General features: G+C 35.2%; 8 protein-coding genes and 1 pseudogene across 11 annotated transcripts; 4 read left to right on the top strand and 5 right to left on the bottom strand.

The window, feature by feature from the left end:
* The first annotated feature begins 36,957 nt into the window (after positions 1-36,957).
* LOC110808585 (O-fucosyltransferase family protein) lies at positions 36,958-57,240 on the top strand. 2 transcript variants are annotated; one of them, XM_088221256.1, is made up of 10 exons: positions 36,959-37,958; positions 40,050-40,122; positions 41,662-41,729; positions 49,526-49,614; positions 53,292-53,489; positions 55,049-55,253; positions 55,347-55,514; positions 55,674-55,841; positions 55,949-56,139; positions 56,840-57,240. In XM_088221256.1, exons 1-10 carry the CDS (start codon positions 37,533-37,535, stop codon positions 57,006-57,008), a joined length of 1,755 nt encoding a protein of 584 aa, XP_088077382.1. In that variant the 5' UTR covers positions 36,959-37,532; the 3' UTR covers positions 57,009-57,240. The 2 variants fall into 2 exon arrangements, with proteins under 2 accessions (XP_088077383.1, XP_088077382.1); XM_088221257.1 differs by lacking the exons at positions 40,050-40,122; positions 41,662-41,729 and having other exon boundaries at positions 36,958-37,958.
* A 1,309-nt stretch (positions 57,241-58,549) lies between these two features.
* Positions 58,550-60,098, top strand: LOC110825263 (transcription repressor MYB6-like). Its single transcript, XM_088221259.1, has 3 exons — positions 58,550-58,925; positions 59,030-59,159; positions 59,304-60,098. The coding sequence occupies exons 1-3, from the start codon at positions 58,793-58,795 to the stop codon at positions 59,887-59,889; spliced, it is 849 nt and encodes a 282-aa protein (XP_088077385.1). The 5' UTR covers positions 58,550-58,792; the 3' UTR covers positions 59,890-60,098.
* Positions 60,099-67,238: 7,140 nt separating this feature from the next.
* Positions 67,239-71,166, top strand: DNK (P-loop containing nucleoside triphosphate hydrolases superfamily protein). The gene is made up of 5 exons (XM_022040337.2): positions 67,239-68,147; positions 69,015-69,473; positions 69,831-70,208; positions 70,286-70,353; positions 70,565-71,166. Exons 1-5 carry the CDS (start codon positions 67,458-67,460, stop codon positions 70,779-70,781), a joined length of 1,812 nt encoding a protein of 603 aa, XP_021896029.2. The 5' UTR covers positions 67,239-67,457; the 3' UTR covers positions 70,782-71,166.
* Positions 71,167-71,223: 57 nt separating this feature from the next.
* LOC110813275 (Acyl-CoA N-acyltransferases (NAT) superfamily protein) lies at positions 71,224-72,559 on the bottom strand. Its single transcript, XM_022040338.2, has 4 exons — positions 72,059-72,559; positions 71,928-71,980; positions 71,663-71,833; positions 71,224-71,568 (listed from the first exon to the last, which is right to left on the bottom strand). Exons 1-4 carry the CDS (start codon positions 72,434-72,436, stop codon positions 71,352-71,354), a joined length of 819 nt encoding a protein of 272 aa, XP_021896030.2. The 5' UTR covers positions 72,437-72,559; the 3' UTR covers positions 71,224-71,351.
* A 1,950-nt stretch (positions 72,560-74,509) lies between these two features.
* On the bottom strand, positions 74,510-91,859 carry FANCM (DEAD/DEAH box RNA helicase family protein). Of its 2 annotated transcripts, XM_088221254.1 has the most exons (23): positions 91,700-91,859; positions 91,292-91,613; positions 90,382-90,525; positions 88,904-88,986; positions 88,669-88,783; positions 88,439-88,530; positions 88,255-88,309; positions 88,065-88,186; positions 87,872-87,985; positions 84,974-85,167; positions 84,229-84,359; positions 81,983-82,043; positions 81,797-81,867; positions 81,638-81,687; positions 81,395-81,560; positions 81,147-81,274; positions 80,728-81,060; positions 80,578-80,644; positions 78,865-79,497; positions 78,236-78,724; positions 77,999-78,050; positions 76,534-76,680; positions 74,510-75,448 (listed from the first exon to the last, which is right to left on the bottom strand). In XM_088221254.1, the coding sequence occupies exons 1-23, from the start codon at positions 91,739-91,741 to the stop codon at positions 74,842-74,844; spliced, it is 4,218 nt and encodes a 1,405-aa protein (XP_088077380.1). In that variant the 5' UTR covers positions 91,742-91,859; the 3' UTR covers positions 74,510-74,841. The 2 variants fall into 2 exon arrangements, with proteins under 2 accessions (XP_088077380.1, XP_088077381.1); XM_088221255.1 differs by lacking the exon at positions 90,382-90,525.
* A 488-nt stretch (positions 91,860-92,347) lies between these two features.
* LOC110813307 (TonB-dependent heme receptor A) lies at positions 92,348-95,481 on the top strand. The gene is made up of 2 exons (XM_022040385.2): positions 92,348-92,526; positions 94,992-95,481. Exons 1-2 carry the CDS (start codon positions 92,454-92,456, stop codon positions 95,207-95,209), a joined length of 291 nt encoding a protein of 96 aa, XP_021896077.1. The 5' UTR covers positions 92,348-92,453; the 3' UTR covers positions 95,210-95,481.
* Positions 95,482-97,720: 2,239 nt separating this feature from the next.
* On the bottom strand, positions 97,721-99,504 carry LOC110813311 (TCP family transcription factor). The gene has a single exon (XM_022040392.2). The coding sequence runs from the start codon at positions 99,233-99,235 to the stop codon at positions 97,925-97,927; it is 1,311 nt and encodes a 436-aa protein (XP_021896084.2). The 5' UTR covers positions 99,236-99,504; the 3' UTR covers positions 97,721-97,924.
* A 4,583-nt stretch (positions 99,505-104,087) lies between these two features.
* Positions 104,088-111,011, bottom strand: LOC110813252 (cytosolic invertase 1-like; annotated as a pseudogene).
* Positions 110,935-116,708, bottom strand: LOC110813272 (putative alkaline/neutral invertase D). Of its 2 annotated transcripts, XR_015819531.1 has the most exons (6): positions 116,488-116,708; positions 115,358-115,787; positions 114,523-114,954; positions 112,374-112,932; positions 111,180-111,594; positions 110,935-111,068 (listed from the first exon to the last, which is right to left on the bottom strand). XR_015819531.1 is itself a non-coding variant. In XM_088221253.1 (5 exons), exons 2-5 carry the CDS (start codon positions 115,742-115,744, stop codon positions 111,299-111,301), a joined length of 1,674 nt encoding a protein of 557 aa, XP_088077379.1. In that variant the 5' UTR covers positions 115,745-115,787; positions 116,488-116,708; the 3' UTR covers positions 110,935-111,298. The 2 variants fall into 2 exon arrangements, 1 of the variants encoding a protein (XP_088077379.1); XM_088221253.1 differs by having other exon boundaries at positions 110,935-111,594.
* Between the last annotated feature and the right edge of the window lie 13,893 nt (positions 116,709-130,601).

The following is a 130,601-nucleotide window of genomic DNA, read 5'->3' as shown; positions in this document are numbered from 1 at the left end:
CGTGGGTGGGGTAATTTTTCTCATGACTCTTTAACTACTTAAACCCATAGGATATGACCTTCTTATGCTGCATCAGGACACAACCTAACTCCAGGTAGGAGGCATCACTATACATTGTATATCCACATATTCCTCTCAGTAAAATAACACGGGTGTTGTAGTCAACCGCTTCTTGAGTTCTGTAAAGCTCCTTTTACAATCCTCGTTCCATTCAAATTTAACATTATTTTTTGTGAACTGGGTCAAATGAGCAGTTGGGCTAGAAAATTCTTTCACAAACCTGCGGTAATAACCTGCCATTCCTAAAAAGTTATGAATCTTCTTAACCGATGTCAATTTCTCCCAACCAAGTACTGCATCAACTTTTTTAGAATTCACTGATACTTCATCCCTTGATATGATGTGCCCTAGAAAGGTAGTATGCTCGAATCAGAACTCACACTTTCTCAATTTTGCATACAGTTTCTTCTCCCTAAGAACCTGCAAAACCTGAGTAAGGTGGTGAGCATATTCCTCTCTACTCTTTGAATAAATCAAGATATCATCGATAAACACAATGATAAACAGATCTAAGAATTATCTGAAAATCCTGTTCATCAAATCCATAAAAATTGATGGTGCATTAGTTAATCCAAATGGCATGATTAAGAACTCATAGTGTCCGTACCTAGTTTTGAAAACTATCTTAGGAATGTCCTCTGCCCTTATCTTTACTTGATAGTAACCCGAACGCAAGTATATTTTTGATAAGACTTGCATACCCTACAACTAGTCAAAAGATCATCAATCATGTGGAGTAGGTATTTGTTCTTGATCGTGATTATGTTCAATCCCCTATAGTCAATATATAATCTTAACGTCTCATCTTCTTTCCTTACAAATGTGACTCTAGCACATCAAAGAGACACACTATATCGGATGAACCCACTATCCTACAATTTATTGATATGTTTTTTCAGCTCTTCTATCTCAACACGACTCATGCAATAAGGGGTAACCGGGTTAAGCTGGGTGTCAGGCTGAAGATCTATGGTAAACTCGACTTTTTTATCCACTGGCAGTCTGGATAGTTCATTAGGAAATATATCTAATAAGTCTCGGACTACTAGAATCTCTTGAATGCAAATTTTTTTCTTAAGTTTGCATAATATAGAGAAGACAACCGAGTTAAAACACTAGGTAAAATGGAAATTGCCATGAGAGAATAATATTTAAAATTTTTATTAACTTGTAAATGACTTTTCGTTAGGAGGGTTAAATATAAGTTTCTTGTGAAAACAGTCAACAGTGGTGTGATACGCTGTTAACCAGTTTATTCATATAATTACATCAAAGTCTCCCGTGTCAATCTCTATCAGGTTCACACTCAATTTCATATATGTTATGTTTATGATACAAACTTTGTATGTAATCTTCCATATTAGTGTCATACTTCCAGGAGTAGACACAAATAACACATAATCAAGTCTTTCAAGTAATACTTTCAAATTTATGCAAAAGTATATGAGACAAATGAATGTAAAGCATCAGTATCAATCAAAATATGTGCAAAGTGATTACATATAGTATACGTACCCTGTATCACGTCAAGGTTGGTTTCAGCATCCTACTAAGTGAGGTTGTAAGCTCTGCCCTAAATAGGAGGTATAGCCTAATTCTGATTTCGCGGGCACTCCCTCACGTAGTACTAGACACTCTCACATATGCAACATGTATTATTGAGACGATAGCAGGGTCGGTCGCCATGATTCTTGCCATAGTGCTGGCAAGTCCTAGCGCGTCCTGTTACTGGAGTATGAGAATGAGCCTAAATCACTGGCCTAGGCCTCTTATTCTACTGAACTGGTGCAGTGGGTGCTAGTTTGCGATGTAAAACTGAGGGTATAAGATTCCCCACTGTTTGAGAAAAGATGCAAAAGTTCCTCTCCACTAGTTGTGCCTTAACCAGAACAGTTGAGCTCAAAAACGTACAGCTATTGTCTGATATCATGATGAAGGTCCCACTTGAACTTCTTTGTCTTTCTACCTTTATCCATTATACTCTTAGGGGAATACTGGCCCAATTCTAAGAACATTCGGGTATACTTTGATACAGTCATATCACTTTAGATTAGGTGTGCAAACTATATTTTCTTCAAATATTGGAGATGCTCTGGGAGGTACTCTGTATTGAAGGCCATCAGGAACTGTTTCCAAATGGCTGAAACGAGGTGGCCTGCTTGAGTTGCCACCAGCGACCTGTCTCTCCCACGAGCATGTAGGTGGCAAGTATGACTTTTTGTTTAGGAACCACTCCAAGAATTATGAAGACTTTCTTTGTCTCATCTAACCAATACTCGACTTTTTCGAAAGAGGATGTCCCTGCAAAAGTAGATGAATTTAGTCTTTTATACTTTTTAATATAGGCTGGGTCCATCATAGATAAAATTGAGTCCCGTGAAAGAGAGATTGGATTGTGTTGGAGAGGGATCTGGTGGCCCTGTGGCAGTGCTGGATAATACGATAGATGCATTAGATTGTACTGCAGCAGTGCTGGATGATGCAGTAGAGGCACCAAATTGTACTGTGGCAGTGTCGAATGATACAGTGGAGGAGCAGGGTTATACCGGGGTGGCTCTTGATCTTTTTGCTACAAAGATGGCTCAAACTGTGGTAGTGAAGGAGGGTTAGACAGCTCCCTCCTTTCCTCCCAGGCCTGCCGGGCATAGATGAGTCCCTCCAGTATCTCAAAGAGTCAATCAACATCCTCTCGAAGCGAACCATCCTGAGTTATTCGGTTTAGTGGGGGTCTTCCTTTTCTCATATCTTTGTATCTGCATTTCAAAATGAATGATTGAGCGATAGTTTGTAATTAGTATTTTTAAGTCTCTGTATAAAAAATTGTTCCAAAAAACGCGGCTATAATACTAACTATAAAGGCCCAAAACCTTAAAGGAAATAAATTTATATTTTTAAACGCGAAAGCGAACAATAAAGTTAAGATTTATATTCTTTACATAGTAAATTGGAATGCTTAATAGAGTTACAGGAATGTCTCTTCTACACTTGTTCATAAAAAGACAAATAGTAATTAAAAACATATAAATAGATATCATAGGGGTTAACTTTTACTAGCGCTTAAAGGGAATCCGAGAGATGAACTACTCACAACTCTCTTGTTGATAGAGATTTGTATCTTGGTCTTCTTAATCTGAAATGGTTAATAAAAATGTGAGCTACACTAACCCAGTAAGAATATCATACTAATAATTGATACAGAAAATTGAATATTGGTGAAAATTACAAAACAACTAATTGAGTTATTGATTTAAGTAAATACTTTAAACTCATAAAACTTTTTATTCCATACTTATCGTTACAGATTTTTTCGAAAACAACTATGAAGACAAATAACCAAGTAACATTTTAATTTCATACATAAGATTAGTAGTTCTTCATATTTACCTACTTATTAGGACTCCTGGGAGTTTATATGGATATTTCTCTACTCATGGACCCAACATCAAGATTTGATAATTAACTCGGTCGTCCCTATACCCCGTCTGGTAATGGACAACAAAAACATCATCGCCTTGATACCCCGTTCGGTATGAGGGTGAACCATATCTCCTAAAACCCTTATTGTATGAGACTTCTCAACATTCTTCGACTGAGATAATATCCACGATAGGGTTCTCTATGTACCGGGTCCGTCTATCATTTCCCAAGATGTCCAGTAAGCTTTCATTTATATAGATTTTCATCATCCAAACAAACACCAAAGCATACAAACATCTCATTTCATTTTTACTTATCAATTTAAATGACATTTAAGCAAACGATATACTTTATCATAACCAATAATCGAGTAACCAAATAACAAAATAAATAATGCTGGAGAAACCAAATAAACTAAATAATCGAGAAGACTATAAAAACTATATATTTAAACATGCACAATATAATAGTAAGCAATTTAGACAGTACAGAAAAATAAACAAGAAAAGTAGGACAAATATGAGCTAACTAATTCTGCCTCCACTAGTGACCTGTATTATTTTTATAATTTTTCTAATTTTTCATAAAATGTACAATTATCGATTATTAATCTTTAATTTACCATAACAGAGAATAAAGTGAGGGATTTTTAACCGGATCGGTGTTTTGACGTGTTGTGCTACCTACTATACCTCCTTACGGGCATCAGATTTCCTAAATTTTTTCTGCGAAAATCAAAATACTTGTCACGTACCCAAAAAATCCGAAAAATCTAAAAAATTTACTGTAACAGAGAATAAAGTGAGGGATTCTTAACCGGATCAGTGTTTTGACGTGTTGTGCTATCTACTACGCCTCCTGACGGGCCTCGGATTTCCTGAATTTTTCTCGCAAAAATCAAAATACTTGTCACGTATCCAAAAATATCAAAAAAATTAAAATCAGTGTTGAAAACCCTTTTCGGCCGATTTTAGGGTTTTAGCACGGTGGCGCCGCTATGCTCCAACGCCGGCTTCGCCGTCCACAGTGGCGGTTTGCCTTGGCATAGCTGGTTTTGGCCGGTTTTAGCCAATTTTACACGTATCTCTGCAGAAAAATACGTTACGGGATCTCGATTGGGTAGAAAATAAAAAAAAAAACTGAACCTACCGGTTGGATGATCTCCGGGTGTAGTGGCTCCGCTAGTTCTCTTTCGTGACTAGGGTTTCTCCTTCGACTAATCTGCACATAAAAAGACAGTGGACACAATGATCGAAAAATTGTGTAAAATGACAGACGGGAAGGGGCTCATCGGAGGGGTTAGTCAGGCTTTACCAACGGTTTTTGACTCACCCACCGTCCATTTTACTCCGATATAGCTATATGGAGACCCATAATCGAATTCTGAACAGGTAGAGAAAAATTTTACCTTTTTTAGCGATCATCGATGGCTCCGGTATAAAGGAAACTGGGGGTGGGTCTCCTTCTCCGGCTGCTCTCTCTTATTCTCTGGTGAGGGCATGTGCGGCTAAGATTAGGGTTTCCTGAGATACGATGTTTAAAGAGGAAATACATCTGCACCGTTCACATGCACAAGATTAAATCTGGGCCGTAGGATCACTGGGCACGTGGATCACCCGTATGGCGCCAATGTCAGTGTATTTTACCATAGAGTGTGCTTTGGTTTGTAGTGGCTGCTGACTGGGCCGTCTCATGTGGCCAAATTTTTCCTTTTTGCATTTTGATCCCCTTTCCAAAATTACTTTTAATTTCGTGTCTAACCTATTTTTCTCAAATAATTTAATAAAATAAAATTAAAATAATATTTTTAATTATTCTTATAAATACTAAATTTGATTCCGGATCAAATTTCGTGCCTAAGTATTATATCAATTTCTTAGTTTTAATGTTAAAAAGTTAAAAAATTTCCAATTCCCAAGATAATAATAACACTGTATACTTATAAAATTTTTAAGATTATAGTTTAGAACAAGATAAATATGGGAGAGGATGTAACCAGTTTAAAACACATATTTTCTTCATGTTCAATTCATAAATTGATCGATTTTCAATCCTATGTTTGATTAACCACCACGATGGAATATTTAGCTTTGCCATAATTTTTGGCAATAAAAAGTAGATTTATGAGCAAATGATGCTTTGAGTAAGACAAATATGAGATTGGTTAAAACAACGAGACTATGGTTTTGATTTCTCACAAAACTGGTTTCGGTTTTCCTTTTACATATTATCGATTCTCTCTATGCAACTAGAATAATCAGGAAATTTTAACCAAAAGATTAAGGCCATTTGTTTTTTTTTTTCTAAATACTATTTTAGATTTGTTAATTTTTATTTTTTTTACATTAAATGTTACGTGATATGTAACGGCCCCGGAAAATATTAAAATGAAATGAGTATTTAAATATATCGAATGCGGAAGCGAGATCAAAATTTCATTTAACATCCCTTACACGAAAAACCAAAAACGTACTTAAAATATAAAAGATTAAACTAACTAAGAAAGAAACTCGAAAATAAAACTATGCGTATGACTACAGAGTCTCTAGGCATCCCCTTCGTCGTCCTCCTGCGGAACGGGCTCGGGAACCATGTCTTCCTGATCTGAAATGGTTAATTAAGGAGTGAGCTACACTAGCCCAGTAAGAACATCACGATATCTCACCGTCACGGAGATAAAGGTGGGTAAAAAATCACAAAAAGACCAATGGAGCATAATTTACAATAAACTCGTTTATTAACAACAAAACCTTTTATCAATAATAAAACTTTGACCATCCACTTACCTTGGTGGAATTTATGAAAACAATATGAGAAAAACAATAACATTATCATAATCATTGAATAATCTAAACTGTAAAACATAACACTTATCACGCCTCTTGTAATTCAATCATTGTACAACATATCTTTTTCTCATTTACCAGCCTACTAGTATCCGTGGGGGTCCATAGGGGTTCCGCTACCCGTTAACCTTTAACATTCATAATCAGTTTCCAGGGCCGTCCCCATACCCCGTCCGGTATGGGCGCCAAAACCATGAACCTCAATACCCCGTCCGGTATGAGGGTGAAACGGGCCGTCCCCATACCCCGTCCGGTATGGGCGCCAAAACCATAAACCTCAATACCCCGTCCGGTATGAGGGTGAAACGGGCCGTCCCCATACCCCGTCCGATATGGGCGCCAAAACACATAAGATCTCCATACCCCGTCCGGTATGGGAGACCACAATTCCGGTAGGGTTCCCTACGGATCCGGTCCGTCCACCATCTCCCAGGATATCTAGTCAGTCTGACCACATTATACAATTACTCATTTACATAATCTTTCATTCTCCTTTCCCTCAGTCAGCATTATCAATCCACATACAAACAAGCAAAACGGTAATTTATGCCAAACAGACAATATATAGCATCAATATCCCAGTCATTCAATCCATAATTAGTAAAACAGTAAAATATGCACACGAAACTATAAAATGAAAAATATCAAACCTCATACTGCATTTAAAACTGTAAAACAGGCCAAATAACAGTTAACCGACAAACACACTAGACTCGGGCTCCATTAGCGACCTTAAGCAATTTCACACATTCGTTGGTTCATGAAATACCGTTTTATCATTTATTGAACTTTAATACCGTGATAGAAAATAGGGTGAGGGGTCCTTACTTGTTTTCGGGATCCGAATACGATTCACAGTGCGCCTGCAGGCTGTCCCTAATTTTCCCCTGAATTTTTCCCGGGGAACTGAAACACGCTAACAGTACCTGCACGGGTTCCAAAAAAAATCCAAATTAGGCCCAGGGCCTCTTTCGGCCCAAATCGCAACTCCGGCACGGCGGCTCCGCCGTGCTCCGGCGACGGCGCCGCCGCTGGCGGCGGCGAGTCGCCTCGGGTTGACTGTTTTCGGCCGTTTTTGGCCGAATTCGGCCACACTCGCATTGGTCCTTGTCAGAAAACAACCCTAGGGCCCTCGGGGGGCCAAAAAATCACGGAAAAACGGAGCTTACCGGCGGCGGCGCTCTCGGGTACGGCGACTCTCCGGCGAAGTTCGTGTTTTGGTGATTTGGCTTCGGTCAACCTGTAGAGAAAAGAATGGTGATCACGGTGATATAAAAATTGCATCGAACGGAGGCCGGGAAGGGTCTCGTCGGAGGCAAAAACCGAGAGGGGGCGCGGCGGTGCCGCTGGGCTTCGGCCGCGTATTCCGGCCGTTTGGCCGGGATTTCGGCTTCGATTTGGCCATAGGAGGAATCAGTGGGGAAAAACGAGTCGGGGGTATGAAATTTACCTCGATCGGCGGTCAGAAATTTCCCCGGTGCGGCGGCGAGTGGCGGCGGGTGGCGGCGGTCGGCCTCTGGTTCGTCTTCTCCGGCGAGCGGCTGGCGGCTAGGGTTTGTGGTCTGGTGTGGAGGTTCTATTTATAACCCCTTGCCTTTTGATCACAGCCGTTCATTTTGTTTTAATCTGGGCCGTTCGTTTTTGATTGAATCTGGGCCGTCCGTGCGATTGAATCTGGGCCGTCCGATCGCGTGATTGATCTGGGCCGTCGGATCGCACCCACGCGGATCGCCAGCGTGGCTCCTTTTGGAGTGACGCGGTCTTGCCACGTGGCAGGCCCTGGTTGGCCGGGACTGCTGACCGGGCCTGCTGACGTGGCTGCTGACGTGGCCGCCTTTTTTTTTTTTTTTTTTTTTTCTCCTCCTTTCCGGGTGCTACATGATATTTGACGTAAATAAATATTTAATTAAAAAATCAAAAGTCAAGATTGATGATACGTGACATTAGATATTATTAACGTCAGTAGTCACTAATTGATATTAGTTTAATTATTTTTAAAAAATTAAAATGACTAATTTTGACATAAAATCGATATATATACCAAATTAAATAAAAAATAATACAAGAAAATTTTTTTATCTATCATGACATATTTTAGTTAAAAAAAACAATTAAATTAAAAATTATGTAGAATATAAATTTTTAAAATAAAAAATTTTACGAAAATAAACAATTGTTAACAAAATTAAATTTTAATTATTTTTCTATTTTGATTTGGAATAAGTATAATTAAATAAATTTTATAATAATTTCAATATAATAAAAACTATATATATATGAGAGAGAACGAGTCTCAAACAGCTAGAGTTTCTAATGATATGTCCCGCACTTGTTATAACTAAATCATTATTTATTTTTATTGGTTTGTTCACTCATTAAATTTACAAACTCACTTTTTTATTTACGAAGGTTAAATTGAAGTTGATTATTTGGTAATTCACTCAAATTACCATCTAACAAATTTTGTTTTCTTAATTAATTGATTTAAGATATGTAAAAATAAAATAAAATAAGAATTATAATTATGTGCAGAGACCCAGAATTTAATGAATATGGAATTATTGAATCAACAAAATAATAGCGAAAACAATTGAGAGTTTAAGATTTACATTTCTTACACAATAAATCAAAATACCCAATAGAGTCACGAGAATGCCCATTTTATGAAGTTTAAGTAACGAAATAAATAAAAAAAATAAAACACAACTAAAAATTTTATAGAGTTAACATCTGCTGGACAACTCTAATGGAATGCAGACGACAACTCTTATTCGCAACCTTCTTGCTGTTTAAGATATAGATCTTAGTCTTCCTCATAAACAAGGGGGATGAGTTACACTAGTTTAATAAGAATATCATACTTAACACTGATATGAAAAAGCAAAAAATAGTAAAAAATTGTCAAATAACCAATGGAACCATTATCTTTTTCTAAATAAATTTACTTAACTTAAAAAAAATCATTATTTCATACTTACCTTTATGAGTTTTCAAAATCGACCTATGAAGACAATAATCCGAATAATATTTTATTACATATTTAAATGAACAATAACAATAAATTCACTTTCTTACCTACTTAGTAGTATCTCTAGAGGTCCATAGGGATACCTCCTATGCTTGAACCCAATGCCTAATTTATTAATTAACTGGTCGTTTTCATATCCTGTCCAGTAATGGGGGCCAAACATTCCACTACCTCGATACTCCCATCTGAAATGATGGTGATCGATAATATGTCTAAATCCCTTCCGCTGTGAGACTTCTCAGCCCCATTCAACTGAGATAATCTCCACGGTAGAGTTATACACTGAATCCGTACACCCTTTCTTAGGGTACCTAATGAGCCCTTTTACATACATATTCACATCATTCACCAGCTACCAATTACAAACTATAATCTCATTTCATGATTACTGGAGAAATAGAAAGATAATTTAATAGACTATATAATTTAATATTGAATATTTAGAGAAAACATAATCAAAATAGTTATTTCAAAATCAATCAATTGGTAGGGATAAACAGTTAAGTAAATTAATAAACAAGAAGACAAATAAACTTATGAATTAAAGTGCATGCGGTACGCAAACAATAACAGTTTAGTAATAATTGAACAATATAGATAAAATATGCAATTTTGTACTAAGCAGTTATCGGCTCTACTAGTGACCTATAATTAATTTTAAGATTTTTTAATTTTTTTACAAAACAACCATTATTAGTTATTAGATTTAAATTTACCATAACGGGAAAAAAGGGTGAGAGATTCTTACCCCGGATTGGTGTTCGAAACACTGTTCTTTTCACTGCGCTTCCTGGCGGTTCATGGGTTTCCTAAGTTTTTTTTGGAGAAATAAAAAATATATGTCACATATCCCAAAATACCTGAAAAAGGCCAAAATAAGTACTTTTAAACTTTTTCAGTCGATTTAGTGTTTCCTCTCGGCCTGGCCGTTTTTAACTAGTTTTAGTCAATTTTGGCCGATTTTGCATGGAAACCTGAGAAAAATAAGGTTATGGAGCCTCTATTGGCCGGAAAAGAGGAAAATCGAGACCCTACCGACAGAGAAATTTCCCAATACGGAGGCTCTGCCATTTCTCTTTTGCGATTGGGGTTTCTCTTCGGCTAACCTGAACTAGAAAGAAATGAGCAATACGATGGTAAAAAAATCAAGAGAAACGGGAAATGAAAAAGGGGAAGGGGCTTATCGAAGAGGTTTTCGAGTTACAGCCGAGGTGGCTCAGCCGAACTTTGCTCATATTTTTCGGCTCACTCGTAGGCCTTTTCACTTTGACATGGGTTTGAGGAGGTTCAGAATTCAATTTCAATCGTCCTTCGAGTGATTTTATAATGACTCCGAAAATTTAAAAAAAAAATATATAATAATTTAAGTGCGTAAGTGAAATAAAATATTAAAGTTTACATCCCTTACACAATAACTTAAAAGTATTAAACAAACATTATAGAATGAATTCTCTGAAAGAAACATGAGAAATGAGAAAAGTAATGGAAAATGTAGCATTTACTCGCAATCTTCTTGTGGATCGGGCTCTGGAACCGGGTCTTGTTGATCTGAAATTGTTAAATAAAGGATAAGCTACACTAGCCCAGTAAGGATATCATACTATATCACCGGTACAGAAGCAAATATTGGTAAAAAATCAAAACAACTAATGAAGCACTAAATTTAGCAAATTCGTTTATCAATCATAAAATCATTTACTGTTCACTTACAATTTTAGAATTTATAAAAACAACCTATAGAGACAATAATACCGTACAGATCATAACTTCATACACAATCAGTAACATAGAACATATCATAAATTCATATTCATTAACAATAAACCAAATCATAACCGTTTCTCGTTTCACCAGCCTACTAGTATCCATGGGGGTTCATAGGGGTGTCCCCGCTACACGTGAATCCTTTTCCTTAACAATCTCAATTATAGGGTTGTCCCCATATCCCGTCCGGTATAAGCACTAAAGATATTAAACCTCAATACCCCGTTCGGTATGAGGGTGAAGTAGGCCGTCCCCGTACCCCGTCCGGTATGAGCACCAAATTACCAAGTCTCCATACCCCATCCAGTATAAGACAACATTCACGGTAGGGTTCTCTATGTACTCTGCCCGTCCACTATCTCCCAGGACATCTAGTAAGACCGTCATCCTATTTGTTTATTTGATCACACCCCTTTCATATTTTTCCTTAGTCTCCATTACCAAATCAAATATAATCACATAAACAAATAAACATGCATTCGATAATGCAATCATGTCTCAAATCCCAAAATCAAACAGTGGTCAGGTAAGACACTAATACATGCATTTAAACCATAAAATAGATAAATCAGATACTATCATACTTTTAGACTGTAAAATAAATCAACAGAGAGCAATATCCAGTTCGAGCTCCATTAACAATCCGTAATTAATTATGCACATCTATTTAATTTGTACAAAATACCGTATTATTATTTATTCAAACTTCAATTTCATGATAGGAAATAAGGTTAGGGGTCCTTACTTGATTTGACACTGAAAAGCTAAATGATTTATTGCGCCTACAGGCGGTCCCTGGGTTCCCTGAATTTTTTTTCGGGAACTGCAACGCGCATATAGTACCTATAAATGTCTCAAATAAACCTAAAAATCAATCACAATGCCTACTCAGTCAATTTTGGAAATCCGGCACGGCAACTCCGCCGTGCTCCGTTGACGCTGCCTGCGGTGGCGGTCCGCCTCGAGTCGACCGTTTTCGGCCAAATTCAGTTGATTTTACATCGATTCCTGCGAGCACACACGTTAAAGGACCTCAGTGGGCCGAAAAAATACGAAAACCCGAAACTCACCGATGGCAGGGCTCTCCGGTGCGGCAGCTCCTCCAACTCATGTTGCGGTTGGGTGTTTCGCTTCGGTCAACATGCAAAGAAGAAAATGATGATCACAACAGTGGAAAAATTACACTAAATGGGAATCGGGAAGGGCCTCATCGGAGGCGATTTGTGAAATTCCCTGCGGCGATGGTGTTGGGCTTCGGCGGTGTTTTCCGGCCAATCGGCCGATTCTTTCACTCTGATTTGGCCATGAGTGGGTTTAAAATTGAATTTCATGCAAAAGGAGAAATGTTTACTTTTTTGGCGGTCGAAAAGGGTTCCGGTGCGGCAGCGATCGGCACCCCGGCGGCTAGGTTGTCTACTCCGACAAGGGGGTCTGACAGTTAGGGTTAGGGTTTGGGTGCGGATGGGGTTATTTATACCCATCTACCTTTGATTGGGGTCGTCCATCACTTTTGATATAGACTATCCGATCGTGATTAAATAGGGAGTGAATCTGGGCCGTTCATCGCGATTCAATCTGGGCCGTTAGTGCACGATTCACTCTGGGTCGTTCGTGCGCGCGAGAACGAACCTCAACCGTTCGATCGCACGTACGTAGATCGCCTACGTGGCTCCTCCAATGTGGCCTCTCGAGTCAGCGCGTCTGCCACTTGACGCGTACTGGTTGGTCGGGGCTGCTGACCAGACGTCTGACGTGGCGTAATTTTTTTAAATTGTATTTTGAACCTCGATTTCTGATTTTTCTTTCAAAAATACCCATTTAACCCAAATTGTCACCCCTTTTTTCTAAAATTATTTTCAATTTAATCTTTTATCAATTTACTCAATTTTTTTCATTAAATTAAAATAAAATAAAATATAATAAATTAAATTAAATAAATTTAAAAAATTATATTTATTAAAAAAATAAAAATAAAAATAAAACTTTAGGTGGGTGTTACAACTTTCTCCCTCTTAAAAGAAATTTGGTCCCTCGAATTTGTCTCTTACTCTCAATCGAACAACTGGGGATTCTAGCTCCCGTGTAATCTCCCTCGGTGTGTGGTTATGCCATATGATCTTTACAAAGGAAATTTTTCGATTGCGGAGTGATATACTCTTTTGATCCACAATGCCGACCGGTACTTCCTTGTATGATAGATCCTCCTGGAGTGGAAGAGACTCGTGGGCCAAGATATGAAAGGGGTCCGGGTTGTACTTGTGTAACATGGACACATGAAATACATTGTGGACCTTGAAAAATTCTGGAGGCAGTGCTAGTCTGTAGGTGGCGGTATCAATCGTGTCTAAGACTTCAAATGGTCTAATAAATCAGGAGTTCAGTTTCCCCCTCCTACCGAACCTACTGATTCCCTTGAAATGAGTGACCTTAAAGAATACCCGGTCGCCTTCCTCAAATTCTAAATCTCTCTTCTAGGTGTTCACATAACTCTTCTGTCTGCTCTGAGCAGTCTGAATATTCTTCCTGATCTTAACTACTTTGGATGTAGTCTCCTATACCAAATCTGGGCTGAATAGTTTTCTATCAGCCTCATATAGAGTCATGCCAATACTCGCTTGGTAGCTGTTGTTGTAGGCGAACTCTATCAGGGGTAGATGGTCATCTCAATGGCCCCCGAAGTCAAGGACACAAGCTCATAGCATATCCTCAAGTGTACAGATTGTCCTTTCTGACTGTCCATCTGTCTGAGGGTGGAATGCAGTACTGAGGAACAACTTCGTTCCCATGGCTTGCTGAAAACTACTCCAAAACTGATAAGTGAACCTGGGGTCCCTGTCGGACACCACTGTCACTGGCACTCCATGCAATCTGACTATTTTTTGGATATACATTCTTACTAACTTGTCCAAGGGATCGACCATCCTGATAGCCAAGAAGTTGGAAGACTTGATAAGCCGGTCAACAATTATCCAGATGGCATCATGTCCTGAGCGTGCCTTAGTTAATCCTGTCACGAAGTCTATGGTGATATGTTCTCATTCCATTATGGGATTGATAATGGCTGAAGTAGCCCGCTTGGGCGCTAATGCTCTACCTTGACCTGCTGACATACCAAACACTTAGAAACAAAGTCAGCTATATCTCTTTTCATCTCGTTCCACCAAAATCGGGATCGCATACTTTGGTACATTTTAGTACTTTTGGGATACATGACAAACTTTAAACTATGAGTCTCTGTTATGATGTCTCTTTTTAACACACTATCACCTAGAACACACACCCTGTCCTAGAATCTGAGCAACCCATCGGCGGAGACTCGAAATTCTGAGCTAACTCCCTGTTCTACATCTTTATTGAGGGCTACTAAGGTAGAATTGATGAACTGAGATTCCCTTATTCTCTGGATTAACTCAGGCTGAATGGTCAGATGACCCAAACATGTGACTCTCCTCAAGTCCTAAAACCAAACCTGTTGTGTGGCCCCAATCTGCCTGTATTCTGAAACCATCAAATGGGCTAATGTATCTACACTTTTTCTGCTGAGTGCATCGGCTACCACGTTGCCTTTACCCGGATGATACAATATGTCATAATCATAGTCTTTAAGAAGTTCTATCCATATTCTCTTATGCATGTTGAGATCCTTTTGAGTGAATATGTGTTTCAAACTCTTGTGATCGGTATAGATCTGAAAGGTCTCCCCATATAAATATTGGCGCCAAGTCTTCTATGCGTGTATGATTATGGCATGCTTTAGGTCATAGGTGGGATAGTTTTTCTCATAAATCTTCAACTATTTGGACCCATAGGCTATGACCTTCCCATGTTGCATTAAAACACAACTCAGGCCTAGATATGAGGCATCACTGTAAACTGTATATCCCCCTTATCTACTTGGTAAGGCCAGTACAGGTGCGGTAGTCAGCCACTTCTTCAGTTCTGAAAAACTTCTTTCACAGTCCTTATTCCACTCAAACTTAACATTCTTCTTTGTGAGTCAGGTCAGGGGAGCAGCTAGACTAGAAAACCCTTCCACAAACCTATGATAATAGCCCACAATTTCCAAAAAGCTACGAATCTCCTTAACTGATGTCAATTTCTCCCAGCTGGGCACCGCTTCAACCTTTTCAGGGTTCACTGATACTTCATCCTTTGATATGATGTGTCCCAAGAAGTTGATCTGCTCAAGCCAAAATCCACACTTACTCAACTTTGCATATAGTTTCTTTCCTTTGAGAACCTGCAAAACCTGAGCTAGATTGTGAGTATGTTCCTCTTTGCTTTTTGAATAAATCAGGATGTCATTGATGAACATGATAATAAATTGATCCAAGAATTATCTGAAGACCCTGTTCATCATAACCATGAAGATGGCTGGGGCATTGGTTAGCCCAAATGACATGACTAAGAACTCATAGTATCCGTACCTGATTTGAAAGACTGTCTTGGGGATGTCTTCTGTTCTGATTTTTACCTGATGGTAACCTAAACACAGGTCTATTTTGGAGAAGACCTGCGCACCCTGCAACTAATCGAAGAGATCATCAATCTTGGGAAGGGGATACTAGTTCTTGATTGTGACTCTGTTCAACCCTCTGTAATCAATGCATAACCTCAACGTTCTATCTCCATTTCTAGCAAAAGTAACTCTGACACACAAAGGGGATACACTATGTCTGATAAAGCAACTGTCCACTAATTCAGTGCTGGGCACTACCACATATGCGACAGGTGTTGTTGAGGCGATAGCATGGTCGGTCCCCGTGATCCCTGCCGCAGTACTGAAAGATCTTGCCACGTGCTGCCCCTGGAGTCTGAGGGGGAGCCTGGATTGCCGGTCTGGGCCTCTTATTTTGTTGGACAAGCATAATAAGTGCTGGTCTGCGAGGTGGAGCTGAGGGTCTATAACTCTTTGCTGAATAAGGAAGGGTGTTGAAACTCATCTCCACGATCTGCGCCTTTGACAGAACGGTTGAATATGTCTTGAGCTCTAGTACCAATAAGTACTGCTTGATCTCTGAGCGGAGGCCCCACTGGAATCTCCTAGCCTTCCTACCCTCATCTATTAATGTCTCTAGGGAGTATCGGCCCAGCTCTAGGAACTTACGAGCATATTCTGATACCGTTATGTTTCTTTGGACCAGCTGGACAAACTCCATCTCCTTTAGATATCGGATGTGCTCGGGGAGGTACTTCACATGTAAGGTTGCTAAGAACTGCTCCCAAATGACTGGTGTAGGCAGGGTGGTCTGCTTGAGCTCCCACCAACGACCTGTTTCCCCCACCAACATGTAGGAAGCAAGGGCAACTCTCTGCTCGGGAACTACTCCTAATGTCTTGAAAACCTTCTCTGTCTCCGCCAACCAGTACTGGGCATCTTCAAAAGAGGACTCCCCTGCAAAAATAGAAGGGTTCAGTCTCCTGTACCTCTCTACGTAGCCCGGGTAAATCAGGGAAGGAGCTGGGTAACGTGGAAGAGGGACTGGGCCAGGCTGAGGATAGACTGGGGGGCCCTGTGGTGGCACCTACTAATATAATGGGGGCACTGGATTGTACTGTGGCAGTGTCGGGCAATACTGTGACTGGGGCACCGGATTATACTGCGACGGTGGTGTCGGGGGGTACTATGGAGGAGCAGGCTCGTGCTAGGGTGGCTCGGGATCTGCTCGCTGTAACGGTGGCTCAACCTGTGGTAGTGGGGAGGGTCGGGTAACTCCCTTCCCTCCTCTCGGCCCTACTGGGCAGCAACTATCCTTTCTAGCATCTCAAATATTCTGCCCACATCTTCCCGAAGTGAATTATCCTGGGCTGCTCGGTTTAGTGGGGTCTTCTTCTCCCCATCTCTCTACACCTGGATTTCACAAGGAATGGTTAAGTAACGATTAATCGGTTGGTATTTCTCTAAATATTATTGTGTAAGGGACGAGTCCGAGGAACGCGGCTCTGGTACCAACTGTAACAGCCCCGAAAATTAAAAAGAAACGCATATATAAAATTTTAAGTGCGGAAGTGTAATAAAATATTATGATTAACATCCCTTACACAATAACTAAAACGTATTAAACGCATGAAAGAATAAGCTAACTAAAGTAAATACTAGAAATGAATACTCTAAGGAAAACTATGAAATCCTTAGGCATCTATTCGCCGTCCTCCTACGCTGGCTCGAAAATTAAGTCCTCCTGATTTGAAATGGTTAGTAAGGAATGAGCTATACTAGCCTAATAAAGATGTTACACTATCTCACTGTCACAGAAGTAAAGGTTGGTAGAAAACAAAAACGACCAATGGAGTATAATTTATAATAAATTCATTTATCAATAATAAAACCCTTTAGTGTCCACTTACCTCGGTGAGATTCATAAAAACACTTATGAAAATAATAACATTATAATATCATGAAATCATACACACTCTGTAACATAACACATGTCATACTTTTAATATTTTAATCATCAGGCAATAAATTTCCTCTTTTACCAGCCTACCAGTATCCATGGGGATCAATAGGGGTCCCCGCTACAAGTGAACCATCCACCTTAATAACTTAACTCCAGAGCCGTCCCCATACCCCGTCCGGTATAGGCGCCAAAACCATAAACCTCAATACCCCGTCCAGTATGAGGGTGAAGCGGGCCGTCTCCATACCCCGTCCGGTATAAGCGCCAAAATATTTAAACTCTCCATACCCCGTCCGGTATGAGAGACAACGTTCCCGGTAGGGTTCTCTATGGACCTAGTCCGTCCACCATCTCCCAGGATATCTAGTGAGACTGTCGACTTATTCATTTATCAATTCACATACATTTTCTATTCTTTTCTTAGTTTTCTGTCTCTCACATAATCATAAATATTTAAACTAGTAACGAGCATCCAATAATGTAAGCATATCATCGGATTCACAAGATTAAGCCACAATAAAGTAAACAGTGATTCATGCATTCAAAACCATAGAATAAATAAATCATATACCATAATGCATTTTCAACTGTAAAATAACTAAAACAGCAACTGACCGAAAATATATCTGATTCGGGCTCCATTAGCAACCTTAATCAATTATACATATCTATTAATTCACAAAATATCGTTTTATCATTTATTAAGCTTTAATGCCGTGATAGGAAATAGGGTAAGAGATCCTTACTTGATTCGAAGTCTAAAATCGATTTTTTACTGTGCCTACGGGCAGTCCCTAGATTCCCTGAATTTTTCTCTGGGAACTGAAACACACTTTCGGTACTTGTACATGTTCCCAAAAAACTCCAAATCAGACCCAGGGCCTCCTTGGCCAATTTCAGAATTCCGGCACGGCGGCTCCGTCGTGCTTCGGCGAAGGCGCCCCCCACGACGGCGATCCGCCTCGGGTTGGCTATTTTCTGCCGAATTCAGCCAAACTAGCACCAGTTCCTGTGAGGAAACACATGTAGGGCCCTCAATGGGCAAAAAAAATACAAAAAATCGAGACTTACCGGCAGCGGAGCTCTCGGGTGTGGCGGCTCCTCCGGCGCGAGTCGCGATTTAGCATTTTGCTCCGGTCAACCTGTAGAGGAAATGATGATGGTCACAGTGGTGTAAAAATTACATCAAACGGAAATCCGGAAGGGCTTCATCGGAGGCAAAAATCGAAAAAACCCGTGGCGGCGCCGCTGGGCTTCAGCGGTATTTTTTGGCCAATTGGCCGGTTGTTGGCTCCGATTTAGCAACAGGGGGGTTCAGCATCAAAATTTGAGCCAAGGGGAGAAATTTTATATCGTTTGGCGGCCGAAAATTGGTCCGGTGTGGCAGAGGGTAGCGGCGATCGGTTCCTCCGGTGGCTGGGCTGTCTTCTCCAGCGAGGGCTCTGGTGGCTAGGGTTTGGGGTTGGGTGTGGATGAGATTATTTATAACCTTCTCCTTTTAATCTGAGTCGTCCATCACGATTTAATCTGGACCATCCGATCGCGATTAAATTATAAATGAATCTGGACCGTCCATCGCGATGCGATCTGGGCCGTCCGTGCATGATTCAATCTGGATCGTCCGCACGCATGCAATCTGGGACGTCCGCGCGCGCGTTTGATCTGAGCTGTCTGTGCGCGCGGGAATGGATCTTAGCCGTCCGATCACGCGCACGCGGATCGCCCACGTGGCCCGTTCTGCGTGGTCTTCCTGCATCAGCGTCTCTGCCACGCGGCGTGTCCTGGTTGGCCGGAGCTACTGACCAGGCTGCTGACGTGGTGTAATTTTTTAAATTGTGTTTTGACCCCCGATTTCTAATTTTCTTTTTAAAAACACCCCCAGAATCCGAATTTTCACCCCATTTTCCCAAATTATTTTTAATTAAACCCCAAAAAATAATTTTATCTATTTTTATCATTATTATTATTTTTATTTCTATTAAATTTAGTTAAACTAAATTAAAACTATATATTATAAAGAAAATAATTCCAATAATAATAATAATAATAAAATTAGGGTGTTACACTGTACCACGTCCGGGTTGGCTTCAGCATCTTGTTGGGTGAGATTGTAAGCTTTACCCTAGATAGAAGGTCTGCCCTGATTCTGGTTCCTTGGGCACTCTCTCGCATAATGTTGGGCACTACCACATATGCGACAAGTGTTGTTGAGACGGTAGCAGGGTCGGTCCCCATGATCCTTACCGCAATGCTGACAGATTTTACCACGTCCTGTCACTGGAGCCTGGATCACTGGCCTAGGCCTCTTGTTCTGTTGAACAAGTGCAGTAGGTGCTGGTATGTGGGGTGGAGCTGAGGGTCTGAGGTTTCCTGCTGCCTGAGAAAGGGTGCGGAAGCTCCTCTCCACTAGTTGTGCCTTGGTTAGAACGACCGAATAAGTCCTGAGCTCCAACACAAATAAATGTTGTCTGATCTTTGGGCGGAGGCCCCACTCGAACCTCCTAGCCTTCCTTTCTTCATCAAACAATGTCTCATGGGAGTATCGGCCCAACTACAGGAACTTACGAGCATATTCTGACACAGTCATGTTCTCCTAGACCAACTGGACAAACTCTATATCCTTCAAATGTCGGTGATGCTTTGGGAGGTACTCTGCATGAAAGGCTGCTAGAAACTGTTCCCAAGTAACTGGAACAGGCAGGGTAGTATGTTTAAGTTCCTATCAGCGGTCTGCTTCTCCCACTAGCATGTAGGTAATAAGGGTGACCTTTTGCTCAGGAGTCACCCATAGGGTCTTGAAGGTCTTCTCTGTCTCTGCCAACCAGTACTCGGTATCTTCAAAAGAGGATCCCCCTACAAAAGTATATGGGTTTAGTCTCTTGTACCTCTTTATGTAGTTTGGGTCAATCGTGATAGGAACTGGGTTCCATGAAAGAGGGACTAGGCCAGGCTGAGGATAGACTGGGGGGCCCTGTGGTGATACTTACAGATACGGTGGGGGCACCAGATTGTACTGTGGCGGTGCCGGGTTGTACTGTGGCTGAGACACAAGATCATACTGCAGTGGTACCGGGGTGCTATTGTGGAGGAATAGGGTCGTACCGGGGTGGCTCGGGATCCTCTCGTTACAGTGGTGGCTCAACTTATGGAAGCGGGGGAGGGTCAGGTAGCTCCCTCCTCTCCTCTCGGCCCTGCTGGGCAGCAATGAGTCTCTCCAGCATCTCAAATATCTAGTCAACATCTTCCATAAGCAAATCATCCCGGGCTGCTCGGTTTAGTAGGGGTCTTTCTCTCCTCATCTCTCTGTACCTACATTTTACAAGGAATGACTGAGTGATAATTTATTGGTTTGGTGTTTCTCTAAGTATCATTGTGTAAGGAACGGGTCCGAGGAACCTGACTTTGATACCAACTGTAACAACCCCGAAAATCTAAAAGAAAATATATAATAATTTAAGTGCAGAAGCGAAATAAAATGTTAAGATTTTACATCCCTTACATAATAACTTAAAAGTATTAAACAAATATTACGGAATAAAATCTATGAAAGAAATATGAGAAATGAGAAAAGTAATGGAAAATATAAAGTATCTAGCATCTACTCGCAATCTTCTTGCGGATCGGGCTTTGAAACCGGGTCCTCTTGATCTAAAATAGTTAAATAAAGGATGAGCTACACTAACCCAGTAAGGATATCACACTATATTACCGGCACAGAAGCAAAGGTTAGTAGAAAACTAAAACAACTAATGGAGCACTAAATTTAGCAAATTCGCTTATCAATCATAAAATTATTTACCGTTCACTTACCATTGTGAAATTTATAAAAACAACCTATAGAGATAATAATACCATACAAATCATAACTTCATGCACAATCAGCAACATAGAACATATCATAAATTCATATTCATTAACAATAAACCAAATCATAACTATTTCTCGTTTCACCAGCCTATTAGTATCCATAGGGATTCATAGGCGTATCCCCGCTACACGTGAACCATTTTCCTTAACAATCTTAATTACAGGGCCGTTCCCATACCCCGTTCAGTATAAGCGCCAAAGACATTAAACCTCAATACCCCGTTCGGTATGAGGGTGAAGCGGGCCGTCCCCATACCTCGTCCGGTATGAGCGCCAAACTACTAAGTCTCCATACCTCGTCCAATATGAGACAACGTTCATGGTAGGGTTCTCTATGTACCATACCCGTCCACCATCTCTCAAGATATCTAGTAAGGCTGTCATCCTATCTGTTTATTTGATCACACCCCTTTCTTGTTTTTCTTTAGTCTCCATTACCAAATCAAATATAATCACATAAACAAATAAACATGCATTCTGTAATGCAATCATGTCTCAAATTCCAAAGTCAAATAGTGGTCAGATAAGGCACTAATACATGCATTTAAACCCTAAAAGAGATAAAACAGATACCATCATGCTTTTAGACTGTAAAATAAATCAACAGAAATTAACAGAGAACAATGTCCGGTTTGGGCTCTGTTAGCAATCCGTAATTAATTATGTACATTTATTTAATTTGTACAAAATATTGTATTATTATTAATTCAAACTTCAATTCTACGATAGGAAATAGGGTGAGGGGTCCTCACTTGATTTGACTTCGAAAAGCTAAATAGTTTACTCTGCCTACGAGCGGTCCCTAAATTCCCTGAATTTTTCTCTGGGAACTGAAACGCGCTTATGGTACCTACAAATGTCCCAAATAAATTCAAAAATCAGTCTCAGGGCCTATTCGGCCAATTTTAGAAATCCAGCACGGCAGCTCCGCAGTGCTCCGGTGACGGTGCCGCTGTCTGCGATGGCAGTCTGCCTCGGGTCGGTCGTTTTTTGCTATTTTTGGTCAAATTTGGTCGATATTACATCGATTCCTACGAGTACACACACTAAAGGGCTTCGGTGGGCTGAAAAAATATGAAAAACTGAAACTCACTGGTGCTGGGGCTCTCCAGTGCGGTGACTCCTCCAGCTTACGTTACAGTTGGGTGTTTCACTTCGGTTAACCTATAGAGAAGAAAATGGTGATTACAACGGTGTAAAAATTACACGAAACGAGAATAGGAATAAGCCTCATCGGAGGCAGTTTGTGAAATTCTTCGCAGCAGCGCTGCCAGGCTTCAGTGATGTTTTTCGGCCGATTGACCAGTTCTTTCACTCCGATTTGGCCATGGGTGAGTTTAAAATTGAATTTTGTGCAAAATTTTTTTTTCCTTTTTCGGCAGTCGAAAAGGGTTCCGGTGCGGCGACAGGTGGCGGCGATCGGTTCCCCGACAGTTGGATTGTCTTCTCCGGCGAGGGGGTCTGGCATCTAGGGTTTGGGTTTGGGTGCGGATGAGGTTATTTATATCCATCTGCTTTTGATCTGGGCCATCCATCACTTTTGATATGGATTATCTGATCGCGATTAAATAGGAAGTGAATCTGAGCCGTTCATCGTGATTCACTCTGGGCCGTTTATCACGATTCACTCTGGGCCGTCCATGCGCGATTCACTCTGGGCCGTCTGTGTGCGCGGGAATGGATTTCAGTCGTTCGATCGCGCGCTCGCAGATCGCCCATGTGGCTCTCCTCGCGTGGCCTCCCATGTCAGCACTTCTTCCACTTGGCGCGTCCTGGTTGGTTGGGGCTGCTGACCGGGAGTCTGACATGACACAATTTTTTAAAATTATGTTTTGACCCCCGGTTTCTGATTTTTCTTTCAAAAATAATCCTAGAACCCAAAATTTTCACCCATTTTTTCCAAAATTATTTTCAATTTAATCCTTTATCAATTTACTCAATTTTTTTCATTAAATTAAAATAAAACAAAATATAATAAAATAAATTTAAAAATTATATTGATTAAAAAGAAAATAAAATAAAATTTTAGGTGGGTGTTACAGATTTTGCCACAAGACCTTGATGAAGGGGATCTTTCTGTTGCGAAGCACTCAGCTCTTCTGGTACAAAATACCTATCGGTACTTTCTTATAAGATAGATCTTCTTATAGTGGAGGTGACTCATGAGGTAATATGTGTGAGGGGTCTGTGTTATATTTGTATAGCTAGACATATGGAATACATTATGAATTTTGGATAACTCTGAGCGTAATGCTTGTCTGTAGGCGAATGTACCAACCATGTCTAAGATCTCAAATGATTTGATGAACTGGGGGTTTAACTTTTCCCTCTCTCCAAACCTACTAATACCCTTAACACTCTATTTGGATAAATTTTAATAATAGTTAATTAATGCATGGTAATGACAGTGATTAGATGACAATGACACAAGATGAGAATGATCAAAAAAATTTATATATCGATAATTGTATATTAATGTATATTAATGACATATTTTTGTTTGAATGATAGGATGATATGGTTGTATTTTCAGTCAAATTACTAATTTACCCATACCCATTATATGTAATAATAAATGGTATATAAGAACTATATAATAAAAAATAAATAAATTATTTACTAATATAATTACATTTGTATTTAAATAAATAATTATTACACATAATCAAATTAAATTTTTATATTTAACAAAATAAATAATAATTTATGAGGATAGAAATATAATTAAATATATTATATGTGTGACGTCCCTGCTCTTCTATGAAGAGATTATAGTCGTCAAACACTAAACATGCAGCGGAAATACAATTAACAAAATATTTATAACTTCAAAATATTCATCATCTATCTATTGACCACTTTGTAACATTGTTTACAATACATGAGATTCGTATGATATAGTCAAAACAAAATAGATACCCGTTCGATTACAAAATATAATTTCTATCATGGGTGCTCATATAACTTCTTCTTGATCCGGTTCAGGGGTGAGATCTTCTTGATCTACAACCGAATCCTCTTGATCTGGAATGATCGTAATTAAATGGGATGAGCAATTTCAATACGCTCAGTAAATATAAGAAATAGACTACACCTTAAGTGTTAGTTTGATCACACGTTGAGGTCGCAGGTCGTCGGAAAACTTGGTGGATTTTTGCGATTTCCAGCACTGGTTGGCCGCGAAAAGCCCTGCCATTAGCTATCAACCCTTCGTTGACGATCTCTGCCGCCTTTCCCCTCTTTTTCCTCCTTTCCTCTGCTGGGAGTTGCAGACTTTGGCCTCCATTCTCTTCTTCTTCCTTTCTTATTCTGTATTCTTCTGTCCACTCTTTTTTTTTCTTTTTTAGATTGGGTTGAGTTGAGTGGCTTGGACGGGTTTTTAAACCCACCACTCAAAAAATCTAGACTGCACAAGCCTCGCACATGTGGCCACATGCGATCTGTTAGATGAGTTTTCATTAATGGCAAAATTATAATTTTACCATCCTATTCCCTCAACCGTTAGATCGCAATTCACCATTAGATCTTAACAATTCAATCGTGTAACCGTTGGATCACCTCAAAATACATACAGACCGTCCGATCGGTATCTCATACGTGGACCATTGGATCGTCATCATTTTCTTTGCATGTCTGCACACTATTGAATCTAAATACCATGATCTCACCATTGGATTTACCCAAAATGCTCAAGACCGTCTGATCTGCTTACTATGGGTGTCAGCATAAATGACCAGATGTGTGGGGTCAATGCCATGTGGCTCTCTTTGATTGGGTGGCGCCACGTCACTAGCCCAGGTAGCCTATTTTCTAAAAATTATAAAATGGTCCAGATTTTAAGTTTTCTTTATATTTTAGCCTCTAAATAAATTTTTAAATTTACAAAGACCACCAAATAAATTTAATTTTGTTCATTTTAGTCCCTAATTTTATTTTTTGCATATTTATGGGTAAATTTTATTTTTATTTATTTTACACATGATATAATCTATATATAAACTAGTTAATTGAATTTAAATCCATAAATTAACACTTAAAATTTACATGTGGTGTTACAATATGGGGGTATAAGGGAAAAAAAAAAGTAACATGTCGGTTACATACTACCGATTCAGTGATTTTAAAATTTATCCCAAATTTGCCGATCAGATATCATTTGCTACCATTAGAAGTTGAAACAAATATGATTTTTTTACACTTGTGGAGTACTATACATTAAAATTATATCATTTACCATGATCCAAACAAGGTGTGAGGAACACTCGATCGCCCTTCTTAAATTTTAAATATCTCATTCGGGTGTCCGCGTAACTCTTCTACCTATTATGGGTTGTATAGTATTCTTCCTGATTTTGACTATTTTCATTGTGATCTTATCTACAAGATCTGAGCCAATCAAATTTCTATCACCCACTTATTGCTAACAGATCAGCAATCTACAGGGTCGATCATACAATGCCTCATACGAGGCCATGTTGATACTTGCTTAATAACTGTGATTATAGGCAAACTCTATCAGGGATAGGTGATTGTCCCAATGTCCTTTGAAGTCTAGAACACAAGTCCTAAATATATCCTCTAATGTACGAATGGTTCGTTCTGACTGTTTATATGTTTTAGGATGGAATATTGTGTTGAGGAACTTTTTAGTTCCCATTACTTGCTGAAAACTTGACCAAAATCAAGAGGTGAACCTGGGGTCCTTATCTGATACCTATAACACCCCGCCCATCACTGTGCTAAAATAATTTAAAAACCCTATTTATTTGGGCATTTGACTGCGTTAAAGTTAATTAATTTATGCTACTTAATATTTATCGTAATTCGTAATTTTGGTCATTTTTTTAATTTAATTTTATTTTAATTAAATTTTATTTTATTTAATTTTAAGTCTAACTCATTTAAATTAAACATAAAAATTGAGAAAAAAATAAAAAAAATGACAAATCGGGAAAAAAAATCCTCTGAGGAGTCAGGTTGCCTACGTGGGTCCTGAGCACTGTATGCGCGCACATGCACGCACAGTAGCCGCGGGATGAGGGCACAACGCGCACGTCACGTCCGCACGCACGTACGTCTCTTCCGCACGCATGCACGTATATCCTATCCACACGCACGACATGATTGCAGGATTTGAGCGCGTTCAAACTGTCTGCACGTCACCACGTGCACAGATAGGTGCTGCACACTGTGCATCTGCCGTCCGCGCAGCAGGCCTGCGTAAATAGACCATGTGTGCCTAGGGCCTGCGCGCGCAAGCTAGCCCCTGCCCACGCGGTATGAGATCTGTACGCCTGCGAGCTAGCCTACAACGCCCCAATCAGGGCGCTATCACCTCATCCCTTATTTTTTGTGTCAAACATCTTTTTCTCCTATCTCTTCATCGCATTTCGTCACTTGGCGTGAATCCAACGGTTCCAAGACTCTATAAATTTCCCTTCCTCTTTCCTTCCTCTCCACACTTCCATTCTTCTATTTTTTAAAGGTTTAGAGAGAGATAATAGTCTAGTGAGAGAAGAAAATAAAAAAATGAGAACGGTGAAGAAGAAAACATCAAGACTTCGGTAAGAAATTTAATATTTCTTTCAACGTCTTAAGGAGTATTTTTAGATAAATTAAATTAATATGATTGTTATTTTGCCTGTTTTGTATGTCTTTGTGTTCAAATAAGTCGAATTATTTTATTTTCAAGCATGTTATATAAATTGCAGACACTTGATGAATTTGCATGTAATAAATATAATATGCAATCGGTAACAGTAAAAAGTATAAAAGAAAAGAGAAAGAGAAAAGTGGAATGAAGCCTGTACGGTCTGAAGTGTATATGTATTAAAATGCATATTGTATCAAGTGTCTTGTTAGACTTTTTATCTCTGAGGTGAATCTATTCCCCTTGGCCTTCAAGGTATCTCTTTCTTTCTCCCCTTCTGGCCTGAAAAAACATAAGAGGACCGCTCTCGGTGGATAACAGTGCACCCTTTGACGAGAGTGGTATCACACTATCTGTAAGAGTCACCCGTGACTAAGTAATGTTGTGACTGTAGATATCTATTATGGCCACTATGGCTGGTACAATCGTGGTCATAGATCATACCATGGTTTGGCCAATCGGAAATGAGCTTGAGCAAATTATCGTATCTGTATCTAATCTGGTCATTCCACTTAGGTAGTTGGAAATCAGTATCTACCATCAGAGATGGAAGTTGTAACAATTTTGCGAAGCATGACACGAAAATCTGAGTATTTTATAATTCATTTAATTTTTTTTATTATTTGACATGATGTGTGTTTAATTGTCTATATTAACATACTGTTTTCTTAACAAATAAATGATTTTTCATAATGTGAGATAGGTAAATGATGAACTTAAATGGTAAGATAAAATAATTAACTTTTGAAATCTTACGATGTTAATTTAATAATATCACTTTTTCCTTGCTTTCCCCCCAATATGAGGAAAGAAGTGAGGAACCAGAGGATGACTTACCCTTAGAAGTCTATGAAGATCCCGTGGATCCACAACTCTGAGTAAATGACTGTTCCCGCACTCTGATAAGTCCAAAACATAGTGAAAAAAGTGACTCTTATGTTTTGTTTTGTATTTTGCAACCACTTTTGGTCTCAGTATATGTTTTGGACTTATCAGAGTGCGGAAACAGTCATTTACTCAGAGTTGTGGATCCACGAGATCTTCATAGACTTCTAAGGGTAAGTCATCCTCTGGTTCCTTAGTGAAAACAGTGACTCTTATGTTTTGTTTTGTATTTTGCAACCACTTTTGGTCTCAGTATATGTATGTATTGAAACTCATATGTATTTGTAAGGGATTTGTATTGATTTTGTTTCGCTGCATAAATTTAATCATGTACTCATTATTCTGAATCTGTATCTGACACTCATTTGCCTTAATTAACACTTGGGATGTCACAATACCACTGTCATCGAAACTTTATGTAACCTGATTATTTTTAGAATATAGATTCTTGCTAGCTTGTTTAAGGAGTACGTCATTCTGATGGCTAAAAAATAAAAGGACTTGGTGAGTCGGTCAATAATTTTCCATATTGCATCATGCTCCAAGCGTGCCTTAGGCAATCATGTTACAAAATCTGTAGTGATATGTAGAACATTTCCACTCCAGAATTAGTAATGACTGAAGTAGCCCGCCTACATGTTGATGTTCTGTCTTAACCTGTTGACATACCAGGGACTTGGAGACAGAATCGATAATTTTTTTTTTCATCCCGCTCCACCAAAATCAGGGTCGCATGCTTTGATATATCTTAGTACTTCCGGGATGCATGGTAAACTTTGAACTGTGAGCCTTTGTCATGATATCCATTTTTAATTCACTGTTATTTGGAACGCATACCCTGACTTGGAACTTGAGCAACCCATCGGTAGAGACTCAAAATTCTAGATTTACACTCTGTTTTGTGCCCTTTCTGAGAGCTGCTAGTGTAAAATTAGTCAATTAGGCTTCCTTTATTCTCTGAATCAGTTTAGGTTGAACAACTAAATGGGCCAGACATGTGGCCATTTTCAAATCCTAAAGCTGTATCTATTGCACAGCCTCTATTACCCGGCATTCATAAACCATTATGTGAGCCAACATACCTGTACTTTTTCTGCTGAGCGCATCGGCTACCACATTGTCCTTGCCTGGGTGATACAAGATCTTACAATCATAGTTCTTGAAGAATTTTATCCAATGCCTCTGATGCATGTTAAGATCTTTCTGGGTGAATATATGCTTCAAGCTTTTATGATATGTATAAATCTCAAAAATCTCCTAATACAAGTAGTGGCACTAGGTCTTTAAGGCGTGGATAATAACGGCAAGTTTCAAATCATGGGTGAGGTAATTCGTTTCGTGACTTTTTCAACAGCTTGAACTTATAAACTATGACTTTTCTGTGCTGCATCAGTACACAACCTAACCCTAGGTAGGAAACATTACTGTATACTGTGTATTCACTTATCCCACTCGGTAAAGCTAAAATTAGTGCGGTAGTCGACCGCTTCTTAAGTTCTGTAAAGCTTCTTTCACATTCATCATTCCACTCAAATTTGATGTTTTTCTTCGTAAGTCGCGTCAAGAGGGCGACAAGGCTTTGAAACTCTTCCAAAAATCTGCAGTAATAACTTGTCATCCACAAAAAGCTACGAATTTCCTTTAATTTGAGTTAATTTTTCCCAACCCATTACTGTCTCAACCTTTTCGGGATTCACTGACACTCCATCCTTTGATATTATGTGCCTTATAATCGTAGTCTACTCAAGTCAAAACCTACATTTTCTCAATTTTGCATACAACTTCTTTTCCCTGAGGACCTGTAAAACTTGAGTCAAGTGTTGAGCGTGTTCCTCTCTGTTCTTTGAATAGATCAAGATATCATTAATAAACACTATGACAAATTGATTTAATAACTGCCTGAAAACCCTGTTCATCAAGTTCATAAAAATGGTTAGCGCATTGGTTAGTTCAAATGGTTTAATCAGGAACTTATAATGCCCGTATCAGGTTCTGAAGGCCGTATTGGGAATGTCTGTTGCCATGATCTTTACCTGATGGTAACCCAAACGCAAGTCAATTTTAGAGAAAATTTGAGCATCCTGTAACTGATCGAAAAGACCATCGATCCTAGTAAGGGGTACTTGTTCTTAATTATGACCATGTTCAATCCCCTGTAGTCAATACACAACCTTATGGACCCATCCTTTTTTCTTGCGAAGTGACTCCAACACTCAAATGAGATATAAGGATAAATCCATTATCCTGCAATTCTTTAATCTGTATCCTCAGTTTTTTTATCTCAATACGACTCATACGGTAAGGGGTAACTAAAATGGGCTGGATGTCAGGCTGAAGATCTATGGTAAATTCAACTTCCTTATCCACTGGCAATTTGGGTAGTTCATCAGAAAATACACATAAAAATTCTCATACCACAAGAATCTCTTGAACCCAAATTTCTTTCTTAGGTTTGTCTAATGTAGAAAAGAACAACTGAGTTAAAATATCATATAAATAATACAATTATCATTAGAGAATAATATCTAAAACTTTTATTAATTTATGAATGACTCTTCGTTAGAAAGATTGAATACAAACTTTTTATGAAAACAATCTACAGTGGCATGATACGCCACTAACCAATTCATCCCTAGAATTATATCAAAATCCCCCGTGTCTAGTGCTATCAGGTCTACACTCAATTTTTTATTTGTTATTTCTACGATACAAGCATTGTACATGATATCCCCTAGTAGTGTCTCATTCCCAAGAGTAGACACAAATAACACAGAATCAAGATTTTCATGTAACACATTCAAATTTTTTATAAAAACATCTGAAACAAAAGAATGTGAAGTACCAGTATCAATTAAAATATGTGCAAGGTGATTACAGATAGTGTATGTACATTGTATCATGTCCAAGTTGGCTTCAGCATCCTACTGGGTGAGGGTGTAAGCTCTGTCCTATATTAGAGGTCTGGCCTGATTCTGATTTTGTGGGCACTCTCTCGCGTAGTGCTGGACACTTTCACATATGCAGCAGGTGTTATTGAGACAATAGTAGGGTCTGTTCTCATGATCTTTGCCACAGTACTAGCAAGTGCTACCAAGTCTTGTTACCGGGACCTGAGAAGGAGCCTGAATCGCAGGCCTATATCTCTTGTTCTACTGAATCGGTGCAATATGTGATGGCCTGCGGTGTGGAATCGGGGGTCTTGAATTATCCACTGTTGGAGGAAAGATGCGAATGTTTCTCTTTATTAACTGTGTCTTGGCCAGAACTGCTGAGTAGGTGTTAAGCTCGAATATATACAATTGTCTAATCTTAGGACGGAAGCCCCACTCAAACTTTCTTACCTTTCTACCTTCATCCATCATGCTCTTAGAAGAATACTGACCCAACTTTAGAAATTTTTTAGTATACTCAAATACTGTCATCTCACCCTGGACCAAGTGTACAAATTCTCTTTCAAATGCCGAAGATACTCTGGGAGGTACTCTGTATTGAAGGCTACCAGGAACTATTCTCAAGTAACTAGAATGGGCATGGTGGTCTGTTTCAGCTACCACCAGCGACCTGCCTCACCAATGAGCACGTAATAGCAAGTATGATATTCTATTCGGGAACCACCCTAAGAGTTACAAAGACCTTTTCTATCTCTGTTAACCACTATTTGACATCTTCGAAAGAGAATGACCTTGCAAAGGTAGATGAATTAAGTCTCTTATATCTCTCAATGTAGCCTAGGTCCATCATGGGTGAAACTAAGTCCAGTTGAAGAGATACTAGATTATGTTGGGGTGGGATCAGGTGGCCCTATGTCAATATCTGATTATATGGTGGGGTACCAGATTATATTGTATTGGTGTCGGATGATCCGGTGGAGGAATAAAATTTTATCAAAGTGGCACTGGATCTTCTCGTTGTAAGGGTGACTCATATTGTCATCGTAGAGGAGGGTCTGACAACTCCCTCCTCTCTTCCTAGGCCTGTTGGGTAAAGATAAGTCTCTCCAGCATCTCGAAGAATCGATCAACATCCTCTCGAAGTGAACCATCCCCAACTGCTCTGTTTAGTAGAGGTCTTCCTCTCATCATATCTTTATACTTGCATTTCATAATAATGAGTTTAGTGTCAGGTTATTTTTAAATGACGCAAATCTTTGTGCAATGAATGGTTTCGAGGAACGCAGCTCTAATAACAATTGTAGAGACCCAAAATTTAATGAATATGGAATTATTGAATCAACAAAATAATAGAGGAAGCAAGTGAGAGTTTAGGGTTTATATTCCTTACACAATAAATCGGAGTGCCTGATAGGGTTACGGGAATGCCTCTTTTAGGAAGTTTCAATAATGAAATAAATAAATAAAATAAAACACAACTGTTCTTATTTGTAATCTTTTTATTGTTCAGGATCAGGATCTTGATCTTTCTAATATGAAATAGTTAAATAAGGGGGATGAGTTGTACTAGTCAAGTATAAATATTACACTTAACATATATATAGAAAAGCTAAGGTTGGTAAAAATCATCAAATAATCAATGGAGTCATTATCTTTTGTTAAATAAATTCGCTTAACTTAAAAAAAAATCGTTATTTCATACTTACCCTTATGAGTTTCTAAAACTAGTTTATGAATACAATAACCTGAATAATATTTTAGTACATATTTAAATAAACAATAACAATAAACTCACCTTCTTACCTGCTTACTAATACCTCTGAGGGTTTATAGGGATACCTCTTATGCGTGAACCCAATACCCAATTTATCAATTAACCAGCCGTACCCATACTTCGTCCAGTAATGGATGCCAAACATACCATCATCTCGATACTCCATCCGATATGAGGGTGATTTATACCTCCCAACTTCTTCTGATATTGAACTTCTCAACCCGGTTCGACTAACGTAATGTCTACGGTAGAATTTTTCTTATGCACTGAGTCCGTACACCATTTCTTAGGGTACCCGATGAGCTCTTTTACATGCATGTTCACATCATTCACCAGCCACCAATTACAAACTACAATCTCATTTTCTGATTACCAGAGAAATAGAACGATAATTTAATAGACTATATAGTTTAATATTGAATATTTAGAGATAACATAATCAAAATAGTTGTTTCAAAACCAATCAATTGATAGAGATAAACAGTTAATTAAATTAATAAATGAGAAAGCATATAAACCTATGAATTAAAGTGCATGCGGTAAGCAAACAATAACAGTTTAGTAATAATTGAATAATATAAATTAAATAATCAATTTTGTATTAGCCAGTTACTGACTCTACTGGTGACCTGTAATTAATTTTAACATTTTTTAATTATTTACAAAACACATAATTATTAGTTATTAGACTTTAATTTACCATAATAGGAGAAAACGATGAGGGATTCTTACCTCGAATCGGTGTTCAAAACACTATTTTTTCACTACACCTCCTATTAGTTCCCGGATTTCCTGCGAAAATAAAAAACACGCGTCACGTATCCCAAAATACCCCAAAAAGGCCAAAATAAGTATTTTAAAACTTTTTCGGCTAGTTTAGGGTTCTATCATGGCGGTGGCGCCGTGCTCCTGCGCCGGCTTCGCCGCCCATGGCAGAGTTTTCTCTTGGTTTGGCCGTTTTCGATCAGTTTTGGCCGATTTAACATGGAAAGCTGCGAAAAACAAAGTTAGGGAGCCTCTATCGGCTATGAAAGGAGAAAACTGAGACCTTACCGACAAAGAGATTTCTCAGTGCGGCGGCTCTGCCGTTTCTCTTTTGTGGTCGGGGTTTCTCTTCAACTAACCTACACCAGAAAGAAACGAGGAGAAACGAGGAACACGATGGTAAAAAATTGATGGAAACAAAAAATGAAAAGGGGCTCATCGAAGGGGTTTTCAGGTTGCGGTCGCGGCAGCTCAGCCGAGCTCTGTTCATATTTTTCGACTCACCCATTAGCCTTTTGGCTCCGATATGGGTGTGGAGAGGTTCTAAATTCAATTTCGAGCAGAATGAAAAAATTTTTTACCTCTTCGACGTCGGTGGTGGCTTTGGTGCAGCGGCAATGGTGTCCCTCCGATGGCTGAGCTTTTCTTTGATCGCCCTTCCTCTTCTTCTTCGGTCAGAGGTGTCAACTAGGGTTTTGGGAGCTGACCGAAGAGGGATATAAATACCGCTCTTCTCCTAATCCTGATCATCTATTTATGTCGACGTGGAGCAAAGAGAGCCATCCGATTCGAGACCCGTTTAGGCATATCCGTGTGCAAATCTGGGCCATCCATCGTGATCTTCCGGAGTGAATCTCGCCCATTCATCGACCCACGGTTGGATCTTCACACAACTGATCAGAGCTATCTGTTTGAATTTGGATGGGAACGAGATCTCATCGTTCATGCGGGCAGGAACGGATGTGGGTTGTTGGATCGCTCAGGCACGAAGATCGCCCACGTGGCTCTTGCGTGGAACCTGTGCTAGCGTGTCCGCTACGCGGTGTATTCTGACTCGTCGTTGCTGCTGGCGTGGTTGTCCCACATGGCCCACATTTCTTCTTTTTGCGATTTGATCCCTTATTTTTAATTTTTCTTTCAAACACACCCCATTTATTCACAGTTTCACTATAATTTCCAAAATTAATTTCAATTTCATTCAAAATTCATATTTTTTCAAAAATTAAAAAAAAAATAAAAAATTAAATTATTTTAATTCATCATTTATTAATATTAAATTATATCAGACTAAATTTTTGGGTCTGAATGTTACATTATGTCTCTATTATATTAAATTGACTAATATTAAAAATTTATTAAAAATAAGTTAAAAATTAAAAATTATTAAATTAGTTCAACGAAATTGAGATATTATAACATAAGGCAACATAGATAAACTTTTAAAGAAAATTAATCATAATCAAAGTTCACATGCATGGGAAAAAAATCATAAAATTGTCAAACTAATTAAAGAGAGAAAACTTGATGAATTGCAAGTCCAATAACACATTAATTGTCCAAATTTATACAAACACGATTTAATTTACTAATGTATTCTCTTAGTTTGATTAACAAGTTAAAAAGTCTACCTAATATTTTAAAATTATATATATAAAAAATTGAGAATGATAAATTTAATAAATAAATATTGTATAATTAAAAATAAAAAATATATATATAATTGTAAAATGCTTAGTACATATAATACAATAAAATATATTTAACAAATAGTGTAGGTCAAGTAGGAAGGTCGGTGAATAAGTATTTTTTTATATTTATTTAGATTGTTTTCCTCTAGTATAGGTAAATAAATTGCTGAGTTTTTTATATGTGAATAAAATTTAAATTTTTATTGATTTTAGTTATTCAAAAATTAGCAATTTAAAATGCTTTCAAATAAGCTTATAATGAATTTAATTTTTTTAAAAATAATATACCATTGTATAAAAAATAAATATAAATCAAATATTCTAAAAAATAAATTTTCACATTTTACATTATATTTAAAAAATAAACATGGACTTAATATAATTAAAGATAAAATTTTATTTAAATTCAAACTAATAAATAAAATAAATTATAATTTATACATTAATCTTTACTTATACTTATCAAACCAACCATATTTTTTATATCTATTGGGAAGATGTTTGTTTTTGTTTTTCTATTTCTTGGTAATTTTTTAATAATATTATACTTTTTTTTAATGTATTTAATAAACAAATAAATGATTTTTAAGTCAAATAAGTTATCAACAATCATAATCTAAAATTTTTATTTACATAAATTGTAATCACAAGTAAAGGCCAAACAAAATGAGTAAGTCCAATACTCACTCAATCGTCATTATCAAGCAATAGAACGTTTTGTTTTTTAGTTATTTTATAGAATTTATTTGACTTTTTAAGAAAAAGTTAGTGATAATATATGCTTCATGACTAGATTGCCATTTGTGATTTTAGTTTCAAATTGGCAATAAATATGATAAAAAAAAAAAAAAGATTCCCTAACACAAAAGACTAATTAATAATTAATGTTTCTTTAATAATCGTGAATTAAAAATTTAGTTCACATTAATTTATGCATATTGAATGTGTTATTACATTAAATATTAAATTAATTTATAAATAAATCTTCCAAAAAAAAATTAAATTTGTTTTAAATCCAACACAAAAGAATTCAATTTTCAGTCATACCAACAAATCAATTTTTTATTTATCGAAAACCAAATATTTTGAGAGTTGTGTGTTTCCATTTTAGTTATTTCAATTTGGTGAAAAATGTTCTCAATTTATTTTATCAATATATAAAAAATGTTTGAAAAGTCATTATATCATACAATTATCCACCATTATTATTATTATTATTATTATTATTATTTAAAAAAAAAAAACAGCAAGAAGTCAACATAAATATAAAAAGAAGTCTTTTTTAGAAGGGTAAAAGGTTCACTTAGAATAAAGCAAATTTACAAAAAGGAAAACAAAGTATCATGGCAAGTTTGGTATTTAAATATCAAGTAACTTTAAACATGAATCAAACCCAACTATTATATCCTTTTAAATTTTATCCTAATTTATAAAATCTGTTCAATATATTTGTTAAAAATTTATAATTTACTTAAAATTTAACACGGATTGAAATTTTATTAACATTTTTTTTATTTTAAACAATAATTTGTTTATACAAATATATGACTATAGTGAAAATCAGAAATAATTGTTAATAATTAAATATATCTTTAATTTAAAACTAATATAGTAGCTGGAATGGGTCCTGTCCTGTCGAATTTGATTCAATTAAATCCGGATGAATCTAATTTTGGTATTTTCATATAAAAATATACCTATTGCTGAACTTTTATTGTTTTATGGTGTATTTAATTAAACTCGGGACTTGCCAGAGCTTGTCATCTCATTTAACGACCATGTGTTTTAAGAACTGTAAGTAAAAAATATTTAATAATTTCTTTATTTTCTTCAAGAACTTTCATTAAGTATACAATTAACACATCTCTAAATCTGTATTTAACATATAATATAATTATTAATGATGGTAATTAAATTCTAAATCACCTTTCTTTCCATCTCCATCTCCATCTCCATCTCCATCTCAAGCTGGCAAATGTCCGTGATTGCAGGAGCCACCTTGGCTTGCACACACACACACACACACACTCACTCACACACAGACACGCCTCTCTCTCTCTCTGTGTTTGGGATTTGGGAATCGACAATCCCTGAGCGCCGACACGTGATTACGTTAATGGCCTGAAGCGTAGAAAGTACGGCAATCCATCCCTCCATTCAACTGAACACCGTCTCCTCTCTCTTCATTAACCCTTACTTTCCATTGCGTCGATTTTACTTCCCTTCACTCTCCTCCACTCTCCACTCCCCGTTTGTTTCTCGGGAAAGAAAAACTAAAGAGGAGTTTTGCGGTTTAAATTATACTGGATTTGATTCTTTTCTTTTTCGTCGGCGTGCAAGAGGCGGGACAAGTGAATATAAGGAGATGGGAGCGCTAGTGTTGAGCAAAGAAGAGAAAAGAAGTGTAGCGTTTCTGCAAGTTAGCTGAATGTTTAATTTTGCTTTGAGATCTTTTAGGGTTTCCCGAGAGCTAGAAACGCCAACTAGCTGCGCACCATGCACGGCCTCAGCCGCCTCGGAAACGGGCGGTCAATCAGCGTAAGCACTACGCCGTCTCCGCCGTCCTCGCCTCGTTTTCGCCACAGCCGGGGAAAGAGCGGCAGCGGTGGGGCATTCAGCGTCGTCCTCGGTGGCTCATCCTCAGGAGGCAGCGGCAGAGGCGCGAAGCAGAGTGTCGGCGAAAGAGTGGTTTACATGTTTATATCGGCGGTTTTCAAGCGGAAAGGGGTGCTACTATTGGCGCCTTTGTTGTACATTACGGGGATGCTGTTGTACATGGGTTCGTTTGGGTTTGAAGTTGTTAATTTAAAGCATGGCGTTGTGCGTAAGCGGGCGCCGCCAGGTTCAATGTACCGGAGTCCTCAGGTTTTTGAGAGGCTCTGGCCGTTTATGGAGGCTGAGAGCAATGGGAGCTATAATACGGTATTACTTTCACTCTCTTTCTCTTATGTCTTAAACGAACATCTTTGGTTATTTGTTGAATGAGTAGATTATGAGTTCGGGAATTGCTTTATATGCCAGTGAATTTGTTTTGGGACTCTATATCTACTTTTTTAAGTTAGAAAATGTCAATATCACGTGGAAAGAATTGTTTGGTTATTGATTAGAGATGAGTGTGCATATGTGCATATGCTTCAATATATATGGTGAAATTATTAAAAGAAATATCATAATAGTTTCTTGGAGCTGAGAGTTATAATTTGTTTTCCACATTCTTACTGTCAATCCCAGCCTTGGCTGATCCTTTTAGGGAATATTTGTGCAAGGTCAGTTTTATACTTGGAATAATTAACTCCTTTGATTTGCATTAGCGACCCAGTTATCTTCTCTGAAGTAATTCGTTTCAGGAACAACAGAGCAGGTACCTAGTTGAGTGTTCATATCTTGGCTGTTTGCATTAGTTTCATGTCTGTCACTATCTCATTCAGCTTTTATGGTAACTGTTTAAAATAGGCAATCTTGCCAAAAGACCACTAAATGAGCTAAATGGAGGAATTTTATGATAGACACGCATAACATACCATATAAATTGGTGGAGCAGCAAGCTCATGGTTAAGCCTGTTTCCATCCTATCTATAAACACTACATAAGCTGTAAGTGCGGTAAAAAGAAAAAAAAAAAAAAAGAGCTTAGAGCTTATAAGCTCAAAATTTACAAAATGGTTAAACTTTATGAAAATAATTACTATACAGTGATCTAATACTAAGTGGGTGACAGAGTATCCTGCAGTTAAGAATTAGTCTTGGCTACTAAAGTTCCATTTGTCATATTCTGGTGGTTTTCAACAACATGGTGTAACTTTCGTGAATTAACTGAAGTGAAATCACAGATTAAAAAAATGTTGCAATATGGTTCGCTGCTTGATCATAGATGAGGTAGAGCCCAAATGGTAAAATTGCAACTGGTAGCTTAAATGGTTTCCCGTTTTTTTTGGGGGGGGGGGGGAGGGAATCATTTACTTGTTTAGATTTCTGAAAATCCAACAGCTAGTAAAATTTCACATTCCTCAATTTTCAATTCTAGTTGTATCTCAATTTTATTATAAGAAGGTCTTCCATATGGTTAAGCTTTCTCCTCCCTATCAGTTGACCATGATAACAAGGCCTCACAAAAATAGTCTTACCGGCAGTTTGAATTAAATCAAAAGTTTCGTAAGTAATCTTAATTAAAAGTTTGAGGTACTAAAGGTCAGAATAATAGGAAATTTGTTATTAATGTAGTTTACTCTATTCTTACGTACTCAAATGCTAGCTTGTTTTTCTTCTTTTAAAAAAAACTTCCACATTTAATCGAACTCTTGCTTGCTTGTTAGTCTTCAAATTTTTTTTAAAAAAGCTCTTGCTTGTGTTTATTATTTTTTTTTTTTGGAAAAGAAAAAGTATTGGTGTTTTTCTTTCTCTTCATCCTTCTCATGTTAGCCAGCTAGAATCTGCTAAAGTGACAAGACATTGGTTGTGGCACTTGCAGTTATGGTCTTGTTTCTTTTGTTTTTGGTCATTGGTGGCACTCCCTTGGTGCTTCCTACCATATTCTTTCTCTATTAAAGAAAATGCATTTTCTTTTGTTCTCTGATTAAGCAGTTGTAAGTATTCATGCTTTGTTAAACTTGTACATCAGTGAGCTTCCATTCCAATCCCATACTTGAACAAAATGAATCCTACTATTTACTTGGACCATCTTATAGATGTCTACCGATCACTAAATAAAGGTGTAGTGTCATATTGAAAATATCTGGATAAGGTTTACAGTTATGTCAACTGTAAATGCATAACCCTGCTGAAACAGTTGGGAAGAATGTTTCCTATCTACTGAGGGGATAGGGGTTCAAGGGTTACAAACCCCATTGGGGTCATCAAAAAACCATTAGAAGCTCAAAGGAGTGTTCTTAATTTGTTAGGCATGTACTTCTTTTCAGAAGAACGTGTTTATCTTTCCATAGTTTCTTTCTTCAGTCAATGCACATGGATGATTAAACTAGACTAACTGATAATACACCTTTTGGAAATCATGTAGTTAATGGAAGCGTGGCCGAAATTGAATCAAAGTTGGAAGCCTTGTATTGAGAAAAGCATTCTTCCTACTTCAGGTTTGAGTTCTACAAATAATTCTTTTTTAAGAAGGGTATATGTGCCTCCCTGGAGTTAGTGGCTGAGCTAGGTTTTTTTGTAAGAAGGGGCTAAATGTCATTGTTATTTCCCTTTATCTTCTGAAGAAAAGAGGGGCCAAAAGAAAATTATCAGTGAAGTTAAATGAAGTTAATAAATGTTATTTTGTTCATATTATTTATCCTTCACTAATTCTCCAAGATTTGACATCACTTTATGAAAAAAAGGGAAGAAGATAGAAGGTTGGAGAAAAACTTTATTTTATTTAGTATTACACATATTTTAATGGGAAAACAAATTGAAGAGATAAAAAATTGGTGTCATTACATATACTTTTTTTTTTAGATAAGGATAATACTTTAATTTTATTTATGCATTTTTTATTTAAGAGAAATGGACCGTAACAAGCTTCATTTATACATATATATTATCTTTGGGGGTTGCTTTTGTTTATTTGTTTATGAACTTAGGCAGATTTGTATACATCATGTACATATGATTTGAGGGAGGGGGGATGGCGGCACCCCTCTCTCAGTCACTGCCAGGACAATAGTTCAAGTAGTAGTAAGGGTTCTACTCTTTCCACAGCAGTCATGAGTTTGAATCCAAGTGCAGAAGTAGTTCATGTTTCTGGTTATGGGAAGGGAGTTCTTCTACTTGCTTTTTGTTGACGCCGTGGTGACAAATTTGTCTTATGGGCAATAGATATGGTTCAAACTTCAAGCTAAACATTTCAGAACAAGTGCGAATCTTTGTGGCCATGCCCGAAGAGAGTTGGCTATTCAATATTGATATTGATATTGAGTAGGATTAAGTGTTAACATGTCGGAAGTTGATGGTTGGTCAGGTTTTGAAGTAACTGCTGACAATTTGATCAGTGGTATCTTTTACTCCTAACAAAAGATATTGCTGATTTAACTTTTTCAGTCAAAAGAGCATAAAGGAAAAAGAGGTTTTAACCTTAAATCTTGTGGATGGCATGTGCTCTTGAAGAGGAATGTAGTCATACTTGATGTCCAAGGTCGAAGTTGAGTGTTCAGGTTTATGTTAAATTTGGATTGTGTGGAAAGAGAGAAACAAGAGGACTTTTGTGGGGGGTAGAGGTCACAGATGGTTATGACTTGCTTAAGAACAGATGGTTTCAGACCCTTGATTTTTTGTTATTGGGTCACTCCATTCAATCTTTTGGGGGAACATATTAGATAACCTAATTGACTTATAAATATTTTGTAAATAGGTTGGTACTCCCTTGGTACCAATACTAATACACATACTTTTTATGTAAAAATAAATTTGTTAGTTTGTTCCACTTGAATTTGAATGGTTATATTTTTACATTTATCTCTATTGTCCATAAACATAGGGAATGGCTAAAAAAATTTATAATAGAAATTCACACTTACTGTCTTCACACCAAAAATGTTAATTGTGCTTTTCACCAATATATGAAATGTTTTTGTAACTTAATAATGATTGTTGAATGTCAATGAAATGCTAACCACATTTTTTGAGCTTTACAGAATTGCCGAAGGCCAATGGTTTCCTTATCATTGAAGCAAATGGTGGCTTGAACCAACAACGCTTATCAGTATGTTTTGCTAGTTGAGATTCTTTTCCTTCTATCTTTCAACATTTTAGAGGGAAAAAGAAATAAGATTAATGGGCACTAAAAGGGTGCAATCGTATATGTTGCTTTATGTTAAAGAGTGTATTTTATGTAAATTAAGTTAAATGATATAAGAGTCATATACACAACGTGTAATTAATTTTTCTATTGCTTTTATAGATCTGTAATATTCAATGAAATATACAATCAATCATTCTTAACATAGTATTAAGGTTTAGGTTAAGAAACCCTAGACTTTTTCACAAACCTTATTCTGCCTTTATTATTGAAATAAGAAAACCATAAAAAAGTTAGCCTTTATTGTCGGCCATCACAGTGCTAGGTGTCGGCCATCACAGATTGACCATATCCACCACAAACCGACTTTCATAGCCAGCCGTAGCCACCAGAACCTCACGGTTAGAAGCAGCTAGAAGGAACTGCTCAACTACAAGTTACCTGAAACTTATGCCTGCACCTACACAACTTCGCCATAGTTGTGTACTCAACTACTCTGTTACGTGCCTAGCCTCCTCAATCGCAAACAACCAACTGAGTGCACGACTAGCCGTGGTCCCCTCTTGCTGCATGCATTTCCAAGACCCATGCTACCGCCTTCCTACTTAGTTGCTCCAAGCGGTGGTTTTATCTAGGGCATAAGCCATGCTACCTACTAATGACATCTTCCTATGACATTTTATTTGGCCTTAATTGCCTTACAACTCTAGAAAGATGTCAGAGGAAATATCCAAAACACTAGATCAAGCTCCCATGTGGGAAATTCCACATAAAATAGTAGCGAATTTTAATCAATTCAGGCTGCTTATCATTTCATAGGCGATGATTATTTGAGTTAGTCTAATTAATCTAGAACATTCTCAAGGAAAAAGGAAGGTAAACTATCTTTTGGTTATCGGACCAAGACCCAAAGTTCTAATCTTTGATGCTTGGGATGAAGACGACTTAATGATCATGGCATTGCTTTAGAATTCCAAGACTTCAGAAATTAGCAAGACCGTGGTGTTTCTGCCTATAGCAAAAGAAGTGTGGGTTGCAACGACAAGATTTTAAAGTCAATGATGCTGCGCAAATTTATGATCTAACTATTAAGACGTAATCCACCAAGTAAAGACATACGTCAGTCAATGAATATTCTAATATGTTAAAAAATTGGTGGAATGAACTAGACCGGTAACATAAGCTTACCATGAATTGCAGTGAAGATGTAGTCCGTATCAAGAAATTTGTGGAAAAAGACTGTGCCTATCAATTTTTGGTAAGACTAAATCCTGAATTCAATTGGGTAAGAATTCAAATTTTAGGAAAGGAGGAAACATCATTATTCAATAAGGTAATTTTCATTCTAATTGTGGAAGATAGTAAGTGATGGGTCGTGCTAGAACCCCACTCCACTGATAGCTTAGCATTGATCTCATGAGGCTCCAAATCTCCCAACAAATAAAGGAACTGAGTCACACTGAGAACTCATCTCCTAGAGTAGATAATAGGGATAATCGTTAGTATACTTTTTGCAAGAAACTGAAACACACCAAGGCAAAATATTGGAAACTACATGATAAGCCCAATATCTCTAGCAAGGAACGAGGATACACAAACTACTTCATAGAAGATTCCTAAACAAGTTTATGTGGTCAACTAGTCGGGGAAAGAGAAATCTACATTCAAAGTTAAAATTGAATGACTGTGAAATTGATTGGAGGATCTTGAGAAACCTATAAGATACAGGTGCTATGACACACTCGAGTATATTTTTCTTCTCAGATGGTTTGGATGTTTTAGATAAACCATTTAAAAATTTTTGGATTGTAATTCAAGAGCCAGTGATCATATGACCAATATTTCTAAACACTTTCACACTTAAGTTCTCTGTCCAACTAATAGAAAATTATCACTGCATATGGTCCTACCTTGGTTGTAGAAAATGTGTTACATGTACCGAACTTGTGTATCAATTTTGTGTCAATCACTAAGTTATCACAAGATTTGAACTATAAAATAATTTATTTTTCCTGTTGCCATGACTTGCAGTACTAGAACTATGGAAAGCTGATTGGATATGCTGAAGTTAGAAACGTATTCTACTACTTGGATGCACATTGAAGATCTTTTTCTATTGTTACTATCAACCCTATACGACAAGTTTTAGCTCTACCATAAAAATGCCACCCAATTTTTCTATTTTTAAAGTTATGTTTCCCTTATTATTTAAAAATTCAGATTATGAAATTTACATAGCGATGTATATGAGTTTGTCAAATATAAATGTGTAACATTTTCTTTTAGTGATTAAAGAAGTTCAATTCTTTTTTCATTAATCTATAGTGACATGTGGGGACCGACTCACACATTTAATATTTGTTAGGTTCGATATTTTGTGTCATTTATTGATGATTGCAGTAGATCACTTAACTTTATTTACTTAAAGACAAATAATATGATATTAATTATATGATATCCTAGTTGCAACATAATAAAAATCCAATGTGGAACCCCCATAAAAAAGATTTTGCAAAAATCCAATGGATTCTTCATAACTCATCTTGCATACAACAAAACGGAGTAGCAGAACGCAAGCATAATTATCTTCTAGTCACTACTAGAGCCTTGCTCTTCCAAAACCACGTCCTAAAAGCAATATTGGGGGGAAACAGTCCTTACAGCTGCCTACATTATTAACTGCTTATTTACAATGTTCTAGACTTCAAAAGACTTCTAGCATCACTCCCCAAGTTTTAACCAGAAGTAAGTGCCACAAACTATCTGGTTCCTCAAATATTTGGATGTATAGCTTTTGTTCGTGTTTATTCTCATTAAAGAGAAAAACTTGATTTTCGAACTCTGAAATGTATGTTTGTGATGTCCTCCTCTCAAAAAGGGTACAAATATCACCATTCGCCTGCATAAAAATTTTATGTGTCAATGGATGTCATGTTTGTTGAAAAAGAATCATAACTAAATCTTATCTCTAGAGGAAGTCTATATTAGAAGATAAAAATATAAGTTTCTTAACTGATTCTTGCCTTATATCTTTGTAACACTTCAAAACCACTCCCACAAGAAAGCCTTCAGAACCCACTAGAAAACTCACCCACTTAAGAGACCATATTTGACTCTAGGTTCGCTCAATTGTATACAAGGAGGAAGAATCCAGGTTCAGAGGCTAAGCTGGTCCAAGTATCCTACCTTAATTCTGGAATTGAAGTCTCAAAAAACCTATATATTCTGATAATAATATATATATTACACGTTGCAAAAGTATCAAGGAATGTACTAAATATTCTCTTTATCCTCTCTCACAGTTTGTCATTTGCTGAGTATTTACAATCCTATAAAAGTTTTATTTCAAGTTTGAATGTTGAGTTTATTCCTAACATTATATATGAGACATTATTTTGTAAAAAACGAAAAAGTGCTGTGAATATAGAAATGCATACACTAGAATTTTTTTTTTGAAATAAAAGTGTGAAGTTTTATTGATGTAAGGTGTTAAGGGAGCACCACCCATGTACAAAATTTACAAATCAATTAGCATATCTACAATGAAGCCTAAATCATTAAAATTAATTAAGATTATACCCTAAAACAGTAGAATCAAAATAGCGTAATTAGTTATCTTTGGTGGTATTAAAATCTAATTCTATCTCCTCGAAAGCCTGATTATATTTTTCTTTCCAAATAACCCAAAAAATGGTAAGGGGAATAAGTTTAATTGATTTGTTGTTGTTGCCCAGTTCCTCCCAAGTCAAAAGTTCAGTATTGATCTTGTCAGCCATAACCCAGGAGATGCCCAAAAGCCATGGACCATAGCTTGTAAGAGGTAGAGCAGTCCTGAAGTAGATGATTGCAAGATTCCTGAGAGTTTTTACAGAGAAAATGTCTGTTAACAGTAGTGTAGCATCTTTTCATCAAGTTATCCATGCTGAGAATTCTGTCTTTGACAGCCTCCCAAGCAAAAAATGATATCCTAGGGGAGTACCAGAGTTCCAAATGATTTTCGAGGGGAATTTCTTCTGTCCGTCAGTGGTATTGCCGTTTAGATAATGGTAGAGAGAGCTAACAGTGAATTGGTCGTTCTTCTTTAGATTCCAGTTGGGCTTGTCCTCCCTATTTGAGAGTCGGATGTTTGCCAAAGTGAGAAGCAGAGACTCACATTCTTCCAACTCCTAATCTTGTAAATTCCTGATTACTGGGACGTTCCACGAACCTGGGATATCAGAACCAGCAGCCTCAGTGACCGTGGATAATTTATTCCTTGCAATAGCAAAAATGAGGGGTAATCTGTCTTGTAGTTTTTCCGTTCCACACCAGATGTCTTCCCAAAGGCGAATATTGTGTCCGTTACCAAAAATCCACTTAGAGCAATGAAAAATAGCAGAGTTGAGATTCATGATGTTCTTCCAAAGACTTAAGCCATAATTGCATTTCTTAATGCATGAAAGATCATGAGGATTACCGTTAAACCATTTGCAGTCTATGACCATTTTTCAGAGGCTATTGTTTTCGTTCCAGAATCTCCAAATCCATTTCCCAAGAAGAGCTTTGTTTAACTTCACCAGTGATCTTAGTCCCAAACCGCCATCTCTCAAGAGTTTTTTGGCATCCATCCAATTAACTAGATGATATTTCTTCCAGCTATCACTATCACCCCATAAAAAATTGCATTGGATGGTCTCCAATTTTTTAGCCACTTTTAAAGGAATGTTGAACATTGATAAATAGTAAATGGGAAGGTTAGAAAGAGTACTTTTAATCAGGGTCAGTCTTCTTCCTTTGGAAATTAATTTTTTCTTCCATGTCGCTAATCTGTTATTAAACATATCCACCATCGGTTCCCAGCACCTGTTGTCATTATGCTTGGTGCCAGCGGAACCCTGAGGCAAGTAATGGGCAGCTGAGTTTGTTTACGGCCAAAGACCAGATTAAAATTTTCACTTGGATTGCAGTTTCCCAGTTCAACCATATCAGATTTGTGGAGATTAATTTTCAGCCCAAAAACTGCTTGAAAACATAGCAAGATACATTTCAGAAAGAGGAGGGATCGGGTGTCAGGTTGGCAGAAGATTAGCATGTCGTCAGCGAGAAACAGGTGAGAAATTTCAGTCTTTTTCTCTCTGTTTCCTACGGTGATCCCTTTATTCAGTTGCAGAACTTTGACTTTCTCTAGGAGTTTATCTAGAGCCTCCATCATGATGATAAATAGAAGAGGGGGGGGAGAGGATCCCCTTGCCTCAACCCTCTTGAGGCATTGAAAAAGGTGGAGGGCCCGCCATTGACAATCACAGCGAAGCTAGTGGAGGTGACGCATGTTCTTATCCAGCTTCTCCATTTTGATCCAAAACTGAGTCTTTGTTGCATGTAGTCTAAAAATCCGAGTTTACATGATCAAAGGCCTTTTCCATGTCAAACTTGCATAAAATACCTTTCTTGTTGTATCTAATGACATCATCCACTATTTCATTAGCGATCAGAATGACACCGGTTGTCTGTCTCCCAAACACAAAGGCATGTTGACATTCCTCGATGATGTGATTAAGCGTCTTGGACAACTTTTTAGCTAAAACTTTAGAGAGCAATTTGTACATGCAAGCAATGAAACTGATTGGTCGAAAATCATTAAGATTCTTGAGGTGGGCTTTTTTTGAGATCATAACAAGAAAGGTAGAATTTAGGGATCTAACAAAGGAGCTGTGATTATGGAAGTCATTAAAGATGTCTGATGGTACAATCATGAGAAATAGTGGGTATTCATAATCAAACATGAGAAATAGTGGATCTACCCAAAGAAAAAAACCTGCAAGATTTAAGTGGATATTCATTATCAAATACAACATAGATGATACATTCGAGAGGTATAAAGTAAGAGTGATAGTAAAAGGTTATGCACAAATTTGTAGGATAGACTGTTAAGAAACATTTGCACCACTAGGCAAGATGAATACAGTACAAATCTTGCTATCCTTAGCTGTCCATTTTGATTGGCAACTGCAAAAGTTTGATATGAATAATGCTTTTTTACATAAATACTTAGAAGAAAAATCTACATAGAAATTTCACCAGGTTTTGCCAGAGAAGTCGGACAAAATAAAGTGTATAAATTGAAGAAGATACTCTATGGACACAAGCAATCACTAAAAGTATGACTTAATAGATTCTTATGGGTGATAATAAGCCTGAGATACTAGCAAATCAAAGAGGTCATACTCTGTTTATCAAGCTCTCAAAGATAGGAGAAGTTATAACTCTCCTACTATGTGTTGATGACATTATTATAATAGGAGATAACGAAAAAGAAAAATTGATACTAAAGCAATGCATGACAAGAGATTCAAAATTAATGAGTTAGATAAGTTGAAGTATTTTCTTGTAATCGAAGTCACCCGCTCAAAATCTAAGATCTTCATTTCTCAGCAGAAATACATTCATGACCAGTTGAAAGATACTAACAAGTTAATTAGTATATAAATCAATTAGTACTTCTATAGATCTCAATTATAAATTAGAAGTAACAAAGAAGATACACCAATAGATAAGAAAATGTACGAGAGATTAATTGGGAGATTTGATATACATGTCCAACATAAGACCAAATATTGTCAATGTAGTAAGTATTATAAATTAGTTCATGCACAGTCCTAAAAAAATGCACTTACAGACAACTTACAAAGTGCTGCATTACAAAAAATGGTCACCGATCTTGTTCAAGAAGAGTAATAGGTTGCTTTTAGAAGCCTATACAAGTGCAGATTATGCAGGGTCAATGATAGATAAAAGATCTACCATAGGTTAGTGTACCTTTTTTTGGAGTAACCTAGTTACTTAGAGAAGTAAAAAATAAAATATAGTTAGCAAATCAAGTGCAAAATCAATATTTCGAGCAATGGCCCAAGGAATATTTGAACTATTATGGATAAGATTAGAAAGTTTAAGAATAAAGTGGGAGAACTCTATGTGCTTATATTGGGACAGCAAGTCAGCCACAAGTATTGTACATAATTTGGTACAATATGACTGGATCAAGCATATTGAGGTCGACAGACATTTTATCAGAGAGAACTTGACAGTGACCTAATATGTACTCCATATATGCTTAATATATCACAGTTAGCAGATGTGTTGACTAAACGGTTGAGCAATCCAACATTCTATACTATTATTGGCAAGATGGGGATGAACAATATTTATTCTCCAGCTTGAGGAAGAGTATCAAACAAAGCGTATTTTATGTAAATTAGGTTAAAAGGTATAGGAGTAAAAAACATTATATGTAACTACTTGTCTATTTCCTTTTGTATATATAGGGGCTGTGATATTCAATGAAATATAAAACCAACCATTCTTCACACTTTTTCAATATTTGAAAAGAAGTTCAAAAATCATAATGTGATGTAGTGGACAATTCATCTTATGGTTCTTCTAACAGACCAAACATTATATGTCAAACTTTTAGCTTCATAGAATGATATTGGTATCAGATTTAAGCAGTATGGATCATTCATGAACATTTTTTGAAGACACGTTGTTCGATGCTTTTGTGCTTAGTTAAGATAGCAAAAGATATTTTCATTAGAAAAAGTCAAATAATACCTTTGCTTCTATTTTGTGAATAAATTTTGCTAATTTTGATTTTGACAATCTTTGGTAGTGTCTCCTCCCTCCATTGTCAGTATGTTCAATTGGTAATTGACTTGTTGGTATGTGGTTTTGAAGTGTGAATCACAACTTTGTTATTAATTTAGCCTTTCATTGTCTCTGTTTAGATATGCGATGCAGTTGCTGTGGCAGGACTACTGAATGCTACGCTTGTCGTTCCAATTTTTCACTTAAATAGTGTTTGGCGTGATTCCAGGTTGTTATTATTTTACTTTTACTCATCGTTGTGCTTTTGCTGTTGTGGAATCTTTATCATTTAGATTCAGTCTTCCTTAATATCATTGTTATTAACACAATTGAAATGTGAATGCATTTGCAGGTTTAAGAGATCTTTGATTAATTTTAGGCATTTTATAGTTTCCAAAACTTGAAAAAGTTCTCAACTGCCACCCTACACTAGTACTGCAATTGCTATGCTGGGATTTTCATAAAAATGATACAGAGCTCACTTGAAGGAGTTGGGGAGAGTTCTCTTACCTGAGTAATCTTTTAGCTTTCGGTGTCTTTTTCTTTTTCTTTTTTGGCGGGGTGGGGGAGGGAGGGGGGGGGGGGGGAGGGTTATATGACGAAGAGCTAGGACATAAGTCTAAAATATAAGTGGAAGAAGTCTGGTTTATAGTTTATGGCCAAAGCAGTAGCTTGGAATCAATGTTTTGATCTTTCTTGGATCACAAGTGTCTGTTATTTGAAATTGAGTCAAGTGGTGAAAAAGAAGTAACTCTTCCCTCTTAATCATTAAAAACAAGAATCGCATCCCCCCAAATTTGACTCTTAAAAATAAATAGAGAATTGTTCAGAAAAAACAATTTCTATTTCATAACGAGTAGACTATAAGGTGGAAGGATTCAACCCTTTGAATAGAGGGACCAAATTCTGTCATTGACTTGCAAGAAGGTATACTATGAACAGAATAGCGATTATAGTTAGGTGTTATTTAGCACAAGAATACCGTGTGAAGCTTTTCAATAAATTTTTTGGGGAGTTTCTTTTGAAAATAAACTAAAAGGGAGAAGAGATTTCGGTTACAATGAAGTAGTTTAACCAACAAATCGTTCAAAAACTTTAGCTAGGAAGAAATTACCTAAGTTTATTATTTAACTTTAACACATTCCCTCAAGCTCTGTTCCAGCAGGCTAAAGGCATGGAGAAAACACGTCTTGTACCATGTGCCGAAATTTGGTTTTGATTGAAGTAGGACAATTAGGATTCAAACTCTTGTTTCTTTGTGAGATGATGCAAAGGAGCAAAGAAGATTCTAGTTGGTGGATTAGAATGTAGGAGAACTTACCTTGAACTTGGATCTTGGAATCAAATCTTGGTTAGCTTCACTATTAGAGTGCTACCTAGTAAATGGCTCCAGGAATTATGACTAAGTAGGGATCTTGCGATGGAGGGTGATTATGGAAAAGTATTGGTTGGAGGAAAGAGGTTGGAGGACTATAAGGTCAAGGGATCCATATGGCTCTAGTCCACTGAGGTAGATCATTAAGGTGTGAGATGATTTTGAGTTGTGTATTCATTTCTAGGTGGGCAATAGGAAAGAGTTCAATCTTGGGATGGCATCCGGAATGGCATTTCTTTTCTCGGAATTTAGTTATTCGATTTGTTAAATTGTCTAGAAAGAAAGATGCTCTTATTAGTGCCTGTTCTCACTGGTTGGTGGCAAATTGGTATGGAAGGTTGGAATAGTGAAGAGTTTGAATGATTGGGTGGGAAGAAAACTGCTTTTGTTTACCATAATTTACATAGTGCACATTGTCCAATCTAGGGAGGATGAACCAGTTTGGAAGCTTTGTCCAAGAAGCTCCTTTTCAGTCTAAGTTCTGCTTTCACATCACTTATCCCTCATTGGATGTTTCCTTTTCCCCATGAAGCATATTGTAGGGAAAATGCTTCACCTAGAATCACTTTTCTTACTTGGGAAGTTGCCCATGGCTGCATTTTCATTATTGATAATCTCATTAAGTTATTTTCTAAAAAATAATCTCATTAGGAAAGGTAGGATCCTAGGGTGTTAGGATTTAGAGTGGTTTTTGTCCCCGTCAAGTGTATTGGTTTGCTTCTTGGTGTGAATTTCAAGGATCTCAACATGTGGAACTCAATCCTCTTCTATTGGATTTGCAAATCTTCCATAGAGTCTACCCAATGCCAAGGTGTTGGGGCTTAGTGTTAGATCTTTGTTGGGAAGGAGGACTTATCACAATATGGCTTGGATGGGAGAGGATGGAAAATTTCCATTGTAAGACAGTCATACGATAAAGACTCCAGACTCTTTGAGATTGTTAGAGATAAAGATTCTTAGGTATCTCATGAATTGAATGTCCATAAAACTTCCTCCTATAACATTTCTCTAGCTTGTAACTTAAATAGTTGGAATATTGATGACTTGTTCTCATTATTGCTTTTCTTGTTTTGATGTCAGGTGGACCTGAATGTTTCTGATAAGTATGTTTTCAACTCACTTCCAAGGAATGGTGTATTATCTGTTTCAAAATCTCCTTAGGCAATTGGTTAATGTTTTCAATTTCCTTTGATGCAAATCTGGAAGAAGAACATTGCCTCATATTGCTTTCTTTGCTTGGGAAGCTTTGCCCCAGGCAAATGCTCACCTTTTACAATCTTAGGAAAAAGTGGTATATTATAGTGAAGGGCGCCCAATTTTTCTCCAGGAGAATAAATCCCCTAATCATCTAATCCCCTTGTTCCCGAGTCTAGAAGAGCATGAGATTAGCCTGTTAGTCCCCTCAATCTCTCTTGGGTTACAAGCGGATTGATGGCAGAAGAACTGTGGGTTGAGATGGTCGTTCTACTTACAAGGATAAGAAGCTCATCCCTCATTTCTTTGGCTGCAATGTGGCAATTTGGAAGGAAAGAAAACAATAGAGTTTTCAAGGACAAGGTTCCCTCATATGTATTATTAGAGAGCATCATTTCTAGATCATTAATCTTTTACTTAGAGATTAATCTATCCTTTTTAAGGCTCATCACAGACATTTTTCTGCTCTCAATGTTCTTATCCTTTTGTATAAGAGTGGAACCTTGTTGTTGCTTTTTCAATTCCTCTAAAAAAAAAGTTAGGGTTTCGGTGAATGGTTGTTTCTTCACCTTGCACAAGCCACTGTTTTATCAATTCATGGATGTGCTTACTCTGACTTAAGACAACATCCTCATCTTCTCGCATGCGTATACATCAAGGAATAGTGAAAGGAAAGAAGGCAACCTTAATAGCAAACTAAGTAGCAAGAGAAGCAACGGGACTGGCTCCAGATCATCTTTGTTAAGATGCACAGCTTCATAGTGTTTATGGTCTATGTTCTTGAATCTCCTCCAAAAATCAGTGTGTCATGGCTTCTTTAGTGGCAGGTTGTAGGTTTGGCAAGGCATTTTAGTTGATAAGAGAGGGAAGAAACTTATCTATCTTGTCCCATTAGTTAATTTGTGGGTTATTTTGAACTCTTTTAAGTTTTGACTTTGATACCATCTTCTGAGATCAAACTGTCATATGTATGTAATATTTAGGATTGTTACTTTTATCTTTTTTGGTACTCTTCTCTTTCATAGATTTTACAGATCTGTCGTGGTAACAAATGGTAATTGTTTTTTTTCTATTGTTAATTCTCACAATTTTTCTTCATTCTAACTCACACTCCCCAATCTAAGAATACACCATACTTTTCTTTTGTTGTCTGTGCTGCATAATCTCCTATTGTTAATTCTCACTAATCTTCTTCATCACACCATCTATGAGTACGCCATACTTTTTTTTTGTTGTCTATGCTGAAATCATTGAGTAGATTATTTCTGACCTTGCACAATATCTGAAATAATTGAGTAGATTATTTCTGACCTTGCATATTTTTCCGTTGGTTGCAGCAAATTTGGGGACATATTTGATGAAGAATTTTTTATTCATGCTCTTAGAAATAATGTGAATATAGTCAGAGAGCTCCCAGGGGACATACTCGAGCAGTACAACAACAACATAAGCAGCATTGTGAATTTGAGAGTAAAAGCATGGTCAAGTCCTGTCTATTATGTCCAAAAGGTCCTCCCAAAGCTGATGCAGATGAGGTATGTCTTCTCTTGTATCTCTTCTCTTCATTGTCAATAAGGGTTGGTTCGCAATTCTCCGAGAAAATATTAGGACTGCCATCCACATTTGCTCCTGTTTTCAGCTAACTTTCATAGTACTTTCTGATAATTTCACCACGCCTATATCTAGATTGTGTATACGGCCCTGCGTCATGCCAACTTGTTAATATCAAATTCTACATCAAATGCAGTTTGTGGAGCTAGGAAGATTATATAGTCTTTTAAGGGCCTTCAACTTGTTGAATAATACCTTATGGTCTGGTTTGTTTGGAATAAATTCAGAAAAATTGTGGAATTCATTTGTAAACCCGCACTTAATTTAGCTAAAAGATGCTGAAAATTCTCCTTAAACAATAAAATTTTACTAAATATGAATTTCATATATAACTGGAATAATGTATTCACCAAAATTGATGGAATTCAAGATATTGTTTCAATTTCACATAGAACCCCATATCATACCAATTTTATTTTCTTCTAGTACAATATATATCCTCTTCTAGTTGAACTAAACTTGAGTTTGTGAGTGAGTTCTGTAAATTTTTTTAACCAGTAGGCTCACTTTTGGGTCAGAGCTGGCTTGTACACACCGAATTTTTAATCAAAGTCCTGAATATGGAGTCACAGATCATTGAAGTAGAGGATCACCAACATAAAGGATGTACTTAAGTGATATAAAATTTCATCGTAATCCGTTCTGGTTGCATGGTTTTCCGGTTGGTTTAGGAAGGGGCCGATTCATTCAGCTCTGACAGGAAGTCAAGGAGCAAGACTATTAAGATTGTATTTGTTTTCATTTCCCCATTCACCTCTAATCTTCATATTAAATTTGACATATATTATGAGAAAATATTTGAAATGTTAAATCGTGTTTGAATACTCTGGGGATGGGAGTCAATTGCTATTAATGGAAGTTAAAGTTGAATTCCTACCTCCAAGGGGCTTCAGGTGGGGTTGAGGTTGACATGAAAATGCAAACTATTTTCTAATTCTAAATGAAAAGTAGCATGAAGATGAGATATAGGAATTAAGTAATCTTGGAGTGAATATCGAACCAATCGCAATTAATATCTACATGATTATCTATTTACAAGAGGTATACATAAAAATGTCTAGATTAGGCTTTTGCATTGGACTAGCGTTGGAAATATTAAACTCCTGTCCAGCTGAACTGAGGAAAGGCCAATAATTTATTATTCAACTTGAGACTTAACCATGCAAACCATTCCCAATGCTAGGATTTACACTGGGTTGGACTGCATTTGATTGCAAGCATAGCGAACAATGTTCTCTCCAGAAAGATGCAAAATGTCCCATGTGGTTGGATTTTTTTCTTATATATGCGTGTGTCCATGCATGCTAATGAATATCAAGTTTTTATTTCTTGCACAGAAGAGTTTAGTAGTCTTCGAATGTGTTTGTTTCATATGGTATTTTGTAATAGTTCATGCAGCATTTTAGTCAATTTCTTATTTAAGTCATAGGCTTTAAGCATATTGCAGGGTAAAATGATGCAATCTCTTTATTTCTTGTTTTAGGGCTGTTCGAATTGCACCTTTCTCTAACAGATTGGCTCATGCAGTTCCTTCACATGTTCAAGGCCTTAGATGCTTAGCTAATTTTGAGGCACTGAGATTTTCAGAACCTATAAGAACTCTTGCAGAGAAGATGGTTGATCGAATGATTAATAAGAGTTCCTTGAGCGGAGGAAAATATGTATCTGTACATCTTCGGTTTGAAATGGTCTTACTCTCTCCCACGTACATTTCTAGAGATGTCAATTAATTGACTTGAGTTTATATGTACTCAAAAGTTCCATTTCCTTCTCTTTTAAAGGACATGGTTGCATTTTCATGCTGTGAATATGATGGCGGGGAGGATGAGAAGCAAGAAATGGATATGGCTCGAGAAAGAGGTTGGAGAGGAAAATTCAGGAGAAGAGGTAGAGTTATAAGGCCCGGGGTGAACCGTGTGGATGGAAAATGCCCTTTGACTCCACTGGAGGTATCTCACATAGTTCTATCCAAAAACTGGTGGCGTCATTGTTGATATTTCTCAAATAAATTCTCATATTCCTGGTTTATACTTTTTTCTTGATAAAATGATTTTTGCTCTTTTATAAAATATTTTATATATCCATTACCTATGTATATGGTTTGGCAGGTAGGAATGATGCTTAGGGGCATGGGTTTTGATAATACTACCTCGGTATATGTTGCAGCAGGAAAAATTTATAAGGCAGAGAAGTATATGGCTCCTCTTATACAAATGTTCCCACGTTTAGAAACTAAGGATACGATAGCTACTTCAGATGAACTTGCTCCATTTAAGGTATTGTATGGGTTTCATGACATGCTCTTTATAACTTAACTGGGAAAGAGTAACCTTTTGCTAAAATCTGGTGAAATCAATTCTTGTGATGTTGGGCTTTCATGCAGGGTCATTCATCTAGATTGGCTGCTCTTGACTACACTGTGTGCCTTCACAGTGAAGTGTTTGTTACGACTCAAGGCGGAAATTTTCCCCACTTCTTGATGGGTCACAGACGCTATCTGAATGGAGGACATGCGAAGACAATTAAACCTGATAAAAGGAAACTAGCGCAGCTATTCGACAGGCCAAATATCAGGTCTGATGCATCTCAAGTTTCTTGATTTCTTCAATTCAGATATCTGAATTGTGTGGTACATATTGATTTCAAATAATTTCTTCATCAAGTATAAAACACCTCTTAGCATGCCATGCATAAGTCAATCCAGTTATCTCACCAACTCTAGTGCATTTCTGTAGTTAGAGAAGCAAATCTAGATTTGCTCTATTGAATATGCTAAGAAGTAGTTAAAACTAAAATCGTATCTTAGTACTGGACATGGATATCGAAGATGTAGATAACCCTAAGTAAGAAAATGAGGAAGAGGATTAATCCAGAGGAGAAAATATGTTAAAGGGAAAAAGAACTTTTAACTCAAACTTAAATAATGTGGATTTTGAAGTATTGAATTAATCGTAAACCCTAAAACTCAATAAATAAACAAGTTCTACTTTTCGGATAGTTAATAGATTTTGTTATGTTGCCATAGTAACTAATTTTGAAAATCATTCAAAGATTGGTAGATGTGGAATGTGTAAGAAGTTTTCTGAAAATCTTTATTTGTTGTTCATTTGAAATTTCAGAAAATGGGATTTGGCTTGTGCTTGTCAGCAAACCACTGTAAACAAAATTTTGATTCTAGTTCTACAGAGATTACTGAGCTTTCTTTTCGTTCTAAATTTATTAATAATAAACATACATCTATACATACATGAAGTGTTCTTACCATGTTGAGCAGGTGGGATGACTTCCAGAAACAGATGCAAGACATGCTTCATCACAGTGCCGGAAAAGTATCCGAATTGAGAAAGCCGAGTGCATCACTCTACACATTCCCCATGCCAGATTGCATGTGTAAAGAAGCTGAATCAATAAATGAAAACAGTAATGCCACAAACCTTACTTGAACTATAGATACATAGGAATTTTATGTCTAGGACTAGAAATTTTTTTTCCACACCTCTAGTTTATGTTGTATCATTTCATTGGTACTACAATTATTCTTTCATTCAAGCTTACGTCCTTTTGTTAGGTCTTGATTCTTTTGATTTTCTTCTATAATTGTTAATTTGTATCTCAAATTTGTTTGTACAAAAACACAGTTCGAGGTAAAAACTTGGTGTGAATTATTTATTGGCATCCCGCGTGGCCTTGTAAGATAGGGTCTGAATAGAATGCCTAATTTCCCTTTTTAACTATTTGAAATTTGAAGGGTATGGTTGGGACTTAATATGAGGTTTTAACAGTAAATTTATGCGGGAACTAAAATAATGTGTATGAGAAATAATACAAAATTGGAATGTATGATCTGAAGATTAAATAGAATTTGAGATGAGATCAATTTCAATTACATTTAAGACCTGTTTATATTTTTTATAATTAGGAAAATTTAAAGGTTAATTTCTAAATAAATTTTACAATTCCTGATTTTGTTCCATGCCAAAATCTTTATTATCCATTCATAGTTTAATTTTTTTTTTTTTAAGAAAAAAAAAAAAAAAAAAAAAAGATATAGATTGGGTATACTGTTGTTAATTTTAAAAATACAGGGGGAGCGTATAACATAATTTGGAATATGTTATTAGATTAAATATGGAATTGATGTAACGTACAAAATCGTCCTCACAAGTCAATACATTAAACTCTTTGGAACTTTCAATTTAAGGCTCATGGGTTATATTGGGTGGTGGTTTGGTTGACAACCACCACCATTGATTTCTTCTCTCGTTCATGTATTTTGACCAATTTTGCAACTTCCTCTCTAATTATCTACCAAAAATAAAAGCTTTTTGAGCGGAGAAAAAGTTACACCTCAATATCTGTCCGCTAAAATTTAACCCTCTTTGTTTTGGTAATTCTTGAAATTGAGATCTTAATATTTAAACTGAATCTGCTAAATTTATTAAAACATTCTTTTTAGTTTAATTCATCAGAAATATAAAGAGGATACTAAAAATCAAGTCCTTTTAAGCAATATTATTATTTTTGGGTCAATTTTGGTACTTTCACCTAAAGGATGGATGAAAAGAAAAAAATATATATAATTTTTCTATTAATTGCGTTAATCTTGTAATTAGCAATTTAATGACGTACATAAGTAGAATTACATTAAATGGGTTTGGGAAAAGCGGTGATATGATTGAACCGACTTGACTCCCCAATCCCCATGTGTGTAGAAGCATTTTGATTTTGAAATTTCTTAGACGGCTTTTTATTAATAAGAAAAAAAAAAAAAAAAGAAAGAACAAAAACGAAAACTAAACAAACAAACAAAGAAAAAAAGAAAAATCCCAAAACCAAAAATCTGTCGTAAAAGCAGAGCTACCTACCAAATAATAATACCTTTCCCTCTATCCATCTCTAACCACTTGTCTTTCTCACCAACTGGGTCAAATCCCATCCCCCCCCCCCCCCCCCCCCCCCTTAAGATCGAGTCTTTTCTCATCCCCCCACATATAAAACCTCCCCTCTCCCCTTTTTCCTCCACTCCTCCTACCCCCTCTCATTTTCATCAATTCAATTCATTCTTCCACTTTTTCTCTTCTCAATTCTCACTTCAACTTCACCCCCCAATTCCCACTTTCTCCATTCAAACCCACATACCGATCCCTAATTTTTTTGTTCTGGGTTTTGATTCTTTCATCATAATCTCTTCTTCCCAGTCCCCAATTTCAAAATCTCCCTATCCCCGATGGGACGCTCTCCTTGCTGCGAAAAAGCCCACACCAACAAAGGCGCTTGGACTAAAGAAGAAGACCAACGCCTCATCGAATACATCCGCCTCCACGGCGAAGGTTGCTGGCGCTCCCTTCCTAAAGCCGCCGGTATTTTGTACTTACCCGCTTGTTAAATTCTCTATTTTTTTCTATTTTTTATGTGCATCTGGTTGATTTGCACACATGCGGTTTGTTTTATTGTCTTGTTTCAGGATTGCTTAGATGTGGCAAGAGTTGTAGACTGCGATGGATAAATTACCTTCGCCCTGATCTCAAGAGAGGGAATTTCACCGAGGAAGAAGATGAACTTATCATCAAGCTTCATAGTTTGCTAGGAAACAAGTGAGTTTCAACTCTCTGATACTCTCTTGATTTCTCTGTTTGGTTGATTGGGTATATCAGTCCTTTTGGATGAGATAAATAGTTAAATTCTTCTGGGTTTTGAGTTAAATGTTGGGCTTTTTTTTTTTTATTTTTTTAATTCAGATGGTCTTTGATTGCGGGAAGATTACCTGGAAGAACTGATAATGAGATAAAGAATTACTGGAACACCCACATAAAGCGCAAGCTAATCAGCCGAGGGATTGACCCACAAACTCACCGTCTACTCAACGAATCAAACCCCCCGCCCGTTTCAACTCAGTTGGATTTCAAGAACTCATCATCCTCTCCCCACCCACCCAGAATCTCATTAAACCCAAATAGCGTTACTCTGGATCTCAAGTTCGATGAGTTCCAACCAAAACCCAAAACGGAGTCTGTGGAAGAAGCAATCTGCAGTAGCAGCGGGATGACCACTGATGAAGAACAACACAAGGGGGGGAGTCATGAATATCAGGAAGAGATTAACCTAGAGCTCTCAGTTGGTCTGGCACCGAGTCGGACTCGTTCTTCTTCCGCCAAAAACAACAACAACACGGCCGAGTCGAAGCTCCAGAAAGTTCCTTTCTTGTTTGGCACATCCATGGTGACACAACCTGTTTGCTTGTGTTGCCATCTGGGTTCTCGCAAAAGTGAACCTTGCAGGAATTGCCAAACTGCAAACGGGTTATACAGATATTACATATCTTGATTCTTAGATCCATAAATTTTTATTTTTATTTTTATTTTTTTAGAATCAACTCAGTAGTTTAAATATTAGAACTGATACATGCCTAGTTGTTGAGTTCCCTGCTAATACAAGGGAGCTAAAGAAGCAGAGAAGATGTGTATGGTATGATGACTTTGTAGAGAAATGCATTATACTTAATCCTGCAAATCATTTTAAATGCTTTTTGGATCCTTCCCGTTTGTCTTTTTAATACCTCTCTTCTGTTCGTCAAGGTTTCTGAAACTTTCAATGCATCAAATATCTCATCTTTTTCCCTCTTTTCCTTGTCTTATGATGATTGATGATGTATCTTTTTCTTTTTGTCCTAGTAATGTGCTTTTTACTCATGAAATATGAGAAATCTTATGATGGGCATCTAAAAAATTGATGAAAAATAATATGAAATGTTAGAAAAGTAAATGGTATTTTTGGAACCCACTTCGTCCTTTGGGCGTATTCAATGTTGGTGGTTAGGCTTTTGATTTCTTGATGTATTTAAGATGAAAAAACCTAACTTTGTTGGAGGTGAGATTCAAATATTTTACAAATTGAGAGTGACAAGTGAGAGCAACAACTGTGTCTTGGAAATTGGCACGCACTGGAGAGAAACAGCTTCTTCCAGAAATAGCTGTGCGCCACAGATTGTCTAAACCCGCATCAGCACGCAAATACATATATGTATATAAATGCATAAACAAATAGCATTCACGTGCGTGTAAGAGGTTTTGTTTTAGTTTCGGTAAAGATCTCCATCTATATATATATATATCTTTTACTTTATGGATGGATTGAGTTGTTATATGTATGTATGGATTAATCAGTTTTTGCACTGTTAAAGAATCCGAGTCATATCCGTATCAACCATTTAAATAAAATAAACTTGTATTGTTATTAAAGTAGAAGAAGAGGGAGGAGGAGGAGGGCAGGTATGATGATATAAATGGGGTGGGAAGAAACAGTCTATGAGCTAAAATGGGTAAATTTTTAGTTGAGAGAGATGCTAATGCCTGCCTGCCAACCCTAATTCCTTGTGACTCTTTTTTATTTTTATGCCAAACCAACAAACAACTTTTCTTCCCACAGTTTATTTTTAATGTTTTTTCTTCTTCTTCTTCTTCTTCTTCTTCTTCTTTCCCACACTCAATTCTAAAATAACCTACACATCCAATCTGATTTAAATCCAAATTAATTAAGTTTTTACTACTATGATTTTATTATATGTTTGCATTCAAAAAAGATATATAATTATAATTATAATTATATTTGGTAGTGCTTCCAGAAGGAGGAGGTTTTCCTCAGATGGTTTAGTTGCAAAAAGGCTTCTAGAACCACAAATAAAGAATAATATTTGTTTGTTTTCTTATTTAAATTATAAATTATTATTATTTTTGTTATGTAAGAGAAAGAAATAAAAAAAAAAAAGGCTACCGAACCCCCTTGTCATCGGACGGTTGGCATTAATTATTTGTAGTTAAAAAAAATAAATTAAAAAAAAAAACGACGTGTACGGTATGTTAAGGTGGACCCCATTAAGAATGGGCCCCCCTCTTCTTCTTCTTCTTCTTCTTCTTCTACACCAAACTCCAAACTTTGAAATAAATAAATAAAATATCATTCAAGTTATATAAATTGGAGAGAGTAGCAGCATGTGAGATGTCTGGGAGGTAGGTAACCGAATCTACCATTAAAATAATATAAAGACTACAGTTGGTTAGTTAAAGGTTGGTGGTGGTGGTGGGGAAAAGAGAGAGAATCCACCTCTGCAAATACACTTACACTGTGCTGGTGTATGGGATTCCACCTTTATATATAATTAATTAATTCACATCTTATTATCCAAAATTAATTATATAAAATAAATAAATATTTGTACATATGACACCACTTGATTTACTCAACTAGCAAACACATCATCATGCAGGCAGGCAGGCAGGCTTCCCCTTTACCTACCTACCCATCCAATATAATATTATTTCAAAATTTATATGAAATATTTAAGTTGTTGTTAAATATCTTATGATTAAAAAATATCATATTCACAAGTTTATTTATATGTACACAGTAATTTTATATAAATAAATTATGAAAAATATATAACTGATCTACGATAGTATTTTAATATATATATATGAGATATGCCGCAAAGTATGATTACAAAAGTTGTCCCCTCTGCTACGTATATTTGTTTTCTAATTCAGTTTATAATTATAGAAAATTAAATTTAATATTAATTAATTGAAGATGATTGGCACATAATATATTTTAAAGTAATTCCTTTTTTTATTTTATTAGTTAACACGTATTCTTTTTAATTAATAAATCACTAATAAACCGACACATTAATTCAACCGTCAATCTAATTTAACAAATAAAATAAAATGGGTTCCAAATTAATTAGGTTTATATTTTGTTAATACATTAATAATTGCATGTGATTTTAGGGTGTGCGATATCATAATTAATATGGTTAGGTAGGAGTAGAATGAGAGGTAAACCGTAATTAATAAATATAAAAACCTTTGAAAACTATTTAATATATTAAAAGAGTCATGTTGATGGTTTCATGATATGTCGCGTCTCACAATTATTTACAGCCCGTGTTTCTTTTCAAAATGTAAATATATATGCATTATATTATTAACAAAAATATATTTATTTATGTAATGTTATAATTATTTTTACATATATATATATATATATAGTTTATTCACGTTAAAGATCTGATTGAGGTGTAAATATAATCAATAGGGAGAGGTGGGGTCCACCGGGAGACAAATATAATAAATATAAAATGGATAAGCATCAGAGTGATAGACAGACAATACGAGAAAACTACTCGGTGAATTGCTGACGACATCAATTGCAACTGTTCTTCTTCTTTATTATTATATATTTATTATTATTATTAAGATTTACATTTTAAATTTTTTAATAAAAAAATCTGTTATCGTCATTCTAAAACGTAATTATTCATTTAAAAATAAAATTATAAATATATAAAGACAAAGTAGAAAACACATATTCCTTCCGCTTTTTTGGACAAAAAATAAGAATAAGAAAAAGAAATTATTGACGAGTGTAATATCTCTTTCTTTTTCAAGCCTGATTTTTCTATTTTGCAAAATTAAGAAAATATGATGGAGAATTAAATACTTGAAAATATTTTATTCTTATTGTTTAACTTATAATGCCACCTATTAACAAATAATTCCTTATATATATATATATATTTTTTTTTTTTTTTAATTTTTAGTTACATAAATTAAAAAAAAAAATTATATTTGTCAAATCTATTCAATTTCTTTTTGAAAAATCTGATATCAATTTTCAAAAAGATTGAAAAAATATAAGAAAGATTGAAAAATAAAATCATATGATTTGATTATATTATTTTACTATTTTCAAATAATCAATAATTATTTATAACTTTTAAATGCACAAAACTTTCCAAAAATAAATATATATATTGTATTAGAAAAAGAATAACTAAAGCAATTAAGAGTTTAGAGTTTTCATTCCTTACACAGTAAATCAGAATATCCATTAGGGATACAGAAATGTTCATTTAAAAAAGTTCAAATAACGGAATAAATAAATAAAACAAAACGTAACTAAAAATTTTGAAGGATTAACCTCCAGTAGACAACTCTGATGAGATTCACCAGACAACTTTTATTCACAACTTTCTTATTATTCAAGATCTGGATCTTGATCTCACTAATATGAAATGGTTAAATAAGGAAGATGAACTATACTATTACAATAAGAATATCACATTTAACACCGATACGAAAAATAAAAAAATTGGTAAAAATTATCAAATAACTAATGGAGCCATTATTTTTTAAAAAATAAATTCGTTTAACTTAAAAACTATTATTTCGTACTTACTCTTATGAGTTTCTAAAATCGATTTATGAAAATAATAACCCGAATAATATTTTTATTTCACACTTCAAGGAACAATGATAATAAATTTACCTCCTTACCTGCTTGCTAGTACCTATGGGGGTCCATAAGGATGTCCCCTTACGCGTGAACCCAGTATTCAGTAATCAATCAACCGACTATCTTCATACCTCGTTCGGTAATTGACGTCAAACATACCACCACTTCGATACTCAATCTAGTATGAGGATGATCTATACCTCCTAACTCCTTCTAATATGGGACTTCTCAACCTTCTTCGACTGAGATAACGTTGATAGTATGATTTTTCTACGCCCAGGTCCGTACACCTATACCCAAGATACCCGATAAGCCCTTTCGCACACATATTCATATTATTCACCAGCCACTAATCACATGTAATCAACTTATTCCATATTTACAGAACAATAGAGTGATAATTACTCAAACAATGTAAATTAATCGATTAACAACTAAGGGAGACATGGTAAGACATTTATTGCAAACCAATCAACAAATGAGGATAACACAGGTAGATAAACTAAATAAATAAGAACGCAATTAAAATCAATAAATTAAAACACATGATATAGCAGTAAGCATTCTAGGCATTACAGGAGAAAATAAACAACAAAACTATAGTAAATATACACTGATCGGTTCCAGTTCCAGTTCTATTGGTGACCTATAATTAATTTAGGAATTTTTATTTTTTATAAAATACGCAATTATTAATTATTAGACTTAATTTAATGTAACGAGATAAAAGAGTGAAAGATTCTTATCCCGAATTGGTATTCGAAACACCATTTTTTTCATTGCGCCTCATGGTGGTTTCCAGGTTTCTTGAGTTTTTTCTGTGAAAATAAAAAATACGTGTCACGTATCCAAAAATATCTCAAAAGGTCAAAATAAGTGTTTTAAAACTTTTTTGGCTGATTTAAGGTTCCGGCACGGCGGAACCGTCGTGCTTCGGCACCGGCTTCAGCGCTCACCGCAGTGGTTCCTCTCAGCCTGATCGTTTTCGGCTGATTTTGGTCGTTTTTGACCAGTTTTACATGAAAACCTGCTGAAAAAGGAAAAAAATCGAGATCCTACTAGCGAAGGGGTCTCCCGATGCGGTGGCTTCGCCGTTCTTCTTTTACGGTTAGAATTTTTCTTCAGCTAACCTGCACCAGAAAGAAACGAAAAACACGGTGGTAAAAAAATAGAGGGAATCAGGGAATGAAAAGGGGTTCATCGGAGGAGATTTTAGGTTACGGCAGCGGTGACTCGGCTTAGTTGTGCTCGCATTTTTCAGGTCATCCATCGGTCTTTCGGCTCTAATGTGGGTGTGGAGAGGTTCAAAATTCAATGCTAAGCGAAAGAAAATTTTTTTTACCTCTTCAACTTTGACGAGTTTCGATGCGACGATGATAATGTTCCTCTGGCAGCCCCCGACCACCCTTCTTCTTCTTCTCCTGTCAGGGGTGTCAGCTAGGGTTTTTGGAGCTGACTGCAGAAAGATATTTAAACCTTTCTTCCCTTGATCCTAGCTGTCTATTTGCGTCGACATGGAGTAAGGAGAGTCGTCCGATTCGAAGTCAGTTTAGGCCGATCCGTGTGTAAATTTGAGCCGTCTATCGCGATTAAATTCAGCTGTCTGATCGTGTTTGAAGAGGAAACGGATCTGGACCATCCATGTGCGCGAGATACTATATGGGTCGTTGGATCCGCTGGTACACGGATCGCCTGCGTGGCCTCCCGTGTAGACGTTTATCCATGTGTCTGCCACGCGGCGCATAGAGACTGGCCACGCTGATGAGGTGGCGGTCCACGTGGCCAAACTTTTGAAAATTCTATTTTTACCCTAATTTTTTAGATTTTTTTATAAAATAAGTATTTACTTATTTCTACTTTGATCTTGATTTTTAAAAATATTTTCAAATGCATCAAAAACTCAATTTTTATAAAAAATTCATAAAAATTAAAATTAAATTATTTTAAATTTATTTTTCTTACAAATATTAAATTATTCCGTACTAAATTTTTAGGTCCAGGTGTTCATAACTATTATCTTAACGCCAAAGAACAGTTCGACCTAATATTTTATTTATATCCTAATTGATCCCTATTTTGCATGTGCATTCTTTTAAAAAAGATCATAAATTTGAGTCAAATTATATTTTTGTATCTTTACTGATTTAAATATCATTTTTATTCTATTACAATTAAGATATGTATATCACTTAATTAATAAAAATATAAAGTTATTTATTTATTTTTTTAAAAAAGACTTTGAGAATTTGCTAATTACAATAATGGGTATTATCTAAAATGTTAACTGTCATGATATGCATTCTGAATAAATGGGCTTGAACCATTGATCTGCCAGCTTAGCCCAAATAAATCTGGGCCGTATATCTCTGAGATGATTGATTCATTCGCCTTTTCCGTTTTGTTGAATTGGAAACAATAGTTCATGTATTATTAGTAAATTATTTAAAATGATTTTCCAAGATTAGTCGAAAATTTCTGTATTTTAATTTAATTAAAATTTTAATTACCAGTTAAAATCTCAATTGAATAGCTGGATTTTTTTAAAATAATAATTAAATAATCATGTTTTATTATCTCGGAAATCCTTCTAATACCGTGCTAATAAAATAAATTTATTTATCATCATAACATTCCTTGCAAGACAAATTAAAAAAAAAATTATTTATTGATTTCATTTAATGATAATTGATTTTATTAACTTAAATACATATTTTTATTTGAGCGTAGATATTTAACCAAGGCAATTTGCCCACCAAAAAATATATATTTTTTTTAGTAAATTTAATTTACCATTCACGTTAATAAATTAAAATTTTAATTTTACAAAATTAAATATTATAAATCCTAATATATAATATAATTACAAAATATCAAATTATAAATATAATAATTTATTGAAATTAATTTTAATTTTATTAATATATTAATAAATTAAAATTTTTATTTTATAAAATTAAAATTATAAATTAAATTCGTAAATTTAAAATAAAATATAAAAATATTAATCATTAAATTATAAATATATAATTTGTCAGCTTAATTTGGAATAAAAAATAAAAAATAATACATGGTGTCAAATAGTATTCTAATATGTTCGTACGTCGTCGTGTCAAATATCAAGCTCTCTCCAAATACGCGATAGATAGTGCGCACAATGCACCACAAGACAACCCACATTTAATAATAAATAATTATTATTACAAAATAAAATCTAATTACTTATTTTTCTATTAGAGTTTTTAACAAATTAATCAGAATTTTATAAAAAAAAATAAGTAATACTTATTCATAAATAATATACATAAGCCATAAATTAAAATTAAAAATAAAATTAAATTTTTTTTTTTTAAAAAAAAAAAAAAAACCCTAACCCAAATCCCTTCCTACGTGTTTCAGAATTTAGAAACCAAAAGCCCCGCAAAACCCTTCTTCTTCGGCTTCGTCTTCCCCTTAACATTTCAAACCCTCTGGAGCTATCTACTTCTTTTCACTTTCCCGCCTCCTTCTCCATCCCTCTGTCTCTGTCTCTCTGTAATTGCAGATTTGTGGGCAGCTATCTGAGAAGAAAACGACACCAACAGAATGTGAAATGCTCGGTAGGGATGCAGAAGCTTTTACGCGGAAGCAGTCCTGCAGGTCTTATCCTCTCGTCTCAGGCTAGTCCTGCTCTCTCCCTCCCTTTCTCCTCCAACTTCCTCTCTCTCTACACCACCAACCGACCCAACGGCTTTCACTCTTTCAGCCTCAACAGCAGCACCAGAAAAAAGAAGAACGCTCTTCCTTGTCTGCCTCCAACATCCCTCGCTTCTCCTCATTATTATTTTCCTTGTCTGATAATGCCACCGACAGCAACCCCTATGCCCTGCGGTGGCTCGGCTTTTGCTGCTTATTTATCGAAAAACCCGACGCGGAATACGTTGGCCGCCCGGTTTTCCTCTTCTAGCTACAGCACCTGCCGCTGCGCGGTTGATGTGAAAATTCCGTCTCGTGCCTGGGTGGGCCGGACCGTGACTAGGTCCTCATGGTCTCATGCCGGTACGCAGGACGGGCCGGGGCTTCCGGCGGCAACAGCAGCCGTAGAGGATTTGAAGAGTTCCGATGGAGGAGACGACGAGCAACTTGGAAATGAGGAAAAGCGCGTAAGGTTGAGTAGGAGACAGAGGGCTTCAGGCGGTGGCGTGGCAAATCCTGACTTGTTGACGATTCCGGGAGTCGGGCCTAGGAATTTGAGGAAGCTTGTGGACAATGGGATTGGAGATGTTGCGGAGCTCAAGCAACTGTATAAGGATAAGGTACTTAGTTCCATTTTTGTTAATATCTTTCTAGCTGAACCGAAATTTTATTGTGCATATTAAGTTATTTCTCCCTTTTTTTACTTCAATTTATGATGGACGATTTTACGTTGCTGGACTCAGCAAAGTGTGAGAATGGAAATTGCTATTTGCATGAACAAGCTTGTACTGGTTCACATGACAGATAATTGCTTATATTTTTGTGTTCTAAGTATCACTTTTTCACATGACAAACTTTTACTGGTTCTTTTGTAAGTGGGCTTGGTTTGAGAATAAGGAAGAGGTAATTAGCGTTGCGTAGTATAGTGGATTAAGTATAATCTGAATTTGTTCATTGATAGTTGGGTTATCATCAGTCACTAAACTATAAAGGTATGATTTGGGCTACTGATTTGAGGAATTAATTACAAGAATTTGTTAACCAACTTTTTTATTTAAAGAAAAAAAAATTTGTTGTCAAACTTTGGTTTACCGGTGAAGAAGCTTACAGCTGAAATCCTGTTGAGCCAAGGTTGTGGGTTGAAACCCTGGCAAGCCCTTTTTGTGTTTGGTTGGTCTCACTGTCATTATGCTTTGGTTTTAGACGGGTCGGAGTCTATGATCACAGCAGTGAGTTTCTTGATTGAGAGGGAAAACTACAAGAGTTTGCTTTATATGCACCTAAAATTACTTGATTTTCAGTGTTTGATTCTGTGCTAACATGGTTTATGGAGCTGCCTTTTTGTAGTTCTGGAAGGCTAGTCAGAAGATGGTTGAGTATTTACAGAGTTCTGTGGGCATTATACATAGAAATCATGCACCTAAAATTACTTGATTTTCAGTGTTTGATTCTGTGCTAACATGGTTTATGGGGCTGCCTTTTTGTAGTTCTGGAAGGCTAGTCAGAAGATGGTTGAGTATTTACAGAGTTCTGTGGGCATTATACATAGAAATCATGCTGAAAGTATAACAACCTTTATCCAAGAAAGCGTGGATGAAGAGTTGAAGGATGCAAACACTGGTATGAAGCCAGCATCGAAGAAAAGGCTCACTTTCTGTGTGGAAGGAAACATAAGTGTTGGGAAAACAACATTTCTTCAGAGAATAGCTAATGAAACACTTGAACTGCGTGACTTAGTTGAGATTGTACCAGAACCGATTAATAAGTGGCAGGATGTTGGACCTGACCACTTTAACATATTGGATGCTTTCTATGCTGAGCCAGAAAGGTATGCCTACACGTTCCAGAATTATGTTTTTGTTACGAGGGTTATGCAGGAGAAAGAATCATCTGGTGGAATTAAGCCTCTCAGATTGATGGAGAGGAGTGTTTTCAGTGACAGAATGGTAAGCATCCTGTAGCTCACTACTTTCTTTTAAAGGAACATAAGACATTGATCTTATTGTAAATATTTTTGGTTTTCTTCTATCAACTGTATGGAAATTCATGCAATTTCCTTGTTTCAGTTTTTTTAATGTATTGCAAATTTTGAACCGATATGTGGAAATTGACTAGTTATTCAGAAAAACTTGAAAGACAAGTGATAACAATAATTTCTTTCAATTTTTACCACGACCAACATCAGTGGATTTGAAACTTTTGCATCTCTTTCCTTTCTTGTTTGATTGATCACATTCAAGAGGGAAGAAAACCCTAAATTATAAGACTTTCAAGGCTGATGCATTTTTATTTGCTTAATAAAGGTTTTTGTCCGAGCTGTTCATGAAGCCAAGTGGATGAATGAGATGGAGATTAGCATTTACGACTCATGGTTTGATCCTGTTGTCTCATGCTTGCCTGGGCTTATTCCTGATGGCTTTATCTATCTTAGGGCAAGTCCTGATACTTGCCACAAGAGAATGATGCTCCGGAAGAGAGCAGAAGAGGGTGGAGTCAGCCTTGAGTATTTGCAAGGCTTGCATGAAAAACACGAAAGCTGGCTTTTCCCATTCCAGAGCGGCAATCATGGAGTATTGTCTGTCAATAAGCTACCCCTGCATGTCGATAGCTTACTTCATCCTGATATAAGAGATCGGGTGTTCTATTTGGAGGGTGATCATATGCATTCTAGCATTCAAAAGGTACCATGGATGTCCCTTTATGTGAAATTTACTTTGTTAATTAAGAATGTGGCTTAGGCTTGTTTGGATGTTTGCAGATTCCAGCATTAGTTCTTGATTGTGAACCCAATATTGATTTCAGCAGAGACATTGAAGCAAAGAGACAGTAAGTTACCTATCTATTTTTTCTAATGCAAGTTGTTTATTTCTTATAAAAGCAGTATTCTTGATATGTCAAATTATTCTACATGTATTTTGCATCCATCCACATGTCAGTTTTCTCTGGCACCATAAGTTATGCTGAAGAACATTTGTATGAGTACTGTCATAATGTTTATCAGTATATGAACTGATTTCACAATCTGGCTGTGATGAAGGTACGCTCACCAAGTTGCAGAGTTCTTTAAATTTGTGAAGAAGAAGAAAGAAGTCTCGGCTTCCTATGGTGGCAAAGCAGATGCAACAAGTAGCCAACAAAAGTTATTGCTGCCTCATCAAGGAGGAATGTGGGTACCAGATGGGAAGCATTTTCCTGAGGCAGCACTCAAATCTTTAGATTTCAGACGAGCAATGTCATTGATGACTGGCTCTTAAGTCTGCATCCTTTTTCAAACCCTGGAATCAAATCTTGTTTCCCCTGACATGCCTCTGGGTCATGTCTGATTCCTCGTCTTGTAAAAATGTTTGTGCCTGTTAACTGGTTTAGAGATGTAGAAATAGGTGCTCGCTTTGTAGGTTGGGATGCTTTCTGATCTAATGTCGGGTTGTGGAAGCTTTATTTTCTTCAGAATTAGGTCTTCTTAGGTCGGATGTTTTTACTTGTAATTGTCTAAGAATTGATGGTGGCCGGGAATGTAGCTGAGTGGTCAACAATGCCTATGTCAATGGCTTTGGTACATCACAATTCACTAGGCATAACCAGACAATTGATTCACCCTCCGCTGTCTGTATATTTTGTTGAATCAAGGTTTCATGTTAACCTTTCTGTGTCTATTCTTTAGCGCTTACATATTTTTCAAAACACATAATGAACTGATTTCATTTTAAACTGAATCTGATTTCATGCTTGTGATCTGTAACTCGAAGAAACTACAATGGGGTTAACATATATATGATTGGTACACTTCAAATGGTCTTGGGTTTTGACTTGCTAATTACAAGTGTTTAAAAAATTTGTTTGATCATGAGAAGGCGGCGTTTTCTTCCAACCCATGTAGTCATCCATGGATAATCACCGGAAACTTCCCGGTAACCGGCAGCTGTATAAAGCTTCTGAGCACCTAAATCGTCTTCATAAACTCGAAGCACAAGAAATCTGAATCCCCACATCAGTGACATTACATCACAAGCTTTTAGCAATGCACTTCCAATCCTTCTTCTCCTATTTATTATTATCATTATTATTTACCAACCAGTCAGTTTGCTCTTGTAAAATTTGTAATAGAAAGATTATTTTTATAAAAGCAAAATTAAACCTGAAGCTTGGGGAAACAGCAAGGCCGGACACATAAAGGTATTCTTCGGCTCCTGAAAGATGTCTCAAAACGGCGTCGTCTCTTTGAGCCGTTACATCCACAGCACCCACAATTTTCTTCTTCGTCAACTCTGTCCAATCGCTCTCTGGTTCTGCTACTAAACATGCATACCTGACACACCCAGATAATTAAATTGATAAATTTCAAAGTTTCCATTAAAAAGTTTCAAACCTTGGATTTTTAATTATACACGATCAAAGATTACCTGTTGGGTGGAGAGTTTCTAAGTTTGTAATGAAGCCCAGCAAGCACCTCTGCCTGTTATTTTCAACTACATCACACACACGCATATATATGTATATATATATTGGTGTATAGGTATATGATAGAAGTTACCTTGAAGAATTCAAAGAACAAATCATCAAAAAAAGCCATGGGAGTATGAAAAGCTTGAGCTTGAACAAAAGCAGCTTTACTCGTTTCAGCTTCATCACCGACGCGCAATCTCCTAACTTTCCACCCGTAATCCTTCACCAACCACTCCTCGGCCACCTTGTCTCTGGCTTCCACACTCCGGCCGCCGGCCAGAGTCACCGAATCCGGCCATGAGCAGTGCACTGCTAGACCTTCCCAGCACCTTCTCTGCTTTTTACTGATTCGGCCATGGGTGCCATTTTTAGTCAAACTTCCTCTGTTTTTGTTATGGGAGTAAGAAGCTTGTGTGAATATGGCTCTTGAAACAGAAGAGTAGGAGCTTTGTAGCGTGTGAGCCATGTGTTTCAATTTTCCCTTGTTTTCACTTCATATTAATTTTTGGTAAAATAATTACAAACCCATTTCAATTCAATGTTTTTCTAAGGGGGAAATTCATCAGAGTTTCAAAGTCCAATAATTTATTATTTATAACTTGTGTTGTAATGATCATAATTTTGGAGAGGATAAGATGTATGTACTTGAATTTTTTTTTTTTTTTTTTTTTTTTTTTTTTGTGGCGACAACTGGTTTTTCGGGAGAACCAGAAGTCAAATACCACGTGGGAAAGCTGTTAGCCTAACACGTGGAACCATTATTTTCTAAGATCTATTTCCTTTTTATTGAACAATGAATTTTTTTTTTTTAATTAAATGAGAAAATATTAAACACTTTTTATAACTACTTGTTCTTCAAAACCCATAAAGAAAAAGAAAACAATTATTTATTGCAGATACATATATATATATATATGGATAATGAGGATGGTTAGCAATTGATGTAACAAACACATTGGTAACCCTCGTTGAGAATTGTCAAACAGACACCATTGCTGGAGGCAGCTTTGCTTGCAAACCATCAAGTTACAGCCAGTTGGGTCCATGACTGTCATGCATCTTCCACTCTCCTTCACTCTTCACCACCTCCTTCATTCCCACACCTTATTATTATCAAACAGAAAATAGTCATTAGTCTAATATATATTAATCTAAGCATAAGAGAAGTTACAATAATAAGCACACACATATATATATACACACACAGAGATTCATTTGACTTGTTTACATTTTAAGTTAAGTAGTTTTTTTTGGGGTACTAATTTGTTACATATATTCTTTATATGAGGGTGTAGTTTTGAGTTATTAACTCTGCATCCTGTATGTGAGTTTCGTCCTTAAAAAAAAAATTATACTTTATTATAAAATTATTTTATTATGAATATACATATTATTATTTAATTAAAAAATATATAAATTTTTAATCAAATATATTTAATATTTTATCAGTTTTGATGATACTCTTTAACTTTTTTATAAATTTAGAAAGATAAAAACTAAAATGGTATAAGAAAAGAGCCTAATAAATTAACCAACAACTTTAGTGTGCAAAATGACTAGGGAAAAAATAAACTCAACCAAATATACTAAAATATAATACAAAAACGACAAAGGTATTTTGAACGTGATAAAAATTATATATGTACGCATACACACACACACACACACACACACACAGAGTATTAAAATACCTGATTTTGCAGAGAGTAATGTAACAACGATAAAGTCGGGGAAGAAATTCGTAGTATTTTCTATCTTGCAGTCTGCTACATTATCAAAGTTGATACGGTAAGGTGTGTGTATATATACAGATGCTACGAGAGAGAAGACAAAAACAAAGGATACAAGTGGCCTCAACAAGCAAACGAACACAAGTGGGTATTCAGATTGTATTTGTATCTTCTCTCTTGTGTTTGTGTTATTGGTAAGTAGTGGGGGAGGGAGTGAGTTCTACGCCAATATTATACTTTTCTATGCTGTACAATATTTTGATATATAATTACCAAGTCAAAGTTATTAATTATATTCTCCAGGTTTTATCTTCCAAAATATGTTTTACATAAGTGAAATGTCCAGTTTTTCTTACAAACCCACAAAATATATATATATATATATATATATTTGGTTAACTCTAAATGATGTAGGATGAATTTTTTTTTTTTTTTAAATTCATTAACAAAAATTCTTCTAGAAAAAATATTTTTCATAAAAAAATATTTTAAACTTTAGAATATTAAATTACCTGAACATATAAGCATAATACAAAATATGTATTTTATTTATAAACAGTTGATGTTATATATCGAGAGATATTGGGTTTTACTTTATAAGATACGGCAAGTTGAAGTTATTAAATAACAAAAGTACAAAATAATAAAGATGGTAGTGGATTTCTGCTTCCCTGAGTTGGCATCCCACTCTACACTTAAAAAAACACCAATTTAATCAGGAGGCAAATTGAACATACAAATAGCTCCCCTTGATTTAATAACTACGCAGACATACACATATGCTGTTTGCATCATGGAAAACCAAGACAGATAAAATCTGGGTAACATGTAATATCATGAAAAAAATATACATACCTTGAGGACCAATTTAAACATTTACAGTTCAGTTTACAAATATGACCTGCGAACATAATTATATGATTTCTTTACATGACTATTGACTATAGACTATACACGTTAAGTTAAACATATCATTATTAGGCAAGCTTTCTATATTTTTCAATATTAGCCCCTGATTAATTGGAAAGGGGAAAGAGAAAAACTGGTAACAGATCTGAGATTTCAAAATATATTTAGTGCTCTGGTTGTAGATCCTTTTGATTGATCTGACCACTTGGTGGTAAGATCTTTTGGACGCAGGTCACCATAATCCGAGATCAAATGAAGGAGAACCCTGAAGATCAAAATTTTGTGGGTTTGGCTGCGTAACTACCCCTTGCTTCCCCAGTGACAAGTCTGACTTTTGTCTGAGAAGATAAGTAGCTTCCGCTTCCATGGCATCAAGATCGATGCTTTCATAAAATTCATCATCATCATCATCAGCAAAGGCATTCTCATCCGCACCAATTTTATTGGGCTCAACCTGTTGCAGTGACTCTGTGATTGCAGTGCCTGACTGGATCGCAAATTCCCGCTCTAAGTTGATTACAGGCATCAATCCTGATTGACAAAAACTTAATTTTCTTTTCCGATTTACTATCGTGCTCTCATCTTCTCTTGACAAATTAGAGGCTGTGCATGGCCTGGCTTCCGAAGAAATCCTCTCTCTGTTTGTATAAGATGATTCTGAATTCAACTTGGCAGACAGATCTGTAGACTTCATTTGAGGCATGTGGGCAGAAAATGATGACTTGCCCAAGGAACTTCCACCATCGTTTCTTCTGGTCATGGAAGCCACACAGTCAGGACTAGACGTACCAGAGTCATTTGGCTCTCTCTCCATTGGTGATTGGCTAAGCAAAGAACGCCTGTGGTGGGATATTTATTACTTGTTTAGAGGGGAAATGAAAGTAAAGAACGAAAAATAAAATGAAAAATACGCACTAGAAAATAACATAACTTCATCAAAATAAAACATACTCATGCCGAAACTATAGCTACTTTGCAAACCATAGATTTATATGGCACTTAGCAGTATTGCAGCAGGTGAGAGGTGTAACATATTAATATCTTTTTTCCATAAATCATAAATCCAAAATTCCATAGAGTGTTAGACTATGTTTGAATGAGTACATAAATCTCATGGAAACCATTTGTATATATCCACACTTAATTCAACTAAAAAGGTGTGCAAATATTATTATGATAACCAAAACACTAGCCTTAGAATTTTACGTGAAATTAAAACAATGAATTCCAAATTCAAACAAAATTAATAAAATTTGGAGTGGATTGTTCCAATGCCACATAAATTCTGACATGACTTGTATCACTTTTAAAATATACAAATGAATTTTATATTTTTAAATTTGTTCCAAAAGTAGTTTTATATTTTATTCATGCCTTCAAGTACTTGAACATCGATTTTAACTCATGATTCTAGGTGCTGAAATAACCAAACAAACATTTGATAGAGACAGCAAAAAGATCACATCAGCTCAAGGAAAAGCCAAGCCATGCATGAGCGAGGCTCCAAACGTCCAGATCAACATTGAAGAAATATTTATACCCGTAACTCCCTCCCCTCCCCAACTAAACAAAGAAAAGAAGAGAAAAAAAAAAAAGAGAAAGAAAAGATAAGCAGTTTCTTCTGTTCTATTTTCATACTCTTTAGTATCCATTTAAGGCGGAGGAAGAGGAGCTAGGAAAGGGAATAAGGGTGATTTGATCCTCACTATGTATTATTAATCTCTCACCAAGTCATTTTCATCCAATACACTTAACCTAATAAATGTTTCATTATAAAATCAAATACCTTTCCCCCTCCTAAATCTATCCCTAAGGTCATGCTACAGAGACCTAATTCAAGGAGACAATTAATTCTAAGATGCAAGTTACAGGCACTCTGACGAGTATGCTCAACACAGTACAAGCATGGGAGACAGTCAAGAACCTGTAAATTGCCATCATGTCAACTCTACTAGATTCGGCTTGAGTAGTTGCTGTAGGGTTTATTCTATCATCTATAAAACTATCATCATATGAATTGTTTCCCTGGTCGGCTTCCTCATCTTCAGATGTTCCAGCTTCTGAAGAGACCCTGAGCATAAACAATAGGAAATAAGCCAGGATTTGGGACGTTATAATATGACACACTTTAAAAAACCCACCCCTGCATTTTTGTATTTTCATATGCATATCAAATTGCATCATGAACTTTCAACTATTTACAACATACACCTTATAATATGTTATTATATGAAACTAAGACTTTCGTAAAAAAGTTTGTTTGTTTTAACCTCTATATGAATGTCATGTATTAGAAAAATGAAAAATGAGATATTAGTAGGCTATTTTTGTCGATAAATTATTTATAATTCTTAAAATTTATTAAAAATAAAAATCAAATATACATATTAATTCCCTAATTTGCTTTTCTCTTATTTCTCACAATTTCTGTTTTTCCCATAATAGCAGCTTTTCTTCGGGAACTTTCTCTTCCTCTATTTTTAAATTGCAATCGACGCGCCAAAGCGAGATTGAACTTGCTGTGGCTTAGAGCAGTAAGAAGCCAAAGAGCTTGGTGTGGCTCAGAGGAGCAACAAAGCCAAAGAAACTGCTTCATAGTCACAGTGGAGATATCGAAGTTGTTAGAGATGGTATGATGTTGAAATGGATGGTAGAGGGAAGAGATATGAGGATCAAAACCACCCAATTGTGCCATTTTTAATAAAAAAACCTATTGATGGTGGAGTTTTCCTTTTTTTTTCTCTGAGTTCTTTCTCTTTCCATGCTTGCAAAGACAAAGGAGATGATTTGTAAATCCAAAAAGAAATACAGAGTTGTTAGTGAACTAAGTAACAGATACATTGAATTTCATTTCAATATCATGAAGTCTCCACTCTTATTTGGTCAATAATGAGGAAGAAGAAGAGGAAAGGTTGCTGCAATAGGAAAAGAAGAACTGGTGAATTAGGGATTTAAGAATTATGTTTTAGTTTTTCTATTAATTTTTTAAATTGTTAAGAATTTATGGACACAATAACCCTTAGAAACTTTCCATTTTTCCATAATGCTACATGTATAGAGGTTAAGACTAATAGAAAATTCAAAGCGAAGTGTTAATTTGACATAATGACATGGTATGTGGTGCAAATTGCAACAATAGAAAGTACAATATGTAATTTGATACCAATGCCTAAATGGAAGGGTAGTTTTTTGACATTACCTCTTATAATATACTAGGTTTCTGGAGGAATAACTTGGCTCAGTTATTTCTCTGGATAAAAAATTTTATTTCCCAAACCGTCATCCAGAAAAGAAATGTTTAAGCAAAAAGTCCTGGTTTTGGCACTTTATGTATGTAAATTTGCAATGGAACTTACACAGAAAAATCTAAAGATAAAGGTAGAACTTACTCAGCTTCCTCATCAATGAAGTCTCTGACATCATCCAAGGGCTTCCTTTCACCTTGAAAAGTAGTAACTGAACATTAGCAATTTCTTCAAGCTATTTAACTGAGAATTATAAATTGCTCACATAGTTTGGTTCCTTATAACACTATCGTCTATAATGAGATGAAGCAATAACATAAATAATAAAAACTCATTACTTGAATAGGCAAAAATTGCATGTGTTCGACATTTCCATGTTACCTCTTGCATATTTAGGTTGGAGAGATCTAGTACCAGGAAAACATCTGGCAAAATTCACTACTGGGTCAGCAGAATTTTCTTTCATGCTTTTTACAGTGCTGTTCTTTCCACAGTCTCCAATCCTCCGCAACCTTTTCAACTTGCGTGTCTGTCCACCATTTTGTGATTTGTCTCCAGAACTTAAACACCAATTCTTGCTATCACTATTGTTTGTAAGATTTCCCAAAGGAGTTTGGCATTCCGTGGCAACTAGAGAAGTAGAGATCCATTCTCTCATGCCGGAAGCAACATGATTCTTCTTGTTTGGAGTTTCAATTCCATCATTAGTAAAAGATACCGATGCCATTCTTGCACAAAAACTACTGTACCTAATGTCCTGCTCACTTTTTTCGGGACTTAAAGGCTTTGATTCCAGTGCATTATGAAACCTAGCAGGTGAAGCAAGGCCTGGAGCAAGGAATTCATCTTTCCCCTTATTTTTTGATGTCCCTGCAAAATTCAAGTTTCCTCTTAATTTTATCATAAGAAAACCTCTCTCTGAAAAGTCGTCACCTCTTTTATTTCTGAATTGAACATAATAAAAAACCTAACAATAAAGAAAAACCATAACTTCAGAGAATAATACTGACCACTGTCGCTAATTGGAGACTCTGGAACAACACCGCTATTCATCAAATTAGTTAACCTGGGACTTAGTTCAGGGTCTCTAAAGTCATTTCCACTTGATGACACCTTAATTTCCACAATATCAATTGTCTCAGCAGAGCAATCTCCTTCATTTAAAAGATCTCTCTTTGAAGTTGGAATGTCAAGAACCTTGTCGATCTCATCATGCGTCTTCCCATGCTTAACATCACTTTTCAATAATTTAGACGTTAAAAGAGTATCCTCATTTTTATATCTTATCTGAGAAGCTTTAGCTTGATTAAGTTGGTCACTTTGGTTTTCATCAAAAGTCCTTAAATTACAAGAGACTTCCTTTGAAGAATTCAAAAACATCAAATCATTAGCAATTTGACAGTTAGAATGTAAAATTTCTTTCAAAGGTAGGGTAGGAACAGACACAATGTGGACCTTTCCAAGAGCATCAACAGATACAAAATCTGGACCAAAAAGGTACTTGTGTGCTGGAGGCCTTTCAACATGAAAGTTGGTCAAGTTAAGTTCCCCTTTGGTTATTAACATCCCTGTAGATGATAGTTTAGGATCTTTTACTTCTTCTTGTGAGTTGGTGAGTGAAGTATCTTCAGGAATTGGTGAATCTGCAACATTTCAAGAACTTAATGCTACAATAGATGAATATCGTCTTTTTACATGAAAAAACAACATTATTATTCACAAGGCACTACGGGGGGGCGTCACCCATAAACAAAAGATGTACATTCCAGGTATAAGACAGAAAGTTTACAAGTGTAGAAGATTCCCAGCATGATCTGTAAAACAAAGAAATTTACATTCTAACTACTTTTCAGATTTGTAGCACAAACACATTATACAGCATGCGGATGGCAAGCAGAAAGTTGATACTTCCAAACTTTCAGTTCTGCTTTCACATCATAACCTATTAAGAGGAATTGGAAAATAATTCCAGAGCCACACTAGTGTGCCAACAGATTTCAATACATAAGCCAACAGTTTCAAGATTGCTGAAATAAGATTTTTGGTATTAAGAGCTACAAATTGTCCAGATGTTAGGGGGTAAAAGACAAACAATTGCATGTAGCAACTCATCTCATGTAAAGCGCAGGATTAGACATTACCAGTCCTCAGTTAAAAAAAACATACAGACACTTGTTCAACATTGCAACACTTACCTGATCAAACAAGAATAACATAGCTTTTAAAAGCTTGTAAAAAGTATAATTTCATTAACAAAATAACAAAAAAAAAGGAAACTACCAAAAATGTGAGAATTGAGCTCCTATTATAAGCTAATGGACACCATAAGGCATGGTCAGATCAAGAAGTATCATCCACTAAGCTGAAAAATAATGGACAATAAACCCAAAAAATTATAGAGAAAGCACTATTGTAAGAAAAGAAAATTTGATGTTAAAAGAGGCAACAGGTTAGATTTTCTTTTCTTGAACTGCTAATCCAGAGCACTGATGAGGGTTGAATAATGGACCATATGAGGACATCAGGTACCAACAGGCTGAAAACGCCGTTTGGCCAGGCAGAAAAATATTTATACCGTAAGAAACAAAAAAGAAAAATTGTATGTTTCTCGTGCGTGAACGTACACATGCACATTTCCAGCTGCATTAGAGAACATCTTTTATTCCTATAAGTCACTGGATTATATTATGTCATATCAAGTTTGCTGCAAAAACTGATGTTACCTTTTATATCACCACCACATTGTTCGGCAGTTTCAACTTCCAAGTGCTGATCAGAAGGTTGTTCATCCTGAATCCATTAGATCAATATATAAGCAAGGTCAATGTTACAATACAGGAAATAAAAGCTCAGAACTAAGATTGAGAATGCACCTCTGGAAAGATAATGTTGTCATCTCCAGGAAACGTTAGCCCTTGTAACTGTTGCATGCTATCAATTAATGTCACTGTTCTATATGAATGCATTACTTTATGCACTTTGGAGGGAAGAGCCTGAGAGTGAGGAAATGCTATAAGAGATGGTCTCCAAACATCTCCAGTAGGGTGGAAATATTTAGCAATCAAATTTCTCTCTTCAACACTTAGTTTCTGTCTGAAAAGAGGTAGACAGCTGGCACTTTTGTCTTTAAACTTCTTCCCGTGTGGAACAAATTGTTCAATTGACAACTCAATGAATTGTACTTCTGGTTTAAAACAATGAGGAATCTAGAACAAAATGGAACCAAATTTAATGATTATGCTAAAAAGTACAAGGATATAAAATAGACGTAAACAACTTTTTTTTATCTTACCATCCTTGGGCTAGAATAAAAATTGAAACTATTCATCCCCCCATTTCGCAGGTGTTTATTAATAGCTCGGCTATTTGCTTGCTTCCGCTTATAACCCTTCAGTTCTGACCCTTCACAAGCGAGAACTAGTATGGCTTGTCAAGGAACTATTAAATAGGAGCAGTTTCAAAAGTTGGAAAAAGATGTAAGAAACTTGCTAATACCTACTGCTTGAAATGCATAAATCAAATGAGAAAAAAAAAGGATATCTACTCGTCCATCATGTTTCCTTCCAGTCCGTCCCATGCGCTGAATCATTCTCAAAGGTGATACATTGGCATCAAAACATACCACAAGATCAACTTCCATGATATCAAGGCCTTCTTCACCAATTGATGTAGCAACAATGACATTGTATCCACCAGCTCGAAATTTCTGTTGGGACAAAAGAATAAGCCAGTGCAATGAACTGATAAAAATAAAAGTTTAAAAACGCACACACGTGCGGGTACCTCCAAAACAGCTTGTTGAACCTTTTGTGACTGGCCTTTCAATGCTTTTCCTGTAAGAAACTAAGGTCAACAAAATTTTCAAAATGAAATACAAGGAGAAAATATGTTTCTTATGAATGAAAAGCACCCCATAGAGAGTAAAGAAAGAGAACCATGAACCTGAGCTTTGACCAATAAATTCAGTTGCTTTAACTAAATCCCCAATGTGAGTTAATGCATTCATTATATCCCTGAATTACAAAAGAATTAGATTAAACGAAAATTTCAAATCCAAAACATCATGCAAACAATAACATATTATAAAGTGCTAGGGTGATAATAAAAAAGACTTGAAGATATTTTCACCTGACACTTCCCCTAAAGTTTGAGAAAATAATAACCCTTGATGATTGTGGATCCTTTGTTTCTGTGACAACATAATTAGATATCACAAATTTAGCCAATTCTAGCCGTTACAACGAAAAGTGATCAGTAGCAAGACATTCTCAAAGAATAATTTTTTTTTTGTTTTTTTTTAAATAAAATTTGCAGTCATACTCAAATGTCTTATCCGAATCCGAATTATTAAATAATTAAAAAGGCTTGCATAACTCTTCCAATATTCTTAAAATTGCTGGATATTTTAATGTCTCCAAGTGACTGACCGGTCAGCAAAGTGTTGAGCAGAACATCTGCAAATTTACATAGGACATGAACAATGGCCTAAATGGCCCTCTACATCTGAACAGACATATTAATAGTATTTCTGGATAGCAATCTTGGGATAACTCTTCCTGACATTCTTAAGATTGCTGGATATTCTAATGTTTCCATGTGACTGGTTGGTCAGCTTAATGTTGAGCAGCACATCTGCAAATTTTCACAGGACATAAACAACTGCCTAAATGATCCTATAGATCTCATAGACATGGATAATATGCTATATCGGGCTTTTTGGCATTTCATAGGTTTAACGCCCGTGGTCCCTTCCTGAGGATCACTTTAGCCATTTGCAAAGGACAGGAAACTATCTTATGCTGATTTTCATTTTTCTTTTTCTTTTTGGGTTATCTTGAGGTTGCTGCTGGAAGCTCCCATTTCCTTTTCTGTATTCTTTTCTTCTCATTTCTGATAAGATTGCTTCTTTTATCCAAAAAAATGTAACATTCTCTACATCTTTTAGATGCTGTCAATACTTCAACGTACATATCTAAATAACCTTGTGGAATGTATCTTTTTCCGAATAAAAACCATAAATATTTAAATAATACAACTCTGCCTCTTCTGTCTTTTCTGCTAGGATCATAAATACCTGATTTGAACTAAATCATATGCATTTTAAAATTCATGTCAACCAACAAGATGTTACAAACAGCAAAACAAATTAAAGGCTCCTACTAAGAATGAAATACTAGCCTTACGGCACCTAACATATTTTTTTTTAAATAAAAATGTGTAGTTGTAATTGATGTGAGGTGCTAAGACGGCAGCGTCCATGTACAAAATTTACATACCAATAAGCATATCTACAATGATACCTAAATTATCAAAACTATCAAGTTTATACCTTAAAACAGTAGAGTCAAAATAGTAAAACTATTTATCTTTGATGATATTAAAATCTTGTTATATCCCCTCAAAAGCCCAATTGTTTCTTTCTTTTCAAATGACCCAAAAATAGTGAGAGAAATGAGTCTAAGAGCTTTGTTATATGAGATGCTAAGGCTCCTAACGTATAAAGGAAATATGGTTCCGTGAAGCAAAGAAAATAACAAGAACATTAAACTATAAACGATTCTTCAAGAAATCCATCTTTTTCATATCTAACAAACCCCTCCATTCCGGAATGAAAATATCAAACCAATCACAACATTTTATGAAGGGCTTAAAAAAATTTGTGAGCATAATTCTTTCATGAATGAGAACTTTGGAAGCATGATGAAGGCTATCTGGCCTAATTGCAATTTCCTGACCTCCACATGTGAGGCTCGGATTCACCTAATACTGAGTGTATGTCAACTTTAAACCTAACAGGAAAAGAAAATACTTTAATCCACAAAAATATTTCCATGCAATAGTTATAAGTACTTGAAATTCAAGTCCCATTTGTAACCAGAGAATAGTGGAATGCAACAGTAAAAACAAACAATGAGAGAATATGTGAGTGCTGAGAGAAATTTGCTTGAAGTAAGTAGTCTAGTATTTTATGTCACTTAAAGCCCATAAATTCTCGTTTCAAAAATAAACAATTGCAGATTCAGACAAAGTACTGATTGCAAAAGATAATTAGTTACTTTTTTTTGTTAAAAGTTAACAACAAACAAAAAATTTTATTACAAATATTTTATAATTTATATTATTATACAGTGTATATCAAGAAAAAAATAAGAAGCTACAGAGTTACGAATGAGATATTTTTTCCTACCTGTATAAAGCCATTTTTAAGAACCTAAGAAGCATCATTTGTTTTATATTATCATACACAAAGATTTTAAAGTGTGTTTAACATTACTTAGAAACACCAAATAAGCAGCAGAAAGAAATACTAGACCATGCCATCAACATCAAAACCACTATTTCTTATTCTCAGAAGCTTGGTAGATGCTACATACTGAAATGCTCAACCAGTACTTCTAACATTTTTGATAGTTTAGGACTAGGTGCACCATGAGACAAGCTTTGCTGCATTAAAAGTTTTGCTTTCCTAATATCTTCATTCTTACTCATCAATCTCGCAAAAGACCTGCACAAAGATTTGTTTACGTCATTGAATGAAACAAAAATACCGGGTACTAACATTAAAAACAGAAGTGTTTAATATCTTCCAAGCCACCTCATATATTTTAAGTCATTTAGTTTTCGATAAAAGACCAATAGATTTTCTATATTAAGGCTTCACTTGGGTCTGGTTAAGGAAGCTGCTTTTGTTAAAAGAAACTTGCTTTCTAGTTATTGCTAGAAGCAAGTATTGGGTTTGTTAACTGCATTCTACAAAACATTATGAAAATGTTGCATCCAATGTTAGTGGTCAATTTCATATTCACTTTTTACAACTGAAATTGCAAAAAGCATCAACAACGCATCATCGAAACCCTAATATGCTAAAAGTAAAAGGGAATTTCGAAAGAAAAAAGCCAAAAGCAACCCTAAATGCAGAAACCAATGGAGCCTAAGACTAAGAGCATGATTCCATGCTCCAGTGAAAAGGAGAATAAATATTCTTAGGGTATCAAATGTATTTTGTACCCGTGTTGGTAAAAAACTGGCTTTGGAAAGTTTTATACAGTTGAAACAATAAACAGCAACACTTAATGCAGCTTTCTAGCGGACTGCAACGTGATAGGTACTTAAACATACCCATGTTGCAACTTTTCGTCCAGCATCTCAAATGCTGGCCTTATTCCATGGCTTGATAGCAGTTTACGAATGTGATAGAGCGTAATAAGAGCAGCAAAACATGCTTCAACATCTCCATGCTTGACATTAGGAAGGTCTAATGGAGGTGCTTGACGAAATTTATCCCTTGACAGTAGTAAATCACATGGGCTTAACTGCCAAATAATAATGTTAAAGTAAGAACACTATACACTAAAAAATTTTCTCATTGAACTCTTAACAATAAGGAATCATGAACAGATAGAAAAAATATTTTCAAGGTTCCAAACGAACAACTAATTGTTATCATCCATGTTTATCGATCATGAAATTATCCAGAGCATTGGAAAACAAAAACACAAAAAACTTTTTGAATTTGCTTCACTTGAAACTAACTATAACATGTCTCAGTGGACAAGTATTCAAAACTAAGAAAACAAGAAATCACTTATGTAGAACATTGTTTAGAATATACTTGCATGAAACAGTTCAAAGATGTGTTTGCATCTAACTCCAATAGCACTATTTTGATTTTTGTAGCACATGAAGGTATAGATCCATAACCATAAATCAATCCCCTGCATAGAGTTTTTGCTATCATTTGTATAGATTACTGTACATGTAGGACCATGCAGGGGATTGAGCAAAAATGAGTGATGACTAGGAACACCAAAATACATAAAGGATTAATAATGGAGATCATAAAAAATTTTTAATTTAAAAGAATACTAATTGGGGCTTTAAGTTAGTAGAAATGATGAGGCAGTACTCCCATGATCCCGATCCAGAGTATGCTCTTATCCACCAATTAAAACATGACTATCGAAAGCGAAATAATCATTTATCATTTTAGCCACCAACTTTTCTCAGAAAGAAGAATAGGAATGAAAGGAAACAAGTATCTTCTTTATTTGAGTCTGTCCTTCATATATTTGTGTCATAAGTCATGAACTAATAAAATGTCTAATTTTTTTCACAATCGAAAACGATGAGCACAACCTCCAATACATGATTTGTTTTGTAAATGAAATATTAAAGGAAAGTGAAAAGACAAAAAATATCAACAAACACCAAGTGGTCCGCCAGAATAAGAAAAGAGAAAGAAAATCAATAGAGATGGCTGCTCAATCTCTTCGCAACTAACCAACGAGATACCCTAAAAACAATCGTAAGTCTTAGCCTCAAAGAGACACTAGAAAAGTGAACTTATGCCAAGGCAACAAAGAAGGTTAGGAACTGTCCTTAAAGAGCCTGGCATTTCTATATGACCAAAGCAACAACAACCCAGTAAAATAGCTCTTCTCCAGGGCAACTACAAGCCATTACAAAAAGCTCCTCTACAGAGCATTCTGCCCTTCTTATCTTTAAAAAAAAGAGAGATGGGGAGGCAATCATTGTGTAACAAAAAGTTTTTCTTTACAGAAAAAAGAAGATACAAAGAGGAAAGATTAAGTATCCCCCTAAAAAAAAAGCAAAAAAGAGAGACTAGCTAAACAAGAAATAATAGCCGGCCAATCTCTGCAAAATAGAAACAAAGACATCCTCATAAAAACCATCAGCCTTGAAACAAACAGATACGCCTGTGCCATAAAGAAAAAGTTTCAAAGGAAACCTGCCATAACCATTTAGTTAATAGAGAGAAATTTTTACAACGAAGATTCCCCATACCAAGACCCCTCCCCCTCTTCTTTGCTCCCAAAACATCTCTCCCAAGTGAACTGACTGATTGATCTCTTAGACTCGCCCAACACCAACTACAGGAAAAATCTCATTAACCTATCAAATTTTATCAGTCACCCCTTCAGGAATTTTACAAGAGAGAGCAAATACAAGGGGACACTTGACAAACAAGATTAAATGAGAGTCACCCTACTACCAAGGGAGAAAACAACATATTTTAGCACTCAAGCATTTAAAATCTAACAAACCACAAGATCCCAAAAGGAGTTGGCCTGGGAATTCTTGTCAAGGAAACACCAAGGTAAGTGAAGGGCCACGCTAAGACATCACAACCTACTAAATCAGCATCTCTGGCAACCCTGGAACTCTTATCCTCAATAAAAAATCATAAGCCTCCATTGTATAAGTCTAGTGAAGAAAATACACAAGAAATAAAGAACACCAAAAACCTCCACCAACATCCATGTAGCTCCATTGTGTAACAAAGGCATTAACACAACCTAGTCCCAACATCCAAGCTACATCACAATGTAAAACATGGAAGACTACCAGATTCAGATGTTGAAAACACATTAAAAAAGAAAGAGCATTCATTTTCCGAAATGCACTAGTGAAGCTCATTCTCACATAGGATTGATAAGAATATAAATAAAAACATTTTTGCAAGTATAGATGCCAGAAGTATCTAACATCCACATTTCACAATCAGGTCTAGGCAGAGCATTAAAAGGCCCAACAAGGTTAAGCAAAGAAAGGATGTTAGTGGTTTCACAACCATTGAGCTTTTGAAGCAAGAACAAGTTTCGAGAGATGCGGCCATCAAAGATTGAACCATGAAATCAGAAATTGGTGTATTATGCTTTACGGCAAAGACAAAAGGTTAGGAAGGCGCAAGAATTGGCTAATGAAATAACTTCTTACACTTCATATTAAGGTTTAAGTGTTTTCATTTATTTTTCCAAGGGCTCCATCAAAGCAAGAAAGAAATTAATACATCTAACACAAGTTTGGCACACTACTCCTGCAGGAGTATTACTCTTAAAATATGTTAAGATTCTGTATCAGATCACTGAATATTGACCTTAAAGAAAATTGAACACTAAGGTTGTGGGGAAATTTGGAGGGAAGCAAAACAAACATGTAGATTACACATAACAATACTTCAAGAAAAAAGTTATAAAAAAAAAGATGGAACCTTACAGTCTGATAGTCTCTGTTATGAATAAGACCAAATGAATAAAGCCTAGTCACGTACGGACGTATTACTTCCAACAGCCGATTATTTATCTCAATAACATCTTGCCCCAAGGGAACCTGAAAACACATAATGAAGATTTTGTCATAGGAAACAGAAAATGGCCAGAATTTAAAAGATGCATAAACAAATATGTACCTGAATTAATTCTATTTTTCTGTCATGAACATAAGGGATAACATCATGGTCACTTTCATTTCGGTATTCAAGAGTTGATATGTGCAAGTTATCAATAATATTCTGGATGGCCTGGTGCTTAGCTGAACGGTGGAATTCTTGTGAGAAAAAATGAAAATTTGTACAACTCGAGCAGCAAATTTTAACTTACATCCTGGCGTTGCAGTTAAAGCTAATATTCTCAGCTGCAATTGGGTAGCCATCAACTGCAAAACAAAAGCATCAACTACTATGTTGGATATATAAATAATGCACTATTATCTGTTGATACAACTAAAATTGATCAAGCAATGGAATAAAGGTAGAAAGGCTAGGATTAGAGGAAGAAAACACACCTCACGAACTGCCACACAATATGAATAGTTTCCTAATGCTCGATGAGCCTCATCAATCACCAAACAAACAAGGAATTTTACCGGACATGTGCCTAGAAAAAGTCACTCCATTACAACGCTGCAAAAACAGAAGGGAGGAACAAAAGGATATTGTGCATAGGTAGTGGGAAGTGGAAATGTACATATCCCAGGATTAGCCATCTGTAATATATTCAGTTATAGAGAGTTACCAGATTGAATATCTTTCTCCAGCACTTGTGGTGTTACAAAGAAAACTCTTTTACTCTTCCAAAAGAACGCCCTTTTTTTAGGATTTACCTGACCTGTCAGGTCAATCGTCCATTCCTGCAATCAGGTAACCAGCATTTTCTCAAAAAATATATTAACTATTAGTGAAATCAGAGTCCCAATCAAAAACCAAAAACTCATTGAGTCATCCTTTTTTTCTGTTGAAAATAGCCTTACTTGTGGTATTCCAACAATATTATGGCATGCTTCTATCTGCTGAATGACAAGTGGCCGAGAAGGAGCAGCAAAGACTATTTTACCTAGGAAGACCAAAAATAGTAGTTAAGTTCTGTTGAAATACTATTCTAAGCCCCCACATGAGAAATAATACAATGAGGAAAAGAGAAACATCCAAAATTCTGAAATTCATTTCTTCTATATGACCAAGAGTCAAGATAGGAATCAAAAATCAACAAAAAAGAATGGCACATGATCCAAAGAGCATATGCAACTGAGACTTTCACTCATAATTAGCGATCAAGAGTCTTCCTTGAAAGGAAAAGCATTTTATTTATTACCTCCATTTAGCAGGTTAGCTTGATCGTTTGTCCTGATTGATAAAAGCTAGCCATAGAGGATATAGGCAGGAGTTTTAAACACTTGACATGAAGGGCCAGCATATGTTGTTTATATGGTATTAAAATAACATACATTATTTCTTGAATTGAGAGACATGTAGCATCCACAAAAGAAAAATGAAGGCAAACCCAATAAGCTAAAAAGTGATCTAGTTAATAATTGTTCTTACAATATAAAATAATCAAGCAAACAATAATTGAAATAGAGAATACAAGATGTATGTGGTTCAATCAATATGATTTACTTCACAAGAGATATGTAATCTAGATTCACTATGAAAAATAATTTAGAAACTATAAGCATCTTCACTCAAGCTCACACCATAAGCTTTATACAAGCCATCTCAGAATAACCAGTCAGCTGACTTGTTTCTGAATAAAAAACAATTTATATGTTGGCTAACAGGAAATAACGCCTAAGGGATATAGTACTTTACTACTATGTGAAAAGGCCATTTTATTGACAACTAAATGAAATGAAGGCACAACGCACTAACAACAATTGGCCAGACTAAATGAAAATATCGTTATACTAAAACAAGTGATCCCGATAATTTCTTTAACAAGTATGACTCAGGTGAGATTTAAAAAAAAGGAAAAAAAGAAAAAGCCGAATTTAAAATGAGCAATGAGAATCTGTTTATCCACCTGCATGCTTTTTAAAAAAAGTACACCATGCTTCTTTTATCTACATCTTTTTTAAATCAAGAAGATTGATGGCTAATTCACCGGAAGGGTTGCAAAAGAAATATTCACTGGTTCAGATGGAAGTTGAGTTTAACGGGTAAAACCACTTTTTCTAATGATAATAATAATTACGATAAAACTAAAACCTTCGTGAATTTGACCCCTTCTCCTCCACCTAATGGTAGAAGGCCTAGCCATTCAGCTAGGATGGACAATAAGTTCTATTTTTTTGACAAAGTCTATTGTGTGACAGCACTAAACAGGGAAAAGCCGGAAAATTATAGACGATAAAGAACTATAATATGTAAAGTAAAAAAGGGTGAATTAGTGCAACAAAATGTAGTCACTGGAATTTGGAAGTAAGGTAATGAGCTTGACATAAATTTGTACCTTCTGGAAACCATCTGAAGTAGTTATACATAACAACTGCAGCAATAAGAGTTTTTCCTAGACCTGTTGGCAGTGCGACTAGTGTGTTTGAAAATAATGCTGTCTTCGTTATAGCGAATTGATAGTCACGGAGAGGAATATTAACTGCTTGAAGATGTCAAAAGAGAAAAAATAAGCATACTGCTTTAACATCATTATTAAAGCCATACGAAGCAAATATTACAGACAAAGGTTGTTCCTCTGAAACTTCAAAGTTTGAAGAGGATTAAAATCGTCTATGCTTAACAATATCCTTTTGGGAGTTCCTCTAACCAACATTATAAATTAAGATCCATAAGGGCAAATACAGAGAATCTCCATTCTGAAGAGATGTTCAAGGAAACTCCCAAAAACCTTAATTATTTGAGGAGCAGAACAACAATTTCAGAAGATTTTTATCAAAAAATAATGTTTGAATATGGAAATGACTAAGCTGTCATTATCTATTCTGCATTCTCATATGCAACATAGCAAAAATACCCAGTTGTATTGGCATTGTAGATAACAGAAACATGATTATCCCACTCAAACTCGAATTTCAAGTAACTGGGGAAATTTTCATCCCAGAGATTTCAAGACAACAATCAAGATAAGTGGGATAACTTACACAAGTCCATTCCCCAAATAATTCATTGCAAGTGGGATAACTTAAACACAAACTGTAATTATCTGTATCAAGACTAATATAATAATTAAAACCAGTAATTGACTAATAATTAATTAAAAAAATAAACCAGCCGTAACGGTGATTTATAAATAAAATCCATAGTGAAATATATAATAACAATATTTGCAAATTCAGCAACTTCATTAATTATTAGTCCATTCTCTCAACATTTTCTCAATGATAATAAAAAAAATGAAAAATAACCTGGATATATCCAAGTTTTAGCTGCCTCAGCATCGATGCAAAGAAAAGGCATTTCTGCACCATCCTCAGCACATTCCTCAACCGTCAGATTATCCGTCGGAGATCTTAGGCCCGCCTTTGTAATAAACTTATCGAGCGTAGATTGCTTACAAGGTTGATTCTTCTTACAATCTCTACTACCCTTCCGGTTTCCGCCTGAAAGATAACTATCCACCAGGGGAGCAAAATGAGAGGAAGAATTCGAGGGTAGTGAAGTCGAGGGGTTTTGATTATTCTGACAAGCCACGTCGATTTCTCTTACAGCCGCTTCCCAATCGAACTCCTGAGACAGAAAGGATAACTTACAAACTCACAATGAATTCGCAATGGCGCATTTTTATAGCGACAGATAGAATGAATTGGACTTACATCGTCCTCACCGATGACTTCAATAGGAGAACTGCATGCCATGGCAAGTAGGGCGTTGAACTCTAGTTCCGTTCGGATATGGCGAAAGAGAGTTCACCATAAACCCTTTCAGCGAGGTAGAGAAGGGAAGATCGGATTTTGGCGGCAAAAAAAAAAAAAAAGTTAGAAGAAGAAAAGTGCTGAGCAAGACTTGATTTGGGCCAGTGGCAGTGGCCCAAATTTCTTGGGCTTTTTTTAATGTTTTTTTCTACAACTTCAACATTAAATATTATTTTCATATTACATTGAAATATAGAAAATTAATTTTTCTATTTATGATATATTAAAATAACACATTCCAAATTCTTTCCAAAAATAAATTCTAACCTCAATATGATTATGTAGCAAACTAAGTAGGCAGCTTGTAACATAAGTAATCTTTTTGGTATTTGTTAAATTTTTAAAATTTTCAGTATAAAATTATAACTATTTTTAATTTATTAAAAATAATTTTACTTTTTATTATTAAAATATTTTGTATTTTACTCGTTTAATTATAAAAATATTTTTTATATTTTTATTGGATTTCATTTTTACTAAACGGGTTTCGCACGTGCGACTGGAGCAGGAAAAGCGCCCACGTGTTATCGGTAAAAAAATACCCTACCAGTCGTCAAGAAAAATAAGCAACCATCCCCACAGAGCTCCCCGACGGCATACGAGAGAAAGCGAGAGGTGTATTGCGATTTCCATTTTTCCGCCCAACAGGGAGACAATGGCGTTGAACAGTGGTATCAGATCTGCCTCAAAGCTGATAACCTCTTCAGAATCACTCATATCGAGATCAGGTTTGCTTTTACTACTGACTCCTCTCAGTTTACCCCTCGCACCCACCCCTCCCCAATTTTTTTAGGGTTTGTTTGTTTCTGAAGATGGGAAAATCGAGCAAATTAGTAATGTGGGGAGTAATCTTATTGTTCTTTAGCTCATTATAGAGGGCTCTGATTTGCTTATATAGATCTGACTGGGAGAATTATTTGACGAGTTGGATGGTTATTTTCTTTTATACCAAACTGATAGAGTCTTCTTTTTTAAATAAATTGGGTGGCCTTTGGGTATAATCGGAATCTGAGAGGCGATTCTATGATGTTTCTTGTGCACTCTATGGCGATCCTAACTTCAACCGCAGGATTGAAATTGTTCCCAAATTATATCTATGATCATGTGATCTTATGGTATTCTTTCTCGCGAGTCTTAATGAATTAGAATCAATAGGCATCTGTCTTGTGCGGTTCGAGCTGAATTATTGCCGATTATTCACGAGGTTCAAGCTGAATGATTGCTGATTATTCACTACAGTCTTAATGCGTATTTTATCATACTAAAGCTGCTTATTGTTCAATTATTAGTCAATTCCTTGTCAAAATTCTGAAATTAGTCTTTGGTATGAATGATTAAAACATAACATGTTGTGATTGAGTTTTGCTTCACTTCAAATTTTTTATTAAGAATTGATAGAAATGAATGGAAATTGAACCAACCTTAATCTTATTACATTTTGTTTGAAGTTTATGTAAACCTGGATTATTATATGAAACCATCATGCATAGTCATAGAAGCAATATTTGTTCTATTATTTTTATTTTTTATACCCTGGACCTGTTTGGTTCGATTTGGATCATATCCTCAATATTCTATATGTAAAAAAGATAATTGTTTTCTCTTTGAATTAATTTCGCTCATTACTTGAATTTCTTGAAGATTAACATTTAATTCATAACTAGCAAAAGTAGGCATGAAACTGATCCAAACACAAATAAGAATTATGATACAGATAAGCTAGTAAAGTAAATGAATAGTATAGTAATTGAAGAAAACGGGCTATGAAGATATAAAAAAATCTTGATTTTGCTCTTTTTGTTTAGAGAGAAAAGAGAATATTATCAACGGGCACTGAACGATTGCTGCCTGTCTTATGTTTTGAGCTTTTCACCTTTGTTTCGATGATGTTTGCAATCATTTATCTGTAGCATATTAGCAGCTTTAAACACCCATGCTCTAATATCTGTGTTTGTTAATAAAAAAAGACATGGTGCTCATTAGATTGTTAAAAATGTCTTTAAGAGTGTAAAGTAGAAGCATCCTCATGCTTAATTTTTAGGTTTTTATTTTTTTGTCCAACTAATTTGCATAATTGCTCTCTTAATGTCTTCTAAAATTAACAATATATGCATAAAACAATTTAAGTAATAATTTGTAATATTATTTTTATTTATTTTTTGTAAAAAGTAACTTCTTGTTTTTTGTAAGCAATTCATTTATCCAAATGTGTAATTGTTTATTTTGTAAATAAGAATTTAAATCAGAAATGCTAAGAGGTTAGATTCACTCATTATGCTTTGCTGATAACCTTATGATCTTTACCAACTTAAACTACCCTCTTGTTTTAAGCACATTTCTTTCAGCAATTCCAAACACCCTCTGTTTCTTGGGGGTTGGCTGGTTTCATCGCTTTGTGCCGGCTTCTCTCAATTAAGATTTTTGAGATTCCCTTTCCAGTTTATGTAAGATAAGTCTCTGTGTAGTAATCTGCCTCTTTAGGACGGGGCAAGTTAGTTCGTGGAGCACTGGAAGCCCTTATGTGGTTCTTCTCATTAGTTATTTCTTAGGAAGAAGCTTGTGGTGCTATCCAATTTTTGTACCAATTATGTACTTTTGAGTTTCCCGTGTCTTGACTCTTGTTAAAAACCTGAAACAGACATCACTTGTTCATATTTAAATTATGTGTTAAGACACGTGAGCTTAAGATTCTTTTTTGTTGTACCTCATCAGTAAAGTCTCAGTTTTGTGATTAAGCAGCAGTTAAGTTAACAAAATTGCTGCCTTATGTGGCATAGCCATATGAATTTGAATGTAGAAGACCTGGGCTTTTGTAAGGGAAGGGACATGACTAATGGGCTAAAATAGGCTCATGTTTAAATCTCAGCTCTTTTCTGCATGTGGAGGAGAAAATATAAGATGGTAACTGGTAGGCACAGTGCATATTCAGCTATTTTAAATTGTAAAATGGTGATAATTGAGAATGTGGCTGGTGGATTCTTCCTAGTGATTAGCCTGTGAATTTTTTTTTTCTTTAAGCTGCTTGTAAGCAACACCTCAAAATTGTAGGCTGGGAACAAATATTATTGAGAATGTCTTCTCTTCACTCGAAATTCGGATTGTTTATTTGTCTCGGTTATCATAGATTATGCTACTTATGATTCTAAGATTTATGAACTTAACAAAGATAGAAATAAACATTCTTCTGTGACAGTGACCAGAGAGTTTCATTCCACTGGAGTGAAGAGAATGGGGGGAGGACACGGACATGATGAACCATACTACCTCCACGCAAAGCACATGTACAACTTGGATAGAATGAAGTATCAGGGGTTGAAGATGTCTCTTGCTGTTTTCACAGCCTTCAGCATAGGTGTTGCAGTTCCTGTCTATGCTGTCATTTTCCAGCAAAAAAAGGCGGCATCTTCTTAAGCAATGAAACGCAGCTCCTGAGTTTCAATAATAGAAAAACTTTGAATTACTCAAAACTGCTGCCCTGAGTTCTGATTTGGTGACAATTTCACATATTTAAATTTCATTTCTTTCCGTCAGCTTTTTTAAATTGTTGGTATAATCTTGGAAAATAGGGTTTCTAGTTCAATGCATTCAATAATAACACTTCCCTGTTTGGATCTAAAGTTGGTATGTTGTACTGGTATTCATTTAACATTTTTGCAATAGGGATGGTGTTGGGAATTGTCTGATTTTCAGTACTTGCCAAAGTTACACATATATTGGTGTTGTTTATTCTATAAAGGGAAATCCTGGTGTTGAGAGATGTATTCCGGTTTCAACTTTTTTCTCAATTCTCAATGCTGATGTACCAAGTACCGAGTAGCCAGATTACTTGCCTAGTGGTTTATTGACGCAGGAATAGTTTCTGAAGTTCTTACTCTATATTCACCAGACTCTTCTCTTTTCTGGTTTATTGACACAGTGAGTTGGCCAGGCGAGAGAGAGGCTGACAGTGGTTCTTCTGGGGGGGGAATACTGAAATTGAGTCAATGAGGCTGTGTTGTGTACAGAGGAGAAAGCTTATTTGGGGGTGGGAGAGGGGGAACAGAGAAGTACGGATTACTGAGTAGTGAAGATTGGGAATTCAATTGTATAAGTAAATTTTATTTAACCCACTGCATCTGCCAGAAATATGAGCTGAAACCGGGCTGCAAACGATGCTTTGGCGTTGAGCCATTCAATTCTTATCTCAACTGTTGTACATTTATGCAGTGAAATTACAGGAATGCCCGTCTCTATTTTTTTGGAGGAGTCGGATTTAAAGGAGAGAGTGTTTTTTTTTTTTTATTTATTAAAGTACTTTCTCTATCTTCTTTGAAGGCAGAGAAGTGGTGGAAATTTTAACATATAATCTCTGGATTAATTCAAACAAATAGGTTTTGTTTGATATTTAAAAATATATTTTTGAAGTTATAAAATTTTTTTTATAGTAGTCAGACCCCTCAACATGTTAGAAAAATATATATTCAATATTTACATATAAAATATATTTCTGGACTTTTTTAAGTTTAATTGCTTTCTCTGCCCATCCCATAAGAATTAAACTCAAAATCGCCATATACGTTTTTATGTAATTTAAGAAAATAAGAAATTTTCATTAACGTCAGGATTTAGAGTGATTAATAAATAAATTATAATTTCATAAGTGTATATAATATATATTATTAGAATATGGGATGGTAAGAGTGGTTTGACTGAGGTGGTATGATCCTGAAATGGAAGCACGTGAACAGCAATATGTAGATAAAAATTATATTTGTTCCAAAGTAAATTTGAAAGTTGGTAGTGGAATATAAGATTAATTAATTAATTAATTTTTGGAGATGAGTCATGATTTCTAGATATGTCGGCTGTAATCATGTTTTATGGATAAGATTAATTGCATACCATATATTAAGGCTAACAATAATTGTGCACAACTTTTCTTTTCTTGGTTTTTTTTATTTCTTTTCCGTGTATGTATGTATATATATATATATATATATATATATAAACACACACACACACACACACACCCCCATATATATCATTTGTATATGTAATATGTAAAGTATTGATTCAGTACCCGCATTCAATCAAATTGTGCGTGTATACGTATTTTGGGTTCTGAGTGCTTAAAATCATTATTATCATAGTTTTGAATAAGAATTATTTTAGCCGTAAATTTATTAATTTACAACACACGGAGACATCTATGGTGGTGAGCCTTCTACTCTAAATCACTTTTTAAAAAAAATTATTTAATTAATGATAGTATAAAATACCCATATTTAATTCTTTATTTTTTATTTAACTCAAAATTTGAATAGTTTGTAAAGTATAAAATATTCATTTATCCAGGCTTAATTATTTTATAAAAATTTATTTTTTAGGATAAGATATTTAAAAAAAAAAAAAAACTCGAGAATCTCCATATAATTAATTTCCTTTATTTGTAATGGTAACTAGGGATGCAGATTCAAGTGGACAGATTGATTAAAGCAATAATTAATTGTGTTTAGTTTAACTAATCCAAAAATTAAATATAGAGATATTGAAAACATGTGGTAGTAGTAGTGTACGCAAAAGGATATGTACCTATCCAGCTTGCTCTACCCTTTTTTTTGAGAAGGTTCCTGCTTTTCTACCCGATGGAGAATAATTTTATATTTGTAACCAATCACAAATTTTTAATAATTATCTTCCTCTTCTCCAACTTTTTTTCTTTTTTCTTTTTTCCCCAAATATCTTCTTTTGCTTTATTGTTTGTCTTCCATTTTTCCACCCCTTGTTATTATTGCCTTATTTAAACGACGTCATTTCACAAATAATCCAGTCTCTTAAAGAAATTTCGTTTTATGTTTTCTCTATCTATCCATCTATGTACACATACATGTGCTCACCATCTATGCAGTGTAATTAATTAATTTATTACTCCTGGGAATATAATTAGTGAAATTAATTAATCCATTTCTGAGTAATTAAAGAAAATACAGTTAATTCAAAATCAACCAATCATAGAACCCTAACAATGGAAAAAAAAAACAACATTTACGCTAGAAAGTAAAAAAACAAACAAACAAATCCCAATAATTAATTAAACAAGAACAGAAAATTGATAATTAAGATATTATTCTTCAGTTATATTTATTATTATTGAGAACCTGTAGGGTTTTCATCATCATCTCCACTATCACTAGCTTGAGTCTGGTTTTCATGTTGTTGTTGATGATGATGATGATGATGATGTTGTTGTTGCTGGTGCTGCTCCAAATTCATGGCCAACCCGACCCGACTGCCGCCATAACCACCAACACCACCGCCCAGTATGCCCATGTTACTTTCTGTAACTCCCAGCCCCAGTTGCTGACCTCCCATTGGCTGCTGCACTAGCATCGATCCGAATTGAACCGGGCTCATCCTTCCTCCGCCAGAGTAATGACCCGGAAAAGTCCACATCCCCGGTTCCCCCACCGCCGTCGAGCTTCCCCCGCCGCCACTCACCGGAAGCATCCAGAACGCGTTCCCGCCATTCGTCGTCGCCGGTGCAACTGCCCACATAGCGGGAGTGGGTAAAATGTTCGAGGCTCGAACGGAACCGGGTTCTCGTTCTTGAACCGATCCGGTTCTCCCCGCCGATTTAGCTGCTCCCGGAGAATTTTCAGCGGCGGGTTCGCCGTGCTGTTGAGGGGATTGTTCTTTGAAAAGATCTTCTCTGTAGGGCCTGGTCAAGCTAGAAGAAGTGGTGTCGCTGGCATTGTTGATTCTCATAGAAGCTGCATCGGAGCTCAGGATTTGAGGGTAAAGCTGGTGAGGATGGAAACCTAGCATGGTAGCAGGTGAGTTCAGAAACTTCCGAGCTTGATTCTCGGCCGACGATCCATTCCCGTCATACAAAGAGAGAGAAGCGCTGTGAAACGACAGAGGAGCGGATTTGGAAGGAGGAGCAGAGATGTTTGCGCCGCTGCTTCTTAAAGAGACGTTAAGAGTAGAAAAGTTGGCCGGAATCGTGCCGGTGCCGGTAGCAGCGATGATGGCAGGTTCAGCTTGTTGGAGGAGCCACTCGATGGTTTCGCCGTCGGATTTATGACCCAACTCCCGGGTGAGCTGAAAGACTCTAGCGGCGCAGATAGCCGGCATCCGGATGCGGCGGCCGCGGCCATCGACTTTGGTGTGACGGTCCTTGGAAGGTCGTTTAGCGGCGGTTTTAACAGTAGTGGTGGAGAGAGTTGTAGCAGAAGTTGATGAAGAAGAGGAAGAAGAAGAAGAAGTAGTAGTAGCAGAGAGGTGTTGGTTAGAGATGGAGCCCATGAAGGAGACATGAGCTGGGGCCTGACTAGACCCATGTGCTGCCGGTTGGGTGTCAAGAGAAACGAGTTGCAGGGAAGAAGCTCCTTCCTGTTTTTGGCTTTGGATGAGACCTTGATGATGATGACGACGACGATGATCTTGAGTATTATCCATTATTATCAGCTTGAATAATCGGCAAAACAAAAATTAACAAACCTCCATCGACATCATCATCTTCTTTGTATCATCATCTGGGTCCTTCTCGGATTATAATTAAAGGCAAAAACGATATCTGGGCGTGATTTTTTCTTTTTTGTGTTTGGACAGAGAGACAGGAAGGAAAAGAAAAAGTAGGGTTTGTGAGATTTGTTGTAAGGAGAAGAAGAGTTGTGATGGTAGTGCGTGGGGATCTTTTATTTATTTATTTTTTTTTGGTGAAGTGAATTGACTGGTGTCGTCTGGGAAGACGAAGAGAGAGAGAAGGGATGGAGTCGTAAATTTGGAGGGTACCCCACACGTGTGGGCCTATTTAAAGAATGTTAATTGGATGGGAGTCCCATCAAGAATCATTTAATTTATACGTGTATATATATGTATGTATGTATATATCTTTGCGCTGTCCAATTAATTTTGACAGATTTCTTTGTTCGTGTTTTTTTTTTTTTTTACTGTTTTAGAAAAGTAAACTACGAATGTGAGAAAAGTTACAGTTTCGCTTTTGTAGTTGACCTTGCTGTATTCAATTTCTAATCTTTTTATAATTTAATAACTGTGTAAAAAAAAAAAAAAACTCATTATAATATATTAAATTACAAAGGAGTAATTTTATTTATTTACATATTTTTTTATTAATTAAAAAAATGTATAGTTGATTGGAAGTGGAGGATGGTGGTGCAGGGGTTGGACTTTTTGGGTGTGAAATGTTGAAAATTACTTGAAAGATTTCAATAATTATTTATATATATATATATATATTATAATTATAATTATAAAAAATAATTATATATATGTATACGTATGTAGTTTTGGCATTTAGCAATCCACTGATTGATTAAGACGATAATGATGATGCTAATCAACTCCGACAAAGCAGCTCCTCTCTTTCTCGCTCACTCAATAGTTGACGTGATTAATTTTATTATTTTACAAAATTTAATATGAATACATTAAAAAAAAAAAAACAAACCAACAATTTACTCTTCTTGTTTGGTTGGGTTGAATGGGTTTATTATTATTATTATTATTATTATTATTTTTAATAATACATCCTAATTGTAATCAATGCATATAAGTTACCATCAAACACTCAATTACCATTTTTTATTTGTTTAATAATTAAAATTGTAATAAATCTTTGAACTCATAAATCACTTTCACTCATGAGTAAATTACAATACTAATTTTTATTTCTATTTTATACCACTTTAAAAAATTTAATCTTAAATAAATGTTGGTATTTTATCTACTATAATTTAACAATCCACAACTTTTTAAATAATGATAAATAATTATTTATTTATCTATATTGAATAACTAACACGTATAATAAAAATAAAATATATTCATCCAAATATTTCGCTCTATTAGATGTTATATTTTCGTGAGTTGTTGGCCATTATGTGTGTTGCATTGCTTTTTTACTATGTCTTATGTCAATGATTTAGCTATGTCGTTGTACTTATGATTATGAGGCTTGAGTTTAAGCTACTCGGATTAGGAACAATTTTGGACTATTTGGCTTTGTTTGGCTCGATATTACTTTATTTTAGGAAGCTTTTTCTAATGAAAATCTTTATTATCGTATTTTTTTTATATAATTATAATGATTTTGTAACGCCTCGTCCTAAAGATGGGGCATTACCACCACCTATCATCCCAATTCAAGAACTTTCTCCATCATGCGACAAATTTATATTCTTTCATTCCTCAAAAGTAATAACCACCTCATGTTCATTAAATATCTAGAGACTACATAGTTAATTCGCATAGTTTGATGTTACAACAACTATATTTTTAAGGTTGGTATAGTGTATACACTCATATATATAAAACAAGCATCCTATACTAGCGTGCGTCCATTCCTTAAGTGTGGGCCTCCATCGCTATGCATTACGATTTTGACTTTGAATCTAATACATCTGAAAACAACAGTAATGAGCATCAATAGATCCAGTAAAAAAATGTAGAACTTAAGAGTACAGTATGAAAACTGAAAAATTTCCACCCCAACACTCCTCACTTAGACCTTCACTCTTACTTATCCGCTCTCCCATCTCTACCCTAAGATGGTCATTTTCCCAGAGCTTAATTACCTATATCCACTCAATTGCACCTATTACTTACTCCTACTAACACTGAAATACTTCTACCACACTCGTAGCTACGGTCTTGAAGGCCTACATATACTCATAATTCACTTATATCCCTACTCAACCTCAGTATCGGAACCAATCAGTCTTTACTGACCACACATCCATACCTTCCACTTTTTCGGTCTGGAGAGGCCACCCACACACATCACTCATTCGGTTATCCCTTAATAGCCCTGGGGCAACGGCCTATAAAGATCCCTAGCTACACACCCGAGTCCATACCAATACTGACAAATGCCCGACCTAGAAAGGCCACACTCACACATTCACCCAACCAACTTTCCATGTCCAACCTGGGACAAAGGCTTGTGAAGACTACACCTACCAACATCCTAGTCCACATATACGACTTCCTCCCACACAACTCTCGGCCAATGAAGACCCTTCACCTATTCATCACCCATTTGTCACCACAACCATAAGGGCCACACACACTCACACACGCACCATATCACATAAACTTACCTACTCAGTCCCTACAATGCTCGGCCAGTCTCTGCCACACACACACACACCCCAGATGCCACCCTGGAATGCTCACTTACACTGTTACACTCGACCTGTAATGACCACACACGCCCACTGACCGTGTCATGCTCTTCTGGAGCCACACACACACTCACACCCAAATCAAATTATATAAATTCAACTACTCAGTACATACAATCATCGGCCAGTGTTTGCCACACACGCACATATCAGACACCCTAAGCCGCTCGCTCACACAGTCCCACTTGACCTGTAATAGCCATACACGCACACCGACCGCGTCACGACCTCTTCCTCGCTATATAACATTCAATTCGCCTCTTCTACTCATATCCTATGACTTTGCCCTAATCTACACAACTTCCGCTCAACCTATACTCTCACCCGATCGCTTATACTCTATCCACACAAAACCTCCTCACAAGAAAGGCTACTACATCCATACTCGACTTAATAACCTCATTCACATCTTTCCTCCCTCATTCACGATCACCTCATTCAACCAATTATAGGAAAAAAAAATACAAATAAAATTGATCTTGCTTTACCATACCGAGTCAGAAATTCTAAATTTCCTTAGCTCTTGCCTTTATTTCCTCTCCCTCAGCCATGGCTCACTCAACTCGTCCGGTCCTTCGAATTCTCTCTGTGATTTCACGCTTTCTCGTTGTCTCCTTCACTTCTCCCATGTATCTCCCTCGGCCGCTTTCCTCTCCTCTTCCTCTCTTTTTCTTTTTTTTTTCTTTATCCTTTTTTCCTTCTTTTTTTTTTTATTTCGTCAACCTATTTATACTTACCTTGTGGCTCATCACAGCCGTCCCTCTCTTTTTTCCTAATCTAATCTATACCATCCCTTTCACTCTCCCCTCTCTCTTTTATTTTATTTATTTATTTGTTTATATATATATATATATATATTTCTCAGTTATTACAGATTTAATCCTCACTAGTTCGTCTCAATTAGTCATGATATCAAGTTTTACATCTATTCTTATTTTGGATTTATTTTTATCAAGTGGACAACCAAATCTCAAAATGACATATCTATTATATGCATTTGTGGTATTTAACAAAATTTTATTTAAGGGTAACTCTTGCTATACTAAATTGATAATACTGTATTCATCTATCCGATAATATGTATATATACGCACACACTTAAGTTTGACATTTTTTTTTTGGTGATATGAGAACTTGTTTGGGTACAAAAAGAAGAGTAAATAAAAAAAAAAAAGGTTTTTTTTTTTTACTAGGTAAGGATGTATATTTCCTTTTTTTTTTTATGTATTCATATATTATACTAACAGTTTTAGTAATTTTAAAATATAGATTTTTTCTATTTAATTATAAAATACACACAATATATACAGCAAGCAAAATAAGCGCAAGTATTTATTATGTAAGTTGGTGAAAAAGAAAGACATTGTCAACCAATCAATATATCATGCTCTGTTTTTTATGATACTGAGTAACTTCCAGCAGTAAAAATTATTCATATAATATATATATATATATATATATGTATGTATATACATGAAGAATAAAAAATTGTCACGTAAAACTCTGACAAATGCTGTAGATACATTATTATATAATTTGCTTACACTCTCTGACATTTGATTTTTATTAAATGGAAATATTAACATATGTATTTGATATTTATTAAAATTTATATTTTTATTACTGTGTATTTGTTACATGATTAATGAAATATTGTATGTGTGTGTATATATATATATATATGTTTCCTTAAAACCAACTATATCAATCTACCTTTCTTTTTCCTGTTTCTTTCGCACATTCACACGTACATATATATACATGCGTACATATACGGTTTAGAGGGGTAATATAGTCTAGTATTATTTGTTAAAAATTTCATTCATATGTGTATAGATATATTATATGTTTACATTAACGTAGTAAATATTTTAGAGGTAATGTTTATTTACCCGTATGACATACGTGCGTGTGTATGTATACGTGTAAGTAGGACAAGGAAGATGGCAATTATGGTGTACATTCAAGGCAGAAGGGCAGACACAGCTCATGAGAGCATCTCTCAAGTGAGACAGCTCATTTCTTCTTAGCCCCACTCCCCATTTCTTCTTCTTTTTTTCTTTTTCATTTTCTTCCTAACCAAACATATTAATATTTTCTCTTTCTTATTTATTTATAATATATATATATATATATTTATAAAACAAGTGTGAATAGAAAATTAAGATGAGGCCAGAGGCTGTTGGGGTATGCATTCGCGCAAATCTAGGGCTTCCTCTGTGTTCTTCCTCGTTGTTTGCACGTTTCATTAAGTCACATAATCTGTCTAATTAATTGATTAAGTACCCGTAAATCCATCTCAGATCACCTTTAAAATTACAGACTTCACAACTAATGGCCGAATTCTAATGACAATGTCGTGTGTAAAGATGGGTTTTCATTTAATTAATGTACTGCTTTCTCGAATAATTTAATTAATTCAATTTCTTAAATGAAAATTTATTGAATTAACATTTGCCAACTGAATTAAGAAATAAGAAGTTGTAATGGAGCATTTAATTCAAACAACCAAATCTGCTTAATTTAATTATTCTACCAATTAACATCATGCACTAATCATTCGTGTGTCTGTCCATCTCATAACCTTTTTATTATTATTAACATAAATTTCGTTAATTGATTAAATTTTTGCTAGCAATTTTATGGTAAAATCAAAACAAAATCTTTGCTCAGCCATTTCCGCCATAAACTCAAGACGGCTAGTCCCAGAGCACCAACAAACAAGCAAAATGTATCTTTATTTCGCACCATGAACCATCATACGAGGAAAGATGCCAAAAGAATACTGTTATTTAAATTGGAATATACAAATATTTGCTCTCGCCTCATGTGCTGTTGCCCTATTCTTTCTGCTACTTGTGTGCGCGCTTGCTTGGGTTATTCAGCAAGTCGGAGACGATGATGTCTAAATCACCGGCTTCAACTAACTGTTCGTCCACCTCCAAGGAAATCATTCCCAAGTTAGAAGGATCCTCAGAGCATCATCTTTGCTACCAAATATCCAGCTATTGACCGTGTCTAGTATTTTCTTGCTTGTTTACCTATAAACCTTCCAGTTTTTCCGTCATAACATTCTGGTCAGCAATCTTTCGGCAAACGTGTCTCGGCAAGATCTTTATTGCACATCTTGCAATTTGAGACCGCCAAGTTTTAATGTGTTAGTAGCCAAAGTAGCACTGCATCCAATAACAGAAGGGATAACAAATACTGTACGTGGAATAATATGAACTTCCTCTAGTATTCAAAGAGGTATTAGCATTTCGATCTTTTCAATGTGGCAAAACTCATACATCAAGACCTTAATTATTAGAACAGTTTCATCTATCGATCTATCCTTGAATTATCAATAAATGATGGACCAGAACAAATTCAATGCTCTGGATAATGTATAATTTTGGCACATCAGCATGACTATAAGGAGTCATTTACTTGTGAACTATATGAATAATTAAGGAAGTAATGGCTCCTTTTTCTGAAGAAAATGCCACATTTTCAGGAAAAAAGAGCAAGAACTTATATTTTTTAAAAAAATGTTTCCTTTTCTTATAACTTCATATAAATAATTATTGTTTATAACAATGCAAGTGAAACACTTCAAGTTATTTTACGTAGTTCCAAATGCAAGCTATTAGGTGATCATAGAAAGATAACAAGACAAATCCACTTCCTTTAGCATTTTTATTTATATGAAAGAAGTATCGTTTGACAAAACAAAATTCTCATCAATTAACCGCAAGATACCTTCGTACTGCACGTAGTGCCACTATAGAGTCTTATAAAACTTCATAGCTTAGTTTCTATTTTTGTGTTTCCAAAACCAATTCATGGAATCATTACACAAATTTATAATTACCATCGAACAATTTTATTACATCAAACATTAGCACATTAAAACATCAAATTCATGGTACTGAAAAAAATTTGAGGAACAAACTTGGCCAAGATCCTACGATATGATAGCTCCATCTAGTATTATTGCGATCACAACCAGTTACGACATGCCATTCATGACTTTCTATTGCAGGATAAACTATCTTTAGAGGCATTTCTCCTACTAGCTCTTTCAAGCGAGCTTCAATAAGATCCACAATAGCCATAGATTGCTCTCGGGTAGTAAGAGAAGCTAAAATAATAACGTGATTACCTAAAGCAAACCATCAGAAATCCATCCTTATAGGACTTACATTGCGTATGAAGTAGCCGCCTCCACAAGGCATAAAATCAAATACCTAATCAAAAATTGATTCAAGGATAACATTGAACTTATTCACTGTTGTATGAGAGTTCCTCCATTTTATACGAGGACATGTCATTTAGTTGTTGGAAATCAAGCCAGAAGTAACTCCGTATGTGATAACTCAATGCACGCAAACATAGCACAATTCTCTCGATGAACTCTTTTCCTTACGTATCATGTTTTAACATTGACAAAGCACATCTCAACGCTATAAAGAAAAGTACTTGAATTTTCATAAGATAACCATAAATTTCATGTAAAAGAAGTAATACAAAAAAATGATATAATATAAGTTTTTTTTTAAAAAAAATCCAATTTTCAATGTCATGAAATATGCATAAGGGAAGAAAAAGTGAGGAGTTTTTGGAAACAACCACCCACTACAGGCACATTAATAGTTTTAAGATCTCAACTCACTGAGCCTTTTTATGCAGCATAATGTCCTTGTAGTAACAAAGATAAAATATGAGGAAGTAATAGATACTAGAATACTTTAGAAAAATGCTAATTAAAAAAAGAAGAATGTTCTCAACCAAGCATGGAAATGAAACTGAAAATAAGTTAAACACAATAATAAATGATCACAAGTAAGAGGCAAATCATTATAGAAAAAAGTACAAACTCACAAAATACAAGAATTTTTTAACTAGATCTTATACAAAAAGTTAAAACTGAGTGAACTGACAGATAAGTTGTGAAAAAAGTTTTCTAACGCTAGAAAGGAGATAATAAAAAAACATGAAATGTTCATATAAAACAATAATTTGAGTCCAAAGTATGAAATCCTAAATAATTAATTGAAATGTGATCAAGACGCAATGCAAGACTTCTTCCCAACTTTAGAAAGATTTCCCTAACAAAATTTTCCTTCCAAGTTTCCCAAAGAAAAAGATATTCCAAATTTTATGACGAAGACCCAAATTTCTGAGCATTCCTAAAAAACAAGGTTTTGATGTCCAAAACATTTATTCAAGGTAGGAGAGGATAAAGCAACTTAGATATCAGCTCTCCTGCAAAGGACGAGGCCTCAGAAGCGAAAAAGCATTATATCTTACCTCTATAAAGCTCTAAAATTCAATTAGTTAATAGTTACGATAAAATTTATTACCATAATTAGATTGCACAGCTAGATATGCTGGAAGGCAAAATCTAATATCTCCTATTCTGGTAATCAAAAACTACCATTTTCTTAATAAAATGAGTTTGCTACTAGATTTAGCATTTTAGGTACTCGAAGCATAAAAAACTAGCAATAACCCTACCAAAATTAGATAAATTATTTGCCATAATCCATATACATGATACTTGTTGATAAGTAAATTTCTATGAATCAGAATTTCTCATCTATGATGTCATTCATCAAGAAATATTTATCATTCTAAATAGTGTAGATCAGTCATCAAGCATGATTTATCAATCTAACTAGAATGGACACGTAATAAATCACTATTTGGCCTCCCATTTTATGTCTTGGGTGTATAAATGGTATAACATATGGTGCCAAATTTTGATAGAATAAAAGCACATGGTCGACCAATTTTTAATCTCATGATAGTAGTATTCTAAATAATAAGGAACAGTTAGCAAATATAAATGTCGATAAACATGAACACTACACATGACACCCAGCTTATACAAGTTTCAGAAACTTGAACACAAGCACACTAATGGTGTATTGATGGATCTAGTGATGAAATAAATCACAGTGGTAGCCTACCATTCTTCGATCGATCATAAAACATCCATCAGCACAAAGAAGGTTCGAAAATGTATCAAAACCTTCTAATAGGCATAGAGTTAAGATAAGCTTCATCCCTTTCTGACATTCTAGTGTCTCTGCTAAAGATAAATCCCCAGTAGACTTTGTATATGCACAGAACAGAATAATCCATCAAAAATCAAAGTCAACTGGAGCAACTCTTCCAATCGCACTATGATAGGTCCTAATTATAATAGAAAATCAAGAACGTTTTTTCTCTTAGGGTGAGAAAAAACCATGCTTTGATTACTGAATTTTCAACCTCCCATTCTTTAAATACAAACATGCTTAAATAGAAATTACCATTAACTGCTTCCTACTATTCAGTAGGCATGTATTAGGAATATAAGTGTTATGTCCACGATGCAATTATTCGTGTAATATATTAAATAGATTAGTATTTGATAATTTATTTTAATATATGATAATAATATTTTTATTATCATATTTATTATCTTATTGTTTAATTTATGTAATAAAATTTTTAATTAAATTTATAGATTTTACATCAAGATGAAAATCTTGATAATAAAAATAAAATCATTTATGATTTAGTTTAAAATATTATTAGTCATTAGATCATCAAAATAGAATATTGATGATCCGATAAAACTAATATATATGTGATAGTTTTTATAAGATAAAGATTAGTTGATCTCATTAACTAAATTACATATATATATGATGTATATAGAGATACGATCATTGAATCGACCCAATTGAGAATTTTTAATGGTAAATATTAATTTAAACTATTAATAGAATATTCTCTTAAAATAATTATACGTAAAAATTTTCTTTAATCTGAAATCATCATAATAATTGACAAGTTATTTATTATACTTTGATTATACGCACCTATAATCATATAATTATAATTGAAATGATATTTGGTGCAATTAAATACTTATAAAATGAATAATTGATCAAGACAGAATCTGTAAATTTTGGTAATAAGTTAAGGTATATGTTGTTATTTATTATAACGACTAAATTAAAACCTTATGTAGAACAGTTGAATGAAAGAATAAAAGAATTTTTTATATTATTCATTAATCAATTATAATTGATATGAAACATATTTAGTTATCTATTAGGATTTGACAGTTAAAGTATATCATAGAGTTAACCCGAAACAATAATGACGGAAGAAAATATTATATCTTTTTTAATAGATTTTTAGGAGTAATTATACATTGCACACTAACGAATATTCTGATTTTTTCAAAATAAATTAATTATTTAATAATTAAATTAAAAAATTTAAGTTAATTAATTAAATAAAAATTTTAAATTAAATAAAATATTATTATATTTGTTACTAATACTGGTAATATAATTAATATTAAAAATAAATTAATTTTTTTTATTTTAAAATAAAAAATTAATATTTATATTTTTTATTATATTATTATTAAAAAGGCAATATATATATATGATATATATATATATATATGTATAATTGAGTGTTAAAAAGAAAAGAAAAGAAAATAAAATAAGTCCAAATTGATTTGGACCGTGTACAACAGGAACAAGTCAAAAAGAATATGAGCACCTATGGCACCTATATATATAAAACCAGTGGGGATTGCAAAAGGAAAAAAGAAGAGCTAAAAATAAACTAGCAGCACACCGAAAGAAAAAATATTGGGAGAACTTTTTTATTAAATTTTTTTTAATATAAATATTATTCAATTTGTTTATAAATTCTGGTGATCAAAGAGTTAATTAGTAAAGATAGTTTCGATATTCATGCATAAATATTCATATTTTTAAATAATTTTAATTTAATAATTTATTATTAATATATTTTAATTAAATTTAATATTTAACTTGTAATATAATTTTTAAAATATAAATAGATTATATTAAATTATTTTACAATAATGTGTAGCATTGATCTAGATAAAAAGAAAAGGAACTGCAAAGATAACTACTCTGCAGCTGCTTGAGAAACTACCATGTTTCCCATTCGTGGAGAACTGCTTGTGTCCCACGTCCTTTATCTCAAAATATTTGGGGTTTGGTACTAGTCGTTGCTGTAATCTTTGTGTATCATTACTCCTGTCATTATGAGAACCTTGTCTTCTGATGTTATACTCATTAAAATTTTCTCTAGTATTTTTTCATGTGTCACTCTTTTATACAAATAGTTATTGAATGTCAATCTTCTGCAACGTATCCCTCCGCGCACATCTCCACGAGGCAGATGCATATTTGCTTTTGATTTGCACTTCTTCTATTCATAGACAGCAACCCAAAATATTATTTATTATTGCTGGATTCTCTCAATATTATTGTTATCATTTAATTATTGTAAATGTCATTTGTATCATATCATTTATAAACCTAGAATTCTCGTCTCATTTTTAATATCAATGCTTGTGTAAATACATACACAAAAGTTTCATGCGCATTGCTTAGACAAAGATTAAAAGATGTGAATTTGGAGATATAGAGGTAGCTAGCTGTGTTGTGTATATGTGAGGAGGACTCAAAAGACTCATATTCATTTCATTTATTAGGAGAGGTGAAGTGGATTTTCCATTTACTGCTTTCTCAAATAATAATATCTCACGTATACAAATTTGTTTTAAACGAAGGGATAAAGATAAAAAAAAAAAAAAAAAAAAAAAAGAAACACTCAAAGAGGTTGACGGGTGAGCACCATCTCCCTCTGCCTGCTCAACCATGTGCTTAAATTTAAATATTCTACCAATTCTCTTTATAAATTTCAAAAATAGATTATTTTATATTACAACTGTTTGTCAAACATATTCAGATTAAAATTTTGCTAATTTATGATTCTGTATCATTTAGATAGAAAAACTAAGACACCCGATAAGCAAAAATTATTTGAATAAAGTCAGATTTTCCCGCCAAGAAAATGGATTCCTGAGAAAAACCACTCACTCCATGCACAACCTAATTTAGCAAGCAAACATGTCCAAAACAGTGAACGTAAGCAGTCCGCCAATCATATAAAATCAATGAAGTTTCATACCACATAAAACAAAACCTTTGCTCAGCCATTTCCGCCATAAACTTTAGATGGCCTGTTCCAGAGCTCCAACAAACAGCAAAACGTACCTTTTATTTCAGACCATGAAGCTAGTCTTAGCAGCAGATGCTATTGTACAGAAGAAGAAGAATGGAAAAAAAAAAAAAAAAAAAAAGACCCAAACTTTGAATCCAACCTACCAGGAAAGATGCCAAAAGAATCCTGTTGTAATGGAATATACCAATATTTGCTCTTGCCTGTGTGTGTTGTTGCCCTATTCTTTCTGCTATTTCGGGTGTGCTTGCTTTGCTTGGGTTATTCAGCAAGTCCAAGATGATGATCTCTTAATCACCGGCTTCATCTGTTTGTCCTCTTCCAAGGAAATCATTCCCAAGTGAGAAGGATCCTCCAACATCATCTTTGCCACCAAATATCCAGCTATTGACCATGTTTGGTATTTTCTTGCTTGTTTACCTATAAACCTTCCAGTTTTCCCATCGTAATATTCTGGCCAGCTATCTTTCAGCATACGTGTCTCGGCAAGATCAATAGCACGTCTTGCAATTTGAGGCCGCCCAGTTTTAATGCAAGCAGCAGTTAGTAGCCAAAGTAGCACTGCATCCAATAAAAGAGGGGGAAAAACAAATATTGCATGTGAAACAAAATGAATTTCCTCTAGTAGACAAAGAGCCAACATAAAAAAAAATTGAACTATTAGCATTTTCCTCCTTTCAATGTGGAAAACTCATCCACCAAGACCTTAACGATTAGAAAAATTGTCATTAATCTATCCTTGAATTATCGATGAATGATGGACCAGGACAACTCAGTGCTCTGAATAATGTATGATTTTGGCACACTGACATGGCCACACGGAGTCATGAAGTTTTAAGCTACGAATAACTAAGTAATGGTCCCTTTTTCTGAAGAAAATGCCATCTTTTCGGAAGAAAACCTGAATGTAAATTTTTCTAAATTGTTGCCTTGTCTTATAACTTATATATAAATAATCACTGTTCATATTAATGCAAGTAAAAAAATTGAAGTTATTCTATATAGTTTAGTGTAAGCTATTAGGTGATCATAGAAAGATAAGAAGAGGAATCCACTCCCTTTAGCATTCTCATTTATATAAAATAAATGTGGTTTTCTAACATTCATTGAATGACAAAACAAAATATTCACCAAATAATCCCATGATACTTTCTACTGCATGTAGTGCCTTTATAGAGTCCTACAATACTTCAGAGCTTAGTTTCTGTTTCTATGTTTCTAAAATCAATTCATGGACTCATTAACAAATTTATGGTTACCATCAAGCAATTTTATCACGTCAAACATTATCACATTAAAACATCAAATTCAGGGTACTGAAGAAAATTTTAGGAACAAACCTGGCCAAGATCCTCCGTTATGATAGCTCCATCTAGTATTCTTTGGATCGCAACCAGTTACAATTCGCCATTCATGACTTTCTATTGCAGGGTAAGCTATCTTTAGAGGCATTTCTCCTACCAGCTCTTCCCAGCGAGCTTCAATAAGATCCATAATAGCCATAGATTGCTCTGGGGTAGCAAGAGAAGCTAGAATAGCAACACAATTACCTAAAGCAAACCATCGGAAATCCATCCTTGCAGGACTTACATTGCCTATGAAGTAGCCGCCACGACAAGGCATAAAATCAAATACCCAATCAGGAATTGAATCGGGGATAACATTAAACTTATTCACTGCCGTATGAGAGTACTCCTCTGTTTTATACCGGTATATGTCATTTAGTTGTTGGAAGTCAAGCCAGAAGTAACTCCGCATGTGATAACTCAATGCATGTAAACGTTTCACAATTCTCTCAATGAACTCTTTTCCTTCCGCATCATGTTTTAGCATTGACAAAGCACATCTCAAAGCCATAAAGAAAAGTGCTTGAATTTCAATAGGATAACCATAAATTCCCTGTAAAAGAAGCAATGCAAATAAAATGATATAATGTAAGCTTTTTTTTTAAATCCCGATTTTTAATGTCATCAAAGATACATAAGGGAAGAAAAAGTGAGTTTTTGGAAACAACCACCCTCCAGAGGCACAACAATAATTTTAAGATCTCAACTCACCAAGCTTTTAAATGCAGCATAATATCCTTGCAGTGACAAACATAAAATAAGAGGAAGTAGTAGAATCTAGAACACTTTAGAAAAATGCTAATTAAGAAAAGAAGAACATTCTCAACTAAGCATGGCAATGGAACTGAAAATAAGTTAAACACAATCATAAATAATCACAGGAGGAAGAAAAATCAAACAAGCAAGCAGCATCTACATCTAATGAGATAGTGAATATGTAAAACCAGTTGCTGAGAAGAAAACTCCGGAAAGGATGGGCAGTAACACAGATTGTTTTTCTCAAGTACCAGGTAACAAAATAAATAATTAGAGATAAAAAATACAAATCCACAAAATACAAAAATCTTCTAAGTAGGTCTTCTACACAAACTTAATACTGAATGAACAGACAGCCAAGTTATAGAAAAAGTTTTCAACATTAGAAAGGGGATAACAAAGAACATGAAAGACTCATACAAAACAATGATTCGGGTCCAAAGTATGAAATCCTAGATAATCAATTGAAATGTGATCAAGACGAAAAAACTTCTCCCCAGCTTTAGAAAGGTTTCCCTAACAAAAGTTTCCTTCCAGGCTTTCCCAAAGAAAAAGAAATTCAAATTTATGATGAAGACCCAAATTTCTGAGCATTTCTAGAAAAAAAGGGTTTGATGTCAACAGTTTCTACTCAAGGTAGGAGAGGACAGAGCAACTCAGATACCTGCTCTCCTGCAATGAACAGGTTTCAGAAGCAAAAAATCAATAGATCTTACCACCACAAACCTCTAAAATTCAATTGGCTTAAGGTTACTATAAAAACTTACTACCATAATCAGATTCAACAGCTAGATATGCTGGAAGTCAAAATCTAATTTTTCCTGCTCTGGTAATAAAAAACCACTGTTTTCTTTAATAAGATGAATTTGATACTAGATTTAGCATTTTCGTCGCTCGGAGCATAGAAAACTAGCAACAGCCTGACCAAAATTAAACAAATTATTTGCCATACCCCATACACAGGATACCTGCTGATAAGGAAAAAAATCTATGAAGCAGAATTTCTCATCTATGCTGTCATTCATCAAGAAAGATTTATCATTCTATATAGAGTAGATGTTTAACGTCATCATCAAGCACGATTTATCAATCTAAGTAGAATGGATATTTAAGGAACCACTGCTTGGCCTCCCGTTTTATGTTTTGGGTGTATAAATGCTATAACATATGGTGCCAAATTTGGATAGAATAGAAGCACATGGCCAACCAGTTTTTAATGTCATGATAAAGAGTACTCTAGATAATAACGAACGGTTGCAAACATAAGTGTCAACAAACATGCACACTACACAACACACACCCAGCTTGCACAAGCTTGAGAAACTTGAACACAAGCATGCTAATGATACATTGGATTAAGTGAGGAAACAGATCAGTGGCAGCTTACCATTCTCCGATCAATCATAGAACATCCATCAGCACAAAGAAGGGTCGGGAATGTATCAAAACCTTCTGATAGGCATAGAGTCAAGATAAGCCTCATCCCTTTCTGACATTCTGGTGTCTCTGCCAGAGATAAATCCCCAGTAGACTTTGTATATGCTCGGAGCAGAATAATCCACCAGAATCCAGAGTCAACTGGAGCAACTCTTCCAATTGCACTCTCACCAAAATCTGCAACGATAGTATCTGTTTTTCGCACGGGGTCGTGAAGTACTTTAAAACTAGCTGGCATTGCACCTTCCCCAAGCTTAAATCTGTCAATTCTTTTCTCCCAACCCTGAAGCTGGAGTGTCTTCAAGAGGAAGTTCTTAACTATGTCAGGCTCTCCGTTCATCAAGAAAGCCAGAGCGCTAGGAACAAAATCTCGTACAAAAACCTGAACAGAAGTAATATCAAGTCGGTGTTTACAAGATTCAGTGAAATTATTAACCAGATTATTGTGGCTTTCCGTAATAGATACTGATTTTGGCGACATTAATCCATCACAGACTTCATACATATTTCAACTTTTTAATTAACTCAAATAATTTCCAAATTTTTATCATAAAAGAATTAGATTTTCCAATCTTGGATTAAAGAATAGCATACATCTCAGGAACTTGGCAAGTTTTCCACATGCAGTTCAAAGGATCCAACTGATTCAACCTCACAAAACCTCCACCCTATGCATTTCTATATCGGATTATCATATCTCAAAGTATAAAAAACAATGATTAGTTGTGTGGTCACAGTTGATCGTGTATGCTGCACAACGATCATAGTTTGGTTGAAACTCTCACCTGGTCATAGTTTAGAACCTCCTCAGAAGCATGGTCATAAGCAGCTATTGTGCCAACCGGTTGGCCCCTGAAGTACACCAAAGACCGACGAAGGGCATCCCAAGCTTCAGCCACCATTGGGTGAGGCTCGAAGGAGTTTCTGGTTGAAGAAGCTGGGGTGTCCAAGCCTGACCTTCCACAGGGTGAGTACGTGCTATCATAAATGTCATGGCCTCCTCTTGTGAGGCCAATGGATAGCTCACTAAAGGACCTCTCATCGAATGATCTCTTTCTCTCAATGTTAATCCTTGGCCTGTCCAGGAGGCGGGAGAGATCAAAATCATCCATCTCAGAGATGGAGCAATGTGAGCCTACATATTTAAGTCCATACTCTCTTGTCCCATCCATTTTCTTTGGATTCCTTGATGAACGGCAACACTCTTTTTGAAAACTGAGAGAAAAAATATGATTAAAAAAAAAAAACGAGTGATTATTAGGATTAAATAAGCAATACAATAATAAAAGTTTAAGGCCTTATCCATGTAAACCAGGAGTAGAAAGAGAAGGAGTCTAAATAAAGATATTGTAACTGATGATATTTACAACTAACAACAAAAAAAGGTAAACCACTCTTATCCGTTAAAGAAAAGCTATTTTTTCCTATAAGAAAATAAGTGAAGAATTAGAAGAAACATCAAAATTTTGATGCCAAGGAGATAGACCGTTCAAATGATAAGAAATATGACATAGAAAATACCTAGTAATTTAACCTATCAACAAAATTTCACAGATTTACACATAATGCACAAGGAGAAGAAGCATTCCGTTCTGTACTGATAAATTATACAGGGCAAATATCTTCCCAAAATATCCGAATTTCAAAGAAATTTACCAACGGGGAAAATATTAGCGCGGTGAAAAAATTAACAGCAACAGATCAAGATCCATAAATAAAAACAGTAAAACAAAGTCAATATCTAAAAAGAAAAAGTATAATAGAGTAAACAGGCGGTCTTCTAGAAAATTAAAAATGAACCATAGAAGAAAAAGAAGTCCAGATCTAAAAGCTTGAAAAAATAAGATCAAATAGCGAAAACGAAAGAGAATGACTCTAAAGGTGGAAAAATAGAGCTTGAAATGGAAGAGCAAACCTCGGAGAGCAGAAAATAGCGGAGGAGGCTGTTTGTCCGGCGGCAACGAAATCACCGGAGATGTCGCCGGAAAACGGCCGGCGAAGATAGGAGGAGTCAATAGTAGAGAAGATAAAATAGAGAAAACGAGAAAAGCGGAAGAAAAAAGGATCAGGTGGGTAAGAAGCTGGTATTTATACGGAGAGAAAAGCAAAGACTATTGAAAGAGAGAGAGAAGAGGGGGTTGAAGGCAACGATACAGTCTCTCTCTTGTAATAGAGAAAGTTTACCTGGAACAGCCGGTGAAGGGAGCACGAGGGGGAATTAATTAAGATCCACGTGGAGAAAACGACACCGTGCTGGCAGTGCTTGCATACTCTTGTCTGATTTGGCTATTGAACTTTTCACTAGTGAACTTGGTTTATCGGTTTCTGGTTTGTTCGGTTTTGACTAATTTAATGGCACGTCAGGTGGCGAATTATTAAATATTTATTACATATGTATATATTCACACATTTGTTTATGACAGCTTAATGTAACCTGTCCATGTACGTTATATTTTTCACAAGTGGCTGTTGTTGGCGTCATTTTTTACGAGTATTTTTGGGGCATTACCATGTAAAATATGCCACTTGACTTGGTGAAAACAACCCTAAACCGAATAATTAATTAAGCAAATACCAAATTTAGTTTGATTAATTAATTTAATTAGATGTATTTACTTTTCTCAAGTCATTAATGTTATAGTACACTTGGATTTGCCTTGTTACTTCAATCGTTGCTTAAATTAATTTTCATACTAAATTGAATTTTAATTATATTCTGAAATTAAGGGACAATAAATACAATTTCAAATTTAAATTTTAATAAAAAATTAAAATCACTCGAGTGCAGTCATCAGTAATTTATTTAATTTCAAAAAAATTCACAAATATCGTTAGTTTAAGTGAAAATTATAATTTTATAAATAATTTATTTTTATTCTATTTAACATAATTATTTAATGTTGAAGTTATTTATATACATGTATTGATCAATAAACATGTGCTTTACATTTTTTATTTTTTTTGGTATATAAATTTTCTAAATTTACATATCCACTAATTCAATTGTAATTATTGTTAGTCTATTATTTTATTACATTTACTTACATACCATTTAATTTATTTATTTTTTATCTTTGTTTGTTCATAGTTAAATTGACTTATTAATTTAACAAATATTGACTGACGGTCAGAGAGCGAGATTGCAGAATTTCGTATTAACAACAACCGGCGTTATATACAAAGGATATACATACGATTGTTACAAAAAAATAAAAAATAAACAAGTGTAAGGATCCCAAAAGTATAGGAAGAATCTAAAAGAAGATTCCTTCTGTAAAATGACAAAACTACCCTTATAAAATGTAAAATGTCTTCTTTTTTTTTTCTTTTTTTTTTACTGCGGTAAAAATAAGTACACGTAAGGGTGAGTTTGCTTGGCAATCTGAAAAGCTGGAGTCCACGTGACGATATCATTTTAGGAAACACGATTGGAAAATGTTAGCTTTCGTCCGCCAAACTCGCGCGTACACGCAAGGTTTCCTATTCCGATTTACACTACAACGTAGACAGAGAAAAAGTCTTCCTTTTTTGATTTTTCTTGTTTCCTGTTTCGGGTAGTAAAAATTGACTAGACTATTACAAGACAAATTGAATTTTAATTCTTTTAATTAAATAATTTTTTTTTTAAACAAAATATATTTTATTTACAAACAAATATTATTTGATATTTGATGGAGTGAGTACAGTACGATAATACCAATTAGTTAATTAAGGAAAGTTATTAGGTGTGTCGTTTTCGATATATATCCTGATCCCAAACTTTCTGGTATATTTCAATTTTGTTGACTTTATAAATATGCATTAGATAAAATGGGTGAGCCTAGCCACATTCTAACAAAATTTCAGGCACTTTTTTAGTTTCCTAATTATTTATTAAATTACCAACATATTTTCCATTAAAACGATTTATATGAATGGCTGGCATTATATATGACAAAATATGTGCACCCACGTACCTATGAATAATTAAATACTTGTCTATAAAAAAAAGAAAAATAAAATACATGTATATATCTCTCTAAATAAAATACAAATGTGCACACATATAAAGTTAAGTCCACTGTCTCAAATTGGGCACGAAATTAAGGAGCGGCCGGCCACTACATTAATGTTACTTACTATTTAATTACTCTTCTATTTCTTGCGTACGATAAAATCAATTCCGTATTCCTTTTTTAAGTTTATATGTACAATATTAATTTTTTAAAAAAAAAATCCAAAAGACTAGTTCGGTACAAAAGCAAAATTTTACAATGATATTTTCTTAAAATATATTATAATTTTGAAAACGTAAAAGTCAAATTACCCACACGATTAACCCATCAGTTTGGTGATTACGGTGGTAATTAATGGTTAATGGTACGGCTCAATTAAGAATTTGGTTGATAATTAATAAAGGGAAATAAACGACCAAAACGGGAAAATATATAATTACAGAAGTGTTGCACGCAAATTTCTTGTTAAGACAACTTGCCCAATTAATAAAATTTTATTAATAATTAAACAGTCGATTAACACATGATATTGGCCCTAAATCTTTGCTTAATTAATTAATTAATACGACGGTCCATCTGATGGTGCAACGCGCGCATAAATTTAAAACATTTGGGTCACGGGGGAATTTTGCGGCACATTCTTCGGCACAACGTACGAAACTATTTTTATTCTTATTTTGTTATTATTATTAATAACAAACATAAAGGAATGTAAAACATTTGCAAAAATTATTTTTTAGATCTTTTTAAATTGTGTTAATGAAATTATTACATTTTAAAGTTTTTTCTCCATAAAATAAATTATTAAGAAAAACTTTATATTATTTTTATAAAATAATTTAGCGAAAAATTACATTCCTTATATTTTAATTTTATAAGTTTAAAGATTGAACTATAAAATGGAAAAAAAAAAAAAATCCAATTGTACTCAATTTAGCTTATAGCTCAAAGAATAAATTAATAAGTTGTATTCAATTTAATAACATCTTGTAGAATTTAGTTTGTTTTTGTATTTTTTTAAAATGGAAGAAAGACATAATTTCTAATTGAAAATGCATAAAATACACAAGTGTTGAAAATAAATTATTGGAAAAAGATACTTAGTCTCTAATTTTCTACTGCTCTTTTTTCTATATATTTATAATTATATATTTTTTTATAACATATAAAGGTTGCACAACAAACTTTATTCAATTATATGTTTGTATATGTAACGACCCCGAAAATTTAAAAAGAAATGCATATAATAATTTGAGTGCAGAAGTGAAATAAATGTTAAAATTAACATCCTTTACACGATAACTCAAAAGTACTAACAAATATCACGAAACAAATTTTCTGAAAGAAATACAAAAAATAAAAGAAACTATATAGTATCTAAGGTTTACTCGTAGCCTTTTTGCGGATCGGGCTCGGGAACTGAGTCCTCCTGATATGAAATAGTTAAATAAGGGGTGAGATACACTAACTCAGTAAGGACATCATAATATATTGTCGTCACAGAAGTAAATGTTGGTATAAAACCAAAAACAACAAATTGAGCACAAATTTTAAAAAAATTCATTTATCAATAATCAAATAATTTACCGTCCACTTACCGCAGTGAGATTTATAAAAAACAAACTATGGAAACAATAACATTATAAATATCATGATTTCATATATAATATGCAACATAACACATATTATACTTTTATATTCAAATCATCAAACAACAATTACTCTTTTTTATCAGCCTACTAGTATCCATGCACCGCTACACGCGAACCCTTTCTATTAACAATCTTAATTCTAGGGTCGTCCCCATACCCTGTCCGATATGAGCGCCAAGACATTAAACCTCAATACTCCGTCTGGTATGAGCGCCAAATGATCAAGTTTCCATACCCCATCCGGTATGAGACAACGTTCACGGTAGGGTTCCCTATGAACCCGGTACGTCCATCATCTCCCAAGATATCTAGTGAGGTTGTCACCTTATCTGTTTATTAGATCACATCCATTTCTTATTTATTCTTAATCTCAGTTACCAAATTAAATACAATCACATAAATAATAAACATGTACCCGGTAATACAATCATATCTTAAATTTAAAAATCACACAGTGGTCAAGTAATACGTAATTCATGCATTTAAAACTCTAAAACGAGATACCATCATGCTTTTAAACTGTAAAATAAATCAACGGGAATCAACAGAGAACAATGTCTGATTTCGGGCTCCATTAGCAATCTGTAATTAATTTTGCATATTTATCTAACTTGTACAAAAGACCGTATTATTATTTCTTCAAACTTCATATCTATGATAGGAAATAGGGTGATGGGTTCTTACTTGATTCGACGACGAAAACTAGATGGTTACTGCGCCTACGGGTGGTCCCTAGGTTCTCTGAATTTTTCTTCGTGAACTAAAACGCGCTTACGGTATCTACAAGTGTTCCATATAAACCCAAAAATCATACCCAGGGCCCACTCGGCCAATTTCAGAATTCTGACACGGCGGCTCCGCCGTGCTCCGGCGATAGCGCCGCCGCCCGCAACGGCGATCTGCCTCGGTTTGGCTGTTTTCGGTCGTTTTCAGCCGAACTTGCACTGGTTCTTGCGAGAAAACACTCTTAAGGCCCTCGGTGGACCGAAAAAATATAGAAAATCGAAACTCATTAGCGGTGGGGCTCTCTGATGCGGCGGCTCCTCCGGCTCACGTTACAGTTGGGTGTTTTACTTCGGTCAACCTGTAGAGAAGGAAACGGTGGTCACAACGGTGGAAAAATCACATCGAACAAGAATCGGGAAGTGCCTCATCGGATGCATTTTCCAAAACATCCCGCCGCGCCGCCGCCGAGCTTTGGCGGTATTTTTCGGCCAATCAGCCGGTTCTTTCACTCCGATTTGGTCATGGGTGCGTTTAAAATTGAATTTCGTGCAAGAAATTTTTTTTTACCTCGTTTAGCGGTCGAAAATTGCTCCAGTACGGCGACAGGTGGCGGCGATCGGCTCCCCGGCGGCTGGGCTATCTTCTTCGGCGAGGGGCTCTGGTGGCTATGGTTAGGGTTTGGGTGCGGATGAGGTTATTTATACCCATTCGCTTTTGATCTGGGCCACCCATCGCTTTTAATCTGTACCATCCGATCGCGATTAAATAGGGAGTGAACATGGGTCGTTCATCACGATTCAATCTGAGCCATCCATGCGCGATGCAATCTGGGTCGTCTATGCGCGTTTTTGATCTGAGTTGTCCGTGCGCACGGGAACAGATCTTAGTTGTTCGATCGTGTGCACGCGGATCGCCCACGTGGCTCCCCCCGCGTCAGTGTCTTTGCCACCTGACGCGTCCTAGTTGGTCGAGGCTGCTGATCGGGCAGCTGATGTGGCGTAACTTTTCTAAATTACGTTTTGACCTCCAGTTTTTAATTTTTTTTTCAAAAATATTCCCAGAACCCAAATTTTCACATGTTTTTCCCAAAATTATTTTCAATTAAACCCCTAACCAATTTTTACTCTTTTTATTATTATTATTTTCATTAAATCAAATTAAAATTAAATAAATTAAATTAAAATAATATAAATAATAATTATATTTATATAAAAATAATAATAATAATAATTTAAAAAAAAGAAAGAAAAGGTTGGGTGTTACAGTATAACTTTATTACATAAAATAATACAAAAAAATGGAGAATGAATAACAAAATAATAGTAATACTATGTTAAATCTGATAATATGCTTTAAAACTTTTCTTCATAATTCTTTTGCTCCACTTAACCATTGACTTAGAAGTTATATTTTGAGTAGACATAACTGCTGAAATATGATTTGATATAATTCAATATTGTTTGAAAGTCACCAGCAATATAGAAAATAAATATTTTATCCCATTTGTGAATAACAATCAAATTTCTATCATAATTTTTTTTCGTATAAGAAATCAATCAACCTCAATATATTTTATTCATTTATGAAACATCATATTCGTTATAATATATAGAGTACTTTTATTATCACAATATAATATAATTGTTTGAGGATGTTTGACTTATATATAGTAAGAAGATAACACACTTGGGTTAATTTATAACAAATAATTATTATCGTCTTATATTTAGTTTTTGTTGAGGAGCGATGAACCGTACATTGTTTATTTTTATAGGATATTAGAATGTATCAAGCAAGCAAAAGTAATCGACCGAACCTTTATGAATCCAAACATGCACCCCAATCACTATGATTGTAAGTTTTTATTTCTAAATTAAATTTGAAATAATAGAAAAGACATGTTTGTGGGTTCTTGACAAATTTTGCACACAAACACTCTGTAAGTTGCATTTAAATGAGAACTTTATGACTTATTCAAGAACAAATTGAGTAATTATATGGAGTATAGAAAATTTGGTATTGTGAGGATTAAATATGTCGATCTTCCAATAATTCTATAGAGGGATCAACAAAGAGTTTTCTATCATCCTTGGGGAGTGTAATAAAACTACAAAAAAATATGCATGAATTTCTGTTATTTTCGGTTAAAAAGTTTATAATTACACAAAATATTATAAGTTAAAATAATTCTATAAGGGTAAGGATCATGACTAATGGTTCATAAATGAAAGTAAAAATTTGGCTCAATTATTTTACAGAATATCTAGAACTCGAAAAGAAGTTTAATCTCGGCACATGAAAATTAATTTATTCAAAATTGATTATATGTACGTAGTCAACTTAATTTAATTATTTCCAATAATAAATAAAATAATAGCGTGTTCAAGTAATTAAAATTTTATTTTATATCATAAATATGGAATGGAGATGATGAATATTTTACAATAGAAATAAATACTTGCGATGAATAAAATATTAATTTTTATAAAATTTATTTAAACATATTAGTTTATAAAAAATTTTCATTTAACACGGAATAAATAATTTCGTGAAAGTTGATAAATTTTCTTAGAAACCTATTAGGTTTTATTTTTAAATTTTAGTAATTTGAAAAATAAACTATATTATTTTTTTTATAGCTAATTATATAAAAATGTTCATATTTACATTAAACATAAAAATCAAAAGTTTAAAAGAAAAGGTAAAAAATAACATATATTTGTGATCACGAACATATATAAAAACCCAAAACCTCTAGTAGGGATTTTACAAGTTTTGGCTCAATAATAATAATAATAATGTTGGATTCTTTTATTTAACGGAATAATTATTTGTTCAAAAACTACATTTCTTGTAAGTTTACTTAAAATGTCCAAATATGGACTATAGGTATGTTTTGGAACTTGAAACGAGAAAAAACTCTAACAAGTAAATATTTTTAACCTTTATTCAGAATTAATGAAGGGAAAAAAGGTAATTGTTTAGCTAGTCTCTTGCTATTCAGGATATAAGTCTTGGTCGTCACGATCTAAAATGATTAATAAAAAATGGGTGAGTTACACTAGTTCAGTAAGAATATCAACGTCTTACCACTGACATAGAAAATCAAAAGATTGTAAAAAAAAATAATGATGGAGCACATTTTAAATAAAATCTGAATGCTAATACACCCCTTATTTGTTTTATCAAAAACGTTATTGTTCCTTTCTCAAGTAGCATTCCCTTAAATATATCACATCAAAATGAAGTGAAGATGACAATTTAGAAACAATAAGTATACATTCTATGACATGTTATATTGAGTTCTTTACCATTCATCTGCAGTCAGGTTACTTACTTTGTCCATTTTTGTCATACCATTCCATTTATCTCCCTACTGGCATCGCTAGGGGGCCATAGGGATCCCCGCTACATGTAAAAACCAGACATTTCTTTCATTTCATCAGTTGTCCTCATATCTCGTCTGGTAATGGGAGCCACAATTTAAGGGTTATCTCAATACTTCGTCTGGTATGAGCGATATTAATTATTTTCAACCTCGTCTGGTATGGGACTTCTCAGCCCATACGGCTGAGAATACGTCTACAGTAGGGTTCACTTTATGCACAAAAATTGTACACTCTCTCCCATGATACCCAGTAGATCTTTTCTATTAATTCACACATGCATATTTTTCATTGTATTTAACCCATGTAAGACCCGTGCTTCAATTAATTATAGAATATAAAATTCATGTTTCGAAACCTGTTAAAAGCGTAAATAGAAACGAAGTAAAATGTCATGATATAATAAGATATTCTACATGCAGTAGTATGAACACTAAAATGGAATAAATAGATTATAGCGAAACTAACAAGGCAGGATATGGTAAATAAATAGAACAGAGTAAATAAAAAACACGGAGTGAAAAATAGATTGAGGCAAGTATAACAATTCAAGATGGGTATTCAATACATTAACTCTAGGCGAACATGGTGAGATGAAAATAGGTTAGACCAACAGAAAAGAAATAGGTGGCTTCAAAATAAGGAAATAAGCAAGTAAAAATGAAAATAGAATGAAAATAAAGTAATAAACACAATCAGATAAAAATAGAGGCAAGAATAACAAATAAATAGCATTAGGAAAAGTTAGTGGCGACCATAAATAATCATTTAACCGGCTCAATCGGTAACTTATATTTAATTATCAAAAATTCACAGAATAGTTTAAAATTGCCATTTATTGTTCATTATCTTTAATTTAACCGTAACATGAAAATGGTTGAAAGATTCTTACACTGGGTTGGTGTCCAGGACACTGTCTTTTTCACTGTAGTCCACGACGGTTCTTGATTTTTGAAATTCTTTAGTTTTTCTGGTAAAATTTGGAAATGCACATCAAAACAGCGTGAAAATATACAAGAATGGCGAAAAAGGCAAAAAAACTCACCGGAAGTCAGGTTAAGGTTCCGGTGTGGCGGCATCGCCGAGCTCTGTCGCCTGGTGCTCATTCTTTGGTGTTTTTCCCTCTCAGCCAAACTAATTTTGGTCGGTTCCTAGAGAAAATTTATTTAACTCATGGTTAGGAAGTATTTTAATAAATAAAAAAGGGAAATTTTGACCTTATCAGCGTTGATTTGGCCTCCAGCACGGCGGCACAACCTACTCCATGGCTTATTTTCTCGAGTTATGGCTTTTTCTTGGGTTTTTCTACATAAAAAATAGTTTCAAATGGTCTAGAATAGAAAATTTGGATAAACGGGGAAAAAATCACACTTACCAGTGTTGTTTTTTGGCTTCTGGCATGGCGGTGCCGTCGCTCCTCTGGCATTTGAGCTCCCTCTGGCGAGGCCTTGCTTCTTCTTCTCCAGTTAACTTGGCGGCTAAGGTTTTGGGAGCCAGCCAAAGAGGTTTAAATACCTCTCATTCTTTAATCTGGGTCGCTCGTGCAGGGCCACGTGGAGCAACAAAAGTCGCCCGATTCGACTTATTTAAGGAACTCACTCGGGTTGTTCGATCTGAGAGACTTGGAGGCATTCGGGCCGTTCGATAGAACCTATTTAGGAAGTTAATATGGGCTATTCACACACACAGGAGTGGCCCCGAGCAGTTCGATCGGCCTAACATGCAAATTTCTAGCATGGCTTCCCGCGTGGAGCCTGTGTTGACATGGCTGCCATGCAGCGTGTGGCGATTCAACGTGTTATTGATTGGGCATCCACGCGGGTTGTTTCTTCCCCTTTTTGTGAACTGACTCCTATGTTCTGAATTTTTTTTAAATAGATCTCTCCCTATTTACAATTTTGCCTAGGCTTCTGAATTTACTTTCAAAAAGGTCAAAATTAACCCTTTAATTATGTCTTTGTAATTTGGCGATAATTATATTTTTATTTACTCATTTGATGATAGAAAATAAAATAAAAAGAGGTAAATGAGTGGAAATTAATGAAATTAAACGAAACAAAAGTGTTTTTGTATTATTTCGAATTTAAATAGTTACATCACAAATTTGAGGTATTACAATTCTCTCCCCTTAAGAAAATTTGGTCAACCAAATTGTTATTATTCACTGAACATCTTACAGTCATAATCTTTTAGTATTTCTATTCACTGCCTCTAGCACATGTTGAGATCATTCTAAGTGAAAATATATTTTAAACTCTTATGATAAGTATAGATCTCAAATGTTTTACCGTACAAATAATGTAAAGACCTGAAACTTAAAGGGAACTTAATGCAAGAATGATTAATAGAGTTAGAGTTTATATTCCTTACACAATAATTTAGAATGCCCAATAAGATTACGGAAATGTTCCTTCTAAAAGATAAATGGAAATTAAAGAAATGAAACGAAAAGTAAATAACTAAACATCCTATGACAACCTTCACTAGCTCTTAAAGGGAGTCTGGATAGTGAACTACTCACAACCCTCTTGCTGATCGAGATCTGGATCTTGGTCCTCTTGATCTGAAATAGTTAATGAAAGGGTGATCTATACTAGCTTAGTAAGAATATCATACTAATCACATATATGAAAAACTGAAGATTGATAAAAATCATAAAACAACTAATGAAACACTTAATTTGAGTAAATTCATTTAATATAAAGAAGACTGTTTATTCCGAACTTACTGTAATGAGTTTTCTAAACTAACCTATGAAAACTCATATCCATATCACTCTTCACTTTCACGCATAAGAGAAAAAGAAACTATAACTTTCATTCCTTCATTCCTTACCTACTTACTGGTATCCCTAGGGGTCCACAGGGGTGTCCCCCTTATTTGTGAACCCAATAACCAATTTTAACAATTAATCGGTTGTCCCCATACCCCGTCCGGTAATGGGCGCTAGATATTCCATCATCTTGATACCCCGTCTGGTATGAGGGTGAATCATAATCTCCCAATCTTTCTGGTAAGGGACTTCCCAACCCCGTTCGACTAAGGTAATGTTCACGGTAGAGTTCTATATGTACCGAGCCTGTTTGTCTTTTTTCTGGGTACCCAGTAAGTCTTTCACATACAAATTTTCATCAATAAACAACCAATAACGCATACCAATATCTCATATCACATTCACATATCAATTGAACTACATTCATATTGATGGTATGAAAAAAAAATAACTAGATAAGTCAATAAAACCATTGAATCTATAAATTAAGAACATGTACGATACGAAAATCAAACAAGTAGAATAATATAGAAAAATAAACAGAAAATCAAGATAATTGTGGACTAACCGATTCCGGCTCTACTAGTTACTTGTAATTATTTTTAGAATTTTTTAAATTTTCACAAAACATGAAATTATACATCATTAAGCCTGAATTTACCGTAACAGAAAATAGGGTGAGGGATCTTTACTCGGATTGGCGTTTCAAGATGTCAAGCTGTCTACTATGCCTCTTGACAAGTATTGGTCCCCTAAATTTTTTCTGTAAAATTCAAAACACTCGTCACACACCTAAAAATACCCTAAAAATCTAAAATTAGTCTCCAAAACTCATTATGGCTAATTTTTAGGGTCCCGGCATGTCGGCAATTCGCCTCGGCTTGACCGATTTTGACTAGTTTTGTACGTATTCTTATAAAAAAATACGTTAAGGGCATCGGTTGGCCAAAAAATCTCATTAAAAACTAAATCACTAGTAGGGGGACCTCCGGGTGCGGCGGCTACACCGGTCCTCCTTCGCAGTTGAGGTTTTTTCTTCGGCTATCCTGTACAGAAAAAGACGGTGAGTACAATGATCGAAAATCACATGAAACAGAAATCGAAAAGAGGCTCATCGGAGGGGTTTTAGCTGCGATAGCTCTGTCAGACTTTGCCCGGAGTTTCTGGCTCACCCACCATTCCTCTTGCTCTGATTTAGCTACAGGGGTACTCGGAATCAAATTTCGTGTGGGTAGGGATAAATTTTACCTTTTTTGGCACTCGGTGGTGGCTCTAGCGCAGCGACGGTCGGCGGTCAGCCTCCTTCTCCAACGTCTGGTTCTTCTTCTCCAACGGGGGCTGACCGCTAGGGTTTAGATTTTCTTATGATGTGAAGTATTTATAACCATTCCGCGTTGATTTGGACCGTCCATCGCGATCGATCTCATCCGTCCAATCGTGCATAAAGAGGAAACAAATCTGGATCATTCATTATAATTAATCTCGACCGTTTGATCGCGCATAAGGTTGAAACGGATCCAGGCCCTCCACACGCATAGGATCGATCCTGAACCATTCGATCGCGGGGCACGCAGATCGCTAGCGTGGCCTCCCATGTGGCATTGATGTTAGCGCACCTTGCCATGCGGCGTGCTCCGATTCGTCGAGACTGCTGACTGAGCAGTCCTACGTGGTCGAACTTTCTCTATTTGTATTTTGACCCCTTTTTTATTTTTTTTTTAAAAAACACATTCCGAACTCAAATTTTCACCCTTTATTCCCAAAATTATTTTTAATTTTGTCCCTAATTCATTTTTTCTCAAAAATTCAATCATATTAAAATAAAATAATTTTTTTTATTATTTATATATATATATTCCATAACCCGTAAAATTATCCGAGCCAATTTCCGAGTTCGAGTGTTATAAATAATGATGCTAGAGTTTCAGGGCAAAGATAATTGCAGCGAGCTCTAAGTCATGAGTGGGGTAATTTCGTTTATGTGTCTTCAGTTGTCTAGAACCATACACTATGACTCATCCATGCTGCATCAAAATAAATTCCAATCCTTAATAAGAAGCATCACTCTATATTGTATACCTACCAGTCTCATTCGGTAAAGCTAGCACAAAAGTTATAGTCAACCGTTGCTTGAGCTCTGTGAAACTTCTCTTGCATGTTTCATTCCATTCGAACGTGACGTCTTTCTTGATAAGCCGAGTAATAAGAGCTGCAATCTTGGAGAATCCCTTCACAAACCTATGGTAATACCTAGCTAATTCCAAAAATTCTCTGATACCCTTGACTGTGATAGGTCGTTCCCTAGTTAAAAAGGTCTCAATTTTACGGGGATCCACTAATACACCATTTTTTGATATTACATGTCCCAGGAAGGTAACCCGATCGAGCCAAAAAGTATACTTACTTAACTTCGTATACAACTTCTTTTCTCTGAGAATCTGCAAAATGAGTCATATGCGAAGTATGTTCCTCCTTACTCTTAGAGTAAAACAAGATATCATCAATAAAGACTATGACAAATTGATCTAAAAACGGTCTGAAGAGTCTATTCATCAAGTCCATGAAGATTGCAGGTGCATTAGTCAACTTAAATGGCGTGATAAGAAACTCACAATGTCCGTACCTAGTCCGAAAGGCTATCTTCGGAATGTCTTCAACTTTTGTCTTTATCTAATGATACCTCGAACGTAGGTCAATCTTAGAAAAGAATCGTGCACCCTGTAACTTGTCAAAGAGATCATCAATTCTGGGATGAGGTATTTACTCTTGATTGTAACTCTATTTAGCTTCCTATAATCTATGCACAATCTCAATGTCCCGTTATTCTTTTTTGCAAATGTGACTGAAGCACCCTAATGGGACACACTATACCAAATGAAACCCTTACCAAAAGTTCTTGAACCTGCTTCCCCAACTCCTTCATTACAATTTGGCTCATCTTGTACAGGGCCAGTGAAATTGGTTTAGTACCTAACTGAAAATCAATAGCAAATTTCACTTCTCGGTCTATAGGCAATCCCAGTAGGTCATCAGGGAAGATATCTAGGAATTGCCTGACTACTAGAATTTTTTGGACATCAACCCACTTATTTATCTTACCTATCACATATTACGATTGTTATATTGCATCACATGAATTAAAATCAATAGATTATCTTCTTTATACGCAAATAATTAAGAAGAAAAATGAAAGGTCATTAGCACAAAAATGGTACTTTTTTAGGAATATTAAATACAGGCTTCTTATGGTAGTAGCCAACAGTAACATGATAGGCTGCTAACTAATCCATCCCTAGTACCACATCGAAATTCTTAATATCTAATAATAGTAAATCTACCTCAAATTCTTTATCTGCGACTTCTATATTACATGACTTATAAACTATGTTGGCCACAATATTACAATTTGCGGTGGCAGACACTACTAAAGCAAAATCAACAAGAGACACAGGAACAACACTTAAATATAGTGCAAATCCATGTGAAACAAAAGAATG

Source organism: Carica papaya, chromosome 1 (genome assembly GCF_054855325.1).
Source record: "Carica papaya isolate Zhongbai chromosome 1, ASM5485532v1, whole genome shotgun sequence".
NCBI classification, from domain to species: domain Eukaryota; kingdom Viridiplantae; phylum Streptophyta; class Magnoliopsida; order Brassicales; family Caricaceae; genus Carica; species Carica papaya.
The sequence above is the reverse complement of the archived record's forward strand: the minus strand, read 5'-3'. Positions and strand labels throughout refer to the sequence as shown.

What these genes read in the sequence shown, in the direction of transcription:
- LOC110808585 (XM_088221256.1), top strand. Translation starts at nt 37,533, where the DNA reads ATGCACGGCCTCAGCCGCCTCGGAAACGGGCGGTCAATCAGCGTAAGC. An exon ending in GCAATGGGAGCTATAATACG is followed by an intron (nt 37,959 to 40,049) that starts GTATTACTTTCA and finishes GAAATCATGTAG; the next exon opens with TTAATGGAAGCGTGGCCGAA. An exon ending in ATGAACTTGCTCCATTTAAG is followed by an intron (nt 55,842 to 55,948) that starts GTATTGTATGGG and finishes GCTTTCATGCAG; the next exon opens with GGTCATTCATCTAGATTGGC.
- LOC110825263 (XM_088221259.1), top strand. Translation starts at nt 58,793, where the DNA reads ATGGGACGCTCTCCTTGCTGCGAAAAAGCCCACACCAACAAAGGCGCT. An exon ending in CTCCCTTCCTAAAGCCGCCG is followed by an intron (nt 58,926 to 59,029) that starts GTATTTTGTACT and finishes GTCTTGTTTCAG; the next exon opens with GATTGCTTAGATGTGGCAAG. An exon ending in CATAGTTTGCTAGGAAACAA is followed by an intron (nt 59,160 to 59,303) that starts GTGAGTTTCAAC and finishes TTTTTAATTCAG; the next exon opens with ATGGTCTTTGATTGCGGGAA.
- DNK (XM_022040337.2), top strand. Translation starts at nt 67,458, where the DNA reads ATGCAGAAGCTTTTACGCGGAAGCAGTCCTGCAGGTCTTATCCTCTCG. An exon ending in AGCAACTGTATAAGGATAAG is followed by an intron (nt 68,148 to 69,014) that starts GTACTTAGTTCC and finishes GCCTTTTTGTAG; the next exon opens with TTCTGGAAGGCTAGTCAGAA. An exon ending in TGCATTCTAGCATTCAAAAG is followed by an intron (nt 70,209 to 70,285) that starts GTACCATGGATG and finishes GGATGTTTGCAG; the next exon opens with ATTCCAGCATTAGTTCTTGA.
- LOC110813275 (XM_022040338.2), bottom strand. Translation starts at nt 72,436, where the DNA reads ATGGCTCACACGCTACAAAGCTCCTACTCTTCTGTTTCAAGAGCCATA. An exon ending in AGAAACTCTCCACCCAACAG is followed by an intron (nt 71,834 to 71,927) that starts GTAATCTTTGAT and finishes TGGGTGTGTCAG; the next exon opens with GTATGCATGTTTAGTAGCAG. An exon ending in GCTGTTTCCCCAAGCTTCAG is followed by an intron (nt 71,569 to 71,662) that starts GTTTAATTTTGC and finishes AATAATAAATAG; the next exon opens with GAGAAGAAGGATTGGAAGTG.
- FANCM (XM_088221254.1), bottom strand. Translation starts at nt 91,741, where the DNA reads ATGGCATGCAGTTCTCCTATTGAAGTCATCGGTGAGGACGAT. An exon ending in GAAACATGATGGACGAGTAG is followed by an intron (nt 81,275 to 81,394) that starts ATATCCTTTTTT and finishes GACAAGCCATAC; the next exon opens with TAGTTCTCGCTTGTGAAGGG. An exon ending in TTCATTGATGAGGAAGCTGA is followed by an intron (nt 76,681 to 77,998) that starts GTAAGTTCTACC and finishes GTTTATGCTCAG; the next exon opens with GGTCTCTTCAGAAGCTGGAA.
- LOC110813307 (XM_022040385.2), top strand. Translation starts at nt 92,454, where the DNA reads ATGGCGTTGAACAGTGGTATCAGATCTGCCTCAAAGCTGATAACCTCT. An exon ending in ATCACTCATATCGAGATCAG is followed by an intron (nt 92,527 to 94,991) that starts GTTTGCTTTTAC and finishes CTTCTGTGACAG; the next exon opens with TGACCAGAGAGTTTCATTCC.
- LOC110813311 (XM_022040392.2), bottom strand. Translation starts at nt 99,235, where the DNA reads ATGGATAATACTCAAGATCATCGTCGTCGTCATCATCATCAAGGTCTC.
- LOC110813272 (XM_088221253.1), bottom strand. Translation starts at nt 115,744, where the DNA reads ATGGATGGGACAAGAGAGTATGGACTTAAATATGTAGGCTCACATTGC. An exon ending in AGGTTCTAAACTATGACCAG is followed by an intron (nt 114,955 to 115,357) that starts GTGAGAGTTTCA and finishes ACTTCTGTTCAG; the next exon opens with GTTTTTGTACGAGATTTTGT. An exon ending in TAACGGAGGATCTTGGCCAG is followed by an intron (nt 111,595 to 112,373) that starts GTTTGTTCCTAA and finishes TATTGGATGCAG; the next exon opens with TGCTACTTTGGCTACTAACT.